This window comes from Phocoena phocoena, chromosome 5 (genome assembly GCF_963924675.1).
Source record: "Phocoena phocoena chromosome 5, mPhoPho1.1, whole genome shotgun sequence".
Classification (NCBI taxonomy): domain Eukaryota; kingdom Metazoa; phylum Chordata; class Mammalia; order Artiodactyla; family Phocoenidae; genus Phocoena; species Phocoena phocoena.
In genome coordinates this window covers 5,356,459-5,500,637 of record NC_089223.1, presented here as the reverse complement: position 1 = coordinate 5,500,637, position 144,179 = coordinate 5,356,459, and the positions used below count along the sequence as shown (strand labels likewise).

At 38.5% G+C, this 144,179-nt stretch overlaps 1 protein-coding gene across 1 annotated transcript; it reads left to right on the top strand.

The window, feature by feature from the left end:
* Positions 1 to 45,221: 45,221 nt before the first annotated feature.
* On the top strand, positions 45,222 to 83,309 carry NAF1 (nuclear assembly factor 1 ribonucleoprotein). Its single transcript, XM_065878222.1, has 9 exons — positions 45,222 to 45,475; positions 47,637 to 47,642; positions 47,901 to 48,066; positions 61,282 to 61,375; positions 64,743 to 64,825; positions 70,019 to 70,179; positions 73,123 to 73,174; positions 76,379 to 76,481; positions 82,852 to 83,309. The coding sequence occupies exons 1-9, from the start codon at positions 45,222 to 45,224 to the stop codon at positions 83,307 to 83,309; spliced, it is 1,377 nt and encodes a 458-aa protein (XP_065734294.1).
* The last annotated feature ends 60,870 nt before the right edge of the window (positions 83,310 to 144,179 follow it).

Genomic DNA, 144,179 nt, shown 5'->3' with positions numbered 1-144,179 from the left:
ATTTTTGTTATATTTTATCATCGTATCTAGTATGGTACTTTTAACGACGTCTGGCTTTTTGCAAGGTGTCTGATTTTTCCCTTTTGCTGGTATTTCAAAAAACTTAGATTACTAAAATCCATTTAATAACATTGCCTGACAAAATATACATTCCATGAGGGCAGGGATCTTTGCTTTGTTCATCTATATAACTTAAATGCCTAGAATAGTGTTTGGCACAGAGGAGATGCGCAATAAACATTGGTTGAATAAATTGTATGCATCCTTTTAAAAATAGTACAAGAAGTCCTCTACATACATATGAGTTCCATTGTGAGAGCACGTTCATAAGTCCAATTTGTTTGTAAGTCCAACAAATTTAGCCTAGGTACCCAACTAACACAATTGGCTATGTAATACTGTACTGTAATAGGTTTATAATACTTTTCACACAAATAACACATAAGAAACAAACACAAAAAATAAAGAAAACATTTTTAATCTTACAGTACAGTACCTTGAAAAGTACAGTAGTCCAGTACAACAGCTGGCATCCAGGGGCTGGCATCAAGTGAACAGGCAAGAAGAGTTACTGACTGGAGAAGGGAGTAGAGGTGGGAGTGACGGAGTGATCCAGTGATGTCTGTGTAGTAGCTCTGTTTTTCTTGTCATAGATGACATGGTAGCACTGGATTGCATTCTGAACGGCAGCTACAACCTTCGTGTACCATTCCACATTTGGGTCCTGTGCCTCAAAAACAATGTTTCCATCATTATAACTTGACGCTTCTTAGCAGTACCAGCTACATCACCACTGCTTTTACGTTTGCTTCCAGACATCCTGGGCTTGAAATAAAGATACTATACTACTGTACTCTCAGTACTGTAGAATAAAGTACACAAAAGCACGACCACTTGTAGCACGTGCATGCACGTGATAATGTACGCCAGACACGTGAACTAACTTACGTGATTGGACATGTGAACGCATGATTGTATCTTTGAAAGTTCGCAACTTGAAGGTTTTTATGTAGGGGACTTACTGTATGTTCAAAAATTGTTTTCTCTTTGCTGTGGTCTGAATTGTGTCCCCACAAAATTCATATTTTGGAGACCTAGTCTCTAATGTAATTGTATTTGGAAGTAGTGTTTTTAGGATATAATTAAGGTTAAACGAGGTTCATAAAGGTTGGATCCAAATCCAATAGGATTGGTGGCCTTACAAGGATAGGAAGGGAGATCTCTCTGTCTCTCCAGGTGTGTGTACTGAGGAAGGGCCACGTGAAGACACGAGAGGGGCCATCTGCAGCCCATAGAGGGTCCTCACCACACCCTGACTCTGCTGGCACTATGACTTTGGACTTTCTTAATTTCTGTTATTTAAGCCACCCAGTCTATGGCATTTTGTTATGGCAGCCTGAGCTAACATACTTAGGAAGTAGAAGGGACACAATAAACTGAATAATAATTGTGAATATAATGGTGAGGGAGAAACTTCAAAAATTTAAATTCTGAATTTTTTATAAGTATTTTAACTCTTCAAAAGAATGAAACAATTATTCAAAAATAAGATCTGAGAATTTCATTGTCAGAAGGTTTGATTTGTCTGTTTGAGAATGTGAGCTTCTTAAGCTTAATCTGGGCACCATCCCAACACCAGGAGTCTGTCTAAGATATGTTAGGACACCAGGTGTCATACTGGGCCATTGTTAGGGGACAACGTTCAAAATGGAAGTTCTCTGATGACAAGTTCCATGACATTTAAGAATGTGTAAAGGGCCTAGAAAAAAATCAGCATTCCATTAGAAGCCTGCAAATTATAAAATGATATGAATTTCAAGACGTTCAGTTTAGTGGCTAGAGCCAGGAAATGGAGATAACAAGTTTCCGTAGATAAAAGAGGTTCTCGCCTACTCTGACTGTAATATGTAAACCAATCCAACACTCTCTGTCTCCATCTTTTGATGTATATTTTTCCTTAGCTCTTATCACCAACTACCATTTTAAATGTTGTCTTATTTATTTCTGCTTCTTGTCACTAGACTATAAATTCAATGAACTTTTTCACTTATGTATCTCCAGCACTTAGAATAGTCTGACATGTAAAAGGTACACAATATCTTTTGACTGATTGAATGGATGATTGCTGAATTGGATGTTAAAGGGTGTGTAGTCTTTTATGGGTGTCAGAGACCTGCCAAAAATGATTAAACCCATTTATTCATTTGTTCAATAAATATTTACTAAGTGCATGTTATGTCTCAGACATTGTAGTCAGTTTGGATGTGCAATGTTGAACCAGATATGTCGCCTGCTCTCAATAGACAGATTTTGAAATGACCCTAAAATAAGAATGTCTTCAGTCCTGCATAGTCACTGTCTCACCCCTGGGATTTTGGGCTACAAGTGGCAGGCCTGTAACCTGCCCATACCTGAGGCACAGGTGTTTCAACTCATGCAGTTAGTAAGGAAATATTTTGCTACCATGTTTCATGAACTGCATGACAGGCTCAGTGTACAATGTACAGTGTGGGTACCTGTTTCTGGACAGTCAATTAAAATGCAAACAAAATCTTTGATGCTTTAAAAACAAGGATTATCCAAAAGTAGAATGATAAAGACTTTAACTGGCTCTGGATCATTACATTTAGTTCTAAGATGTTTCCAAAAATATAAGTGAAGCTGTTGGTGATTTAATCAGACCCTTGGGTTTCTCCTAGAATGTCCAAGCTTTTTGAATCCAATGAAGAAAACACACATATGTAAATCAGTGTGGAGTAAAATAGCTGTGGTCCTGGAATCAGAAGATTTCATGTCAGATGTGTGCTACTCCTATTATTCGCTATGTGACCTCACATCTAATTCCTGGTTATGCACTTATAAAATAGCCATAATGCCTTGCTGTATCTACATCATGGGGTTCTTTTGAGAACCAAGTAAAATAATATTTTTAACAACACTTGTTAGACTTCAAAATCTATGTGAAATGTAAGGAGTAAATAAAGTGGCCTGTGCAATGATGATCTATTTTACGCTCAAGGGAAGATAAGATGCAATTTTCTCTTTTCTCATCCTGTGTAAATTCACAGAATTCTGGAATTAGACTCTTTATACAATTAAAACAATTTCTACTCTCTTCTATGCAATTAACAGTTAAAATTTATCACTGGGCTTTCTTTTTTTCCATTCCAGGATTGCAGTACATAAAACAAGCTCCCCAAGCCCTATGTGACTTTCTTTTTTTCTAAAATATTCATATCAATGATCCATGCAATTAACCAAATGTGTTTGTTGAAGTAGAGAGACAGAACATTTTGCCAGAGACAATGCTCCCACATATCTTTCCTCTTTTATCAAAAAAACATGCTCTAAATAAACAACTGGACAAAAACAAAGATTCTTAGCAATTTGTGCTAAGAAATTTCAGGCTGGTTTCTATAGCCTTTAACATTATAATTTTGGATAATTGTGCCTCAAATATATCTTTCTTTCATGTCTCTATGAAACGTTAAATTTTCTTCCAAGCACCCAGGTGAAATACAATTTTATTATTTTTTAATAATAATAATATACATTAATATTGTATAAAAACAATATTATTATTTTTTAATTTACTCTGTTACAATCCTGGTCCTGCACAGTGGAAGGTAGTTATATATCTGAAGGAAAGGGGAAATTAACACTTGTTTTAAATAAGGATAAGTTCATTATTAACATGGAGACTTTGTCTTTAGCATTCATGGAATTTTGGTTATATTGTTGGTAGAATTTCTTTCGTTTGTTTCATCATGTAAAATAGTAAGAGTTAAGGTCACAAAGTAATAAAAGGTAGTTGAGTTAACATTAGCTCATTGCTGAGTTACCTCTTGGGAAGAAGGGAAATCAAGCCTAGAGCATCTTATTTGTTTCAGTGCAAGGATGAGTAGGCAATGTTTACTGGAAGTTCCTGGTTTATAGCAAAGCAATTTGTTTAGTACAAGACCTCACTTTTTTTTAGAATATAGTCAGGATGTGCTTTTTAAAAGTGACCTCATTTCTCCGGTCATCTCACCTGCCTTCTCAGGTGTTTTGACCACGTTGGAACTTCATCTCTCTAGCGTTTCTGCAATGAAACACTTGTGGGCCTATGACCCTATCCACTCCTCCAACCTCATAAAAACAAAACCAGAAGATTCTCAGCCCCATTCTTCGGCTCAGTGAGTGCATGATCGTCAACCAGCTACACATCAGAAAAGCCGGAACCCTTGGACACAACCTGTGTCTTTGTATTTACTTGACTGATTTAAGAAGATTTATACCGCATCTACCATGTGCCAGGCACTCCTAAGCACTTCACAAAAATTTCATTTCAGAGTCACAAGAGCAGGTCAAAAACTAAGCCATAGAGGTATTAAATATAAGTTGTTCGAGATTGCCAACCTAGTACTGGGCAAGGTTGGCTGCTTCTCACTAGTTATCTATTTTACACTTGGTAGTATATATATGTCCACGCCACTCTCTCACTTCGTCCAAGCTTACCACTCCCCATCTCCGAGTCCTCAAGTCCATTCTCTATGTCTACGTATTTATTCCTGTCCTGCCCTATGTTCTTTAGAACCTTTTTTTTTTTTTAGATTCCATATATATGTGTGTTAGCATACGGTATTTGTTTTTCTATTTCTGACATTTCACTCTGTATGACAGACTCTAGGTCCATCCACCTCACTACACATAACTCAATTTCATTTCATTTTATGGCTGAGTAATATTCCATTGTATATATGTGCCACATCTTCTTTATCCATTCATCTGTTGATGGACACCTTGGTTTCTTCCATGTCCTCGATATTGTAAATAGAGCTGCAGTGAATCTTGTGGTGCATGACTCTTTGAGAATTATGGTTTTCTCAGGGTATATGCCCAGTAGTGGGATTGCTGGGTCATACGGTAGTTCTATTTTTAGTATTTTAAGGAACCTCCATACTGTTCTCCATAGTAGCTGTATCAATTTACATTCCCACGAAGAGTGCAAGAGGGTTCCCTTTTATCCACACCCTCTCCAGCATTTACTGTTTGTAGATATTTTGATGATGGCCATTCTGACCAGTGTGGGGTGGTACCTCACTGTAGTTTTGAGTTGCATTTCTCCAGTGATTAGTGATGTTGAGCATTCTTTCATGTGTTTGTTGGCAATCTGTATACCTTCTTTGGAGAAATGTCTCTTTAGGTCTTCTGCTCATTTTTGGATTGAGTTGCTTTATTATTTTGATACTGAGCTGCATGAGCTGCTTGTAAATTTTGGAGATTAATCCTTTGTCAGTTGCTTCATTTGCAAATATTTTCTCCCATTCTGAGGGTTGTCTTTTGGTCTTGTTTATGGTTTCCTTTGCTGTGCAAAAGCTTTTAAGTTTCATTAGGTCCCAGCTATTTATTTCTGTTTTTATTTCCATTTCTCTAGGAGGTGGGTCAGAAATGATCTTGCTGTGATTTATGTCATAGAGTGTTCTGCCTACGTTTTCCTCTAAGAGTTTTATAGTGTCTGGCCTTACATTTAGGTCTTTAATATATTTTGAGTTTATTTTTGTGAATGGTGTTAGGGAGTGTTCTAATTTCATTCTTTGACATGTAGCTGTCCAGTTTTCCCAGCACCATTTCTTGAAGATGCTGTCTTTTCTACATTGTATATTCTTGCCTCCTTTATCAAAGATAGGGTGACCATATGTGCATGGGTTTATCTCTGGGCTTTCTATCTGTTCCATTGATCTATATTTCTGTTTTTGTGCTAGTACCATATTGTCTTGATTACTGTAGCTTTGTAGTATAGTCTGAAGTCAGGGAGCATGATTCCTCCAGCTCCTTTAACCTTTCTCAAGATTGCTTTAGCTTTTTAGGGTCTTTTGTGTTTCCATACAAATTGTGCATGAAAAATGCCATTGGTAGACTGATAGGGATTGCATTGAATCTGTAGATTGCTTTGGGTAGTATAGTCATTTTCACAGTGTTGATTCTTCCAATCCAAGAACATGGTATATCTCTCCATCTGTTTGTATCATCTTTAATTTCTTTCACTAGTGTCTTATAGTTTTCTGCATACAGGTCTTTTGTCCTTAGGTAGGTTTATCTCTAGGTATTTTTTTCTTTTTTCTGCAACGGTAAGTGGGAGTGTTTCCTTAATTTCTCTTTCAGATTTTTCATGTTAGTGTATAGGAATGCAAGAGATTTCACGCATTAACTTTGTATCATGCTACTTTATCAAATTCATTGATTACCTCAAGTAGTTTTTTGGTAGCGTCTTTAGGATTCTCTATGTATAGTATCATGTCATCTGCAAACTGTGACAGTTTTACTTCTTCTTTTCTGATTTGGATTCCTTTTATTTCTTTTTTTTCTCTGAGTGCCTTGGCTAAAACTTCCAAAACTATGTTGAATAATAGTGGTGAGAGTGGGCAACCTTGTCTTGTTCCTGATCTTAGTGGAAATGGTTTCAGTTTTTCACCACTGAGAATGATGTTGGCTGTGGGTTTTTGATATATGGCTTTTATTATGTTCGGGTAACTTTCCTCTATGCCTACTTTCTGGAGGGTTTTTTTAATAAATGGGTGTTGAATCTTGTTGTAAGCTTTTTCTGCATCTATTGAGATGATCATATGATTTTCTCCTTCAAGTTGTTAATATGGTGTGTCACATTGCTTGATTCGCATGTATTAAAGAATCCTTGCACTCCTGGGATAAACCCCACTGATCATGTTGTGTGATCATTTTAATGTGCTCCTGGATTCTGTTTGCTGGTATTTCATTGAGGATTTTTGCCTCTGTGTTCATCAGTGATATTGACTTGTAATTTTCTTTTTTTGTAACATCTTTGGTTTTGGTGTCAGGGTGATGGTGGCCTCATAGAACGAGTTTGGGAGTGTTCCTCCCTCTGCTATATTTTGCAAGATTTTGAGAAGGATAAGTGTTAGCTCTTCTGTAAATGTTTGATAGAATTCGCCTGTGAAGCCATCTGGTCCTGGGCTTTTGTTTGTTGGAAGATTTTTAATCACAGTTTCAATTTCAGTGCTTGTGATTGGTCTGTTTATATTTTCTATTTCTTCCTGTTTCAGTCTCAGAAGGTTGTGCTTTTCTAAGAATTGGTCTGTTTCTTCCAGGTTGTCCATTTTATTGGCATATAGTTGCTTGTAGTAATCTCTCATGATCCTTTGCATTTCTGCAGTGTCAGTTGTTACTTCTCCTTTTTCATTTCTACTTCTATTGATTTGAGTCTTCTCCCTATTTTTCTTGATGAGACTGGCTAATGGTTTATCAATTTTGTTTACCTTCTCAAAGAACCAGCTTTTAGTTTTATTGATCTTTGCTGTCATTTCCTTCATTTCATTTCCATTTATTTCTGATCTGATTTTTATGATTTCTTTCCTTCTGCTAACTTTGGGGGTTTTTTTCTCTAATTGTGTTATGTGTAATGTTAGGTTGTTTATTTGAGATATTTCTTGTTTCTTGGGTAGGATTATATTGCTATAAACTTCCCTCTTTGAACAGCATTTGCTGCGTCCCATAGATTTTGGGTCATCGTGTTTTCATTGTCATTTGTTTCTAGGTATCTTTTGATTTCCCCCTTGATTTCTTCAGTGAACTCTTATTTAGTAGTGTATTGTTTAGCCTCCATGAGTTTGTATTTTTTACAGAATTTTTCCTGTAATTGATATTTAGTTTCATAGCGTTCTGGTCAGAAAAGATACTTGATATGATTTCAATTTCCTTAAATTTACCAAGGCTTGTTTTGTGACCCAAGATATGATCTATCCTGGAGAATGTTTCATGAGCACTTGAGAAGAAAGTGTATTCTCTTGGTTTTGGATGGAATGTCCTATGAATATCAATTAAGTTATCTTGTTTAATATATCATTTGAAGCGTGTGTTTCCTTAGTTACTTTCTTTTTGGATGAGCTGACCATTGCGGAAACCAGGGTGTTAAAGTCCCTTACTATGATTGTGTTACTGTCCATTTCCCCTCTTATGGCTGTTAGCATTTGCATTATGCATTGAGGTGCTCCTATGTTGGGTGCATAAATATTTACATTTCTTATATCTTCTTCTTGGATTGATCCCTTGATCGTTATGTAGTGTCCTTATTTGTCTCTCGTAATAGTCTTTATTTTAAAGTCTATTTGTCTTATAAAAGAATTAGTACTCCAGCTTTCTTTTGATTTCCATTTGCACGGAATATCTTTTTCCATCCCCTTACTTTCATTCTGTTTGTGTCCGTAGGTCTGAAGTGGATCTCTTATAGACAGCATATATACAGGTCTTGTTTTTGTGTCCATTCACCTTTTGGTTGGAGCATTTTTTAATCCATTTACATTTAAGGTGATTACCGATATGCATGTTCCTGTTACCACTTTCTTAATTGTTTGGGTTTGTAATTGTAGGTCTTTTGCTTCTCTTGTATTTCCTGCCTAGAGAAGTTCCTTTAGCACTTGTTGTACAGCTGGTATGGCGGTACTGAATTCTCTTATGTTTTGCTTGTCTATAAAGGTTTTAATTTCTCCATTGAATCTGAATGATATCCCTGCTGGGTAGAGTAATCTTGGTTGTAGGTTTTCCCCTTTCATCACTTTAAATATGTCCTGCCACTCCCCTCTGGCTTGCAGAGTTTCTGCTGTACAATTAGCTGTTAACATTATGGGGTGTCCCTTATATGTTATTTGTTGCTTTACCCTTGTTGCTTTTAATATTTTTTCTTTGTTTTTAATTTTTGATAGCTTAATATGTGTCTTGGCGTGTTTCTCCTTAGGTTTATCCTGAATGGAACTCTCTGCACTCCTGGACTTGATTGACTATTTCCTTACGCATATTAGGGAAGTTTTCAACTATAATCTCTTCTAATATTTTCTCAGTCCTTTCTTTTCCTCTTCTTCTCTGGGACCCCTATAATTCGAATGTTGTTGCGTTATTGTGTCCCAGAGTTCTCTGAGATTGTCCTGAATTCTTTTCATTCTTTTTTCTTTATTCTGCTGTGCATTAGTTATTTCCACTATTTTATCTTCCAGGTCACTTCTCCATTCTTCTGCCTCAGTTATTCTGCTATTGGTTCCTTCTTGAGAATTTTTAATTTCATTTATTGTGTTGTTCATCATTGTTTGTTTGCTCTTTAGTTCTTCTAGGTCCTTGTTAAACATTTCTTGTATTTTCTCCATTCTATTTTCCAAGATTTTACTATCATTATTCTGAATTATTTTTCTGTTAGACTATTTCCTCTTCATTTGTTTGGTCTGGTGGGTTGTTACCTTGCTCCTTCATCTGCTGTGTATTTCTGTGTCTTCTCATTTTGCTTAACTTACTGTGTTTGGGGTCTCCTTTTCACAGGCTGCATGTTTGTAGTTCCCATTGATTTTGGTGTCTGACCCCAGTGAGTAAGGTTGGTTCAGTGGGTTGTGTAGGCTTCCTGGTGCAGGGGACTGGTGCCTGTGGTCTGGTGGATGAGGCTGGATCTTGTCTTTCTGCTGGGCAGGACCACTTCCAGTGGTGTGTTTTGGGTGTCTGTGAACTTATTATGATTTTAGGCAGCCTCTCTGCTAATGGGTGGGGTTGTGTTCCTGTCTTGCTAGTTGTTTGGCATAGTGTGTCCAGCACTGTAGCTTGCTGGTCGTTGAGTGGAGCTGGGTCTTAACGTTGAGATGGAGATCTCTGGGAGAGCTGTTGCCTTTTGATATTAAGTGGGGCAGGGAGGTCTCTGGTGGACCAATATCCTGAACTCAGCTCTCCCACTTCAGAGGCTCAGGCTTGACACACAGCCAGAGCACCATGACAATGTCAGCCACACTTCTCAGAAGAAAAGGGAGCAAAAAAAAGAAAGAAAGAAAAATAAAATAAAGTTATTAAAGTAAATAATTTTTATTAAAAATAAAAAATTAATAATCATTAAATTATTAAATTTTTATAATAAAAATATTAAAATAAATATTTTAAATTGTTAAAAACAAATTTAATAAATTATTAAAAATGCAAAGAAGCATACACAAGCACATTCACAAAAAGAGAAAAAGGAAAAATATATATATTTATAAAGGAAGAGAGCAACCAAATCAATAAACAAATCTACCAATGATAATAAGCTCTGAATACTAAACTAAGATAAACATAAAACAAGATACAAATTAGATGCAGAAAGCAAACCCCAAGTGTACAGTTGCCCCCAAAGCCCACGGCCTCAATTTTGGGCTGATTCGTTGCCTCTTCAGGTATTCCACAGATGCAGCATACGTCAAGTTGATTGCGGGGATTTAATCCGCTGCTCCTGAGGCTGCTGGGAGCGATTTCCCTTTCTCTTCTTTGTTTGCACAGCTCCTGGGTTTCAGCTTTGGATTTGGCTCCACCTCTGCGTGTAGGTCGCCGGAGGGCGTCTGTTTATCCCTCAGACAGGACTGGGTTAAAGGAGCAGCGGATTCGGGGTCTGTGGCTCACTCAGGCCGGGGGGAGGCAGGGGCACGGATGCGGGGCGGGCCTGCGGCGGTAGAGGCCAGCATGACGTTGCACCAGCGTGAGGCGCGCCGTGCGTTCTCCCGAGGGAGTTGTCCCTGGATCCCGGGAACCTGGCAGTGGTGGGAGGCACAGGCTCCCAGGAAGCGGGGTGTGGATAGTGACCTGTGCTCGCACACAGGCTTCTTGGTGGCGGCAGCAGCAGCCTTAGTGTCTCATGCCCGTCTCTGAGGTCTGTGCTTATAGCCGTGGCTCACGCATTTCTCTGGAGCTCATTTAGGTGGTGCTCTTAATCCCTCTCTTCACACACCCTGAAAAATGGTCTCTTCCCTCTTAGGCAGGTACAGCTTTTCCCGGACTCCCTCCTGGCTAGCCGTGGCGCACGAGCCCCCTTCAGGCAGTGTTCACGCCGCCAACCCCAGTCCTCTCCCTGGGATCCGACCGTAGCCCAAGCCTCAGCTCCCAGCCCCGCCCGCCCCGGCAGGAGAGCAGACAAGCCTCTCGGGCTGAGTGCCGGTTGGCACCGATCCTCTGTGCGGGAACCTCTCCGCTTTGCCCTCCGCACCCCTGTGGCTGCGCTCTCCTCCGCGGCCCCGAAGCTCCCCTCCTCAGCCATCCGCAGTCTCCGCCCATGAAAGGGCTCCTAGCGTGTGGAAACCTTTCCTCCTTCACAGCTCCCTCCCAGAGGTGCAGGTCCCGTCCCTATTCTTTTCTCTCTGTTTTTTCTTTTGCCCTACCCAGGTACTTGGGGAGTTTCTTGCCTTTTGGGGGATCTGAGGTCTTCTGCCAGCGTTCAGTAGGTGTTCTGTAGGGTTTGTTCCATGTATTTCTGATGTATTTGCGGGGAGGAAGGTGATTTCCACGTCTTACTCCTCCACCATCTTGAAGACCTCATCCTTTGATTTAAACCTGCCTGGTGGCTTCCAAAATGCCAGGCCCGATTGCCCACACAACAGCAACCAAGCAAAGACTGGTTTCTCTTCATATATCTCTTTATGTCCTAGCCTTCGAACCACAGCTGTCAGGGTACTTGGAAAAGTGAGTATCTGGCAATTTTCATGTCTGTCGTAGGGGTGGGCTGTGACAGTGGGGAAAGAGGGGGCTGGTTTTGAGTGGGAAAACCAATACATGCTGTCACCATATGCGGGATACCTGATACAGAGGAGAAGTTCAATGCATTTTCATTTACAAATTTCCCCTTACGTGTCTTGTTTCCTCTCAATTGTTTTCCTATTTCTATTTTTCTAATTCTCTTTTTCTTTTGTCTTTATTTTCCTCATTCTTCATTTTATTCTTGCTTATTTTTCTGCCCATACTACAGAAGTGAAACATAATAATTTCTAACATCATCAAATTTTGTTTATTTTATACAAAAAAACAACAAAGTGAATGTTATGTTTCTCCATAGGTAAAAGAAAGCAAAATTGACCTGCCTCTTCAGTCTCACCCCCACCATCCACTGATCCCCACCATCCACTGATCACACTTCACATTCTGGGAGTTTGTTAACATTATTTTATTCTCCCCAAATTTACTTCCTCCAATATAGACCTGGGAAATGCTATACATAGTCCAGAATCTGGCTCAATTGCCCTTTACATTGCCAACCACAGATAATTATTTCCTTTTCAGTTCCCTTAAGGTGACTCCTTAGAGTTTTTTAGCACATAACATCTGATTAAGTTTAGAGATGTTCATTCACTTCTCTCCATTAGCTTGTAAATACCTTAAGACAGCCACTATATTTTGTTCACATAACCTACAGTTCACACTATTTAAAATTTTTTTTATAGCTTCTATAGTAAAAATGTAAATGCTGTGGAATGGAATAATCTTTAAATGTTTATAATGTTAAAATTTGCATGCAGTTTTGTTCATGTATTCGATTCAGTTGGGTCACCGAGATTTTCTATTTCCTAAAAATGTGATTTTATGTGTCTTCTGGTGTTTTTCCTTTCAAAGATTTTATTACTATGTGTATATTTTTGTCCAATTAAAATGTAGTCATTTTTGAAATTTGTAAGAGAGGAAAATAACATCACTTACTCTCATTTAGCAGATAATAAATTTGTAATACATTTTGAGCTCTGTGAACTAAAATCTGTAGAGACGCTGAGTATTGTTATCTCATATCATTAGCATTTTGGCTAGAAACCACTCCCTCTAGGCGCATATGGGGTTTATATTTTTATGCATAAATTTGCATAACTGCTTCACTATCTTTCACAGACTACAGTCTTTAGACATTAACTTGATAAATATCATGATCAAGTCATCAGTTTCAGTCTGGTTCAGTGGGTTGGAAACTTCTTAATGGAGATATTTCCTTATCTACTCAACCTTCCCAAGTCTCTCTCTGTGTCTGTCTCTGTCTCTCTCCCTCTCTTCAGCAAACAGGCACTTAATCAGTAGTGACTGGAGACTGACGTAAAAAACTTTCATTTTCAAAGATAATTTACGTGGTTTTGTTTAGTACTTTCAGATAACTCCAAGTCAGCATAAAATATTCAGGAACAACTTTCTTCAGAAAATGATCAACAATTGTACACAGGAGCCATCATGCACAGGCAAGTGAGTGATTGTTCTGTGGCATTCGATAGGTTAATTTTCTCCCAGCTTCATCAGCCTACACAGAAAATGTCCTTACAACTATATTAAACTTGAATTCCCTAAACTCTCATCTGCTTGACTGCCAAGTTCCCCATCACCACCTCCACTCAAATATTTATGGGTACTGTTTGCTGGTCTTTGCCAAAAGTCACTGGGATGGGGTCCCCTGCCTCGGGCACAGGCAGCCCACAGACACTGCACCAGAAGTGGGACCACTGAGCGGGACCGGGTGCTCAGTGAAGATGCCACTGGGGGAAGAATTATCTGAGCCTCGGCTCTGTGGAGTTGCACCTCTCTTGACACACTTGTCAAGTGAGAAAAATCCTATCCTCTGTCTTACGGTCAGTTGGGTCCCACAGTAAGTTTGCATAAGTGCCAGTGCTTTGTGGAGTCAAGGGAAGCAGCTCTTTCAACTCCCACAGGTCCTCTTCTTCACAAAGCACATAGATGCCATTAGAACCTGCCTCCGAGTGGTGGGCGATTGTTCTAGATGCTATCCTGTCTTATAGCTAGTTCAGTATCAGAAACCCCATCACCTCCCATGCACAATGACAGCTGCTGGAGCCTCTGTTAAACTCGCGTTTATCTGAATACTAGTTATGGGTGAAGTCCAAGTCTTCCCCCAACCCAGGAAAACCTTCAAAATCTCTATTCATCAATGGATGTAAATAGATATCCAGTACCTCCACCAGAGAGAATCATCTGACTCCTAGATCTAACCCCTTAATTTAGGCTTTTATAATGAGACATTTTATAAGTCTAACTAGTATTAGAGAAATGACCACTGAAATATAGGGAAAAAATCCTAATGTAAAAAGCTCTAAAATTACAGCAGTCAGCATAAACTTCCCAAATCAGAGCTTGACTACCAAGTTTTATATCCTTACTCACCAATTTACTACATGTATGACCTTGGGCAAGTGTTACTTATTTATTGCTGTATAACAAATAACCACAAAATTAGCACCTTAAAAAGTCATGTATTTATTATCCCATAGTTTCTCTGGGTTGGAAATCTGGGCAGGACTTGACTGGGTTCCCTGCTCCAGGGTATTTCACAAGGCTGAAATTCAAGGTGTCGGCCAAGACTGGGGTCTCATATCAGGCTAGACTGGGGAAAGACACACTTCCAAGTTCACATGATTGTTAGTAGGATTCAATTCCTTACAGGTTATTGGACTTAGGACACCAGCATCTAGCTGTTAGCTGGAGGCCACCTTTAGTTCCTTGTGACATGGGCCTCTTTATATGGCAGCTTTACTTCACCAAAGCCAGGACAAAAAAGAATCAATAGGGAGAGTTTGGTAACAAGATGAGATTTACAATCTCATGTATCCTAACACAGAAGTGATATACCAATACCAGGCCATACTCTATTGGCAAGAAACAAATCACAGGTCCCACCATGCTCATAACAGGAGATAGGGTTTTATAGAAGACCATCTAAGAGCCTAGCTACCAAAATAAATCACTTATTTGTGTATATTTCTTTTTAAATATGTAAAATGGAGAGACAAATGAAGATAATAAGAGTACCTGCTTCCTAGATCGTGAAGACTGAAAACTTAGGTTCACACGGAAACCTGCACATAGGTATTTATAACAGCTTTTTTCATAATTTCCAAAACTTGGAAGCAACTAAGATGTCCTTCAGTAGGTAAATGAATAAATGACTGTGTTACATCCAGAAGATAGAATATTATTCAGTGCTAAAAATAAATGAGCTATCAAGCCATGAAAAGACATGGGACAACCTTAAATGCACATCACTGAGTGAAAGAAGCCCATCTGAAAAGGCTATATATACTGTGTGATTCCAATTATATGACATTCTGGAAAAGGCAAAACTATGGAGACAGTAAAAAGATAAGTGGTTGCCAGGGGTTGGGTTGTGGTGTTGGGGGGAGATGAATAGGTGGAGCACAGACAATTTTCAGAGTGAGTTTTCAGAGAGTGAAAATATTCTGTATGATACCATGATGATGAACACATGTCATTATTGTCCAAACCCACAGAATATATAACACCAAGACTGAACTAAAATGTAAACTATGGGTGATTATGATGTGTCAACGTAGGTTCATCAGTTTTAACAAATGTACCACTCCGATGGGGGTGCTGATAATGGGGGAGGTGATGCCTGTGTCAGGACATAGATCTCTAGCATACCTCTGTATCATCCCCTCAATTTTGCTATGAAACATAAAAAAGTTTTTTAAAAATCAATTTAAAAAAGACAAACCAATTTAAAAATTGGCAAAGGAATTGAATAGGCATTAAAAAAAGGATACACAAATGTCCAATAAGTACACAAAAAGATACTCAGCGTTATTAATTACAAAGGAAGCGCAAATCAAAACCACAATGAGATACCACACCACACCCTAGGATGGCTCAAATTAAAAAGACAGTAATAGGTGTTGATAAGAATGTGGAAAAATGGAATCCTCGTACATTGCTGGTAGAAGTGTGAAATAGTGGGACCATATTGAAAAATACTTTACAGGTTCCTCAAAATGTTAAACATCGACTTACCACAAGATCCAACAAGACCCACTTGTACGTATATGTTGAGAAAACAGAAACACATGCCACACAAGAACTTGGGCATCATGTTCATAGCAGCGCTGTTCACAATAGCCCAATGGTGGAAACAAACCAAGTGTCCATCAACTGAAGAATGAATAAACAAAATGTGGTCTGTACCTACATGGCCGTATTTTTGTCAACAAAGGAATCATTTGGTGATAAAAAAGAATGAAGTACTGACATAATACATGCTGCAATAAAGCTGTTATTTAAAAAAAGCAATTGAATTGTAGAATGTAGAATGGACCTAAAGAGGAAGGGCAACTTTTATATCTATGTAAAAAATTTTTGTTCCACGGGGCTTCCCTGGTGCTGTGGTGGTTACGAATCCGCCTGCCAATGCAGGGAACATGGGACCAAGCCCTGGTCCAGGAAGATCCCACATGCCGCGGAGCAACTAAACCCACACACCACAACTACTGAGCCTGCGTTCTAGAGCCTGCGAGCCACAACTACTGAGCCCATGTGCCACAGCTACTGAAGCCCATGCGCCTAGAGCCCATGCTCCATGACAAGAGAAGCCACCACAATGAGAAGCCTGTGCACCACAACGAAGAGTAGCCCCCGCTCCTAGCAAATAGAGAAAAGTCCGCACACAGTAATGAAGACTCAACACAGCCACCCCCTCAAAAAAAAAATTTTGTTCCTTAATACCATACACTTTTAAACTTTTAAGTTGCCAAACATTTAGCCATTACAGATTATTCCAACCATTGCTTGCCCATATAATTATGCCTAGGTGACTTTAAAATAACTTAATTCATTCTCTTAATTCTGTTGTATCAAAACCAGTCATGCCTCTTGAACTATGACATCTGTTACATGTGTAAACAGATTGAAATATATTAACTTTAGCAAAAGTGCAACAAATTCCTATTAATTCCTGGAGCCACAATTCTGTTAAGGTTAGAGGTATATTAATCAAATTATATAACTTATGTAAAGTAGAATACAAGCACTCTAAATTTCCAAATAAGTCATTTGCTTTGCCCGGAGTAAGAGAAAAACTGTAGCAGCAGAAAGCAATAGAAATTATTTTATCCTCACCTCACATTAGATTACTTTCTTCCTTTGAAAATAATGAAGACTTTTCTTTATATGTCAAAGAATGAATTCCTAGTTGTTTCTAAACTCGAAAAATAGTCATGGACAGTTTGTTTCAAATATCATGGAACTCTGCTGCTCAGTAATGATCCGTTTATTTGCTAGCCACCTGGGAACTGTGGGTGGTGTGGGCTGTCCAACTATCTTTCGATTATGTCCTTGGAAAGGAGTTGGGGGGGCCGTGCCAATGTTCCTTTGGTATTCTTTTAATGCCAGACAGATCATGTTTTGAATTTCTGTCAGTCTCAGCTCTTAATACTGATGAATTCAGCCCACAGCCGTTAAATAACACTGTGACAGGTACGAGCAGTTACTGCAGCGTTCACAGACCAGAGCAGCAACAGTGAACCCAACGACAGCACGCTTGGGTCTCCTTGCTTCCCTTCTAAAGTGCACAGCACATCTATAAAATCCAGCCACAGGCAGCAATGTGACTACTCATCCTTCTCCTAGGGCCCACTAAGAATCCCCTGTCGGAATCAGACTGATGAAATATTTCAGCCATAAAATTACAAGGTAGGACTCACAATACTGTCTCATTTATTTCCTTTTAAAATCTGCCTGGTTAATCCCAAGTCTGCATAGCTCACATTGATTCGTTTAATTAGTACTTTTTAAATGTCATATATCCACCCAGAAGCTTTTGAATTATGATTTTGGCCTTAAAAATCTAAGTCAGATGGAATAATATAATCAACGACCCATCAGAATTTTAAAATATGCCTTTGACATTTTTAAAAACATGTCTTTTAATTTTTATTTATGCAATCTTAGAATAAGGTTGATAGTAATTATACTGAAACATCTGTATAATTTCATTCTGAGTAAAAATAAAGCAGATTAATAAGGGGAAAATGTCTTTCTTCCTATTCTAGGTACATTAAAAAAATCAAAAGAAAATTTATTTTCAAATTTTTAGTAGATTAACTTCCAGAACAAAACTTAGAAGAGCTGAGACTTCAAATTAAAAATAATAATAACTAAATCAATATTTATTTGCCAAGTGCTTATATGTCAGATACTATTTGTGGGTAACTTTGAATATTAACTGTATGATCCATTTAATAACATTGATAAAATTAACATTTGAGAGCTTTCTCACTGAGTGATAAAATGAACCTGTGAGCACTCTCTAGCACTATTCCCATTTTACAGCTATGAAACACAGAGAGGCTAAGTCACTTGGCCAAGGTCACACAGCTAGAAATGCAGAGCTGTGATTCTAACAGAGGCAGCCTGTCTCTGAAGACTTCATGCTTCACCACAAGGCCATCTGGCCATTCTTCCCTTAAACTAAACCTTCTGCTGCATTTTCTGTTTTCTTCTTCCTTTTCTTCCTCTTCTCCTTCTTCTCCTCCCCCTCCTCCCCCTCCCCCTCCCCTCCCCCTCCTCCTCCTCCTCCTTCTTCTTCTTCCTCTTCTTCTTCTCCTCCTTCCTCTCCCTCACCCTCTCTCTTCAGTTATAGCAGTACATAGCACTTTGTCTTTACAATTTACTTTCATTTCTCTGTAGTTTTAGACTTTTCCTTTCTAATTTTCCTCTCCACCCTTTATTGTTAGCTGCAGCATCCCTGTTTTCAGATCATGTTGATATCAGGTACATCACAGAACCCTGATCCTGGATGGTGCCTTCATTTTCTGATCCTGTTTCTTCATTTTCCACCTGGCTCCTGAGGTTCCAAAATGGTGAGAAGCTTGTGCAACTGGCCAGTGAGTCTACTGACTCATCAGTGACTTGACCAGTTTCAGCAACTAGCTAAATATATTCCTTTTAGTATTTGTTCATGCTGACAGTTTGTAGCCTTGGTGTGCTACAATCCATATGTCAGACAGGAATAGTTCCAGTCAGTATTCCTTACTGATGTCTCCAGAAAACAATTTAATTTCCCTAAGGTTGTGATCATATTAGTCACACATGTCAAAATAAGTCATGCTTCTTTTCTGAAATAAAAAGCAAAAGATATTATAATCCCCAATGCATACATGCTTCAACAACAAAAAAAGATTTTCAGGAACTTGTGGAAATGCAATTGTATCAAAAAGTAGACAATGCTTTATACAGTGAAACTTGTCTGTTTTTAATCAGTGGAGGCAAATGTGCTTTTTGATTCCAGGTGAAAAAGTAACACAAGTAACAGCTATTAAATTAAGAAGAATAATAATTAGGGAAATTTTTATTTAATACTGTCATAAATGTACAAATAGTTAAAAATATTTCTTCCTTGGTTTTTATTCTTTTCTTTTTTGTTGGAAATAGAAATGTATATATTTTTAAAACATATTATTCTTTAACCTATTCTGAGAAGATTAACACTAAGAATATCACACATTTTTATGGCAGGAGAGAAAGAGCCTGCACATATGTTATTTTAACCGCCCCCCCCATGACCCCAAGGAACAGGAGGACTCTGGGGGGTCATAGATGTTCAGTGACCCATGCAAGGTTAGTCTGCTAGGAAGTTTCAGAGTCGTGTATAGAACACACTTCTCCAGACTCTTGCGTTGGTGCACTTTCTACCCATTGGCTTGTCTCTAAATGTGTGAGGAGAAGTCATAGGCAATCCCTTCATTTCTCTCAATGCAGTGGTTCTGTTGTTGAGCCCAAGTTTGTGTGCCTGATGCAGAGTGAGGCCAAACAAGACGAAATGTCAGAGTTTGGAGCAGAGAAAGGTTTATTGCAAGGGCCATGCAAGGAAAACAGTGTGGCTCATGCTTAAAACTCCCTGATGGATTTTCGGGAAGAAGTTTTAAAGGCAAGGTGAGGGAGGGGAGTCACAGGGTGTGTGATCAGCTCACACACAATTCTCTGGTTGGTTGATGGTGAGGTAACAGGACAGGGTCACAGAGGTTGACGTCAGTCTCCAGTAGGTCTGGGGACTACATGCTCACAGTCATCAAGTAGTTAACTCCTTCCATTTGGTGGGGGGTTTAGCAACTGTAAAACAGCTCAGGAAATGTACATCAGATACCATTACCTAGGTACTTCAGGGAGGAGCTACAGATTCTGTGGCTGCCATATGGCCAATTTACTGTTTAAACTGTTACCAGTTCTCCTGGCCCAACTGCACTTTTGTCACTACATGTTCACATCCTTTCAATCCCTAATTCTTAAGCCAGGCTTTTGTGACTCAAGGATGCGTGAGAGACTACAGCATTCCTACAAACAAGAGGCAGAGGACATGGGAGGAGGGGTCTGTCCCAGGAAGACCCCATAGGGTCCTGCTCAGTTACATTTGGAAAACTTGAGTGCACAAGAATTATCAAAATGCAGATTCCAGGATACTTTGTCCTAAAAGTCAGGATTGGGGCAAAGGAATCTGCATTTTGATAGTCATATCTGCTGTTTCGACTGATGGTTCAAAGGCCAAAATTAAAATTTTTCCTATGTTCTAATTCTACCTTATTTTTTAAATTTCATTTAGGCAAATTACAGGAATCATTAGATAAGAAATATGACAGCCAAGCATTGATATCTTAGGGTAAATTCAAGGGCAGCTGCAGAACTAGAGTGAGAAGAATAATTTAATTGCTAAAACCACATTTCAGATGTAAATGTTTCTCTACAAACTATGATTTTTGCTCTTACTACAACTGTTTTTTTTCCTTTTTAACCTTCCAAACTGAGCTGGAAATTTGAAAGCAGTTTTCTTCATAACACTTTCCATCCCCACACAAACCCCAACATTTGGAAGGAATGTCTGTGATATGTCATTTTTGATATTTCTACTCTTTGTACGTGAAGGAAATCGGCAGTGAAAAAAAAATGACATGGAAATTTCCAAAATCTGATAATCAAATGAAGCTTAACTTCTGTCCTAGAAACAGACAAGCCATGTTCAGCCATTTATTTTCTTAATATTTGTTTAAACTTCTCCTCTGTTAGTTTATTTCTAGCAGTAATTAATGATTTAGAGCTGTTTCCTAGGTCACCTCTAAAAAGTGTTCATCTTTGAAATTTAGCTCTTAAGTTTATACCCTACTGTGATTATATCAAAAGCAGATTTGTAGTTTTGATTAAATGTTGTAATTACTTCTTTATAAGTGTGGTACTCTTTAGTTAAAATTATAAAACGTGAACTTGAGAATATGATTTTAAACTGTAATTTTGGTATACACAGAATATCTTTGCTACTGACCAATCGCTTTTACTGAAATCAGCTATTATTAATTGATTTACTCTTACTCTGAAATGATCAGGCTGTTTCTTAACACTTACAGACAATAAACGCCTCAGATTGTGGGTCTGTGTCTGATTCATCTGCATGATTTCCCTAGCAGGTTGCATACACGGAGGATATCAAGTAAACACATAATTTTTTCTGTTATCAGATATTTGGAGACACACAGACAAGCAATCCAATGCTGAATTTTCCACTTACTCATTTTCTCACTTTAGACAAATTAGTCAACCTCTTATTTTTGTCATCTCTGAAGAAGTAATAAAAACAATGCTGCCCTCAGAGAGTTAACATGAGAATTGAAAGAGGTCATGTCTGTCAAACACTTCGCATGGTACCAAAATCATTCTAAGTACTCACCTGCTGTTAGCTGTTAATAAATAAAGGGAAGATAATAAAATGTTTTGTGATGACCACACGTATATTATGATGGTAAACAATAGGGAAAACCTAAATATGCATCTAGAGGAGATTGGTAGAAAAAAATACATAGAGTATTATACCATCAGCCAAAGGGATAAGAAAGTGCTTTAGATACTGATAGAGAATTCACTACAAGAAATGATGTTATATAGAAGCCAAAAACAAATTATAGTGCAGAGTGGGTCTATATGCTACTATGTGTGAAAAAGAAGTGGGGGAAATTTATATGCACCTTCACCAGGCTGGAGAGATCATGCAGATGAATCAGACACAGACTCTTATTTTGAGGAGCTTATTGAATTTAAGTGTTAAAAGCAGCCTGGTCATTACTGAGTAACAGGATGTAACTATATCAAGATAAATAGATAGATAGATGATAGATAGATAGATAGATAGATAGATAAATACATGGTAGATATACATACATATATATTTTTTTCGAGAGAAAGAAACTTTCCTCTACCTTTTATGTTCTTCTGGCTGGTCTAAGAAATAAATTGACAAGAGACAGATTGACAGGAGAAAGCGAAACAAAGTTTAACAGTATGTATGCATGGGAGATACCTAGAAACACTGAGTAGCTCCCCCAAATACATGAAATCCTCACCTTAAGGACCATCTTCAGCTAAAGATAAAAGAGGAGCTAGGCCTTTAAGTTGTGAGAAATCAGGTCTTTATTAAATATTCTTCTTAAGAAGAATTTCTCTAGAGACAAGATAAAAACAAAGGTTAATGGTTGAAGCATATTATAAACTCAGTATGTGAGTCCTGAGAGCTGCCAGTTCAGAAGATTTCTAGTTGTCAGTGTCCAAGTACCTTTTGCAGTTTGAATGTCTCTGATGATGTCATCAGGTGTTCAAGTAAACTTCTGAGTGACCCACACAGCAACAGGCACAAGGATTGTCTAAACATGGACTACGGTGGCGATCTCTCTTAAGTTGAAATCAAGTTCAGCTTCAGTTTGCAGGGTTTCGGGAAAAGAATAATTTTACTTCAAAAGTGGGATAAAATGGATACATTAGTTTGGAGAGTTGTAGTCAAATATTTGAGGAAGCTAGAAGAATTCAGGATCCAGTCCAGCTTACAGGTGGAAAAACAAAACTTCAAAGACGACTAACAGAACTAGAATCTAATATCTACAACTGTGTAGTATAGTGTTACTGAAACATATTTTTTCTCTAAAAGCACCCACATTTCTACAAAGATAAATTGAGACTAACTTTTTTTGCAAAATAAGCTTAGTTTCATTAAACTTGAATTGATTATTTATGTAAGTCCAGCAAGAAGAGTAAGTGACCCTACAGATTCTTTTAAATATGCTTTGCTGGAACTTTTCATAAGGAATCTCCAGATTGAACTTTGAATAGCATTTCAAGGTCAGGAAGCCATGCCAAGGAATTACCATCAGACTCACCTGTAATACCTATAGATTTGGGTTAATTCCTCTCTTCCTGAGGTCCCCCAAATATCCTGAGTTTCCTTCCTTACTCACCTGGTAAGGCTGCTAGGAACCCTGTAAACAAGGTGCCAGGCTATTTTTTCAAGGGGCTTTATGGCTCCATAAAGTCAATCTTAGTTCCTTAAAGCTGTCTGGTCATATCTGAGGCCATGCTTGCCTCTGTTAAAATATGATATGCTGGTCAAAGCCTTAGTAATATAACCAATGTTTCCAACTGTGTCCAGTTCCAAGGAGAACATATTCTTAGCAAAATTACATAAATAATTATATTGCCATGAAAATAAGAATACTCACTAAGAGTTTCCAAATTCTGGAGGGACCAGGCAGGGAGAAAAATATAAATATTTCAATTCTGCTTATAAAGTTATAATTCAGAAAATTGCTGTAAATCTTAGCTTAAGAGAAGATGTTTCCTTATATCTGAAAAAAATGATTGAAAAGGCAGTAATATTTCAGACAAAAGTCTTAAAAATTATAATCATATTCATCAGTTCATTAAGTCCTATGTAATTAATTCTTGTTGATCTTGATCTTTTATTAGAAGTTTTATGAAACCACCCATTTTTCTATTAGGGTTCTGTAATTTCTTACTTAGTTTAGTGGTATGATCTGAAAGTTATCAAAAGCCCACATTTGTCAAAAAGTACTTTCTATGAATCTTTTCTGAAGACGAACCATTTCTTGTAAAAGCATCAGAGTAAAACAATAGTTGTCTGTAAATGACAAAAGACACGGTTATAGATCTGATTATAATGCAATTGACAGGAAAATCTGGTTATTTTGTGACATACAACAATTTAAAATAACTAGAATTATGATTGATAACATTTTACCAGGACATATCAGATTTGGGTGAATTTCATATAATTTTTATAACACATATTACAAATATTCATCCATTCAATATAACCTAAGAAGGCTTGTCATCCCTAATTTGATAATGCTTCCATGTAATTATTTTAAATGTTTATTTTATATTGGAGTAGAGTTAATTAACAATGTTGTGTTGGTTTCAGGTGTACAGCACAGTGATTCAGTTATACATATACGTGTATCTATTCTTTTTCAAATTCTTTTCCCAGTTAGGTTATTACAGAGTACTGAGCAGAGTTCCCTGTGTTATACAGTAGGTCCTTGTTGGTTATCTATTTTAAATATAGCAGTGTGTACATGTCAATCCCAAACTCCCTACTATCCCTTCCCCCGATCTTTCCCCACTGGTAACCATAAGTTTGTTCTCTAAGTCTGTGGGTCTGTTTCTGTTTTGTGAGTAACTTCTTTGTATCATTTTTTTTAGATTCTGCATATAAGTGATATCATATGATATTTGTCTTTGTCTGACTTACTTCATTTAGTATAATCTCCAGGTCCATCCATGTTACTGCAAATGGTATTATTTCATTCTTCTTAATGGCTGAGTAATATTCCATTGTATATCTGTATCACGTCTTCTTTATCCATTTCTCTGTCAGTGGACACTTAGGTTGATTCAATGTCTTGCCTATTGTAAACAGTGCTGCAATGAACATTGGGGTGCATGTTTCCTTTCGAACCATGTTTTTTTCCTGCATATATGCCCAGAAGTGGAATTGCTGGATCCTATGGTAGCTCTATTTCTAGTTTCTTAAGGATCCTCCATACTGTTCTCCATAGTGGCTGCACCAGTTTACATTCCCACCAACAGTGTAGGAGGGTTCCCTTTCCTCCACACCCTTTCCAGCATTTATTGTTTGTAGACATTTTGATGATGGCCATTCTGGCTGGTGTGAAGTGACATCTCACTGTAGTTTTGATGTGCATTTCTCTAATAATTAGCAATGTTGAGCACATTTTCATGTGCCTCTTGGCCATCTGCATGTCTTCTTTGGAGAAATGTTAATTTAGGTCTTCTGCCTATGTTTTGATTGGGTTGTTTGTGTTTTTGGAATTGAGCTGCATGAGGTTTGAAAATATGGGAGATTAATCCCATGTCAGTCACATTGTTTGCAGACATCTTCTCCCATTCTGTGGGTTGTCTTTTCGTTTTGTTTATGTTTCCTTTGTTGTGCAAAAGCTTTTGAGTCTGATTAGGTCCCATTTGTTTATTTTGTTTTTATTTCCCTTACTCTGGGAGATGCATTGAGAAAGATAGTGCTCTGATTTATGTCAGACAGTATTCTGCCTATATTTTCCTAAGAGTTTTATAGTATCCGGTCTGACATTTTGGTCTTTGATCCATTTTGAGTTTATTTTTGTATATGGTATTAAAGAATGTTCTAATTTCATTTTTTTACATGTAGCTGTTCACTTTTCCCAGCACCATTTATTGAAGAGAGTATCTTAACTCCATTGTGTAGTCTTGCCTCCTTTGTTGTAGATTAATTGACCATAGGTGTGTGGGTTTATCTCTGGGCTTTCTATCCTGTTCCATTGATCTCTATGTCTGTTTTTGTGCCAGTACCATACTGTTTTGATGTCCATAGCTTTGTGATATAGTCCGAAGTCAGGAAGTCTGATTCCTCCAGCTCCGATTTTCTTTTTGTTTGTTCTGCTTTCTTTCTTGTTTTTTCCTCAAGATTGCTTTGGCTATTCAGGGCCTTCTGTGTATCCATACAAACTTTAAGATTTTATGTTCTAGTTCCGTGAAAAAGGCTGTCAGTAATTTGACAGGGATTGCATTGAATCTGCAGATTGCCTTGGGTAGTATAGTCATTTTGGCAATATTGATTCTTCCAATCTAAGAAAATGTTATATTTGTCCATCTGTTTGTGTCATCTGTGATTTCTTTCAACAGCATCTTATAGTTTTTGGAGTACAGATATTTTGCATGCTTCAGTATGTTTATTCCTAGGTATTTTATTCTTTTTGATTTGATGGTAAATGGGAGTGTCTCTTTAATTTCTATTTCTGATCTTTCATTATTAGTGTATAGAAATGCAAGAGATTTCTGTGTATTAATTTTGTATCCTTCAACTTTACCAAATTCATTGATGAGCTCCAGTAGTTTTCTGGTAGCATCTTTACAATTTTCTATGTATAGTATCATGTCATCTGCAAATAGTGACAGTTTTACTTCTTCTTTTCCAATTTGTATTCCTTTTAAGTGTTTTTCTTCTCTGATTGCTGTGGCTAGGACTTCCAAAAGTATGTTGAATTAAAGTGGCAAGAGTGGACATCCTTGTCTTGTTCCTGATCTTAGAGGAAATGCTTTCAGCTTTTTACCATTGAGTATGATGTTAGCTGTAGGCTTGTCATATATGGCCTTTACTGTGTTGAGGTATGTTCCCTTCATGCCTGCTTTCTAGAGAGTTTTTATCATCAATTGATGTTGAATTTTAGCAAAAGTTTTTCTGCATTTATTGAGATGATCATATGGTTTTTATTCTTCAATTTGTTTATGTGGTGTATCACACTGATTGATTTGTGGATATTGAAAAATCCTTGCATCCCTGAGGTAAATCCCACTTGATCATGGTGTATGATCCTTTTAGAGTATTGTTGGATTCAGTTTGATAGTATTTTCTTGAGGATTTTTGCATCTATGTTCATTAGTGGTATTGGCCTGTAATTTTCTTTTTTGTGTGGTGTCTTTGTCTGGTTTTGGTATCAGGGTGATGGGGGCCTCATAGAATGAGTTTTGAAGTATTCCTTCCTCTGAGATATTTTTGGAATAGTTTCAGAAGTATAGGTGTTACCTCTTCTGTAAATGTTTGATAGAATTTGCCTGTAAAGCCATGTGTTCCTGGACTTCGGTTTGTTGAAAGTTTTTTAATCACAGTTTCAACTTCATTACTTGTAATTGGTCTATTGATATTTTCTATTTCTTCCTGGTTCATTCTTCAGAGATTGTACCTTTCTAATAATTTGTCCATTTCTTCTAGGCTGTTCATTTTATTGGCACATAGTTCACATAGTTCCTTGAAGTAGTCTCTTATAATCCTTTGTATTTCTGTGGTGTCCATTGTGACTTCTCCCTTTTTGTTTCCAATTTTATTGATTTGAGCCCTTTCCCTCTTTTTCTTGATGAGTCTGGATAAAGGTTTATCACTCTTGTTTATCTTTTCAAAGAACTAGCTTTTAGTTTCATTGATCTTTTCTATTGTTTTCTTCATCTCTATTTCATCTCTGATCTTCGTGATTTCTTTCCTTCTTCTAACTTTGGGGTTTTTTAAACATCTTTATTGGAGTATAATTGCTTTACATTGTTTTGATAGTTTCTGCTGTATAACAAAGCGAATCAGCTATACGTGTACTTATATCTCCATATCCTCTCCCTCTTGCATCGCTCTCCCACCCTCCCTATCCAATCCCTCTGGTGCTCAAAGCACTGAGCTGATCTCCCCGTGCTATGTGGCTGTTTCCCACTAGCTATCTATTTTGCATTTAGTAGTGTATATATGTCAATGCCACTCGCTCACTTTGTCCCAGCTTACCCTTCCCACTCCCCCTGTCCTTAAGTCCATTCTCTACATCTATATCTTTATTCCAGTCCTGCCCCTAGGTTAATTAGAAGCTTTTCTTTTTTTTTTAGATTCCATGTATATGTGTTAGCATAAGGTATTTGTTTTTCTCTTTATGACATACTTCACTCTGTATGACAGATTCTAGGTCCATCCACCTCACTACAAATGACCAAATTTCGTTCCTTTTTATGGCTGAGTAATATTCCATTGTATATATATGCCACATCTTCTTTATCCATTCATCTGTCAAAGAACAGGGAGTGTTCTAATTTCATTCTTTTACATGTAGCTGTTCAGTTTTCCTAGCACCACTTATTGAAGAGGCTGTCTTTTCTCCATTGTATATTTTTATTTTCTTTGCCATAAATTAGGTGGCCATAGGTGCATTGGTTTATCTCTGGGCTTTCTATCCTGTACCATGGACTTACATTTCTGTTTTCATGCCAGTACCATACTGGCTTGATTATTGTAGCTTTGTAATATAGTGTGAAGTTGGGGAGCCTGATTCCTCCAGCTCCATTTTTCTTTGTCAAGATTCCTTTTGCTATTCGGGGTCTTTTGTGTTTCCATACAAATTGTAAAATTTTTGTTCTAATTCTGTGAAGAATGCCATCAGTAATTTGAAAGGGATTGCATTGAATCTGTAGATTGCTTTGGGTAGTATAGTCATTTTCACAATATCAGTTCTTCCAATCCAAGAACATCATATATTGGTATATTTCTCCATCTGTTTGTGTCATCTCTGATTTCTTTCATAGTGTTTTACACTTTTCAGAGTACAGATATTTTACCTCCTTATGTAGGTTTATTCCTAGGTATTTAAATCTTTTTCTTGTGATGTTAAATGGGATTTTTTCCTTAATTTCTCTTTCTGATCTTTCTTTTTTAGTGTATAGGAATGCAAGAGATTTCTGTGAATTAATTTTGTATCCTGCAACATTACCTGATTCGTTGATTAGCTCTAGTAGTTTTCTGGTGGCATCTTTAGGATTTTCTATGTATAGTAGCATGTCATCTGCAAACAGTGACAGTTTTACTTCTTCTTTTCCAATTCGTATTCCTTTTATTTCCTTTTTTTCCCTTTGATTGCCTTGGCTAGGACTTCTAATACTATGTTTAATAATAGTGGCGACAGTGGACATCCTTGTCTTGTTCCTGATCTTAGAGGAATTGCTTTCAGTTTTTCACCATTGAGAATGATGTTTGTTGAGGGTTTGTCATATATGGCTTTTATTATGTTGAGGTAAGTTCCCTCTGTGCCCACTTTCTGGAGAGTTTTTATCATAAATGGGTGTTGAATGCTGTCAAAAGCTTTTTCTGCATCTATTGAGATGATCATATGGTTTTATTCTTCAGTTTGTTAATATGGTGTTTCACATTGATTTGCGTATATTGAAGATTCCTTGCATTCCTGAGATCAATCCCACTTGATCACGATGTATGATCCTTTTAATGTGCTGTTGAATTCTGTTTACTAGTATTTTGTTGAGGATTTTTGCATCAATGTTCATCAGTGATATTGGTCTGTAATTTTCTTTTTTGTGATATCTTTGTCTAGTTTTGGTATCAGGGTGATGGTGGCCTTGTAGCACGAATTTGGGAGTGTTCCTCCCTCTGCAAATTTTTGGAAGCGTTTAAGAAGGATAAGTGTTAGCTCTTCTCTAAATGTTTGATAGAATTCACCTGTGAATCCGTCTGGTCCTGGACTTTTGTTTGTTGGGAGATTTTAAATTACAGTTTCAATTTCACTACTTGTGATCAGTCTGTTTATGTTTTCTAATTCTTCCTGGTTCAGTCTTGGAAAGTTGTAGCTTTCCAAGAATTTGTCCATTTCTTCCAGGTTATCCATTTTATTGGCATATAGTTGCTTGCAGTAGTCTCTTATGATCCTTTGTATTTCTGCAGTGTCCGTTGTAACGTCTCCTTTTTCATTTCTAATTTTGTTAAGTTCTCTCCCTTTTTTTCTTGATGAGTCTGGCTAAAGGTTTATCAGTTTTGTTTATCTCCTCAAAGAACCAACTTTTCTTTGTTCTTCTTTCCCTAGTTGCTTTAGGTGTAAGGTTAGATTGTTTATCTGAGATTTTTCTTGTTTCTTGAGGTGAGATTGTATTGTTATAAACTTCACTCTTAGAACTGCTTTTGCTGCATCCTATAGGTTTTGGGTCATCATGTTTTTATTGTCATTTTTTTCTATGTATTTTTTTATTTCCTCTTTGATTTCTTCAGTGATCTCTTGGTTATTTAGGAGCACACTGTTTAGCCTCTATGTGTTTGTGTTTTTTACAGTTTTTTTCCTGCAATTGATTTCCAGTCTCATAGCGTTGTGGTCAGAAAAGATGCTTGATACGATTTCAATTTTCTTCATTTTTCCAAGACTTGATTTGTGACCCAAGATGTGATCTATCCTGGAGAATGTTCCATGTACACTTGAGAAGAAAGTGTATTCTGCCACTTTTGGGTGGAATGTCCTATAAATATCAATTAAATCTCTTTGGTCTATTGTGTTATTTAAAGCTTGTGTTTCCTTATTAATTTTCTGTCTGGATGATCTGTCCATTGGTGTAAGTGGGGTGTTAAAGTCCCCTACTATTATTGTGTTCCTGTTGATTTCCCCTTTCATGGTTGTTAACATTTGCCTTATGTATTGAGGTGCTCCTGTGTTGGGCACATATATATTTATAATCGTTATATCTTCTTCTTGGATTGATCCCTTGATCATTATGTAGGGCCTTTCCTTATCTCTTGTAACAGTCTTTATTTTAAAGTCTCCTTTATCCGAGATGAGTATTGGTACTCCAGCTTTCTTGTGATTCCCATATGTGTGGAATATCTTTTTCCATCCCCTCACTTTCAGTCTGTATGTGTGCCTAGGTCTAAAGTGCATCTCTTGTAGGCAGCATATATATGGGTCTTGTTTTTGTTTCCATTCAGCCGGTCTGTGTCTTTTGGTTGGGGCATTTAATCCATTTACATTCAAGGCAGTTATTGATATGTATGTTCCTATTGCCATTTTCTTAATTATTTGGGTTTGTTCTTGTAGGTCTTTTTCTTTTCTTGTGTTTCCCACCTAGAGAAGTTCTTTTAGCATTTGTTGTAAGGCTTGTTTGGTGGTGCTTAAAGGGCAAGTGCTACAACCAAGTTTACTCTACCTAGCAAGGATTTCATTCAGATTCAACAGAGAAATCAAAAGCTTTACAGTTAAGCAAAAGCTAAGAGAATTCAGCCTATATCTTTTTGATTTAATGTTTCCGTGTTCTCTGGATAAATACCTACAAGTGATATAGGTGTTTTATTCTTAATTTTTTGAGAAATCTCCATACTGTTTGGTACAGTAGCTGTACCAATTTAAAACCCCACCAATAGTGTACAAGTGTTCCCATTTGAGAACAACATAGATGGATCTTGAGGGTATTATGTTATGTTAAGTAATCCAGAAGTAAAAAAAGCAATACTGTATGATTTCACTCAGAGTGGAAACCAAAGCAAAACAAAACCAATGAACAAGCAAAATAAAACAAAACAAAACTCAGGTAAAGAGAACAGATTAGTGGTTACCAGAGAGAAAGGGGTTTGGGGGTGAGTGAAATGGATGAAAGTGTTCATTGTTATGGTGATAGATGGCAGCTATGCTTGTGATGATGATCACTGTGTAATGTATACAGATGTTGTACACCTGAAACTTATATAATAATAATTTTAAAATCTGCAATCTTATGTAACCTCAGTTGTCTGCCATTCTATTTAAAATTGCTTCAGTTCCCTTTCCAAGTTTATTTTTATCTGTTGGCTGTATCACCTCCCTCCCCCTCCCCCATTTTTTTATTGTGCCAAAATACACAAAACATAAAAATTACTACTTAACCATTTTGAAGTTTATAGTTTAGTGATAGCAAGTACATTCATATCATTTTGCAGTCAACACCACCATCCATCCTAATGGGTGTTTTTAACTACCATAAATTATGTGATGAATTTACCTGTTTGTTATTTTTTCTCTCTCTTAAAAGTTAAACTATGTGAGTGTAGGCTTGCTTTTCCCCGGTTTATTCAATGTGCTATACACCGTGTCTAGACTGTGCGTGGCAGGTGTTAAGGAAATAACGGTTGAATGAATGAATGAGTTAATGAACGAGCGAGTGAGTGAATTGGGTTAGATTTTATTTTCTTATAGGTATCTTTGTTAACCATAGGAATATGATGGATTAACAAGTTAAAGATTTAGGAAAAGCAGAATACTATACATAAGTAATAGTTTGGTGTTTGGAAGGGAAGTAAACATTGAAACCTCTACACTAGTAATTTTTTTTTTTTCTTTTTGCGGTACGCGGGCCTCTCATTGTTGTGGCCTCTCCCGTTGCGGAGCACAGGCTCTGGACGCGCAGGCTCAGCGGCCATGGCTCACGGGCCCAGCTGCTCCGTGGCATGTGGGATCTTCCCGGACTGGGGCACGAACCCGTGTCCCCTGCATCGGCAGGCAGACTCCCAACCACTGCACCACCAGGGAAGCCCTACACTAGGAATTTTAAACAAGAATTTGGTTATTAGAATGAAAGTTTTGTTACTTCAATTTACTATGTGAAGTTAAATAATTTATTTAATCAAATTTATTAGATTTGTAAGAGCTGTTTATGTAATCATGCAGAATCTATTTGAAGACAACTGATGTACTTGAGGAGATAAACTACATTAAACTTTTAAATGCAACTTGAAATGTTGAAGGTGTTTGTCTAAGCAGTTCCAAATATTATTCAAAGATCTCTTAAAAATGATTATTAAAATTTACTAGTCTTACAAGTGAATAATAAGATTATGAGGTGAAATTAATTGCTTAAGAAAGTATCAGGGTTTTAAAATTGTAAAGTTGACAGATTGAGTATACACAAGGTAAACTTCTGAAGTTTCTTTCCTATGTATAAAACTATCTGAGAGGACACCAAAAGAACTCACATCAACTGTACAAATATAGTACTTTGAATGATGCTTTTCAAGCAAAAGTGTAACTTTTCACATTAAACTCTGTATGTTCAGGTAATATCTATTTGGAAGATTGCTTTTTTTTGGATAGGACCACGATCTGTTGTCATAAAAAGAGGACTCTTTATAATACTTAAATTTATCTGGTCTAGTTCAACAGTTCATCATATCGCTATTGAATACAATAAATCAAGGAAACTTGCTTTAAAATAAAAACTACCAAAATGTAAATAAACAGAAACCATCAGCCACTCTAAATATCATTTAGCAAAATGCACATTCTTCTTTAATTATCCATTATTATTTTCATCACTTTTAAGAAAGTTTTGAAGAGTAGGTAGAATGCAATGAATAAAAGAAAACATATTACAATAGAAATAGTACCATGTTAATTAATGAATATTTTACCATGTTGAAAATATAGTTAGAATTTATTAAATGCTTCCCAAATTTCTACTTTTCCCAGTTTACTCATATTTAGTGCATCTTTGCATTTTTCAATATGTAAACTACATGAAGCTTATAACTGCAATAGCTTATCATAATTCCAGAGAAAGAATAAATTATTGTGGAAATACTATAAACTGAGTCTGGCTCTGATTTAAGATATACAAACCTTTGGAAACTATTTTAAGGACTGAAGGCAAATAATTGCCTGAACCACAGGCAATCTAATTCTTGGCTAACCTGAGTTACTTGTATTACTTGTTTTCTTAATATTGTTCTTCTTACTATTTTTCTCCAATTAAAAATTTCCAGAATTTCAGAGGTGATTGCTTTGCCCTACTTGATGTTGGTAAGAACACATGTACAATATTGTGCTAAGTTTGAGGAGAACATTGAAAATCTAGAGAATGCCCCCTGCTTTCATGCATTCATTCACTCATGTGTATATCAAGCACTTATTGAACATTTACATGGTCCAGGAAGCATAAAAGGCACTAGTTAAGGTGGGGAACGTCCTTCTGAGGAGTTTGAAATCTATTTAAGGCAACTTCGGACAGCTTGCTCATTTTCCCCTGGGATGACCTCTAGAAGATATACCATCAACAAGGGTATTATCAAAGTTTGCATAATCGTGAAATGGAACAAACTACCTGCAGAACCTTCAAGAGAAAACTGTCACCTACAGAGCATCCTTAACCACACAATTCCCAGAGAGTTGTATTTAATGCCACAGACTAGCTTGCAGTTGCTATATGTCATTAAAAAAAAAAAAGGACATATACTATTTCTGGACCAGACGTTATTTGATACTTTGCTATGAGACCAAATTTTTAGATCACTAAGATACAGACGCAAAAAATAAATGTTTTGACTCTTTATGGTCCTACTGGAAAAAAAAAAAGTATTTTCAGTAATTCTAATCCTAAGAACAAGACATTCTGGACGAAAATAAAATGAAACAAAATAAAATCTATTTGAAGGCATAGGAAAGCTGCCAAATAGCAAATATTCGTGAGACCAAGATCCTGGAGAGAATTAAGTTCAGAGAGGTGAGTCCAGTATTGTCAATTCCAAACGTAATTATGTGGGCTGCAAACTGAGACTTTGATAGACCCATGAAGTTCTGGTAACAAAAAACTGGCTTTTAGGGACTACAAAGTAGGAAGAAGCCTAGCAAATATTACAGGTTTTATGCTACTACCTTGGAGAGCTCCACCCTAGGAATCAAGGGTGAATCAGAAATAAGGCTCAAATTAGAATCATTTCAACCCCTGATTAGATTAAGATGACATGGGATTCCTAGCACTTTAGTAGAAGAAAATTAAATTCTCTCTGTGGGAAAATATCATCCAGAGATTCAAGTTATCTATACTTTTTCATTAAAATGTCTGACATTAAAAGAAAAATCACCCAGTATAACAGAATCAAAAGAGAACAAATGAATCAAAATATAGGTCAGAGAAAACATCCAAACTGAAGTATGAGAGACATAATGATAGAAAATACATAAAAGAGCACAAGAAACATGTAACGTGGTTAAAGGGTCTATCACATGTGAAATTGGAGTCCCGGAAAGAGAAGACAGAGGGCATTTAGACAGTAGTAATATTTCAAAAGATAATGCCTGAGATTTTTTCCAAAACTGGTTCTCATGATGAAGAGCTGAGAAAAATCCCCTGTGGCTCAGACAGGGGCAAGGAAAGAGTACTCCTTGTGAAAAACACTGAGTGTGTTCTCCATAATAAAGACCTACTCTCTAGAGAAAAAAAATCACAGCAGAACTTTATCCCAAGTGGGGGAAGGGCACTTATTTCACTGTAGTCCCCTCTAGAATTTCTGTCTCACATACAGGGGGAAGTTCTTGGGAAGGTAACCCTCCAAGAACACAGACCCACCTAAAGACTGAGATTTAATTTTAGGGTCATAGAATGCTTACCCTCCCCCACACCTTAGTACATACCATCAGGGGCTCCAATATAACAATAGTGGATTAGGCTGGAAGAGCTGTGAGACATAGACTCTCTCTAAGGAGGACCACTACTTAGGAAAGCCTAAAGTCAACAGGGGAGAAAGAAAAAAAAAAAAAAAGAGGATTTTAGAGAAATTTGAAGCCTCTGGTACTTACAGCACTGACATAGACATTAAACACAAGTGAGTTCCTAGCCCGACTAATATAAAACCTCACCCTGAAGACTGTTTACCTGTCTTATTACCTGATATATCATGTCTGGCTTTTAATAAAAATATTACAAGGCATGCTAAAAAGCCAGAAAGACCAGTGTGAAGAGGCAACGCAAGCATCAGAACCAGGCTTAGATATGACACATATGTTGAAATTATGGGACAGGGAATTTAAAATACTATGCTGAATATGTTAAATGCTCTAATGGAAAAGGTAGACAACATGCAAGAACAGATGGGTAATATAGAGATGGAAAATCTAAGAAAGAATCAAAAGGAAACTTTAGAAATAAAATACACTTAGAAATGAAGAATGCCTTTGATAAGCTCATCAGTAGACTGGATGTGAGATCAGTGAGCTTGAGATAGGTTCACAGAAAATTTCCCAACAAAATGCAAAGAAAAGGGTAAAAGAGCAGAATAAAATATCAAAGAACTGTGGGACAATTTCAAAAGGTGTAACATATGTGTAATTGGCACACCAAACAGAGAAGAAAGAAAAAATGGAGCAGAAGAAATATTTAAAGTCATAATGACTAAGAACTTTCCAAAAGTACTGACAGATAGCAAATCACAGATCTAGAAAGCTCAGAGAATACTGACTGGGTATATTCACCCAAAGGGGGATGTCTGACAATCCACTGAGTAGGAATAAATAAATCTTTAGAGCTTCCCTTTATATTTATTTTTTAATTGCAAGAATTTTGGAAAAAAATAAACTTTACAAATATTGCCTATAGATTGACCCTGTTGTCCTCATTCTGTCTTTAGATTAGTACTTATTTCCCTGTAATAAGAGAGGTATGATTTTTTCAATTAATTAATTTTTATTGGCATATAGTTGCTTTACAATGTTGAGTTAGTTTCTGTTGTGCCGCAAAGTGAATCTGCCATATGTACACATATATCCCCTCTTTTTTGGATTTCCTTCCCATTTAGGTTACCACAGAGCATTGAGTAGTGTTCCCTGTGCTATACAGTAGAGTCTCATTAGTTATCTATTTTATACATAGTTGTGTATATACGTCAATCCCAATCTCCCATTCACCCCCCCCCCTTCCCCCTTGGTATCCATACATTTGTTCTCTGCGTCTGTGTCTCTATTTCTGCCTTGCATCCTAAGGGGAGGATGACAGTCCCCCAGGACAGGGGGCTTCATAGCAGAGTGCACCCTGTGCTTTACTTGAAGTATACGGTAACACATTGAATTTTAAGTGTGACTTAAGTGGATTTATGGCTTACATATGGTTTTACGATATGTGATATATGATAGATGGTTTTAACTAAAGTAGCTCTCGTAACATGTACAAGCAGCTTTAAAATATTATTCTAAGAAACCAGTGATACTAGTAAAGCAATTGTGATGCTAGTAAAGCAAGCAAGAAATAAGCAAGGATACTGGTAAAGCAGCAACGGCAGAGCTGAACCTCCTGTTTCTTAGTAAGAGCTCTTTTTACAGTTAACAATACAGTATTATATAATTCAAAGCAGTTAAGAGACAAGATCTTAAATGTTTTCATCATAGAAAAGAAATGATAACTTTGTAAGATGATGGAGGTGTTAGCTAACCATCATACTGCAATGTATAAAGGTACATTGTTACCGAATCAGGTCCAGCTGCTCATCACTCAAAAATTAATACTTGGGCTTCCCTGGTGGCGCAGTGGTTGAGAGTCCGCCTGCCGATGCAGGGGACACGGGTTCGTGCCCTGGTCCGGGAAGATCCCACATGCTGCGGAGCGGCTGGGCTCGTGAGCCATGGCCGCTGAGCCTGCGCGTCCAGAGCCTGTGCTCCGCAACGGGAGAGGCCACAACAGTGAGAGGCCCGCGTACCGCAAAAAAAAAAAAAAAAAATTAAGCCTCCCGAGCATCGAGAGACTAAGCCCTTAATTTCTTTTACTCCCTGGACTAAAGCTGAACTGTGAGCCATAGTCAAAGATTTTCCCAAAATAACCCAAGATCCTGCCAGAAATAGTGAGGAATTTAATTTAGTCATTCAGATGTATCAACCTGGTTTCTCTGACTTTCATCAGCTAGTTTATATGCTTGTTGGTGAAGGCCAGACCCGCATTGGATGAAAACCAGTAATTGGGAAAGTCCTGACAGGTCTCTAGAATTACACCTAGGAGACCATCCACTAACTTATTATATGATCAGCCTCAAGCAATTGCTAGGTATGTTCATCAGGACATTTTTTCAAAGCTTGTTAACTGGAACAAAATTCAGGCTCGCACATAAAATCTGATGAACCTGTTCATGACTATTCTATCGACTTCAGATTATTTATTTATTTATTTGCGGTACGCGGGCCTCTCACTGTTGTGGCTCCTCTTGTTGCAGAGCACAGGCTCCGGACACACAGGCTCAGTGGCCATGGCTCACGGGCCCAGACGCTCCGCGACATGTGGGATCTTTCCGGACCGGGGCACGAACCCATGTCCCCTGCATCGGCAGGCAGACTCTCAACCACTGCGCCACCAGGGAAGCCCGACTTCAGATTATTTTTAAAGGAAATTCTGGTCTTCCTTCAGATATTGGTTCCACCCAAGTAGCTGTTAATTCTATGTTTATTATTGGGCTGAACCAGGACCTTTCATTTCTAGTAAAAAGGACCAGTAATAAATGTGAAACTATGTCCACTTCAGATTTAATCTACCAAACCAGCACTCTTACACTCTAGACATGTTACCTCAAAGGAAGACCACCAAAAATCTTAATTTTCAACTGCAATAAATGAGGCTCCTGAATGAAACAAAAATTCTCCTATTTTTTGCTATCATTGCAAAGAGCCAGGACATAGGAAAAGAGACTGTTACAAATCTAAGGGCTTTAAGCACCTTCAGCCCTCCAACCAGCCTTTCATGCGTCCTCCCAACTCCCAACAATGAGGCTCTGAGAAACCACAGGGGTCTTCCCAATCTTCCCTCTTAATTGGTTTGGAGAAACATCTCTCCAGATTGGGGATGAATCTCTTCCAGTCCTAAGTGACACCAGAGCCACACACTTGGTGTTCAACCCCATTATTGTAAAGCAGCCCCTGCCTCAGAATACTAAAACAGTTCAAATAGTGGGGATCTCTAATGAACCTCAAGAGGTTCCTGTCTCTGAACCTGTTCCCTTTTGTTTAGGCCCTTTGAGAGATACACACCCTTTTCCCCTTTGTTACTCTGACCCTATCTATTTATTAGGCTTCTTGGAAAACTATCATGCTGGAATGTCTTTCTCCCAAAAGGGGAAAATAATTCTAGAATTTGACAGTAGTCATCAAAGTAACCAGCCAAGTGAATTAAATGACCCTTTGACACCTTTTATTTGCTCCATCTCTGATGGTACTAGAGCAGATTCTGGAAACACTTATCATTTGTTCCTACTGAATCAGCTACTAACCTCCTTATGGGGAAAATCTCCAACTGATGTTAGCAAAATTCACCGCACACCTCCCATCATGATTCAGATAGATACCTCAAAATCTCTACCCAGAATTAATCAATATCCTATAGGATAAAGAGTCCTTTACCATAAGGACGTAAGGCATAAAGCCCATAATAGAAGATTACAGGGCTCAAGGCCTCTTATCCCTGTACTAGCCCCTGTCACACTCTCATTTCACTATTAAGAAAACTTAAGGACTAAGGATGGAGGTTTGTCTGGGACCTCTGAGCAATAAACGACATTGTTATCCCTTGACACCCTGTTGTTCCTAATCTCATACTAACATTCATTCCCACCAGAAGTAAATTCTTCACTGTAACTGATTTGTGCAGTGCATTCTTTCATATTCCAGTTGATGAAGCTACCTGATATCTTTTTGCGTTCACTTGGGAAGAGAAATATTCACCTGTACACCTGATACTAATATAATACTGTAAATCAGTTATACATTGTCGACTGAAACAAAAATGCACAACCTAAAAGTTGAGAATTATGTTTTATTTGGTGGACATACTGAGGATGTAAGCCCAGAAGACCCCTCTCAGATAGCTCTGAGGACTGTTCTGAAGAGGTAAGGCGGTAGCCAGGTATATAGGGATTTTTGCAAAAACAACAGCAACATCAAAAAAGCAAAACAACAACAAAACACAAAACAAACAAAAAAACCCAAAACAGGTAGCTAGAAATCAAAAGATGACTCTTAATTAAAGAAAACCAGACATCTCAAACTAAGAGTTTAGTGCTTTTCTGTGTATGGGAAGAAGCAAGAGTCTGGGCTCATTGAAATCATTCCTATGATGTGTACCTTAACGATCTAGGGCCAGTGTCCTGCTTCTCTCCATCCTGAATCTCCTCAGGGTGCACAGTCTGGGGTTCCTACTGTGGCCCATGGCTTGATGGCCACAACATCCCTTTGTTTACCAATATGGCAAGCAACATTCCTTGTCCACAACATCTATTTCAAAAAAGGAAAAGAAAAAGAAAAGAGTCCAGATGTAGAATCAGGCCTACCTGGGGTGACATGCCAGCTCCCATCCAACCAGCACTGTGATCTTGGGTATGTTTATTAACCTACCTAAGCCTGTTTCTTTGTGTGTGAAAAGAGGATAATAATACTTTGCAAAGATTAAATATGATATTTATAAATAGATTAGCATAGTGATTGGTACCTGGAGATGTATCTTCCTGTTCAAAATCAAATGGGGGAAAAAAGCAAGAACAAGGAAATAACTTTTTTACGATTTTATGATTCACATTTGCTTCATCTTAATTTGTGCTTAATACTTAATCCACAACACTTGGAATAATTGTGTTTTTATTTTTTTTTTCCCTAAAGTAAGAATGATGTTAAGATGTCGTGATCCTTTTATATAACCCGATAATTTTTTTTGGCATTGTGAATAATTTCACTCCCTAATTTATCTGTGTGCAGTCGACATATTTAGGTATTGATCTTAATTATGTTTAATAATATAAAAAGCTAATCCATGTGTTGAGTGATACAGCTCTACAGAAAAACAAAGACAAACAAACAAACCAAAAAAGAACAAAAATATTTTATCTGGACAGTAATGTCTTAAGGTTATACTGACAGTCCTTCTTATTTCTTACAAATCCTGAAGTCTGATCTGGATGATATAAAGTCCCTAGAGGTTCTCTTTGTTGCAGTATGTGGATGATTTGCTTCTTTGCTCTCCTTCTTAAGCTTCTTCACAGGGAGACAGCATCCACTTCCTAGAGCTTTCAGGCTTAAAGATACAAAAAGTCTCCAAAGAAAGACTGCAGTTTTCCCAAACTCAGATTTGGTACTTAGGGGATCTGATATCAGAACAAGATCCACATGACATCATGGTGTCCTCAGTTTCCAAAAACCCAAAACTAAACACCAACTGTAAGGTTTTCTCAGGATAGTTGGTTATTGCCAAAATTGGATTCCAAATTTCTTCCTTATGGCCAAGCCTTTACATGTTTTCCTCAACAGTAACAACGTTGACCCAATTTTATAGGAAGAACTTGACAACATAGCCTTCAAGACTTCAAATGAGAGTTGGATGAACCCACCTGCCCTTGGGCATCCCAATTATCAGATTTCCTTTCTCCATTTTGTGTATGAAAAGAAGGGAACACCCTTGGGGTACTCACCCGAAAACATGGGGACCACCATCGACCCATAGGGTATTATAGCCTACAACTGGACCCTGTGGCATGGGGATACTCCCCTTGTCATAAAGCCATTATGAAAACTGCCCTTTTGCTTAATATCTCCAAGAAAATCATGGGATTCCCTTTAACCATTTTTGTACCTCATGCAATAGAATCTCCCCTGAATTCTCATCGCACTCAACATTTCTCAGTCAGCAGCCTCAACTCCCATGAAGTTCCTTTTAACTGCCCCTCACAAAACTGTTTTATATCGTAATAATCTTAACCTGGATACTCTTCTTCCCTCCATCACTGACAAAATCCCTCTCGACTGCTTAATGCTGACAGACCACTCCTGGCTCTTCGTAATGATCTACAGAAAACTCCTGTGGGTATCCCTGACCTCAAATGGTTCACTGATGGTTCTTATTTAAAAGGTGACAATAACAAATATTGTGCTATGTATGCTATTACAACTCCTTTTAACGTTATTGAGGCAATACCTTTACCTCTGGATACTTTGGCCTGACCACCTAAATTATACAATCTTACAGGGGCTTGTACTTTAGCCAGGGACAAACCTGCCAATATTTATACGGATGGCAGATATGCTTTTGGAGTAGGTCATGATTTTGGAATGTTATGGAAGCAATGTGTCTTCCTTGCTTCCAGTGGAGATAAAATTTAAAATGGCCCCTATGTTCAGGAATTATTGGATGCAATAATTTTACATGCCACTTTAGCTTTTATTAAGATCTAAAAGCATTCTAAACGTCACTGTCTGGCGGCTACAGGAAATTACTTTGCTAGCATTTCCTCAAGGAATGCTGTCCTTAAAGGGACCAACCAGCAGCCAAGCCTCTGTCATGATTCAAAGGGATATTTCCCCAAATGAGAATTTTAAAAAACTGGCTAAAGAAGCCCAGCAATTGGCCTCAGAAAAGGTAAAACAGGACTGGAAATTCAACAATTGTTGGTTTGATAAAAGAGAAAGCCCAAGTTTGGACCAAATAACAACCCGGTTCTGGCAGACACTCTAAAATTTCTACTCCTCCCTACTGTACGTGCCTTAACCCATCAGTCTACTGACAAAATGAGAGCCTTCATGAATCAGTGTTGGTGGGGAAACATTAACAAGGCTTCAAACAGTGCCAACCTCCTTGTCTCACTATCCAAAGTACAACTCGGGGAAGCATGTTCACACTGCTCTGGGGCATTTTAAACCACCTAATGGACAACCTGAGGTCTGGAAAATGGATTTCATATAACTTCCTCCTCTCATGGACATAAATATGTTTTAGTCATGGTGTGTGTGTTTTCACACTGCACTGAAGCCTTCCCTTGAAGACAGGCTACTGCTTCTTCTGCAGCTAAGATCCTTTTTATCCCTACCTGAGGAACTCCTCTCAAACTTTATAGTGATGGAGGAACCCATTGTACCAGCCAGGTACTTTGACAAGTCTGTGCTCTTTGGCCAGCTTTGCAGCACTTTCTTTAACTGCATTATCGGAAGACTCAACTGGCAAAATCTGTAGAGGTGCTAGAAATACCCTGGCCAAAAGCATTGCCCTTGGTCCTTTTTAATCTCAGATCCACCCTTTTTGGAACTCATAAACTCTCAGCTTTGAGGTTTGTCACAGATGCTCAATGCACTTGACTGCTGCTTCTTTTGACCCACAACGGATAAAAGGAGAGACACTCCGATATTACAAAGGCCTAATTGCTTCTATTAGAAATAACCATGTTTTGGTAGAGCAACCTTTTCACAGTGTGCCCTTGAGAGACAAAGACCCTAAGCATCGTGTTTTGTAAACTGGAGATTTTGTTTATTGGAAAAGACACCTCCCATAGAACTCTCTCCACCCTCACTGGAGACACCCCTACCTGGTACTGCTAACCAACTCTTGTGTCACCAAACTCCAAGGGATAGACTCTTGGATTCACATGACACCTAAAGAAAGCGCTGGACCTTGACTGGACCTGTGCATCATCTGGTGACCTGAAAGTAAAGATTTCCTGCAACTGAAGCAGATGACGTCTGATGAGACAGCTTTCTCAAGACAGCCAGACCAAGGCTGTTGGAAGTTTGTCAGCAGACCTTTGATGATGACTTAGCACTTCAGATGATCTCCAGTGCCTATGCTCTTGATAACATATGGACTTCTCCCCCCAACCCCTCCTTGTTACTTGAATGTGACCTTAACGGGTTTCCAATCTGTGCACTTTCCCTCCAATGTGAGACACTACACCCAGGAAAGGTCCGTTCTGACACTGAGGGACAAAAAGTCAGCGAACCTAGAAAAACTAACTCTTGATCAATGATGCTTAGAGAGAGATCAAGAGGGGGAAATGTAAAAAATGTAATAAACAGAAAACTCAATTAAATAGAGTTGGGAGACCAGAAGGGGGATCTCTCACACCCTGTGACAACAGCAGAGCCCAGCAGGAAGAAGAAAGACTCCTCTTCTTTCTTGGCCAAGCCATGGATTCTTTGTTTATTACATCCCTCCCAACTTCCTTTTCCTCTCTATAAAAGCAGTCTCCTTCCCTTGCCATGCATATGGTTTGCCATGATTACAGACCCAGAACTGCAATTCTCTACTGATCCTGAATAAACCCATCTTTGCTGGAGAAATATCAGTTCATTTGTTTCAGATCAACATCAATATGAAGTTCTTCTACTTTCTTAGATTCTTAGATTCCTGGTTCTCTTTAAAAGTCCAGATCAAATGTCATACTTGTTGAAAAGTCTTCCTTCACTCTCCCATCGCTTTCTCTCTCTTTCGTATTCCTTTGGTACATCCCTCTTCTGTAGTACATGCTTGTACTATAATACATTTCTCTACTAAAGTACTTATGGCTTGCTTCCAACTTGTCTTTTTTACTAAACTGTTAGCTACTTAAGGGCAGGGACTGTGTTTTTCACCTTCCTGTATGCCCAGTTCATGACGCAGTGCATAGGCATGCTAGTAAGTAAATGATCACAGAGTGAACAACTAGGTATTTGAATTGTTCCCAAACCTATGCTTCTGGTCTTAGCCTTTCTATTCAACTCCATTCTCATATTTTCAAAGGGCTGCTGGCATTTTTCAATTGACTGTGTAGTTTTTCCTCAAACTCAACATCACAAACTCATTATGTTGTTCCAACTTCTCCATCTTTATCAGTAATACCAACTTCCTTCCAGTTTCCTTGTTAGACATTTTAGTGTACTTTGAGTCTTCTTCTGATGCTGAGGATTTCCTTTATTTCACTGACTCTAGCCTCTGTTCAGACTTTCATCACTCAATTCCTGGAAAAATACAAAACCTTTTTGGCTGGCTGGAGGGTATTCTGACTCAAATTACTTTTCTTCTTAAATTAATATGCATATCTCTGCAAGATCATCACTGAAGTATCATTTTATTCATGTCCATGTGTTGTTCTAGTTATCAAATAGTTTTGTGAATGTGTATGACACATGCCATTCTCTTGCATAAAAACTTAATTAATGTTCACATGAACTAAATGAGATAGTATTTTTATCTCTATTTTATAGATAAGGAAAATGAAATTTAGGTATGTTAGACTCTCTGCCCAAAGTCAGTTACACCAACAAGGAAATGGTAGAGCTGAGATTTGAACACAGGTCTATTTAGCTGGGAACACTGAGCTCTGCTTAATCACTGCATTAGAGAATAGTATCTCGAGTTTAAATTCCTGCCTTTTTTTGGAAAGTCTCCATGATACAGCCAATCAATCTTATTTAACTTCCTTTCACATTTCAAATATCTTTCTCGTTATCTCCTGTGCGTTGACCTTTTCACTTCAATTAAATTGTAAGCTCCAGAGACTATGCATTATTCTTGTCTTAATTTCTATGAAGGTCTAGTACTGTGGAGGGCACACAGTAAAACTCCGTGAATAATTGATAACGTCTTTGGTACAGTTCTCGGCACATATGCATGCTTAATCAGTGGTCACGACGATTATTATTTATTATTACTCGAGGGGTGGATGCATCAAGTTGAAGTCCTAACAGAAAACCAGAAAATTCTGATCTCTACCTCAATCCTAAGAACTTCTTCCTTGCCTTCCTTATGACCCAGAATTATGGTTTCTCAGGCCAAGTTAGTCATTTTAATTACATCCCACCCTTTCTGCGAAGCGGTGTCAACTATAACATCAACCAGCAGCGACACTTTTTCCACGATTAGTGCTCTCTTTAAATTGGGAGCGCTTTGGAGGAAAAAAAAAATGGAAGAGTTGTCATCGTTTTGAGATGGATGGTCATCGTGCTTGCTGTCTATCCACGGCTGGAACTCCATTTAACTTTAAGGAAGTCTACTAGAAGTGCCTGCTCAAGGATTCCTGGCTCAAGTTTCTGATGTGTACGGTCTCGGCCCATCAGGCATCTCCCTGTCCTGTCATCCCTCCTACCAGTCTCCGCCTCCGCGGAATTGTCCCAGATCCTGCAGCAGCTGCAGGAAAGTCTCTCCATCCCTCTTTGCGGAGTGAGACGCACTTCCCAAGACGCAGGAAATTCGGCGGCTTTCGGACCCCGCGGTGCAGGCTGCAAAGGCCTGCGGCCCGGCCCCGGCCCCGGGGCCCGGCCCCGGCCCCGCCCCAGAGAACGCCGTCGCGTCTCGTTACGTCACGCGCTGCCGGAAGTGCGGCTGCGTGCACGGCGGGGGCACGTCTCCGGACGGCTCCGCGCGCTGTTCCGCGTGCAGCTCCCCGAGCAGCGCGGGAAGCGGCCCCCGCTTCGTTGTCGCCTCCGCCGCCGAGGTGGTGTATCTCCCCGCGCGGGCGCCCCGAGCGCGGTGCCATGGAGGTGGTGGAGGCCGCCGCCGCTCAGCTGCAAACTCTGAAATTCGGTGGCGCCGGCGTCGGGGTTGACCAAGGTCTGGCCGTGCCGGCTCCGGACCCCGCTCCGGTCGCAGCACCGGGGGCGGACGAGGGGGCCCCGGACCTTGCGGGGGAGCAGCCGCCTCAGCTCTTCCCGCCGTCGCTCCCGGAGCCGCATCCCGGAGGGAGCAGCCTCGAGACGTCGGACTCCGACTCGGACTCCGACTCGGACAGGTCGGGCGCCCGGCGGTCCGGGGCGCGGGGCCCGGGGTGGGCTCGGGGAGCGGGAGGGCCCGGGGAGCCGGGGCACGTTCCTCGCCGCCCCCTGTGGATCGCGCTCGGGGCCTGAGCATCGCCGTCAGGGCCCCTCGTCCCCGAAGTCTGGGGGTCTTGTGTACACCATATCGTTTTCAGCTAGAGTATAGGAAGTCTGTGGCTATAGGGTTGTTCCGTGACCAGTCGTGTGGCGTGTCCTTGGTGGTTATAGCTTATAGTTTGGGGCAGAGCCGACTTTTCCCCATCCAGTTTAGTGTGTGCGCTTGTTTGTGGAGCCAGATAAATGGAGCATCAGGTGAAGGATTTTATGTGTTTACAAGTTGGGTCCCGGCAGTTTTGTTCGTAGAAGCTTTGTGGTGAGGAATTACTAATGAAATTAGCGAAATATTGTTATTTTACTGTTACTGCAGGCTTCCGTAGGTTTTATGAGCCACCTCCCCCCTCCCTCGCGGTGTCTTTTAAATATGAAAGTTTTGTGGAGGGAGGGGACTTCGGCGTGACGTTACTACACCACGCTGCACATCGTCTACAAGTGTTTGGGTCTTGTGCGACGCGGTTAACAAAATAGATACTACCCCTGCCCTGCATTCTGCTGAGAGGGACGAAAAATAAAAGTAAACATACCAATCAGACAATGAGTTGGTGAAAATTACCACGAAGGAACAAGCTAGGCACTGAGAAAGTAACAGGAGAACCCTCTGGCCATGATAAAGTTTTACTTCTTATGGGTGGAGAAACTATTGAAGAATTTTTGAGCAGATGATTGACATGCTCAGGTTAACGTTCTGCTGTTTTGCTCTGTGGATAAGGAATTGAACTGGGCTCAAGAGTGAAAGCAGAATGGGCAGGGTTAGTGTGGAAGCAGTTAGAAAGATGTTCCGTTAGTCCACGACGTGACCATGTTTGGATTGAATGTTTTGGCATCTCCCTGATCAGGGTCGCTAGTAGATGTTGTAGTGGCCGAGTCAGAGAGGCAGCAGTCGGGTGGATGGTGGTGCTTGTTTACTGGGATGGGGGCTGTAGATCAGTAGGAGTATTAACTTCGGACAGCTAATTTGAGGTTTCCCTCACAACAAATTGGAGATGTCCCGTAAGCAGTAGGATGATGAGTTTAGAGTTCAGAGGACAGTTCTGGTATGGAGATGTAAATTCGAACATCAGATTACAGATGAAACTTACTTGAACTTTTTAATATGGATGTTTTCAAACTCATACAAAGTACAGAGAGTAATAAAATGAGTGAACATATACTCATCACCAAACTTGACACTTTCCAATATTTTGCTAACTTTGTTTTATCTAACATTTCTAGCATTTTTTTTAACCTGGTAGTGTTAAAACAAATTTCAGACAGCATGCCACCTTACCTGTAAATTCTTTACTATTCATCTCTGATAAAATACTTTTTACATAACCACCATGTCATTATAAATCATAATAAAATGAATCCTAATTCCTTAATATCACCTAGTACACACTCTGTATTCAGATTTTTCTAGCGGAATAGGAGTCACGTTTACCAGTTTTATCATTGACTGAGAATGCAATAGCTTGAAATGATTCCAAGGTTTCTACCTCTGGTGACTGGATTGAGGACTAAACAAGGAAATAAAAGTAGAAGCTCGAAAACAGAAGCAGATTTAGTAAGGAGAATGCACTTTTTTCTTTTAACTTGTGAGTGTGAGATATGTGTAGGTCATTCATACCACAGTTGCTGGTAAGCAGCTAGAGATCAGGAGAGGAGCCTGGGGATATCAAGGCTGAAGATTTGGGAGTTATCTGCACATTGGTAATGATTGAGCTCATTGGAGTGGATGAGGTTATCCATGGAAAGAGTACCAGAGAAAGAGGAGAACATGGGGATGGGACTCTTAGAAACAGTACATACAAGGAGCTGAAGTGGCTGCCAGCAAACAATTTAAGAGGAGATTTACTGGCACTGAGAATTGCTGTGGAAGTCAAGGGCTAAAGGAGATTTCAGAGAGTAGTGTTCAGCATGGTTAGTAACTTTGAGGAGTTTCCAAATTGAAGACTGAGAAGAAACTCTCTTGGCTTAGTTGTGATTTGGTCCTTGGTGACTAATAAGAGAGGTGCCTTTCCCAGAATTCTCTTCTGTCAGTGATTTGTCACATGCTTAATTATATTCAGAGTGTGGCATGACACATGAGGCAGTTGTAATAAGAGGGTTTGGGTTATAGCAGGGATTTTGTGATCAGTGGATTAAAGACTGCTTTCCAAATACCATAGTCAGTTTCGAAATGCTAAGCTTTTGAACAGCAGCCATAAACATCTAGTAAGGTAGATATTTCCTAGTTGAATAATCGTATTTTGGTACCCTCCTAATAATGCTTTTGTACTGTTTTCAATTTTTTCTTGTCTACAGTGAAACAGATTCCGATAGTTCAAGCTCCTCTTCTTCCTCATCATCATCCTCATCGTCTTCGTCCCGTATATCCCTCCCTGCAGTGCTGTCAGATGGAGATGATTTACAAGTTGAGAAGGAAAATAAGAATTTTCCTCTTAAAACAAAAGATGAGTTACTTCTAAGTGTAAGTACTTAGATTTGTTACTGAATTTAATTTGCATGTTCTAAAATATTTTATGGTACCAGTATTGATCTCATTTGGCCTATATCTGCTCCATAAATTTGAATACCTTTCTCAGCTTTTATTGGTCATACCTTTGCCATGCCTTGGCTTTCTTAAGTAAAAGAAAGTATTGATCTGAATAATTTCTCAGGTTGCTTCCAACGCTAACATTTGACAGTTGTGCTGGGCATCCAGTTTGGCTTGCTGCTTTGCATTTTTTATCTTCCCTAAAGAGTGTAAAGATTTTTTTTTTTTTTTTTTGCTCTACAACTCAGGAAATTTTGCTAAGTAGCAATTGAAATTTTTTTTTAATTGACTGCATTTGGAGAAATAGTGAAATTAGGTCAGTTGCACTTTTGAGGATTTATATTTACTTGAAGTTTTTGCAGTGTTTTCATTATTACAGTTGGAAAAAACTTGTTTATTGTGGATTGGTATTGACATTTGATAGGTTTGGTCTATGAATTTAACTCTTGTGTGCTTATTTCCTTCTAAGCTGTTACTAGGAGGTTGATGGTTGAATGAAACCTTATGATCCAAGAGGAAAGTCTTCTCAGAATTTCACAGGATATTGCCACATGTTTATTCTCCCCACTCCCACGTGTACTTTAGTTATTATTAAAACTTTTAAAAACCTTAATGATCACTGACTGTAATGATATAATACTTAAATCAATGAAGTAGTAAAGCAAGATTTGAAAAAAAATTTTAAAGCCTAGAGTCATTCAGGCACCTTTTCATGACTGTATTCACTCGATATTATTTCCTTTTTCTCGTTGTAAGAAATTTCCTATCTCACTTAACACCTCATGTATTGAGAACCCTTGGATTTGTATGCAAATTCGTCATTGATTTATATTTCCCTAGTATAGACATTGATCTCTGTCAGTGGTCTTTTTACACAAAGCCTCTCCCAACTTATGATTATTTTCTGAAAGTACTGGGAAATTTGATCTATTCCCTGTATCTTGATCACCTTTTTATTTAAGTTCTCTCTTAGAGTATAAGAATCAACAAATAAAGGACCACAGTACTTTGATTTATGTATGTGTTTCATTTTCTTATTTATCTTACTAGACCTGGAATTTTTCCCTTGGAATTTAATGCAAAATATTAGTCGATATACTTAGGTATTTTTCTGGATAGAGTGCTCGTATTTTCATCGGAAAGTCAAAAAGGGTCTGTGTCCATAGAGGCCAGGAACCACGTTCTTGAGGACTGAGTTCAGACCTGGTCTTCACGGCTCCCTTAGTGCCCAGCAGAGTGCTTTTCGGTTGTGGGGTTCTCAGTCAACGGTAATATGTGATTGTAGAATGGGTGAGTGAACAGGCATCTTACATTCACCCACTTTTAAACTATTACAGCACACCTGCCATATGCCAAGTGCTGTAAACAAGACCCATCCCCTTTCTGCTGTCATAGTACCTACTGGAGAGAGAGGGAGAGTAAATGAAGCAGAGACAAATACAGTCACTTGCTGGAAGTGCTGTTGAATTGTGAGTGTATGCTTGGCTCATATCAGAAAATTGCATTTTTGCTGGGAAGGAAAGTGTGTTAGCTTTTAAAACTTGGAATAGTGTGCTGCTCTGTTCCTTTTTGTGCCAGTTCTGAAGGATCTTTGGGAAGGATGGAAGGGGCAATTATAGTCTTTATTTTTAAATTTTGGATTCTTAGCTAGCTGTTTACTTTATATTTTCATGATTAGGAAATAAATGTACTGCAAGTTCCTAGTCTTTTAAGCCACTCTGGTGCCAGAGCTAGGTGCAGGAATGAGTTCTCTGGTCTGCCCTAAATCTTTTTGACTTAGGATCTGAAAGAGTATCTGAGGACTCCTTCAGGACCTTAGCTCTGAAGTTCAAGGGAAGAGAATGACTTGACCCTGAACACCAAGGATGGTGTGGCTACAAGTACTCAGTATCTTTAGGACTCTGCTCTTTTTCTGTTGCTCCGTAGGTGTTTCTGCGCAGGGCTGGTGGCTTGGCCACTGATACTTCTGTATGAAAGCCATGGAGAGAACTTGTGCTGGTTTACCTGGGGCTCAGTACTCAGGCCTGAACAAATAATTGAGTCTAGTGAGATGGGTATTCGGATTGCCTGGACATGAGTTACCTAGTCACTGCTGTTCTTGTGGAGAGTGTGTAGGAAAGTGTGTGCTTGAGAGAAAGCACACGGGTGAGTGTGAGAGCCAGGTGACAGAAAGGAAGCGTGAGAGCGTGTGGAATTTGAGGAGGGCGGGAGCTGGGTGGGTGTTTTCAACCCCATGCAAACCACAAGGAATGGGTTCTCGGTCACAGCAAAGGGAGGCTTAGAACACTTCAGATGGGGCTGCTGTTCTGTCAGTAATAGTATTTATCTTCTGTGGAGGGGAAGAGGGAAATAATAATACTTGGGAGCAGTTAATCACATGACTTATATTGGACTCTTGTGGCAGCAACAGCGACCCTCAAATTGCATCAAGAGAAGGGGGATTTGTTGGAAACTTACTTGGATAGGAAAGCCATCGGGAACCAAGCTAGCTCTTGGGGATGGCCGTGCTGTTTCTTTTGTACGCTTCTTGGGACTCTCATCGTTCTGAGTGTCGTATTCTTGTTTCCTGACTCACTTCTGTTTGCCTGCAGATTCATCTTTTTAATTCTCGCTTACACATGCATTTCTCTTCTTGCTCCTGGCTGTACGTCTGGCATCTCCTACTTTAAACTTCTCCACGAGCTGGCTATTAGCGCCATATTCTTTCCTGACTATGACAGCTTAGATTTGTCTTTTTTCAGAAGACGGCCGTCCACGCTTCCTGGGAAGCACCCCCTCCTTCGTTACAACCAGCTCTGGCTGGTATTGACCGTGCCATTTGTTCAGGTCTACTGGTGCGTGTCTTCTTAGGCAGCAGGGGTTGTGCAGCGGGACTGTTTGCTCTGTGTAGCCTATTAATTTAATTTCCTAATGAAATTCTGAAGAAGATGAGAGAAATATTCTGTGTTGTCTTTGCCAAAAGGCATACATAAATTAAAATGGGCCAGACAGTTAATACCAGTTTCAGAGTTTGTGCTGGATCATTGAGATCTTTAGAACATAGACATGCCCAGTTTAGCCCGGTTTTATGTCCTACCTCTTTATGAAGTATCTCATATGCTAGGCTGTTTGCTATTGTTGTTCAGGCATGCCGAGCTTAATTTTTACCTCTGTTTAGCCTGTTTGTCAAACAGGAATGTTGCCTTCCAACAATGGAAAAAATCTTTTCCATTGTTGCAAAGTTAGGTCCTAGTGATCTACCTACTAGCTATTGCGGATCTCTCATTGTAAGAATGTGGGAGCTACAGTGAGGTAACCTCGAGATTGTTCTTTTAGAATTAAACAGTTGCTTTTTAAAAAAATTTTAATTTATTTATTTTGGGCTGTGTTGGGTCTTTGTTGCTGCGTGTGGGCTTTCTCTAGTTGCGGCGAGTGGGCGCTACTCTTCGTTGCGGTGCGCGGGCTTCTCATTGCGGTGGCTTCTCTTGTTGCGGAGCACAGGCTCTAGGCACGTGGGCTCCAGTAGTGGCTCGCGGACTCTAGAGTGCGGGCTCAGTAGTTGTGGCACTAGATTTAAACAGTTGCAACAATCCCTTGGGATGACAAGATGTGGTTATAACTTGTTTTAAAAAAAGATGAGAGGAAGAGGAAAAACGAGGGATTGGTCAGCCATAGAGGCATTGGAAAGGAGAATAGACTTAATTGGCTCTTTTCTTAATGTCACAGTTATATAATATATGACAAAGTTAACCAAGTGGAATCATTCTTTTAGAACATAAACCCTTTAATGCTGAGAAGGTTTATATTAATATATAATCTATACAGTAAATGTAAAGCAGTATGCATATTACAGTTTTGGAACTACATTAAACCACATAGGGTTTATTCAGTGTTTCAGTGAATTGGAAAATTAGGTTCTATTTGAAGAACTTTCTCATCAATTTATGTTCTTAACTGTTCTTTCAAATAAATCTGATGTAATTAAAATTTAGAATCATAAGGACATTCATGGGATTGTGACATTGCAAAGTCTTGATCAGAAATGAATTGTATAAATTAGTACCTATTGAAAACCTGAAGTTTTTACATAATATTTTAAAATTATGATCACAGTGCTTTGGGGGATAAAACATAGATAATACTGCAATATAGATAATGTGTATTTATACATGTAATATAACATGACCAAGAAAAAAACTTAATGCTTGTAGGCAATTCTTGGTAAATTTACCTTCGTAATTTAGAGACTGCCTATATTATGTTGTATATTGTATATATACCATATATATACACAATATATGGTATGTAATTTACAATATACAGTATATAGGCAATATACAAATGCAATATATGTATATATACAATATACAGTATAATATAGGTAACATACAAATGCAGTACAATTAGGTTGACCCTTATAGTTGTAATTAGGGTGAGTACACTTTTTCTGATTCTGGCAGTGCAGACCCTTATCCTAACGTGAGGATATGGGAATACATGGGCCACCTCAAGTGGTCAGAAGTTACAGTGGATTATTTCACACTTTTGACTTCCCACCATCTTGAAATTGTATTGCACCTTGTTCTACAGTTAATAATCGTCGATTGAATGTGGTGTTTTCAGGGCCCAACTTGGTTTATGAGTTTTGTCCTAAATGCAGGCCTTGTTCAACTTCAGCTTTTTATGACTTTAGTATATCTGGAATTATTATATCATATCTTAGAATACCGATGGCACTTATTAGCATTCGCAAAATACCTGATATTTAAGAAATGGCTTATATACTTGAAAGGAGGTAGGTTTTCATTAATACTTGGTGCTTCTTAAAAACAGTGCTCAGATTTTTTTAAAAATTAAGATTTTGTGCTTCATTGCACAAAGTTTATTCAGTAAGGCTTGTATGAAGCACAAATAATCCTGAATAAATACTGATTTATTCAGTAGAGTATCCATATATACCCTGTGTATATACATGTATATGATCATTATTACACAGAAACATTCCATTTATTAGCTTTCTCCATCCCCAGTAGATTTAATAAGTGAGTTGTGATTGTTTTTAGAGAATAAAGACAAATGTCTGTAGAGAAGACTCCAGCTAGAGAGTGAGCATACACACTTGGCTGAAAGCAGAGTAACAACAGAGTTGATGACTGAATGCCTAGTGAATTGTACCAGGTACAGGAAGCTGAAGGATTGACAGAGTTGATGACTGAATGCCCAGTGAATTGTGCCAGGTACAGGAAGCTGAAGGATTGACAGAGTTGATGACTGAATGCCCAGTGAATTGTACCAGGTACAGGAAGCTGAAGGATTGAGTGGAAGGGGAGATGACAGTGGTCAGGGAACGCATCGTGGCTTGACCTTAGATTGAAAGGTGGATAGGATCTCCATAGAAACGGACAGGTGAGCAGAATAGGAAATTTCCCAGTGAAAGAACCAAGTCTGTTTGTTCACTCATCATCCATGGGAGTGTTTTCAATTCTAAAATGGATACTTTTTAACCTTTTCACACTTCTGAAAAGTTGGGACTAATAATGGATGGCAGTGATTAGCTTCACAGTTTTTTGGCAGTGCTTTTAATTTTGTGGTATATAAAGTCAGTGTCTGAGATTCCGTGAGGTGTGGACTCCTCAGTTAACATAAAAGATAATGCTTAGGGCTATATTCATCATTGAAGGTTTTTTCTTATGGAGATGGATTATGGTTTTATTTTACTTTTATATTTATGCTAGTTAACTTTCGAGAGTATTCTTATGAGCTTTGTTTTTGTGACAATAATTTTAGAGAAAGATGGGATGAGAACATTGTAGTTTACTACAAAAGGAGAATATAAAGAAGATAAGAGAATATAAAGACATTTCAAAGAAGTGTTCACTTTCAACTTTTAGGTGAAAATATTTAATGGGCTAATGTGAATCTAGTGTCATATATGATAGGGTAATTGATGAGGGCAAATTAATGCTTGTTGGTGATGGCTAAAGGAATAGCTGAGTTCCACGGAATGTTGTAAAAGTACTTTCCGTGGAGAAGTTGATGAATCCGACTAAATGTTATATGAAGTCCTAGTTGACTCACAGTGTAGAGACCTAATCCATTCTTTTTTCCAATATGTTTTACCAGTTATAGGAAAAAAAAGTTAACAATCATGGCTCTCAGTACTCCAGAGATTGGATCCTACTTTCCAACCATATCTGAAAAGTGAAGGCTCACCTAATAGCATCAGGTAATTGGCCTCCACGTGCATGTCCTCTGTTCTTGGGTAACATGAGAAAGTGGTCAGATAACTTCATTCCACTTTCCTCACTTTTTAAAGTTCTCCCCAAACTGGCACCGAAAGGATTTGTTGCCATTTGGAATGTTTGATTCCTTTCCCGCTATATGCTGCCCTTTTTCTGTATTTGTGAGTGAAAACCCAAATCAAGGTTCTTCAGGTAATTTTACCTCAAAAGATCATAAGTTACTGATTTTTTTCCCTTTACCCCAATGATAAGTCTTCATAGAGCTAGGGAAGTCAAGACCATTGTAAGGTATGACTGTCTTCTCGGAGGGCCATTTTTGACCCATTAGCTCCTTCCGTTTTTGTGCTGGAAGTTTTAGGCACTGTTTTTTGACTGGTGTGTCTACAGTTTAAATTTTAATAGGGTGGATTTTTAATGTTCAGTGCTTCTCATTTGAATTTTCGTTTAACTGAGCAACCATGTAGGCCATAAAGATGTCTGAGAATCAGAATATAATCATATTCTTCTGATAGACAGTGGTTGATCTTTCACGCCTGCTTGAGAAGTGTGGTTAGGACCTTGCATTTCTTTAACGCCATAGCTGTGAACATCTGTTCTCCAGAATCAGAGTAACTTTGTTCAAGTCTGGTATGTAATTTCTGTATTAATGTTCTGTCTTTTTGATTGCATGCTGTTAAACATTTTTTTAAAATTGTATTGTTAATCACTTGTGTGAATTATTCAGAACTTTTTTTGCTTAGTTTCTCTCTATTTATAGCTAAGAAGCCTGAAGTAGTGAGTGGAGAGGAGCAGATTCAGAACTAGCATCAGGTGGACTCCAGTCAGCTCTGTTTTCAGTTACTGTTGTGGAGGCCTGCTTAGCAGCACTGGAATTTGATCATTTGAACTTCCTGATTATTTCCTTTCTGAATAATATAGGATAATTTGTCATGGTAAAGGCTGATTCTGTCATCTAATTTACGCTTTCCTACATCACTGTAAGAAACCCTACATTGCCTTTTAGTAAAGCCTTTGACTTGGAGGTGTAGAGTGTGTCAGAGTAGAGGATTGGATTTCTTTAGTATGTTGAATTTCAGGAGTTCATTTGCCAAATGCTGTGACTTTTTCTTTGCCTGATGATGCGAGTGAAATACTTTTCTTCCTTTCCTTGTCTACTCTTTGTTGTTACATTTGTCATTACATGTAAACATTTTGAATAAATATGTCCATAAAAACTTTTTACTTTTCTTTGATTTTGGATCAATAAAGATAATATTAATTTTATTTAAATGAGTACATAGGTATTTATATCTAGTTGCAGATACTGTACATCCAAAACAGTTGTTAGTTTGTTTTTAATTTTGGAAAATAACAATGATGACAACAGGGATTTATCACACACCTGCATTTCTGCCAGTGGAGTATTCAGGCTAGTGTTCACACCTAATATGGTGCGTGATGTCAATAATATGGCCTTAAAATTATACTTGTATTAATGGCCGAAAATAGATTGGTCCTCCTTTACCTGGGTATATATTGAGTAATGGAGGGCTCTTTGGTTGTGTAAGAGTGTAAAGCAGTGCTGTCCAGTAGATCTTCCTGCAGTGATGGAAATGTCCTATAGTGACCCTGTCTTCATACCATAGCTACAGAGCACTTGCATGTGGCCAGTATGACTGAAGACTGCAGTGTAAATTTTATTTAATTTTAATTAATTAAATTTAAATAATCAAATGTAATTAGTGTCTTGTATTGGATAAGCAGAATAGAAGGAGTCTTTTCTACTCCCTCATTAATCTTTCCATGGGGGTTGTAGGTAAACTAGGCTCATATGTTAATCTTCCTAAGCGGCTGTAAATAGCCTTTTAGTCTTTTGTTTTCATTGCACTTGATTTTGTTTATATGATGAAGGGTCCGGATTTCCCTCATCAGCTCTTCCTTCAGTTTTTTAGTTTATCGTTATGCCTCTTACTTCTGATTCTTTATATCCTCTGCACTGTCAAGGCTGTAGTGTACTTTAATATGTGTTCTGGCCCCTTGTTTTTGGTTATTGGAGTGTGTCTGTGTTTCTCCTCGTTTCTGTCACACACATACACATCCTCTCTCCACTCCTGGAAAAGCAAAGTGCTTGATTTTTGTTTGAAGGAGATTATGAGACAGAGCAGATTCATTCATTATCTTACCAGGGCAGCTTCTGTGTTATCAGCGGGCCAGGTGTTAATCTAATGGCTGTAGTAATGTTTGACACTGCAAAGCTGAGGTATCTGTGCATCAGTCCTGGGCAGTGAAGCTTAATTGGAAGCCTGCCTTTTTTACTTTGTTATTGAGAAGGTCGGGTTGAGGTCGTTTTCATTCCTTGAGGATTCTCTTTTGAATTTTAAGAATTGTATTTTCATTATCTAATTTCTGCTCTGACTGAAAAAGTCTGTGACCTCTTCTGAGATTTTTTTTTAGCTTGGACTGATGAGCTAAGCCAGTTCATTTTACTGAGCACCTACTATGTGCTCGCCATTGTTCCTACTATAGCAACAAGCAAGGCAGACCTGGTACCTATAGTTGTTGATGGATTTATTGTCTGGTTAGGGAAAGACTTTAAGCAGGTAAACAAATAGTATGTTAGACAGTAATGTATTTACAAGAGAGCAAAGCCACAGGATAATTTGATGAAGAGTGACTAGGCTTGGTGGTGGTGCAGTTCTTTAGATTAGTAGTTCTTTAAATTAGTAGATAAGGTAACTTGTGACATCTACATATCAAGATCAGATCTTGTATTAATGGTCTGACGTTGTAGTCCAGAAACTTTCCCTTTGAACCTTCTAAAGTTCTGCCTTCGAACCTGCCAAAAATCTTCGTGGAAAGCACATCCCTTGGATGAATTGTTGAGGGAGTTTGGGAGATTTTTTTCTCCCCCTTTTTCCTTCTCCTCTCCTAGTATGCTCGTTTAAGAGGAGCTAATATCTCTTTTCTCCCTTGATTCAGTCCCCCAAATGCTATTTCCAAAGCAAATATATTGCTTGACTTAACTGGACTTTCAAAGGCTCCAGAACAGGCTCTTAACCTGGAATTATACAAGGCTGGTTTTACTTCTTGATCTCGACCTGGAATTGCACTAGGCTGATTTCACTTTTCTCTTAACAAGTTATATGTATAATGTTTGGTTCTTTATATACCTTTTGTGTTCTGCAGAACATTTGGTATAGAGACTTCATGCATATCGCGTTTATAGGTAGGGTCTTTTACCATCAAGAAGCAGTTTGATGCCTTCATTGGCCTTTTTTAGGAATCTCAGAACTATGCATGCATTCCCCCATTACAGAGTACTGGGGTAGCTGAATTGGAATTAGAAGTGTGGTGTCTGTGTTCTAAGTTTTGGTTCTGCATGAGATCAGAGATCCTCCCCATTTGAAGGCAAAACTTTTTGTTCTGTTAGTACATAGGTTTGAAACAGGGTAGTAACAGGAGTTAAGGGAGTCTCCCAGACTGTGTTTTGACCACAGGTGTGAGTCCCTGCCTCACTACAGATATTCTGGCTTTGTTTACCTTCCCTTGTCTCCCTCATGCTGGATGTCTCATAGATGTCCTTAGAGCAGGACATCTGGACTCCATTAGACTCTGTAGTCTGACCTGCTCAACTTACAGTAAATTATGTGGTGATGATATCAAAAGATGATGAAAGGGCATTTGGTAAAGTTCAACAGTCATTTATGATTTAAAAAAACCAAACACACACAAATAGGAATAGGTGAATACTTTTCTTAACCTTATAAAAAGTTCCAATCAAAATGCAGTATTATGCTTACCGTTTGAAACATTCCTAATAGTCAGACATCGTGCTCACTATCATCACAATTGTATTGTGGTCATACCAACCAGTGTCATTTGAAAAGTGAAAAATGCGTTATACTAATACTGAAAAGGAGGAGGAGGACTTATTTTTTTTGAAAATATGGTAATACAGTGAATACACAAGAAAATCACTAGACATAAATCTCAGCATGGTGTTTTCTTGTGTTCAGACAATTTTAAAATTTGAAACTAGAGAACCGATGAAAGTGTCAGTGAATTTTAAGTCATCTTAGTATAGGGAAGGTCTTTCTAAATGTGACACGAGTTTTAAAATCGAAAAAAATGAAAAGATTGATGTATTTGGTGTAGTCAAATGCCAGAGTTTAGTAAACAACTTAAATGCCAGAAAACATGGTGAGAGGTAAGGGAGTGGATATTTGCTACGTAGTTGATAAAGAGCAAATGTTCTTAAAACCCCAAAGTTTTCTTATAAATTGATAAAAAGATAAACCTTCCAAAAGAAATGTGTATAAAGTATACAAGCAATTCATAAACACACTCAGGTAGCCAGGAAACATGTCGTCTTGATTAATGAAGAAAATCAGATTAAGGCAAGATGCTGTTTTAGACCTGTCAGATGGGCAAAGATTTAAAGTTTGCTTCTCAGTGATGGCAAGGATGTAGGAAAAGCTCTCATACATTTTTCGTGGAAGTGTGAATTGATGTAACCTTTTTGAAAAGAAATTTAGCAGTATCTGTCAAAATTAAAAATGTTTGTACCTTTGGATATAGCAGTTCCACTTGGAAGAATTTATCATAGGAGTTACACAAAGATATGTTTTAAAGAATGTTCATTGTATCATTTTGTGTAATGATAAAAATTAAAACTGCAGATAAATGTTGTATCAGGTGATTGGTATACTAATTTTAGGACATCTATACAGTGGAACTGTAAGAGTGTTTAAATAAAATAGATACTTATGTTTTGGTGCAGAAAGATGTGGAAGATATAATAGATAAAAAGGATAGCTTATATTACAATGTGGGTACTTTAATTAAGTGAAACATCAAAGTTAAATGTTAAGTTTGTCCGTCTAGTAAGTGTATTTGAAAGACTGTTAACAGCTATCTATGGAGAGGAACTGGAAGGTTGAAAGGAATAGGGTGGGGGGAATTTTTGCTTTTTACTTTGTATCCTTCTATACTACTTCAGTTTTTATTTTTTTTTAAAAAAGGGACATGTATAACTTCTGTACTTTAAAGTTAAAAAAGATCAAAATAGTACCAGAGTTTAGGTTTGCACCAAAACATAATTATATTGCATGGGCCTTAAATTCCTCCTAATAGAACACACAAAACAAGGAGCCTTCCATTTTGTGGTCAAATAGCATTTATTTATTTGAGAATAGTGCTGATTTTGTGTCCTAAGTGTTAACGGCATACAATCTGCCCTTCTACCCAGTTCAGAGGTTTTCATAAAAGATCTAACAGCATTTCCTCTTTTCTTCCTTTCCTCTACCTGCACAGTCCTGGCTTTATTTAACCAGCGGGCTTTATCACAGTCCAGAAGGAAGGAAACTTTTTGCTCTAGACCTTAACTATAATTTGGTGAGGCAGCGGGGCAGATTTCATCACTGTGCTGCTGCATTAGAAGATGCCATTCGCCTCTTGTAGGAGGCGCTACTCTCAGAGCCAGAGTCCTTGTGAGATGCCTGTCACATTGCCCTCTACCATTAAAGCCTCCTGCCTGCAGCTCCCAGCATTATAGTCCTCCAGTCTCATATTTCATAGGGTACGGGGTTTCTTTAGCTAAGAACTTCTTAAACAAGGCTGTTCCATGCCACATTTACCAGTTTGTTGTAACAACTGAACCCCCTTCTCTATTCTGATACACACATGGAGCATTTTCAAACCATGGTCTTTGCCAAGAAAAGGCTTTTCATATTTAATATGATAAAATGACAAGCGGTCGTCCTCTCCTTAAAATTCCGACATATAAAACACAATCATTTCCTTCAACACAGGCCAGGCTAACCATACAGAGGTACGTCTTCTGCATTGAGTTGGCTGAGACCCTTAATGTGGATTTTCATAACTACTCCTTGATCAGAAGGTAGCATCCGCAGAAGAAAGTTATGCGTTCGCTCTGGTTAAGTGATTTTGTTAAAAACCTCGATCTGAGTTCCCATAGAGGAAAATGATTACCCAGGATATGCTCATCTGCAATGTACTGTATAATTTAGGTTTTCCTGTCTTTTCTAACATTTCTCCCAAAGTTACCTTTTTTCTCTCAAACTAACCCCAACATGCCATTAATAAGATCTTTGCACTTTCAAGCCCTTCTTAAGGAAAAACTTCCTTCGAAGAATCAGTTGTGATCATTTAGCAAAGGTGAAGAATAGAAAGCTCTGTTTATTTAATTTAAAGCCTAAGGTCTGCTTTATTCTTAGATTTCTCTTCAACTTCATCTCTACTTCAATAGCTAGTTTCTGTAGCAGCTGACATTCAGTTAACAGCTGGGTCAGAAAAGAAATCTTTAGATGTAAAAAAAATTTGGATTTTAACCTAGACAGGGAAGATAATCAGGCAACACCTTCACAACTTTTTGGACTGAAGCTTACATTCTGTTTCCAGGAATTCTGTACTTTTTCTTGAAGAGGCCAGAAATTCATCTCTTTCATACAGCCCCAGAAAAGTTAGCTGTTTCTCTGTTCAGCTGTTTAACCACAGTCAAATTAATTAACCAACCACATTAAGGCAGCTCAGAGAACTCTCCTTGTGTGGAGAAACTGGAAATATTTCTCTTCGAATGGAATGTCTCTGGGAGTTACTGTGTGAGTTGTCTCTTTTCTTTACCTTGGATTCCTTAACAGCAGTTTTTGGGGGTAGGGGGAGGGTGGTTTCTTGTTCAAGTATGATTAGGAAAATCTAGAATGGTCTTCAGGCCTGTGTTCTTAGACACTAGATCGCTTGAGTCACTTAGGTGGGGAGATGTCGAAGGGGGGAGAAATGCTCAGACACTGAAAAGGACAACATCCAAGAGATGACAAGTACTTAATGTTATGTCTCAGAAACGGGTGTAGCACTCTACATGGAAACCGTCCTTTTTTTAAAAGTTAACTTGTTGAAGCTGGAGGAAGGTTAATGCTTTCTTATATTTCAGGAACTACCTACTGTTGAAGAACTCACTATTGTTCTGCCTGAAGGTATTGAATTAAAGCCTCTTGGGGTGGTTTCAAGTATTATTGAACAATTAGGTATGTAAATATTTTTATTAATAAAAATTATCATTTATATCCAAGCATGTACTAATAATGAAATCAAAGACTTTATGACTGGTAGATTTTCTCTGAAAGATGTAATAACACTTCATTTTACAGTCATTAGGTTTGAACAGATAAATTCAGTTTTTGCTTATACAAGTAATACATAAATACAGTGTCTTTATAAAAATTTAAAGTGTGCTTTTACTGACATACTTCTCCAGAATTTCTTTGATTTGGTATATTTTCTATTGCTGTTAAATTACTACAAATTTAGTGGCTTAAAACAACACATTTATTAGTTTACAGTTCTGTGGGCCAGAAGTGTGATATGGGTCCCACTGGCTAAAATCAAGGGGTCCATCAGGCTGAGTTCCTCTCTGGAGGCTCTGAGGGAGAATCCTCATATTCCTGACCTTGTCAGCATCTAGAGGCGGCCATCTTCCTTGGCTCATGGCCCCTTCCCTTCATTCTCAAAGCCCATAATGTAGCTTCTCTCTGACCTTCTTTCCTCATCACGTGTCTCTCTGACTAGAGCCTGGAAAACATTCCCTGCTTTTAAGGACTCCTTAGGTGGGGTCTACCCACATAATCCAGGATCATCTCCCGTTTCAAGCTCCTTAACCTTAATCACATCGGCAAGGTCTCCTTTTTTAACATAAAGTAACATCCACAGGTTCAGGGATTAGGGTGTCGATGTCTTTTTTTGTTTGTGGGGTGGTGGGTAGAGAACTGGTAATCTGCCTATTGCCTTTGATTTTATCTTATAAACATGTAAATTAGAAAGTTCTGTGATTTAACACATATTAATATCATGAAATATGAACCCACTGGAATACAGGGGAACTAGATTCTACAGATTTCTTTTAGCCCCAGGATGTGAAGTACGTATAGGAGAGACTTTGAAATTAATGTCGCTACCATTACCTCTCTAGTAATAGACTCCTAAAAATAGGACTCAGAGTTGACAAAGTCATAGGATTTCTTAAAAAATATTTTATTTTTTTATTTATGGCTGTGTTGGGTCTTAGTTGCGGCGTGCAGGATCTTTTGTTGTGGTGTGCGGGCTCTTCGTTGCAGCATGCTGGCTTCTCTCTAGTGTGGCGTGCAGGCTCCAGAGCGTGTGGGCTTTGTAATTTGCAGCGCATGGGCCCAGTTACCCCATGGCATGTGGGATCTTAGTTCCCCGACCAGGGATCGAACCCACGTCCCCTGCATTGGAAGGTGGATTCTCTACCACTGGACCACCAGGGAAGTCCCAAAGTTTTAGGATTTTTGAACTGGGAAAAAGACCTAAATTGTCCACCAGTCCTTAGTTTATGACTTAATAGGCATAGAAAAATTCAGGTCGGGGCTTCCCTTGTGGTGCAGTGGTTGAGAATCTGCCTGCTAATGCAGGGGACACGGGTTCGAACCCTGGTGTGGGAGGATCCCACATGCCGCGGAGCAACTAGGCCCGTGAGCCACAAGTACTGAGCCTGCGCGTCTGGAGCCTGTGCTCCCCAAGAAGAGAGGCCGTGATAATGAGAGGCCCACGCACCGCGATGAAGAGTAGCCCCCACTTGCCACAACTAGAGAAAGCCCTTGCACGGAAACGAAAACCCAACACAGCAAAAATAAATAAATAAATTTTAAAAAAAAAGAATAAGATCTTAAAAAAAAAAATTCAGGTCACTTGCTCTTGTGATCAGTCAATGGTAGAAATGGAAATCTGTCTTTTTGATCTTTTTATGTGTCCATATCACTATTTTAAAAATTAATTCTTATCTAATTTTGTAGTTTATTAATGAAAACTCCAATTAAAATGAAACTTTTTTACAAAAATCATAATTAAAACTCCTTACATCACTGTTGAGTCATTACATTTACTAGTTTTTGAATTATCTTATGGTATTTAATATGCACAAATAAGTCAGACAGGAATTTATTGGACCTGATGTATATAGAAGAAATTTAGGTCATAATGTTTATTCTCAAGGGAAAGAAATGTAAACTGTATGATACACATGGACTAACCCTTTTCGAGGATACTGTTTTGAATAACACATCTTAATAGACTAACAAAATTTTCAACCTGGTGGGAATAAAGAGTAGTGAATCAACAGCACATGTTACTGTTGTATCAATAAATGCTTGTTGCACACTGTTTGGAAAACTTAAAACATCTAACACTATTTGGACCTTTTACAGAAAGGAGTGTACAATAAGTATTAGTCCACTAGGTTGTGGTGATAGCTCTGTCTGGATTTGACCATGTAATCATGTTAATCTCTTGAGGACTATTTTCTTACCTTCCTATAAAATGAGGGTTTTGGATTAGGTGATTTTTAATTTTCATATAATTTTTGACTCCTTGAGAGGGGGATTGGGAGGGAGAGAAGACTGAGAATAAATTCTGCTCACTGTTATTACCTATCCTTGTCATCTTTATTCCAGGAGCAGATCTAACTCAAAAATTGTTGACCTGTGATCTGTTCCTTATGTGTATGTTCAGAACTTAGAAGCACTAGCTCTTGAAATTAATTGGGATACAATTGAAAATCTTTGAGTGGATTTTAATAATCTGAACTAATATTTCAAGTGGATATTCAAGTGGAAATATTTCAATATTTCCACTAATTTTCCAAGTGGAGATGGCATTATCTGTTTAATGTGACAGAGTATTCTTGTTTGTTGCTTTAATTTTCTAAGAACCTATTGTATGTGTGTGTGTCTGTTTGAGGTGTGTATGTTTGTTTTCCTCTTTGCTGTGGTAGATTGGTTGTTTGACATTTGTGGCACTTACAGGAATTGGAGATTCTGCTAGACCAGTGGAATAATGCTTTTTGCCTTTTGAGAAGGGAAATGATAAAAATTACTGGGAGTTCTATCATTCTTACTTCAGCTGTTCAGAGGAAAATATATTTGTGAAATCGAACTTTTTCATATATCAGTAAGTAATCAGTGCTTTACAGAAAAGAATTTCTAGGGTGAGAAAGAAGACTGATTTCTTCTAAAACAGGAGTTAGTGACTAAATGTGAGATTATTCTTTTTGGGGTAAAAATTGCTTGAGAAAATGATCAGCTTGAATTTGTTGTCTTAATGGATGATTCCAATTTTTTGTGAGATTTTGTACTTTAACTTTTTTTTCTTAGAACTGTAGCTTTCATATAAAATAAAATAATGTAGAATTTATTTCCCTGTGCTACTTGGTAATAAATAGACTTTGTTTTTTTATCCAAGAGAAATAGTTACTGAGGTATATTATCCCACCTTAAATTTCATTTTAAATTATGTTGGAATTAAAACCTAAATTCTCATTTAAATTCTACATTATCTTCTGATTAAATCTTGAAATAATCTTTTTGTTTCGTTTTTCAGTAATAATTGAATCTATGACTAACGTACCTCCAGTTAATGAGGAGACTGTAGTTTTTAAAAGTGATCGACAGGCAGCAGGAAAGGTTTGTAAAAAATATTCACATCCTACTAATTATCCTGTTTCTTTGTTGATTGCTTTTTCTGACTTTCACTGTCTTAAAAAGTTTATTAATTTTAGTACATGAGCAATCTAGAGCTCTCAAATTTTGGTACATTCCCGATTTTCTTCAGTACTTCGTGTCTGCCTTTACATTGGTTTAATACTGCTTATTATCCTTTGCTGTTTGTGTCATTAAATACACATGTATACAGTTTTTTCCTGATGTATGTCAGGTTGTTTGCCAGGCAGTGGGTCTGTGTATTGAATAAGATACAGTTCTTCCAGGTACTCAGTTAGGTGCAGGAGGCTTTCCACTGCATAGTTGTTCATACACTTTTTTGGTTTGTGAGGCCCTTTGAATAGTGACTCTCAAAACTTTTTAGACTTTGCCTTCCTCAGGTGGAAGCTGAGAGTGGAATATTTCAAGTGGAAAAAGATTTCAGTGATAGCAGTAAAGTGTCACTGTAGGCACTTTCTGGGGAATCATGAATATGTGTATCATCGAAAGGTTGGGTCCCTTTTAACGTCTTACTAATGGAACAGCCCCACATGCTGCATGTCCAACCTTAAGAGGGAGGAAAGACCCCACATTTTACCCAGCAAATAACAATTCAGAGCGCTCAGCAGAGGACGTAAAACCGTCCAAGATGAAGAATGTAAATACCAACCAGGTGTTCTTTTTCTGGCAGCAGGGACAGAGTTATCTTCACCTCGGGACTCCCCACTGTGTGTAGTACAGTCCTTTGTAAATTATATGTGCTGAGTAAATATGTATTGAGTTGAAAACAAACAGGTAAGAAACCAGCTGCTATCTTTGGAGAAGCAACTTTCTGGGTTTATTTTTTCCTAGATAAACAACAGTTGGTGTCTTTTTTTGTTTGGAGAGATATAGTTTGTGTTTAATCAGAAAATAGCATATATTTTGAACTATATTATTAGATCAACTCACATAACTTTCCCTTTTCTATGCCTTTTCCTGCTGTTCTATTCTAACTCAAATTAGAAAGGGATCAGGCTTTTATCAGGGTCCTGCCACCCTGCACTACCTACTTTTTAGGTCACCAGACTAATTTACCAAAGAGAAATGAGTCTCTTACGATTGCAAAGCAGTCAGCAGCAGAATTAATTGGGGTCTAGAGCTAATACTTTTTGGCAAAAAAGTTTGCAAAGTTTGCAAAGAGAAGAAAGACTTTTTAATACTGAAGGATGGTGCTGTGCTTTTCTCCCTTTCAAATACTTAGGCTTAGTACTTTTGTTTCAAGTATGAATCTCAGTGCTTTTGATTCAGAGGAAGAAGTACTGCAATACAGAACAAACCCTATTTACTGCTGGTGCCTTTGTAAGGGGTTAGAGAGATTCTAGGGGCTTAACCTTGGAGGCTGTTGAGAGAGAGAGGAGTAGAAGTGGGTGGACACTGCTGGGGAGGGAGCTCTCCATGCACAGGCAGGCTGGTGTGCCTCCTCAGGGGAGGCCAGGTAGCAGAGGCAAGGGAAATGCACTTCCTGCTCTTCTTGACTGAATTGAAACTGATCATTTCCATGATTCCTTTTATTTATGATTTTCATGACAGTTCCTTTTTCTTTAATAGCTAACTTAGACAATTTCAATTTCAGTATACTCAACACTTCACTAATTTTGAAAACCTCTAAACTCGCATTTCTTATATCCCTCAGTACATTTGAATTTTCAATCCTGAATAATACTAATACTCAGCCCTTGTGTCATTTGACCTTGGAACAAGTTGGATAAAAATATAATATTTACATCTTTAACTTTAGCTATGTGGTATAAGTCTAGAAAGAAAAATTAAATCTCCAAATTTTACATAGAAAGCTTTGTAAATTCAGGAAGTGACAAGTCTTTGAAAAATATTTGATTATAAATCTAAGCACCTTGAAATAATCCCCAAGATAATGGTGGAGGTGTGGAGGGTTGAGAGTATCAGTTAAACAAACCAGTGATCAGAAAATGAAATTGAATCTCTTAGATATTTAGCATATATTATCCAGACACTAAATTGGTTTTATGTTTAATGTTAAACCTTTGCACGTCCTTCCTTTTCCCTCTCCTCTTCAATAATAATGATCAGCTACAGTGTCGAATGTTTTGTGTATATTGTAAAATTCACTGAAACTCTGTAAGGAAGTGGAATTATCCCCATTTACTCAAAAATCACAATAGCTAAAAAGGAACAAAGTGGAGTTTACAACCCAGGTGGTCTGATTTTTTTTTTCCCCTTCCACCTCCCTCCCTCCCCCTTTCCCACTGATTTAAGGAGGGCAACCTCAGATTTGAATTTCTACTTTTGCACTTTAATCCTAATAATGATTAGTTCCTTTTGATAATTAGTGAATGGAATTCCATTTTTAATGTGAGTTCTTTAATATTAGGGGATTTTAAAAAAGTGACCAACCTATATCACCTGTTATATCTATATAACTTGAATTTCTTTGCATTTAGTTTTGAGCATTTGTTCAAGCAGGTTTTGTTTTCGTTATTTTTTGTTTTACTTTTTAACAAATGAGAACTTTAATAATCAAAAATCAGCAACTGAGGATGTAATAAGATAGGTACTTTTAATGCAGTTGGTTTAAATTGGTCTAAGGTATTTGGAAAGTTGTTTAGTAGGTTAAATCAAGAGTTTTAATAATAATCATGCTTTTGGCTCCAATAATTCCATTCCTTACAAATCAGTTTTCAGGAAATCTGAAGTACAGAGATTTACAGATAAAGGTGTTCATTACGGGGCAGCAGTTCTTACACTGAACAAATTAGAAGCTGTCTCAGTGTTCTACAATATAAGACAAATTAAATAAATTCTGCTAAATGTATAAAAGAGTGTTAAATAGCCACAGAAATTATGCTTATGAAGAATACATTTAACATGAAAAAACTTCAAGAAACTTTAGGTTTTAAAAGAGAGCAATAGATCAGTGGAACAGGATAGAAGACCCTGAAATAAACTCACGTACCTTACGGTCAATTAATTTACAACAAAAGAGGCAAGCACATTACAATGGGGAAAAGACAGTCTCTTCATTCAGTGGTGTTGGGAAAACTGGACAGCTAAATGTGAAAGAGTGAAATTAGAACATTCTGTAACACCGTATTACAAAAATAAACTCAAAATGGATTAAAGAGTTAAATGTAAGACAGGATACTATAAACCTCCTAAAGGAAAACATAGGCAGAACACTCTTTGGCATAAATCACAGCAGTATTTTTCCGTCTCCTAGAGTAATGGAAATAAAGGCAGAAATAAGCACATGAGACCTAATTAAACTTAAAAGCTTTTGCTCAGCAGAGGAAACTATAAACAAAAGAAAAGACAACCTACAGAGTGGGCGAAAATATTTGCAGATGATGCTACCGATGGGATTAATTTCCAGAATAAACAAATAGCTCATACAGGTTAATATTTAAAAAAACAAAAAACCCAGTCAAAAAATGGGCAGAAGACCTAAATAGACATTTTTCCAAAGAAGACATACAGACGGCTAATAGGCAGGCACATGAAAAGATGCTCAATATCTCTAATTATCAGAGAAATGCAAGTCAAAACTACAATGGGGTATCATCTCACACCAGTCAGAATGGCCATCACTAGAAAGTCTACAGATAATAAATGCTGGAGAGGGTGTGGAGTAAAGGGAACCCTCCTACACTGCTGGTGGGAATGTAAACTGGTGCAGCCACTATGGAGAACAGTATGGAGGTTCCTCAATAATCTGAAAGTAGAGTTAGCATTATGATCCAGCAATCCCATTCCTGGGCATATATCTAGAGAAAACTGTAAAAGATACATGCTTCCCAGTGTTCATAGCAGCACTATATTTACAGTAGCCAGAACATGGAAGCAACTCACATGTCCATTGACAGATGACTGGATAAACATGTGGTATTTACATAGAATGGAATATTACTCAGCCATGAAAAAGAATGAAATAATGCCATTTGCAGCAACATCGATGGACCTAGAGATTGTCATAGTGAGTGCAGTAAGTCAGAGAAAGGTAACTATTGTATGATATTACTTATATGTGGAATCTAAAACAATGATACAGATGAGCTTATTTACAAAACAGAAATAGACTTGCAGACATAGAAAACAAATTTATGGTTACCAAAGGGGATAATGGGGTGTGGAGAGATAAATTAGGAGTTTGGGATTAGCAGATACACACTACTACTATATAAAAAATATACAACCAGGACCTACTGTATAGCACAGGGAACAGTACTCAACAGCTTGTAATAATCTAATGGAAAAGAATCTGAAAAAGAGTACACACACACACGTGTATTACTGAATAACTTTAATGTACACCTGAAACGAACACATTGTAAATTAACCATGCTTCAATTTAAAAAACTAGTTAAAATAAAATGGAGCAATATACAAAAGTATGATACAGTCTCAAAAGAAAAAAATTATTAATAGGAAAAAGACTGGAAAAATCTACACTGCTACTGATCATGGTCTAGTTTCTGTAATGTACATTTATTATCAGAAACATATTTAAAAACGCAGGCATTTATATTGGGAAGAGTTTGAAATCAAGAGGCTCTCTTTCATCATTTATAAAGCATTTTCAAAGATAAAATAATAGATATGCTAAAAGCAGTTCCTTTGCCTAAAAGTTAAAGGCTGTATGGTATCTTTGGTTTTTGAGAAATAAACAATTTCAAGTTCAAATCTACTTTACTACTTTTTGAATTAAAAAATGTTGTCATTTAATATTATAAAAATGTTAACAACTCTGGAAACAGCAGAAGTGACTGAATCTAAAAGAATCGAAAAGTTCCATTTCATAAGATTTTAAATGACAGCATTTTATTTCTCAAACGTTACCAACTGTAATTCTTTTGTTCGTATCTTATAACTTAAGTGAGCAATAACAAAAACAATTTATTATTTGCGTCTAGTTGGTAATTGGTACCACCAAAATGATTTAAATTTAACAAGGAACAAACTTGTCACAGTTATTTTAGATTCATAGAAAGGAAATCTGGAATAAGCTAATGCATTTATGATCAAAATATGAAGGCTTTATGAGTATGCAGAAATGACTTAAACTTTTATTGGTTTTATATGACAGCATTACCTTTGAAAACATTTATCGGGTTTCTTTATTTTGCAGTTAAAGGAGAACTTTATGTGTCTTCTCTTTCATAGATATTTGAGATATTTGGACCTGTTGCGCATCCATTTTATGTGTTACGGTTTAATTCTTCAGAGCATGTTGAGAATAACAGTATTAAAATAAAGGACACTATGTATTTTGCTCCATCAATGAAAGACTTCACCCAGTATATATTCACAGAAAAACTTAAACAGTAAGTACGTTATTGGCATGATATTTCTTTGCTTATCTAATATTTATGTCTTAGGAGTAATTCTCAGTGATGTAGTTTCTTGTAGTTAAAATGGTATCTATCTAACAAAGAGTTCATTTGTCTTCCTGGTAACATCTCTGAAAGCTACAGTTGTTATCAGACTTTATAGGTCGAGATCATTTGTATCTTTTGCCCAAAATGACATGATCAACTAGTAAGAGCATGTTTGGGCCATATACTTCTGTCAATTTTAATTCATTATTTATTCCATTATATACCTCCTTTCATATATATGCTACTTTACCATTAGTATTATAATTTTTTTAAAAAAAACCTTTTCCATTTTAAATAAAAATATCTTTGGATTATATTCATAGGCTTCACTATTTAATGAAACTGTAATTCTCAAGAAGAAAAAAGCAAATGAGTAAATTTCAGGTTGCTTATAAATTGTAAACTTAATAGAAGAGAGAACTAAAATGTGTGTTGTGTATCAAGCCATGGTTAACAGGGTTGACTTCACCAGCAAAACAGTGGTCTCCCTTCTGTCTGGATGCTATATGAAATATGCTATATGATGCCTGTGGCATGTGTCTGATAATATTTCTGTTCCCGCCGATGAGCTGTATATTTGCCAGGTGTAAATTGTGTTGCCAGGTGTTAGCTGTAGAGCTGTTTGTATCAGTTAGGTTTTTTTATTATAATTACATAATTAATTTTTGCACAAACCAGTGACATATGAATTCAAGTAGAATAGCTTTTTCTATAAACATAAGTTAAATGCTTTGGAAAGATGTAATGAATATGAGCCAATAAAAATATTGCCCAGTTAGGGGCGGAAGAAAAGACCTCAAGGGATTGGCAGAGAGTAGATCTTAAATCTGAAAAGACTTTGCACTCAGTTTGTCACAGAAGTCCCTTTGAAATCTACCTGTCTTTCAGTTGGAAACTTGAAATACAGGTGAAGCATTAGGGGTGTGGTTTTTGCAGGAGCTAACAGTGAGTAGTAACCCTGGTGCTTGTCAAACCCTGGTGCCAGTCCCAGCTGCAGGCCACGAGAAGGCCTCTCTACCACCTACATATTAAATCCAGTCTGAGTTTCAGTTGTGGGAAATAATCTCTGAAATGAGATGAACATTTTATTCCTGATAATTGATTAAACTCATGTTTAAGAATCCACACGATTATCTGAAGGAACTTAAGGTGTTCTCCAGGTTGCATAAGGTTAGTTTTTCTAAATGTTGACAAGAAAGGTGAATTAAATAGACAACAAAGTCATAAAGGTTTTAGTATGTTTTAAAATCATGCCTTAAATAATTAGCATTTCATTCTGTTTGAATATTAGGCTGTTGCTCTGGATGTGCCATATATTTAGCTTTTAACAGATAAAGTATTTTAGCTAAAAATAGATAGGTTGAAAATATTTTCTGAAGATGTTTTTAGATAGATTTAGAAGCAGTCTTTGTACTGATTTGCAAGAACAAGAATTTTGTCCTAGAAAGAAAGAACAAGAAACTAAAGAATTGGGAAATTGAGCCCACCCTGCAGAAACCCAGCCTGACAGAGACTTCTGTTCTAGGCTGCGTTTTTTGTGTCAGTCGTGGGGACTCCTTTGCCTTTGAGGTGGAGAAGTTCAGCTTCTCTCCAGCTTACCTTCTTCTAGTAAGGCTATTTTAATCTTAGCTTCCCATGAATTTAGTCTTTTGTTAAAGATGCTGTTTGAAATGTTGCTTGATCTTTTCTATAGTAGATTTTGATTTTCTGTGGTGATACCCTACTTGGGGAGCTTTTTACCATTTACATCTTTAAGATTCCACACTAAGGGCACTGCAGGCCATCAGATGGTATCCATACAAAAAGGAGTCCTGGAGCTATGATAAATGCATGGGTGTAAGATGATAATTAAAAGCAGAAAAATCATTGGTATACATCGTATATAATGTCAAAATTCTGAATTAAAATTTTAGAGCAAACTTAATGATTTCATGTCATGCCAGCCCACAGACATCTGTAAATTGATTTTAATGGATTGTGGATTAATGGATTAGTGATTTTAATGAATTAATTCCTGAGAATCTTCCATTTATTTTTGAGATTTGGTTTCAAGCAGGGAGGACAAAATCTACTCCTAATACCTTGTAATATTTTAATGTAATTGAATAACAAATATTGTCAAACTCTGAAATCAAGAACATTAACCAGATAAGATTTAAAATGAGGTTTCAGAAATTATAATTGTACTTATAATAGATGTTCGTGCTTTTGTTGGTCATAGAGTGTAAAACTTCCCACCAAAAGTAGTTAATGCTTGTGATGATACTGTCCTTTGGGGTCTCCGAAGCTCCTCCTCCTTCCCAGACTAGATGCCCTTTGTCTCACCCTCTCGTCCTTGAGAGTCAGTCTTAGAGCAAGCCTTGGTTACTCAGGGAGGATCGCTGATATTCCTCAGGTAAATCGAGGAAGAAGAATTTCATGTTGTGATCTCTGTTGTTGAACCTGTGAAGTCTTAGACAAGGGAATACCTCGTACTCATTTTTGTGTCCTTGGCACCTGGAACAGCATTTTGACCTTGTGGTATTGGTTAAGCATCTATTGAAGGAAGTTTATGAGCTGAGCTCAGGTATCATGAAACTGTCAGTCAAAGTCAGAGCATCTGGAGCTACTTAGGAACTGCAGAACCACTTTGCCCTGCACAACACAGCCTCGGCTTCTCATTCTGATTCCCCTCTCCTAATACTTACGTGTGCCTTTCCCACGTCTGTTTAAATGAGGTAAAGAACACAAAAATGAGCCTTTATTCTTTGCTCTTATTTTCGTATATATTGCAAATTAAGATTGAGCTTAGGTCTTCTACTTTATTATTTTCCATACTATTAGGTTATAAGCACTTAACAAAATCTTAGTAAGTACCTTGACCCTTTGACCTTTGCTTTTCCCCCCTAGGGATAGGGGATCAGATGCATCATGGAAGAATGATCAAGAACCACCACCAGAGGTACACGTATAAGTCTTTTTACACAGTATTTGAGAGAGGAAGGTAGGACTCAATCTTATAAATCCATCATTTTACACAGTATTTGAGAGAGGAAGGTAGGACTCAATCTTATAAATCCATCAGTCTTGTAAATCCAATCTTATAAATCCTGAAGGAGGTCCTCAAGGCTGCTCACCAGTCACACTGCCTTTTGCCAGCCTATGTGCTCTCCCCTGTCCCAGATGGCTTTTATACCGCCCAGCGTTTGCAATCATTTCAGGAAAAAAAATTTTCAGTCACATTTTAATAATTATCACCTTATCATTTTCCTTAAAATGTCCTATTTTTATCAATTCCGTTGAGGCCTGGCAAAGGCAGAATTGTCACTATTAAAAAAATTGTTTTTCTTTAGTAAGTTCACCATGTGGGACGTGATTATACACCATCACATTTATTGATGGTGCTTTTAATAAGCTGCCTTACTTTTGGAGGTACAGAATCATTAGTCTTACCTACTTCTCCATTTTTTACAGTATAATTACCTCCCTAAAAAGAGTGTTCTTGTATTTCCTTCTTAAATCCATGCTAGCAAGACTATTTTTATGTCTCAAAGTAGCTTGATATATATAGTCTTCAAGTTATTAAAATATGAAAATTACAGCAGTGAATGTATACATTTATTAAAATAGTGTGAATTTATACCATATAAAAGAAAAATTGTAATTATTATAAGTGGGAGTTTTTAAATGTGCTCAGTAGTTCTGATGAAGTTTCTCAGTTTTGTAAATTCTTGGTATTGCAGATTTAGTTTTGGTCATTTTAGATGTTCTCAAACAGTGCTGAAGGTTCATGGTCTGTGTTAATTTCTGATTTTGCTGAAGCATCAGTCAGGGAGTGCCCACTTACTTAGTCACTTAACCAGTGAGCAGTCCTAGGTTAGTATCCACACTGCCATGGGATTATGTTTTCTGATTTGTGTCGTGTGTACATGTGATTTCCACTAAGACCCTGAAGATTCACTTAATGTTCTTAGTTATGTTCAGGACATCTTAAAAGTATTTGGGGATTCACAAAGGTCTTGAAACATATTTCTTGTGAAATCCAGATATTCTAATACATCCCTGTTGTTTTAGACGTAAGCATTAAAGTTGTTAATTATGGAATTATTAATAGTTTATAAAATTGATTTGATTGGGTTAATTTTAAAATTAAATCACAACATAGTTCGTGGGAATTGTTTTTTCCAGGTAGTCGACTGGATGTCTCTATTTCCGTAATATGATAAACTCTGAGATTCTAACTTTTATAATGATCAGATTTTGTCGTATAGGATTATTGCCTGGTCTTAATCGCAGACTAGAATTTGGAATTTGTGGGGTTTAAACTTAAAAAAAAAATCATGCCCTGAAAATAGGAAATACTGAACTGGGATAAAGGAGCATAAGAGTGAATACATCTTATTCATCTCCACATCCGTTTCTAACATGAATACATAATTTGAGTTGAATAAATGTGTTCACTGAATGCAAATTTAAATTAATTTTAAATTAATAAGAAAAATGTGAATTTTTCTCTGATTTTGTGAGGTGGTAGCAAAATATTGCCAAAGTAGTCGCTCTAAAATAAACTATTGCCAGTTAAGATCCTTTAATATATCCCTCCTGCCTTTTTTTTTTTTTTCTTAACATCTTTATTAGAGTATCATTGCTTTACAATGGTGTCCTCCTGCTTTTTAGGATAATGTCCAGTTGTTTAAACTGGTCCCATAAGGGTCTTTATTAACTTCTCCAATTTCATTGTCTCAAAGTTTGCTGTGTAAGAAGCTTTCGCTTTGCCTTAGAGAACCATTTGTACTTCTCTAATATACGGTGCCTTTGCACGTATCCCCCACCCACCAAAAGCTTCCTTCTCCTTGTTCATTGCTGACTCATCATAAGAAATTCATCCTGGGTCTCCCGTATCAAGTCTTCCTTGCCCTCTTTCCTCTTTCTTTTGCCCCATAATCCCAGAGCACTGTCATAGCACTTGTTTATTGGCTTATTTATCTGTTTTCTCATTTGAACCGTTTCAGAGAAAGCAGTGTCTTCCATCTGATCTCAGTACTTTTGAGTGCCTGGCTCAATACCAAATTTAACATGAGCTTAAAAATTTTAGCACATTAAAGATCAGTAATAGAAGATCATGTGTTTCAGGGTACTAAAATTAGTTGATGTTTTTGAATTTGATTATAGATTCTGAGGCATATCAACTCTTGGTTCATGGAAGATTCAATCTAGAATATATTTCAGCAAGACCATACTGAAAATCCCATACAGAAACTTTCATATGTATTTTATTTCTTCCTTTTAATTAGGGAACACATGTATACACAGTGACCCTGCTTTTGTATTTTTTTTAGCGAAACATAGTAATTATTTTCTGAAATTAATAGAATAGTAAAATACCTGAATTCCAAGAAATCATAGAAGTTATACATAGCTAATAGGTCTTGGTTTTTGGTAGGTTGTAACAGTGGATCCCAATTCTTAGTAACATCTGAATTTTCCCTCTTGTAATTTAAAATGATTTCTTCTTGGAAGTTGGGTCATTCATGTATCTGCTTATCAAAGCCTTTTCCTACGGTCCTATCCAAAGGGCATCCTAGTGATTTTCCCCACCCTTACTTTGCCTTATTATTTATTTATATCCCTTACTATACCTCACATTGTATTATTAAAATAACCCCTATAAAGTGTTTAAAACAGTGCCTGGCATATAATGGGTGTGTGTAAATTTTTGAATAAATGAAGGGTATAACATTCACTTCCATTTTTATATTAGATCTGATAATTTATGTATTCGCTTATTCCTAACTACTCCTGCCTTTCGAATTGTTTGGCAGCTGGCACTATGATGAATCGTGACTCTAAGCTGGAAGTCAGATTTCTAGCTAGGGAATGCCCATATCTGAAGGGTGTTTAAGATCAGCATTTTAAAGTTACCTATCTGAAACTTTCTAGGAATTCAAAACAAAACAATTATAAAAAAAATCTTCAGTACTCATCTTCTGTGTTAGAGTCATTAGGCATTTATCAAAAAATATTTTATTTTTCTATCATATCTGATTTGAATATTACTGGTAAATATTAAGTATTGAAAAGGGTAACTTTTCTGTCAGGGTCACTGTTAAATATATACCATTGAATTGGTAAATGCATGTGACGTAAATCTATTTTTCTGTGCAAGGCCTTAGATTTCAGTGATGATGAAAAGGAAAAAGAAGCCAAACAGAGAAAAAAATCTCAGATTCAAGGCCGGAAAAAATTCAGATCTGAATTTAATGAACCAGGTGAGTTAAATGTAATATATAGTCATTTTTTCATCTTCATTTACATCTATATAAGTTCCTCAGTAATAAAACTGAGGGAAACATCTGGGGGTCTTCTCTTTATGCTCTGGCATCTGACTAGCATTAGAGGCATTACACACAGCATGCGATGTGGTGGGAGAGTCACAGGGGATATTCATTGGTGGTTTTTTAGGCTCATGGATGTAAAAATGGCTCCTAGGGGTAAAAGGCAAACTAAGCCTTGGTAGAATCATTTGTACTCATCAGTACTTTTTTTTTTTTCTTTTTAGAAAGCTGTTTGCTTCCATATTTAGAATTAAATGATATGGTGCTTAAGCTAAAGTCAAGGTGTTTTATTTCCTGTTGACATAATGCAATCACAGAAGAAAGTCTTCATGTTGCCTTTTATATCCACATCCACTTCCCTCCTCCTGCCTCTTCCTCAGCTCCTGACAGCCACTGATCTTTGTGCCATTTCTGTGATATATTTTGTCCTGTCAAGGATGGTTATATAAATTAACGATTAGGTTTTGTCACTGAGCACCGTTTTCTGGAAATCATCTAGATTGTTGTATGTATCAAGTTTCTTTTCATTCCAGGGTAATATTCGGTGGTGTGAATATACCACAGGTAGTTTAACCATGCATCCATTGAAAGACATTTGGATTGTTAACAGTTTGGGGTCTTATGAAGAAAGCTGCTTTATATGTTTGTGCACAGATTTTTAGGTGAACACAAATTTTCACATATCTCTGGGATAAATGTCCAAGAGTACAGTTGGGTTATATGATACAGTTGCAAGTGGACAACTTGGGTCAGGGGCACTGACACACACACAGCCCAGTGTAGTTGAAAATCTGTGTATAACTTACAGTTGGTCCTCTGTATCTGCAGTTATGCATCTGTGGATTCAGCCAACCCTGGATAGTATAGTATGTATTTATTGAGAAAACTCTGCTTATAAGTGGACCTATGCAACTCAAACACACATTATTTGAAGGGTCCACTGTAGTTGCATGTTCAGTTTCTTGCGAAACTGCCATACTGTTTTTTGTGTGGCTTTACCACTTCACGTTCCTATCACCAGTGTATGAGTGGCCCAGTTTGTCTGCATTCTCACTAGCATTTGGTATTGTCATTATTTTTTATTTTAGCCATTCTGATAGGTATGTAATGATATGTAATTGTGATTTTTAACTTGCATTTTCCTAATGGCTAATGATATTGAACAGCTTTCCATGAGCTCATTTACTATCTGTGTATCTCTTCAATGATGTATTTGTTCATGTCTTTTGCCCATTTTCTAATTGTATTTCTGTGTTTTACTCTTGAGTTATGAAAGTTTGTACATAATTTCTTCCAGTCTATAGCTTGTGTTTTCATCCTCATAAAAGGATCTTTTGCAGAACAAAAATTTTTTATTTTGATGAAGCCCAGTTTATCTGCTTTGCTTTCATAGAGTCTGAGAATTTCTTTCCTAGACCTATATCCCAAAGATTTTCTCTCTCTCTTTTTTTTTTTCTGAAAGTTTTCAAGATTATTTTAGCTATTTTAGTTTCTTCACCTTTCCATATGAATTTTAGAATAAACTTCTCTATATTGACAGAAAGTCTTGCCAGGATTTTGATAGGAATTGGGTTAAACCTGTATGTTGGTTTGGAGAGAATTGACATCTTAACTGTATGGAGTCTTCCATTCCACAAACATGGTATACATCACCATTAATTTAGATCTTTAATTTCTTTCACCAGCATTATGTAGTTTTCAGAATGCGAGTCCTGTACATTTATTTGTCAGATATACACCTGAGTATTTCATTTTGGGGGAATCATTGTAAATGGTGTTGCATTTTTAATTCATGTTCATGTGTTCATTTCTAGAATACAGAAATACAGTTACTGTTTCTATGTTTAGCTTGTGTATTGTGAGCTTGCTGAACTCACTAGTTCTAGGAGTTTCTCCCTTGAGATTTTCAATGTAGACAATTATGTCAATGGCAGTTAAGAACAATGCCCGCCCCCCCCAGTCTGTATGCATATATAGCTCTCTTTCTCACCATTACTAGCTATAACTTCTGGCACTATATTGAGTAAATATGTTTTGTTCCTGGTCATAGAAGAAAATATTCAGTCTTCCACCATTAAGTAAAATGTTAGGTGTAGGGGTACTGTAGATGTCCTTTATCAAGTTGAGGAAGTTTCTGTGTAGTTCTGTTTTCCCTGAGCTTTTTTTCAGGAATCATGAATTTTGTCAGAATTTTAAATTCTGACAATTGTTTTTCTGCATTGATTGATAAGATCACATGACTTTTTCATTACCTTGTTAGTAAAGTAGATTACATTGGTTTTAGAATATTGAATGAGCATCATGGGAATAAACCGTGGTGTATAATTCTTTGTATATGTTGTTGAATTTTGCTCATATTTTGATAAGGATTTTTATGTTTATATTCATGAGGAATATTGGTCTTTCTCTTCCTCCCTTCCTTCCTTCCTTCCTTCCTTCCTTCCTTCTTCTTTTTCTCTTTCTTTTTCTTTCTCCCTCTCTCTCCCTCTCTCTCTCTCTCTCTCTGTCCCTCTCATTTTTTTTACATGGTTTTGATGTCAGCAGAAGCTTCCTACTAGCTTCATAAAATGACTTGGGAATTTTTTTTTTATTATTTTCTTGAAAACATTTTGTAGATTTGGTGTTAATTGTTTAAATGTTTGGTAAAAAGTCTCCAGTGAATCACCTCAGCCTGGAGTTATCTTTTTTTGGGAGACTTTTAATTACAAGTTCAATTTCCTTAATAGTGATATCTTTTTCACATTCAATAGATTATAGTAGGTTGTGTTTTTCAAGGAATTGGTCCATTTCATCTAATTTGTCAAGTAATTGTGTAGAGTTGTTTACAATATTGCCTTAACATCCTTTTGATGTCTTTCCTGATACTGATCATTTGTGTCTTCTATTTCTTTGTCAGTTTTGCTTAGAGGATTGCCAATTATGTTGCTTTTTCACAGAGCCAGTTCTTTATGTCATTTACTTTTCTTTATTGTTTTTCTGTTTGCAGTTTCATTCTTTCAGCTCTTTATCGTTAACTTTCTGCTGCTTGCTTTGGGTTTATTTTGTTCTGGTTTTTCTAGGTTCTTGAGGTGGGAGCTTATATTATTTATTTAAGACTTTACTGCTTAAACTTGTTCCACAGATATTGGTGTGTTTTATTTATTGTGATTTAGCTTAATGTTCCTTTGTTTTTATTTACCTTGAGACATCCTCTTTGACCAATGGATTATTTAGAAGAGTATTATTTAGTTTCCAAGTGTTTGGAGATTTTTCTGTAATCTTTTTGTTATTGATTTCTATTTTTGATTCCACTGTGGGTTGAGAACGCAATCTGTATGATTTCAGTTCTACATTTTAAAAAAACTTTTATGGAATATGGTCTATCTAGGAATATAATTTGGGGCAGTTGAAAGTAATGTGTATTTTGCTGTTGTGTGGTGGAGTGTTCTGTAAATGTCAATTAGATCTTGTTAGTTGATGGTGGTATTGAAATTTTCTCTAGCCTTAGTGATTTTCTGTATAACTGTTTTGTCAGTTGTTGAGAGAGCATCTGGTTGGGACATGCACATTTAGGATTACTATATCTTCTTGGTAGATAACCCCTTTATCATTATAAAATGTCCCAGTCTTTGCTCTGAAGCCTGTTTTATCTGATATTAATGTAGCTAATCCTTCTTTCTTTTGATTAATGTTTGCATATTGTAGCTCGTTCCATCCTTTTACTTTCAACATGACTGGATCATCTGAAATGTTTCTTGTAGATTGTAGTTATGTTTTTTAATCCACTCTGCCAACTTCTGTGTTTTAATTGGTATATTTAGACCATTTATATTTAATGTAATTATTGATATGTTTGGGCTTTAAATCTGTGTTTTTCTGTATTCTCTCTAGTTTTTATTTCTCTGTTGTCTTTTTTCTGCCTGCTTGTGGTTACTGTAACATTTTTTAGAATTCCATTTGCATTTATCTGTGGTGTGGATTGTATCAGTTAGTGTGGTTTTCTTTCAATGGTTGCTTTAGGTCTTAAATTTTATATACCTAAGTTATCACAATCTGCTGTTGTCGTTTTACCAGTCTGAGTGCAGTGTAGAAACCTTGCCTCTCTATATGTCCCTTTATTTTCCCTTGTTAATAATATAAATTGCTTTAATGTTTCCTATGTACACAATAAGAATCACATTAGCGGTTATAATTTTTGTTCCAGCCATCAAACATAATTTAGAAGACTCAGTCACAGAAGGAAATTCTACTGTATTTACTCCTGTTTTTGCTTACTGTGTTCTTCTTTCCTTCCGGATGTCTTAACAGTCTTTTCTTTTATTGTTTCAGTTTAGAGAACTTGCTTTAGTCATTCTATTAGGGTAGGTCTGCTGGAGATAAATTCGTAGCTTTTCTTCGTCTGAGAAAGTCTTTGATTTCCCTTTTTCCTTAGGATATTTTCACTGAATATAGAATTCTAGATTGCCAGTTTTCTTTCAGCACTTGAAAAATGTTGTGCCACTTCTTTCTGGCCTCCATGGTTTCTGATGAGGCATCTACTGTCATTCAAATTGTTTTTTTCATGTGGGTAAGGTATCATTTCTCTCTTCCTCTGCTTTCATGTTTTTTCTTTTTAGTTTTTAAAAGTTTGTGATGTTTCTTGGTGTAGACTTCTTTGGGTTTATCCTGACTGAAATCTATTTCGCTTTTTGAATCTGTGGGTTTATGTCTTATGCCATATTTGAGAAGTGTTCAGTCATTATTTCTTGAAGTATATCTTCTCCCTCATTTTTCTTCTCCTTTCCTTCTAGGATTCTGAAGATGTAAATATTAGTTATTTTGTTACAGTCCCACAGATCCCTGAAGCTCTCTGTTCATTGTTTCCCCAGTTTATTTCCTTTCTTCTTTTCAGACTAGATACTTTTCATTGTTCTGTCTTCTTTCTTCTGTCCCTTCGTTCTACTGTTGAGCCCTCCCTTCAGTTTTTAATTTTGATTATTAAATTTTCAGTTCTGAAATTTATTTTTCTTCTGTTTTTTTTTTTTTTTGCTGAGGCTTTCTATTTTTTACTTGTTTCAGTGTGTTCCTAATTTTTTATTGAAGTGTTTTTATGATGACTACTTAAAAACATTTCTCTGATAATTCTAACATCTTTGTCTTCTTGATGTTGGCCTCAATTAGTTTTCCTTTTTCATTGAGTTTCAAATCTTTGTGGTTCTAGGTATGATGAGTGGTTTTTAATTGAAACGTGGACATATTAGTTATTATGCTGTTTTTGTTTTTAAAACTGTTCTGGCGGGGAAAGGAGGGAGGTTGCGTTATTACTATTACTACCAGGTGGGGATAGGAGTTAAGCTTTTCTTTATAACTTCTGTTGACATCTGAAGCCGGGGGTGAATCATTACTGCTGCACACGGGCATGCCTCCTTTTGTGTCTGGTGGGGGTAAGAGTGCCTCGTTACTGCTCCTGACACCATGGGGGATGGCCTTGTTATGCTGGGCACTGATGAAAGTCCTGACTCTCCTAGGTTTTGTCTGACTCCACCCCAAGTACAGGAAGTGGAGGAACACTGTGTTACTGCTGGTGGAGATGCAAGTCCAGGTTCCCCATGAGGTCTCCACTGTCTTTGAGGGGAGGCTGGAAACTGGCTCCCTGATTAGCCTCTTCTGACCACCCTGGTTGGGAGAGCTAGCCAGGCCCCTTACTCAGCCTTTGAGAATGTGAGTGAGGTTCCTGTCCAGTTTTCTCTGTGGTGTTTGACTGAAATCAACTGGCTATTGTCTCAAAGTTTTGTCTTGCTTTCCCTTACCTGATCTCTGGCCTTTTGGATTCATTTAAAATTGATAATTTTTAAGCCTTATAAAATTGTAATTACTGTAAGTTATACTGGAAGTTAAAGAAGACATTATTGAAATTTTAAGCAGTGTTTTTTTTTTTTTTTACTAGGGGCATAGAAGCCTCTAGCATTATTCTTTTATTTATTTATCTAATTTATTTATTTTTATATTTTATTTTTGGCTGTGTTGGGTCTCTGTTTCTGTGCGAGGGCTTTCTCTAGTTGCGGCAAGCGGGGGTCACTCTTCATCGCGGTGCGCAGGCCTCTTCACTGTCTCGGCCTCTCTCGTTGCAGAGCACAGGCTCCAGACGCACAGGCTCAGTAGTTGTGGCTCACGGGCCCAGTTGTTCGGCGGCATGTGGGATCTTCCCAGACCAGGGCTCGAACCCATGTCCCCTGCATTAGCAGGCAGATTCTCAACCACTGCACCACCAGGGAAGCCCCTAAACAGTGTTTTTTGATGTATTAAAGTTAATTTTAATTTTGTTTTTATGCTTTTTTCCCCAAAGGTGAAGATTTTGCAGAAGTACATCAGAATTGGAACATTCATAGCTCTGCTTCAGAGCTTTCAAAAGGATATCACAGCAGAGAATTTACACGAGGGTTTTCCCGGGGCAGATATCCTCGGTCTTGTCCTGGCAGGCCCCCACCTCCGCAGTTTTATAACTCAGAGCACATGGTACCTCAGGAGACTTCAGGATTTCCACCCCAGAGACAGGATGGCCCTATGATGCCACAGTATCCCTTCCCTCCTCCCGGGTTTGACATGCATAACTTCTCACTCCCTCCCCCTCCACCACCCCCACCACCTGCATCTGCAAACATGGGCTGGGCTGCCCCTGCTGTGGCGCATCACCCGTTAATTCCCCTACCGTACTCCCTCCCCCCACCTCCGCCCCCCCCACCTCTGCCTCCCCCCTCCTCTTCTGGAGATAGTAATGCTTCTCATTTTGGTCCTTACTATTAGGTGGATGTATGCATTTCCTGAGAAATGTGGACTTTATATATATATACACACATGCGTGCACACACACACACGTATATATATAGGAAGGATTTTTTTTAAAGAGATTATGTAGCTAGATTTTTAAAACATTGTAAATTACTAAATGGTTCCTTCAGTTGTAAGTTGATATATATTGTAATCTTTGTGAAATTGTATTCATGAAAATTTAACATTAAACTTGGTGGGGGGATCCAATTATGTGGTATTAAAACTTTGAACACCACCCAGTTAAACAGTATGTGTAGATCTAATAATAATAGATCTGGAGCAACTTTCATCATGAATTAAAACGTACTGAGCATATTGATTATGTTTTTGGTATATCTGAAAATAAGATGTTAAGTCCTATTGAGAGTCTTTAAAATAAACTATTTTTATAAACTTATACTTTGAAAATTGATTTTCATTGTAAATGCTGTTTACTAATAAACATAAATGTCCTAACTTTTCTTTTTTTTTTTAAGCAAGTGAAGGGTACAAAGAAGAAGAGCCTTAGGTCTTGGCAGAAGTCATGTCTGTAATTAAAGTTAATATTGATTTATTTTGCACAGGCAGGCTTTCCATTATCTATGCAAATCTCCATTATTTGGGCATGATCCAGTAGGCTTTACTGTTCAACCACGTAAAGAGACACAAGGATTATTCACAGTAGCATGTATTTACCGCCACACTAGGAGACTGTCTCCATATCTGTTTCCCAGATGCTTGGATGCCTGGCACAGAATAAGTACTTAATAAATATCTATTGAACGACAGACTGAATTTAGAGTTTTTAATTAAATGACCAGTGAGTATTATTTTACATGATTCATGTACTCATGAAACATAAACGTAAGGAAGTTAGAGAATTTGAGAGAGAGAAGAGGCCTTGGGAATAGCCAGAACTAGTCCTAATTTAATAAGTATGGAGCAGCCTGACTAGGGGCTCCAGGGAAGTTAAGTCACCAGGGTCGCCAGTGAGGTGGCAAGGAGTTAAACCTAGTTCTGATTCTCAGACCAGCACTTCTACTAAATTGGTGTTTTTCAATCTTTCGTTCCTTGACACTCTTACAAAATAGTACTTGTATGCACATTGGGGTAATCTGCTAATTTATCACAAGCCCCTGGACTCTGGTTGCACCGAGACCCCACTTCGCCTCCCTATGGGCTGAGGAGACTCTTTTCAGGGTTACTGGGTAACAAGATGAGAGGTTCTTGCTCTGGTAATACCTTGGCTTTATCATGTTGTGCTTTATGATTCTTTCTTGAAACATTACTGCAGCTTCTCTTTAGGAGTTGTCTTCATAGATTATGGCGCTGTCTTCTGGTTGATGGAATATTGTAAGAGTTAAGTGAGATTATATCTAAGAACACTAAGAAAACCCCAAAACTTTTTTATAAAAAAGGGGAGAGTGAGATGTTGCCATCCAGTTACAGCAAATCAGTAAGCTGTTATAATCACCATGGCATTTAGAAAATCTTTAGACCTCTGTCCAAAAGTAGTCGGTAGATATTTGACAGTAGTTATTTAATATCTGAAGAAACTTAGAGCTGAACCATACCATTTGATTTCTGGTTTCAATTAAGCTGCTACCTTAAACACTTAGATCCAACTTGCCTTCCTCTCTATACTTAATTCAAGGCTTTTGAAACTTCAAAAATCACTTGAGTTTTGGATGGTTTGTTAAAAGTGCACATTCTTGGACTTTATCCCCAGATTCAAATTCAGTATACCTGAGATGAGACCTAGGAAACCACTTTTAACAGGTACCTGCAGCTGATGAATCTCAGGATTTACTCTGTAGATTTCAGGGTAGATGTATCTACTCCAGCCTCTCGGCCCTTCACTCAGGGACTGAAGGGAGTTCTGTTTGGGGTAGTGGTGAGGGTGTGGGGAGTCGATAGGGAAGAAGAGAGAAAGAAAACTGGCTACTTAAATTGTATCCTTGGCATCTCACTTGGTTCTCAGAGTTGTATTTTTTCAGCTGTATGCATCTTTGGAGTTTAAGAGGAGGAACGAAGTTGTCTCTTTCATTTGGAAGAGAGAAATATCACAGTCTTCATCATCCCAAGGTTAATCTTGCAGTGCTGCTTTTAAAATCATGTGGCCCTAGATCAACTACTAGCTGATCTAAAGGTAAAACTTAATGTTCTTCTCACGCCGTTTCTCACCTCAAATAGAGAATTCTTTATGTAAGTCTTTTCCTATAATAAAGTAGATTTACGTTCACATGACTGACTATAGATAATGTTTTTGCATGTCTACAGTTGTAAATATGGCAAAATGAAATTAAAATTATGGCCTAGGCTAGTATATTTATTTTATTAAGGTGAGTGACTCTTCTCTTTTTTTTCTTTAATGGAAAAGATAGTGAGGTCCATGGTCATTGGATGACTTGTCCAATATTAGAAATAAATATTGAAAGAACTGGGTTGAGGTTGCCTAGACCTAGAAGAGGAGGTACAGTTTCAAAACTTAGCAAAACACATTTCTCAAAAGCCTTGTGGTCAAGTCATAAAGTTAAATCCTAAAATGTACCCATCTCTGCTGTGTAGCTGATTAGTAGACCCTATTATCAGTACTAGTTGGATGCACTGGTGGGCCCGTGTGCTGGAGTCTCCACTCTTGTGGGCGTTGAGGACCGCAGGGTGCTGCCTTTTCCCTCTTTCTCTTCCCCACCATTCTGATTTGTTACTGCCTGCCCTCCACCTCACTCCCTTTGTGCTATGTTTCCTTGCTTGGAGTTGGTGAAACTAAGTACATTAAAATTTCAAGACATGTGATGAATAAGAAATGAGTAGAATCTGAGTTCCAATCTACTATAATTTTAAACTATTTGATACAAAAAGAAGTGGTATTTAAAATCCCCAGGTGTGAAAAATCTTAGTGTATTTTTTACGGACAAGTTTTCTTAATGATTTGGGGAGAAAATCTCAGACATACTGTGTCATTCATATATATTCTATTTCAACAGTAATTGGCATTTGCGTTCAGTATTATGAATTTAAACATTTTAAGGCAATATGATTAACTGGCTTAATGCTTTCTACCAGTTACTTTGCACAACGTCCGTTGTTGATTTCTTTTATATTGTGGAAAAAGGCAATCCTTCCCCACTCCAGATGATGACCCAGGTCAGGGAACATAGCAGAGGAAGAGAAAGAATTTGTTACATGTTTACCTCTCGCCCTTCCCCACTGCTTGGCTGGGGTACCTGAGAAAACACTTAGCACACTATCTTCACAGGCTCATCAGAATAAATAGTCGTACTTATGTATTTGTGTGCTAGGGAAAATAAGTATGCTAAATACTAGGTCTTTTTAAGAAAAGAATTAAAAACTAGATTAACGTTTCGTAGAGTGAATTACTTTGTATGTTCCCACAATTTGCGTTCATTAAATCTTCGTTCTGACATTGCATATTTGATTCCAATAATAATAAGCTCTCAGGTGTAACTATTTAAAACTAGATACTTTTAATAGAATGCAAGCTGGAAAATAAAAAAAATAATTATGAGAAGTCATTGTCAGGTTATGTTACAGATACACTATGATTTAATACAGTCTGCACTATATTTATGATTTAATACATTCAGGGTAAAACAACAGTACACATTTGTGTCCTTCACTGCGGATAAATTGCCGGTATTCCAAAAGCCGTTCTCTCCTTGACATTCTGACCTAGTCAGTTCCTACATTTATGTAGCAATTATGTTCCATCCCCCAAAATCCCACGGAAACAATTACTGTACTGTGCCTGAAATTAAAGTTGGGAAATATCTTCTTAGTACCACCTGTCAGGCCAAAGCACTTGTTTTGAGCTACTAGCAGCAATGAAATTACATCTCATCTTTGACTGTGTACTCTGTACCTAACTTGTTATCATTGGTGGATTAGACTCGATCACTTACTGAGTGTCCTGGAAATGAGGTACACAGTTGTGTATCAAATGGTAAACTAATGAAAATAGGCAATGAGGAAAAATTTTCTTCCACATATTCAATAAAAAAATATGAATAATTATATATATATATAATATGTATACTTTCATATATATATTTGAAGGCTAGTACAAAAAGCCTGATGGATACACATAGTTTAGTTGTTCAGTACCTTTTATTTCTATTCATAAGGTTGATGAAATGGGAATAAATATTACATTGGCTTATTTGGTAGTTACTGCATTACACCAGCCCCCAAAGAGAACAAACTGACCTTATGTGGTAAAAGCTTTTTATTTAAATTGAGCATAAACATTATCTCTAACAAGAGATATGACCCAAACAGTAATAAATACAAAGGAATAAAATCTATTAGCATAGAATCCTTATTAAAATGTGATCTATAGATGGTGGTAGTCTGTAATGTTTGGATGGTAGAGATGAACTTCTAATACGCTCTCAGTATCCATAGCCACTGTGATGTGCAAAACCGTTGCGGCAGCTCTTGAAAACTTTCACGTGTTGTCCCGTGACACACAGGAGGGATGCTCTCCAAATGCCTGCCTGACCTTGCGTCACACGCAGTACTCCATCTCAGCACGTGGCACTGTCAGCCCCACGTATGCCAGCTGTCTTAGTGGCCCATTCATTCAAAGCAAATGATTAATTTTCTTTAACACCAGCTTGCTTTTTGACCAACTGTAATTCCTGGTATATTTATTGGCAGCACCGTGAGTTTTCTGTTTAGCAAAATTATGGGTGGAAAAATATTTAAGGGCAGAAAAAAATAACTGTAGGCATTCACTTTATTAATACGTTCAGATACCGTTTGACCCCTATGAAATTGCCTACAAAATGGCAATGTCATACGGTTCAGTCTTAAATATGGACTCCATAATGCATTACTTCCTACACGTATTTTTCTTCAGTGAACATCTCCCTGTCCCATTATTCTATAGGTCACATTTTGGAAACAGTGTCATAGATAATAGCTGGAAGAAATTCATGGTGGGGCCCATTTCTCAGAGGTACCTGGTCTTGCTAAGAAGACAATTTATTAGAAGACCCTGGGGCCTGGAAGTAATGTTAAATATGTTGTATTAGGTTAGGAAACCACTGTTCTTTAGTATAGACTCTGTAGTTCTTAACCTGGTTTCCCTCCCTCCCCAAACTGCCCCTGCCCCCTGCAGTGTACTAGCGCCTACTAAAAACCTGTGAGATGTACATTTTTCTAGGAAGGAGGAGAACTGAGGGTCTGTGGCTTTCCTCCTGTTTTTAAAGAGAAAAAGAAAGGGGCTGGAAAGAGTCTCTCTCAAGGTTTTCCCTTTTTTGGAGCACATATAACACAAATCTTTTTCAAATTTGATAATGCACAAACCGTTAAAAAAAAATAGTTGTGAACCCCCAAGACTGTACTCAGAGACCACGTTGGGAGACACTGAATTATGAAACTAAAATTTCATTCTATAGAAATGCCTCTTCGATGTCTTACAGAATTTTTATACCTGCAAGAATATATCTGTGGATACATTCAATTTAAAAAAATTTGGCCTAAACAATGTTGGATTTCAAATGGCTTTATAGGCAAAACTTCCAAATAATTACAGCCAGGAGGAGAAGAAATATTTAATGGTCTTAGATATTTAGAAAATGTCTTCCAATTGTTTCTGCCCAGTAGGGAGTTTATCTATAATTTAGACCATGAACTGGAAATCACTCTTACACTAAAAGAAAGGGGAATTATCTTCACCTTAACAAATTTAGTTGTCAGTCTCCATTTTACAAAGCTCTCTCCAGGCATACTGTGACGAGGAGTGAAATCTGGGTAAGTTTGAAAAGTCTAAAAACATTCTACAAAGACAGAAATGCCCGTACACAAGTGCAACAGACAATAGTCCATGATATGTGGTAACTAAACAGCTGGTGTCTAGGGAAGACAAAGTTTTAACTGATCAAGTAGCTGCTGATAGAAAACATTACTGTGGAAATAAAGAATAAGGACTTTGCATTAGGTGATTCTTCTACGTTGATTGGAGAGATTGCAGAAAAAAAGAGTTGAGCCCAGGGCTTTAAATTCTAATCCTGCAACCTGGGTAAGGACCAAGAAAACGTTTATATTATCCTGAAATAAACAGACAGTGCCAGCTCCCTTCACAAAACTATCTCCTGTTAGCTGCAGGGTTGGAATTTCCAAAAACCAAACCTATGTCTGATCCTGTGGTTGCCTGAACACTGAATGACCCTCAGATGAACACTGAATGAACCTCAAAAACAATGTAGAGCAAAACCACCAGACACAAAGGGTATGTTGTTTGATTCCATTTATGAAAAGATGAAAAAAGAAATGTAAAAACCACTTAACCTGACCTTTAGTTTTTAGTGATACATACTTTGATAGCACAAATATTAAAAATGAAAAAAAATAGCAAGAAAGGAATTAACTATAAATGTCAAGAGAGTAAATGCATTAACAGTGAGGAAGAATAATAATTGGGAAAGGGTAAAAGCGGGCCCTTCTACAGTTCTGGCCACACCCCAGATACAGTTATATGGGTGATCGCTTTGTGATAATTTATTAGGCTGTACATTTATGTTCTAAGCAAATCCATATGTGTATATTATTCTTCAAAGTCAAAAGGATTAAGGTAAACAACCCTTGTATGGCTTCCCATCCCACTCAGAGAAAAAAGTCAAGGTCCTTAAGTGGCCTGCAAGTCCCTCAGTGATCTGGCCCCTATTAACTGATTTCTCAATTCCCCTTCCTTTAAAGACCTAAATAGACATTTCTCCAAAGAAGACATACAGATGGCCAACAAACACATGAAAAGATGCTCAACATCACTAATTATTAGAGAGATGCAAATCAAAACTACAATGAGGTATCACCTCACACCAGTCAGAATGGGCATCTACAACAATAAATGCTGGAGAGGGTGTGTAGAAAAGGGAACCCTCTTGCACTTTGGTGGGAATGTAAATTGATACAGCCACTTTGGAGAACAGTATGGAGGTTCCTTAAAAAACTAAAAATAGAGCTACCATATGACCCAGCAATCCCACTACTGGGCATGAACTCTGAGAAAACCATAATTCAAAAAGAGTCATGTACCACAGTGTTCATTGCAGCTCTATTTACAATAGCCAGGACATGGAAGCAACATAAGGGTCCATCGACAGATGAATGGATAAAGAAGATGTGGTACATATATACAATGGAATATTACTCAGCCATAAAAAGGAGTGAAATTGGGTCACTTGTAGTGATGTGGATGAACCTAGAGTCTGTCATACAGTGAAATAAGTCAGAAAGAGAAAAACAAATATTGTATGTTGACACATATATATGGAATCTAGAAAAATGGTACAAATGAACCTACTTCCAGGGCAGGAGTAGAAATGCAGACATAGAGAACAGACATGTGGACGTGGCGGAGGTGGGGTGGGAAGGAGAGGGTGGGACGAACTGAGAGAGTAGCATTGACCTATATACACTACCATGTGTAAAATAGGTAGCTAGTGGGAACATGCTGTAAAGCACAGGGAGCTCAGTTTGGTGCTCTGTGATGACCTAGAGGGGTGGGATGGGGGGTGGGAAGGAGACGCAAGAGGGAGGGAATATGGGGATATGTGTATACGTATAGCTGATTCATTTTGTTCTACAGCAGGAACTAACACAACATTGTAAAGCAATTATACTCTGATTAAAAAGAAAAATTCTTCCTCTTTCTCATCCTGTTCCTGCAGTTGCACATTTATACTTGAACATGATTGGAGAAAACCAAACCACCATGCTGTCTGGATCACTTGAAATTCCTCAGCACTTCCCCTAAAAATGCACCCTTAGGGCTGCCTGGAAATGCACCATATTTCGCTAGACCGTTCACTAGTCTCCACCTAGGTGACAATTTCATGCCTCTCCTCTATCTCCAAGCCCTCCACTTCCCCCACCTGCTATTTCACTATCCTTCCTCTCCTGGGTATTTTGCCTGCCTCTTTGTTCTGTGAAAGTGGAAAGGATTCTATTTGTTGGACATAGAGGTGTATCACCCCTTCAAGAAAAATGCCATTACCCCAGCTGCTGGGAGAGCTGTCAGATATATGCCTGAAATCAGGTCCTAGCAAGAGCCCAAGCATAGACCCTTCAGAGGAACCCAAATCCAATGTCAGTTTAGAGGGAAGAGGGTGGCAGCAGCATAAAGACACCAGGGACAAATCCAAATCTGTCTTTGGAGTTGGTTAAGGCTTTGCCAGGCATGAACTGTACTTTGAAATTTTCTTCCAAACAATCCTGTTTCCTCCCTCTCCCTTCGTAAGTGTTGATCCCTAGTATTCAGCATTCCAAACTCCAGCTTAATTTTGCTTCCAGAACTCATTCTGTGACACCTCATAAAGGATCCAGATTCATATCGCCATGTCCATCTACCAATCTGCTTCTGTTCCAAGGTCCTATGACTGTCTCATCTAGGTAGAGCTCTTATTTAAAGCAATCACTTCATTCGTGTACTGTTTTTGCTTACTCAAAGACATCACTCTAGCAATTCTCTCCTCTCCCCTGACATCACCAATCTTTCCTTGTTGGAAAAATTTCCATTATTTGTCCCATCCTATAATTAGAAAAAAAACAATTCTTTTGGCCCATTCACCAGTTACTGCCCTGTTTCTCTGCTCTTTTTTGCAAAAAAATGACTTTAAAAGTGATCTATTATCCCAGTCCCCAATTCCTCTTCTCCCAACTCTCTTTAGTTTATTCTAATCAGGATTTTGCTCCCACTAATGGGTGAGAACCACTCTTGTCACAGTCATTCCGTGCGTCCTACAATGCCAGCTACGATGGTCTGGTCTCAGCCTTCGTCATACTTCACTATTTTCACGAAGGCTGATACTTTTCTACTCTTTGAAACTTTTTCCGCTTGGCTTCTAGGATGTCAAGCTCTCTTGTTTTTCTACCTTACTGGTCACACTTTCTCAGACCAGCCACAGGTCTAAGTGGCACTATTTACTTAAACAAAAATATGCCCAGGTCCCTGGAGATGTGCCGTGAGGGGCATTGCTGTCAGTCTCCTTTCCTGGTTTGCTCTGCCTCTTAGGGAGCACGGTCACAGGGCTCTGTGCTTGGTGCACTTCTGTTTTCCAATTACACTCATCTCTACCCCAGACCTTGCTCAGAGTTGGAACTCCACAGACCACCTGATGTTTCACTCCGATGACTAATCCACACCTCAACATGTCCACCACTCAGTTCTAAGCTGTCACTCCACAGTTGCTCCACCAGAAGTGTCTGCTCTCTCAGTGGTGACAACTCCGTCCTTGCAGTTGCTCAAGTCTCAGATACCTGCTTCAAAACAAAGCGAATGGAAAATCAATAAGGACTGTAAATTTTACTTTATGCTCAGGGATGGGGGTGGGAGGGTGGTGGTTAAAGTAGAGAAGTAACCTAATTTCCAGTTTGCTAGGAGTAGTTCTCTGGATTTAAATACTCCACATGGGTTGATGACAAGACCAAAGGGATTAACTCTTCTCCCTCCCTTTCCGCCAATAACCATTCCTGCCTCCATTGAGTAGGATGTTACCGAACTCAGGTCCAGCTGCTGGCCTCTCGAAAATCAATACGAGAGAGAGAGAAATGTTTGTAGAAAGGAAGGTTGCTTTTAATCAGAATACTGACCATCTGGGGAGAAGGTGGACTCGGTGTCCGCAGTAACCATCTCTGAAGGTTCTGCTTGGCCATGAAAGCTTTTAAGGGGGAGCAGGGAAGTCATTTCAGTTAATCATTGAGATGCGGGTCAGAGTCCTCACCATCCCTCACTGTGTGCAGGCTTGTCAACCCCTTGCGATATTTCTTTAGATGATCTCTTGTTCACACAGCTTGTTCATGAGATTACTGAAGGGGAAGCTAGGGAAGAGATCTGTTAATTACTTATTCTTCATTTCTACTTCTTTGATCCATGGAAAGGACCAACAGTTTAGGCAAGGTATTGGGTGATCAAAAGATTTGAAAGGTGTGCTAGGGCTGGAATGAGTAGAGCATGGGGTGCCTGGTTTAAGGTTAGTGACAAGACCGAGGGGCCTCCTGCATAGAGCTGCTGACAAGGATACTCATCTATTTGTGTAACATCAGATCAGTCTTTTGAGCTTCCCTGGTGGCGCAGTGGTTGGGAGTCCGCCTGCCGATGCAGGGGACACAGGTTCGTGCCCCGATCCGGGAAGATCCCACATGCCGCGGAGCGGCTGGGCCCGTGAGCCGTGGCCGCTGAGCCTGTGCGTCCGGAGCCTGTCAGTCTTTCAGCTTTTTATCTAGAAGAATATATCCTACCCCTGTCACTGGGAAAAGCAGCAAAGGGTAGATATGCAATGGCTAGAGTCACATGCAGAAAGGAGAGATTTTTGCCACATCCACTTAGATAAAGTATTTTCTGAGGAGCCTTTGAAGAGTAATTCCTGGGCTTAATTAGTTATTATAGTTATTGTAAAAGGGAGAAGCAAACTCAGGCAGCTCTATCAGTTTTCATCCAGGCCTTTAATCCATTTTCTAAATACAACTAAATCAGAGATTATGGTTCCTGATCCCTGGGACCACAAATATAAATATCTGTGTTATAAAGTGGTTAGAGCTCATCAGTGGTGGGTTCAAAAATACCCGTACTAGAGTTTAACTTGATGGAAACAAAAGAGAAAAAAACACATATATGTGATATCATATGGTATTTGTCTGTTTCTGACTTACTTCACTTAGTATGGTCATCTCCAGAGTATGACACAAAGGAACTTGTCTATGAAACAGAAACAGACTCACAGCAGAGAGAACAGACTGGTGGTTGCCAAGGCAGAGGTGGGGAGGGTAAGCGAGAGATGAATGAGGAGTTTGGGATTTGCAGGTGCAAACTATTATATATAGAATGGATGAACAACAGGGTCCTACTGTAGAGCACAGGGAACTATATATATATAACTGAGTCACTTTGCTGTACAGCAGAAATTAACGCAATGTTGTAAATCAACTATACTTCAATAAAATAAATATTAAAAAAAAGAGAAAAAACCAAAAGCAAAACTAAAATTCAGCTTGAAATCTGCAGCAGTGTGTTGAGACACATCTACACCACTTTTCCTTGACCTTAGGTTTCCAGAGGAGGGAAAGAAGAGTCCAAACTTGCACTCACCGTGCAAGTTCCTGTTACAGTTAAGAGCCTGCCACTCGCTCACGGAGGCTGGCGGTGACTTCTAAACAGGTCGCGTGTGTGAGTGATCCCGGCCAACAGCTTTCTGTGTCAACTGATGTCAGGTTTCCACTCCCCATGGAGAAGCTCTCTCCCTCTAACAGTGGATCTCGCTGTTGTCACACAGCAAGCTGTGGCAGGTTTTTCTCGGCTCTGTGAGGTCGGTCATTATGTCATCGTCCCCTCGTTACACCTGTGTTCTTTCTCTGGGTCCCTAAATGTTACTTCCCTTCTTCACTCACTCATAGGAAAATACTGTAAACAAACATTAGCCTCACAATAAGAGGATTTTTTTCTCCCTAGACAAATTGAAATGTTTTAGACGGCAGAAATAAAGGAATTTTAATGAATACAGAGTGAATACTTTCAACTTCTTTTTCTCCTTTCTCAGAATGAATAAGTAACAATTGTAGGCCAACATTTTAGAATAATCTAGCCAGGGCGTATAAACTTTTTAAGTATGAAATTATTTTAAGCACTTCATCTATGGCGTAAATTGTGACTTTTATATTGGGATGGGGCATATGAGGGTAGGAGGTAATGGAGGGAGAAGAAGGACATGTTCTTGAATTGTATTTGAGAGAAGTGATTTCCTCTAGCTGTCTTCTCTCAGCCCTTGCAAGGTCAAGTCTCTACTTAGGCAAAAAGAAGATGGAAGGACAACACTGAAACCTTGTCCCGTGGAGCTGTTTTAATGAAGAGCTTGTTTCTGCCCCAAGCAGAAATACCTTGGAATGTGAGAGGTACAGATGGAGAGTTCTAAAGAAGTTATTGTCAACATGTAGTGATGATTTGGGGACAAAAAGGAGGAAATGGGGAACTATTTCCTCTGCGTGAGCCTAATTTCATTAAGGAGCTACTGGGAAATAAACAATGTGCTATTATCTAAGTATCTTCATCTATTTCTTCCCCTCCTTCAATACCCTTACCCAATCTTCCCCTTCCTGTAAGCAGTTACAGGAAAATGGAGTAGAATGACCTAAGATCTCCAAGGTCAAGGTCTAGTGACTTCAGAAACTGTGACCTCTCAGAAAGCCCAGAGAGATCATCTCCTCACTAACCTACTGATGAAAGCAAAGAGAATGTACGCAGGAAGAAAGGAATATTTTCCGAATCCTGACACTCAAGTGAGCTATAATCTTTGAAATATATGCATAGCTCACTGCAACATAGATAAAGAATCTAGGAAATAGTACCTATTTCCGATATTTCAATTCCTGTTTATCAGGCGTTATCAAGGGAGCTATATCGTCTCCAAGGAGATAAAACTTAGTTCTTAGAAAGTGAAAAATTCTTACTCTTTTTCTGTACACAGCAGATACACATACAGTAATTATGTATTAGATATATATAATTATAATTAGATATACAGTATATCTGAGGCATTAAAATTTCATGCTGGGAAGATTAGTTAAAAATGCCTAAAAAGCAGGAATTCCCTGGTGGTCCAGTGCTTAGGGCTCGCGCTTTTACTGCTGTGGCCCGGGTTCAGTCCCTGCTTGGGGAACTAGGATCCCACAAGCTGCCGGGTTCATCCAAAAAAAAGCAAAAACCGAAAAACAGTATTGTGCATCGGGCTTTTTGTTTACTAAAGGTTTTTATTCTCTGCCCAGTTCTGGCTAATGGAGCAAATGGTAGAGAAGTATGGAAACCAATTTTTAAAATAGTTGAGCCAATACAGGACTTTCAGGTAAAAGATTGTTTTTAGAGTATGCCTAGATCTGAGACTGGACTGAGGTCACTCTTGTCTGAATTGAAGTCATTTCATTCCTGCAAGATGGTCTAAACTTTGTTGTTGTTGTTTTTGCGGTACGCGGGCCTCTCACTGTTGTGGTCTCTCCCGTTGCGGAGCACAGGCTCCGGACACGCAAGCTCAGCAGCCATGGCTCACGGGCCCAGCCGCTCCGCGGCATGTGGGATCTTCCCGGACCGGGGCACGAACCCGTGTCCCCTGCATCAGCAGGCGGACTCTCAGCCACTGTGCCACCAGGGAAGCACCGTTGTTTTGTTTTTAAACTTAAAATGTCCTAATGCCCGAAGAGGCACTGAACAAATCGTTGAGCGTGGCTATAATTAAGTTGGATTTATCTTATGCACAGGTAGTAGCTTTCCTGATTGTTTATACTAAATCGCTAGGAATTTCGCCAGATGCCACTGCTGAGGTTGGAAAAATACTCTACTGGCATTCTCAAGGAACCACTGCCCTGATGTTTTTCAGAAAGCGAAGCTTATCATTTCCAATGCATTGTAAGCTGTTTCTCAGTGAGCATTCATTATGACTCTGGTTAATAAATTAATGAGCTTAGAGACTGGGATAGGTGTGTCTCAAATATAAATGTTCATTCTTGCTACTTTAATACAGATGAGTAATTTCAGACATTAAAAAATCAATATCGGGCTTCCCTGGTGGCGCAGTGGTTGAGAGTCCGCCTGCCGATGCAGGGGACACAGGTTCGTGCCCCGGTCTGGGAAGATCCCACATGCCGCGGAGAGGCTGGGCCCGTGAGCCACGGCCGCTGAGCCTGCGCATCCGGAGCCTGTGCTCCGCAACAGGAGAGGCCCGCGTACCGCAAAAAAGATTTATCTATAGATTTCCTTTCAAATCTATTAAAAAAAAAAAATCAATATCTTTGTATGTCCGTGTTTTGTTATATTCAGTAAAACTAGGAGCAAAAAGAAATCGCATGTATGAAATATAACAGAAAGAGTCCAAAATTAACTATATTTTTATGAACATCTCTATAATAGCATCTGTTATTTTCACTAAGTAGGTATATTCAATTTTATTAAAAGCCCATTTTTATAAAATGCTTGGTGCACCAAATATGGCACAAACAGGAACTGCAGTCTTAGCCACATGTTCATTTACACACGTGTCCAAGGAGCTAATGACATCACCCAGTCAGTGTACTGTTGAAGCAGAGTAGCTGGGCCAAGCAGCCACCTAGAAGATATTTTGCAAATCTGCAGCAAGCTGACAATCTGTTTCTAACCAAAAGAAACAAATGTCTAAGAAACGATCAGAAAAATTCCAAGTCAATGTATTAACAACTCAAACTTTGACCATCATAACTTGGGTGGCTCAGCTGGAATGCAGCAGTGCCGCAGCCGTTGTTTTAATAATACAACACTCGACCAAGACTCACGTGAACTGAAATATTGAATAAGAGAAAAAAAAACGTGAGCTTCCGGGGAGCCGCAAGTCCCAAACGTAAGGTAGATAGCTAGTGGGAAGCAGCCGCATAGCACAGGGAGATCAGCTCGGTGCTTTGTGACCGCCTGGAGGGGTGGGATAGGGAGGGTGGGAGGGAGGGAGACGCAAGAGGGAAGAGATATGGGAACATATGTATATGTATAACTGATTCACTTTGTTATAAAACAGAAACTAACACACCATTGTAAAGCAATTATACTCCAATAAAGATGTTAAAAAAAAAAAAAGGTGGGAGAACAGGCCCGGCAGCTTTGGCCTTTCCTGCCCAAACAGAACCTGAGATGATTCCCTTTCTCTCCCTCCCCTTCTCCCTGCCTCACACTGAAGGGGACACATGGGGAGGGGCAGTCGGGAAGGAGATTTCTCTTCTTCGTAGTCTGTCCTCTGCCAGATGAAAGGGGAGGAGCCCGACTTTGAAGTCACAGCCGCAGGAAACAGAGACTGGAGGAGTTTCCTCCAAAAGAAGTTGCCGGGCTCAGTGCTGCTGCAGTCTGGATGTCTCAGAACTGAAACATGCCCATGGACAGTGTCTCTCTGAAGCCAGAAAGAAGTGTTGGATAAATAATGAGAACCACAAAACAAAGCTTCATGAGAATGGCACCAACGTTCACTTAGGTTTTTCGTGAGCTTAGGCTCCTCCTATAAGATGATGCACTTGCCTATTGAATGTTTATGCTGACTTGGTTTAGTAAAGGTTTAGTTTTGAAAACTGGAGAAGGTCTGCTTATCCTTTATGGAGATCAACCATTACAGCAGCAAGATAGCTGAGGTGCACATCAAAGGAATGATTTCGGGGAGCCCAGACTCTTGCATCTTCCCGTACTTAGAAAAGCGCTGAATTCCTTAACTTGTGATGTCTGGTTTTCTTTAATTGGCAATAATATTTTGACGTTCAGACCACCTGGCCTTTGCTGCAAAGCTCCTACATAACCTGGCTCCCCAGCTCGCCTCCTTGGAGCAGTTTTCTCAGGGTTACTGAAGATGCTGTCTTCTGGGCTTGAAGTCCTAAAAATTCCCACCGCATAAAACATAACTCTCAACTTTTAGGTCGTGAATAATTTTTTAGTCGACAAGCAAGATGTCTTGAAAGCTGGTACTGAATGATTCAGGAAAACTCAACTTCAGCTCATCTGTATGAATCTGCTCAGGCTGCCGTTACCAAACACCACCTGCGCGGCTTAAACAGCAAACATTTATTTTCTCGTAGTTCTGGAGGCTGGAAGGTCAAGGCCAGGGTGCTGGCAGATTTGGTGTTTGGTGAGACCTCTCCTCCTGGCTCGTAGCCAGCTGCCACCTTGCTGTGTCCTCACACGGCCTTTCCTCTGTGCACACCGGGGAGAAAGCGGGGTCTCTGCTGTCTCCCCCTCTTCTTAAAGGACACCAGCCCTGCTGGATTAAGGCCCACAGGGCCTCATTTAACCTTAATTCCCTCCTTAAATGTCCTATGTCCCCATGCAGCCACACTGGGGGTTAGGGCTTCAACATTTGAATTTCAGGGGAAATAGAAATTTGGGGGGATCAAACTCCTCTATCTAGTTGATGACACTGTGCTGTTGGTAACTAAAAAAAAAAAAAGCATAACCTAAAAGCTGAGAATTTTGTTTTATTCAGCAGAGCTCCTGAGGACTTCAAGGCTGGGGGGCAGCATCTCAGACAGCTCCGAGGGACTGCTCCAAAGAGATAAGGGAGCATAGGTGTTTTTGCAACAAAGACCAGGTAGTCGGAACATCAAAAGATTACTGTTAAGAAAACCAGACATCTCAAATTAAGCACTTTTCTTTTTATGGGAAGATGCAAGAGTCTAGGCTCTCTAAAGTCATTCCTTTGATATACACCTCTGCTCTCTGGCACCAGTATCCTGTTCTCTCCCGTCCTGAGTCCCCTCAGGTGCACCACTGGGGACAACTGCAGTGGCTGAGAGCTTGGCAGTGGGCAGCCCATTTGTCTCCATCCTGAATCCCCTCAGGGCTCACTGTTAGGGGAGCTGTAGTGGCTTGATGGCTGCAACAATCCTGTGTTTATCAATATGGCAGTTGGCATTTTTCATTGACACTGCCAAGTTTATTTTGACATGGCTTTTGCCCAGGTAGATATGGGCAGCCTGCGGACACAGCTGCTTCCTCCTAGTGCCCTCTCTTTCCTTGGTCTCTCTCTCTCTCTCTCCCCAGAGAACCTAAAATTGGACACACATATGAGCACCTCACTATTCTTCTGTCTCTCTGTCCTCCACACAATCCTGGTTAAAAGATTTTCTTTACAGCATCTCTTCTGATTTTGTCTTCTCCTCCTCTTTCTGACTCTAGCTAAAATTAAATATAGATAGAAGTTCCTTCTCTACACTATAAAAATGTCTGTGAGCTACGTTCTTCAAAATTGTTTGTTGATCTGCTACTGGGAAGAAAAAAAATTAATTTTTAAAATTGTCAGGCTTCCCTGGTGGCACAGTGGTTAACAATCCGCCTGCCAATGCAGGGGACACGGGTTCGAGCCCTGGTCTGGGAAGATCCCACATGCCGCGGAACAATGAAGCCCGTGCACCACAACTACTGAGCCCACACGCCTAGAGCCCGTGCTCCGCAACAAGAGAAGCCACCGCAATGAGAAGCCCGCGCGTCGCAACAAAGAGTAGCCCCTGCTCGCAGCAACTAGAGAAAGCCCTCGCGCAGCAAGGAAGACGAACGCAGCCAAAAATAAATAAATAAAGTAATTAATTAATTTAAAATTGTCTTTCTAGTCTGTCAGTGGAGTTATTATCTTGCTGCGTATTTTGCAATAATAAATTTAAGATTACTTCGGTAATATACATTTATGTGATTCATTTTATATGTGTGACTAGAAAAAAAGCAATCACAAGAAGACGTATAACTTTTTATATGTGTACAAAGTAAAGTAGAACTTGCAATGCAAGTCATTCTATTTACTGTAACAAGAAGAGAAATGTTTTTCATTTAGGTTCTTAAGCTCCCTATGTTAGGTGAGTGGGAGCGTTTATCAGTGTGCATTAATCCAGGGAATTGTTAAACCAAAGGAGCAAGTTGAATGAGCTACAGAGAAACTCTTAAGCAGAAGTGCTGAATTTCTTCTTATATGATTATCTTTGATCGCCAGGAAAGCTTAGAGATGATTAAAATAAAAAGGAGGTAAGTATCGTTAGAACACTTATGTATCTTGTCAGCAAATTGCTGAAACTCACGAAAAGGGACTGGACTTTAGTGCTCAGCTGGATCCAGAAGATGGAAATCATTTCTTTCCTCCTAAGTTCGTAACAGGAGTCCAGAAGCTACTAATATTCCTGAATTTTTTATGCAGGCATCAACTTTCACATTTTGTGAGCTCTATGCTATGGGACCTCTAGTTAATGGAGTTCTTTCCGCAGATGACCCTTTAATAGAAGAGATATTCCTTAAGTTTCCTTCTCATTTGCAATTAACAAGCCAGAAGCATAATAAGTGGCCGTGCATTTTCCTTTATTTATTTTATAAATATTTAATGAGTATCTATGTGCCAGGTAGTGCTTTCAGTACTGGAAACACAATGACTAAATCACAAACTATACTCTTAAGGATCTCACTGTCTAGCAGGGATGGCGGGGAAAGAAAAGAATGGTTTCCATTCAGTGAGACGGGTGCCTTGATAGAAATAATTATAAGCTAGAGTGAGGGAATAAAGGAGAGAGCAGGGAAGGCATCACAGAGGAGGTGACATGTGTGCTGTGTCTTGATGGATGAGTAGGAGATTTCCAGGTTGATAAAGAGAGGGAAGAGCTCTCAAAATAGCCTACAACATGTGCTAAGACAGAGAATATGGAAAACCATGACTCTGAGATCACATCTTTCTTTTAGTCATGTACTACTTGACTCTAGGCCAAATCAGAATCAGTATATCTTTGGTAAGTTATAAAGTAATTTCTTAAAAAATTGGAACCAGTAGCACATTTATATATTTTCATACATTGGTCTTCAGGAATGAAGTTCATCCTTAAATTCAGGATGAAGTTCAGTTTCATCTAAATATTTTACAACATGTTTTCCTTCTATCTCTGTCAAAAAGATAAAAGCAGTTAAATGACAGCAATGCACCGAGAAGGAGAGGTGTTTATAGAGTTTCCTTTGTCGCAGCACCCACTTTGCCCAGAAAGATGCAGTTTCGGGAAGCGTGTCCTGGTGTGATGCAGGACAGATTTTCTTCCAGGTTCCACTTTGACAGCTGGGGGTGGAGCAACTTTCTGCTCTGTTCTTCCCTTCCCCTTCCTGCATCTACCTGAGGAGGAGGAGCTGCTGCTTTCAGATATAAGTAAATCCAAGACATTCCACTTCCTTCACCAGTGGTGAGATGGCTTTAAGTTAAAAATACGTGTTAATCCAGAAATACCCTCCTCTGTTTTTTTTTTTTATCTTATGGGGCTGGGTTAGGCAATTCACCAACAAACTCAGCGGCTCTATGCCCGTTTTTCTCACCTAATAAAATAGACTTACGTGATGGTCGGGTCCTCCCAAGATACAGATTTGGGAGGGGCCAGGGTAGTGTGGGAAAAGGTCATGCTTAGCCAAAGCCACTAAGTCTCTGCCAGAAATCTGCCTTTGCGGTCACTGGGCACTCACTCCATGGTCACTAATTGGTACTTTGTTTTCCATTGGGCTTTGTTTCTTCTTATAGATCTACCTTGGGAAACTTGTGGGGAAAAGGGAGAGGGATGAATGATTGGCAAATTTGGGGCATTTTTATATTTTTGGATATAATACTACCAAATACGATCGAAAGTATGCTTTCAGTTCCTAACTTTCTGGTACAGTGTCAGCAGGCTTGAAAGTGAAATAAGGCAACTTATTTGCCTTATTTAGCTTAGCTTAGCTAAAGCTTAGCTTTTGGGAACCAGATTGCATCTGGAGAGGTCAGGGCAGTACAGCGTCAGCAGGTGGTGGCCATGCTTCAGGCAAACAAGAGAAGAAATTGGGGTGAGGGAAAATATATCTGGAATTTGCTGAGGTCTGGGGAAATAAGAACTCGTATACTATTGTATGTTACTCCATGTAACCCTTTAGTGAATAATTAACTATCATAATTGAATACGCAAAGCCATTAACCCAGAAATCCCAGTCTGAGGAATTTGTCCTTCAAATGTACTTGCGTGAGCAGTTAAATATTTGTGTATGAAGATCTTCGTTTAATTCTGTTTGTAAGATTGGAAATAACCCGGATAATCGTAGTAAACTGATTAAAAATGGCACAATAATGCATGATGCGCTGTACTAAAGAATATCAGACACTGAAAAGGATATTTATGTAGTCATATTTACTGTGCAGAAATTCATTATTAAATTAAAAAAGCAAGGTACAAAGCACTTGTAATATGTTCCTATTTATGTAAAACCAAAAATATATGTATGCTTCCATATTCATAAATGTTCAAGAAAAAAATACCCCTCAGGGATACACAGTACCCTTAGTAGTAGATACCCTTGAGGGATGTATGGAGTGCATGTGTATGTATTTTTTAAAATTAAGTGCATGCATTGCTTTTGTGATAAAATAGTTTTAAGAGCTCATAAGGTAGGATGCAAATAAAAATAATAGCATAAGATTTAGCATTATATTAAACAAGTTCTATTAAACAAGATTTGGTTAACTCCCTGTCCTTGAGGAGATTTCTTTGCTGTCTTCTATGACATCACTCCTAAGTGATGTATTTTTCCCCTAAGTCCCTGGCCATTCCTGATTCTTCTGTTACTGTCTTCTCTTCCACTCTCTCCTAAAGATTTGTGTTAGACCTATACTCCCCTCGATGTACAGATTACCCTTGTAATTGTAAGGTACAATGTACCCTTACCCGCCCCCTACCTCTGGCTTCACTTACCATCTCTACGCTGATTACTGGCAGATCTATTTCTCAGCACGAACTCCTTTCCTGAGTCTCAGATCAATACATTTATTTCCCTCCAAAAATAATGAACCTGACATTCAACGTGCACCAAACTATCCTCTTGCCCTCAAACAGTCCTCTCCTTCTCCAGTATTTCTCTTCTCAGTGAATGCCAGCAGTCAAAGATCCCCAGGAGACACGAGACAAATTTAGGTGCTCAAACAGGGCATGTGGCATCTCAGCAGGGGTGGTCTGGGAGGGTAAACAGGGGAGATGGGCTTGGGTGAGATGACTGTGGAGACTGTTCACAAAAGCTCCGTGGCTCTGGATTGGGTATATAGGGCTGTGTTTGTGCTGGTGTGTATGTACAGCTGTCACGTGACATCATCCAGCCTCTCCCAGCTAGCTGAATGAATTAATAAATATGTTCATTAATTTATTAATTCCCAAGATATTCTGCAGTGATCTTTGAGAACAGATTTGGGGGAATTTTTGCTTTAAGAGAGCCTTAAATTTTGAGATCTTTAAATGGTCTTAAAAGATTCTCATAACTTAACAAAATTTCAGATTATAGGTAGTTAACCTCTCAATAAAAAGCTGATGGAAGTATTTATTGAATAAAAAAGGCAGAACCTCAGGTTTGGTATTTTAAATTTACTGAGTCCTTAAGGATAAAGTGGAAAGATGATTTCTTTGGAGTAGTGAAAATAAAGTAAGAAGTAATTCTGTCCTCTGAGCATAGAAAGTGCTGTTTCACTTTTCTCTTTCATTTTTCTGGAAGAAATGGAGATTGAATCCTGGGGGGGATTCTTCAGCCTTAAACTGTGGAGTTGGGCTGTCAGAGGACTAATACCCTCACCCTCCTCAAACCTTATATATTTTTGTATTTTGTAAAATTTTAAGTTACTAATTTTTATAATTTAGTGGTGGATTCCTTTCAATTTTATGTATATAATAATAAAATTTTCAAATAATGACAAATTAATTTTTTTCTATTTTTATAATCAATTAATTACCTATCAATCTATCTACCTGTCATTGTATTATTTAGGATCTTCAATGCCATGTAGGATATATTTGTTGATAAGCGATATATCCGCCTGCTGTGGCTGCCATAACAAAATAACAGACTAGGCAGCTTAAACTACAGAAATGTATTTTCTCACAATTTTGGAGGTTAAGAGTCTTCATCAAGGTGTCAGCAGTGTTGGTTTCTTCTAAGGCTTCTCTCCTTGGCTTGTAGAAGACTGTCTTCTTCTGGTGTCTTCATACGGTTTTCCCTCTGTGTGTGCCTGTGTCTTAATCTCCTGTTCTTATAAGGACACCTGTCATAGTTGATCAAGGGACACCCTAATAACCTCATTTTAACGTAATTACCTCTCTAAAGATCATATCTTCAAATACCTTCTGAGGTACTGGGGGTTAGGACTTCAACATATGAATTTTGTGGAGACACAATTCAGTCTAGAACAACAGGTATTCTTGCCTTGTTCCTGATTTTAAAACACATTTTTTCATGTTTTACAATTACATATAATATGTCAATTTCAGTGGCATTAACTGAATGACAGTTGTCTCTGGACCCTTCATTCCCCCCCACCCCAAACACACCAATTCAGCAATAATTCATGGACAGATTCCTTTTGTGACAAATCAGGAACTAATTGAAAAAGACTTCTGCATCCCGGGAGAATGCAAAACCAGATTCACCAAAGCTGGTAGGAAGATTTGGGAAGTCTTCCTGCCAGACAGTCTGCAGCCAGCACAGTTGCATATGGTCAGGAAGAGGCCACCTAGCTCCCAGCTTCACCCCGGGGAGAGGAGGAGTTGGTCCAGTGCCCCAAGTTTTCTGAAGGGGCTCCTCACTCAGAGGACTGGCTTTTGTCTTGTCTGTCTTGAACCCTGATGGGTCTGGGACAGTCTAGCTGGCCCAGGGGAATGGAAACAGCAGCTTGGGCTGGTAGATGCCTTAGCTCCCCACCCTTTCTTAGTACAGAAGAGCCGACAAAAGCCACATCTGCCTGTTTCTCCCTGGGGAGGGTTGGTAGAGGCCCCAAAATCTCTGGCCAGGCTTTCTGGTGAGGGTCTTCTGTACAAATGGAGACTGAAATCAGAGCTGCTTTGTCCAGCGCACGGACACCAACAGAGAGTCAAGGAAAATGAAGAATCAGGCAAAGGCCTTCCAAACAAAAAAACAAGATGAGTCTCCAGAAACCAAATCTAATTAAAGTGGAGTTACATGATTTACCTAACAGAGAATTAAAAATAACTCTCACAAAAACCCACAGCAAAACACACGAACAAAGTGAGAATTTCAACAGAGATAGAAAATATTTTAAAAGTACTAAACAGAAAGCGTGGTGCTGAAGGACAAATAATAGAACTGAAAGATTCACTGTGTTATTCTACAATAACTGTTAGAACTAATCAATGAATTCGAAAAAGTTGCAGAATACATGATCAACATAAAAAATCAGTTGTGTTTCTACATACTAACAATGAGCTGTCTGAAAAGGAACTCAGGAAACAATCCCATGAACAATAGCATCAAAAAGAATAAAATACCTGGGAATAAACTTACTAAGGAAGCGAAAGACCTGTATATGGAGAACTATAATACAGCGTTGAAAAATTAAATAAGACACAAACAGATGGAAAGATAGCCTGTGTTAATGGATTGGAAGAATTAACATTGTTAAAATGTCCATACAACCCAAAGCAGTCTACAGATTCAATTCAATCTCTACCAAAATTTCAATGACATTTTTAAATAGAAATAGAAAAAACCCCACAATTCTATAATTCACATGGAAGCACAAAAGACTATAAATAGCCAAAGCAATTTTGAGATAAAGAACAAAGCTGGAGGCATCACACTTTCTGTTTTTAAAATATTCTGCGGGCGCACTGGAGATATTGCAGGCTCAGTGCCAAAACACTGCGATAAAGCAAATATCACAATGAAGAGAGTCACAAGAATTTTTTGGTTTTCCAGTGTGTATAAAGGTTATGTTTACACTATACTGTAGTCTACTAAATGTACAATAGCGTTATGTCTAAAAGAACCATGTACATACCTTAATTAAAAAGTACTTTATTGCTAAGAAAATGCTAACCACCAGCTGAGCCTTCAGTGAGTCACACTCTTTTTACTGGTGGAGGGTTTGAAAAATTGTGAGAATTACCAAAATGTGAGCACACAAAGTGAGCAAATACTATTGGAAAAATAGCACCAATATACTTGCTCGAAGCAGGGTTGTAATTTGTAAAAAACACAGTATCTGTGAAATACAATAAAGCAAAGCACAATAAAATGAGGTCTGCCTGTACAAAGCTAGAGTCATCGTACCAGTACGGTACTAGCATAAAGACAGACGTATAGATCAATGGAACAAAATAGAAAGCCCAGAAATAAATCCTCATATATACAATGAACTGATTTTCAGTAAGAGTACCAAGAATACACAATGGGGAAAAGACAGTCTCTTCAACAAATGGTGCTGGATCTCTATCGTCCGTTCCAAAGGTAACAACTATCCTTACTTCTAACACTTTGTATTAGTTTTATTATAATGAATCTTGTGCTATGTATTCTTTGCTGTCTACCTTCTTTTACTCACCATTTATATATATATATATATATATATATATATATATATATATATATATATATATATACTTTTTTTTTTTTTTTTTTTGCGGTCCACGGGCCTCTCACTGTTGTGGTCTCTCCCGTTGCGGAGCACAGGCTCCGGACGTGCAGGCTCAGCGGCCATGGCTCACGAGCCCAGCCGCTCCGCGGCATGCGGGATCTTCCCAGACCGGGGCACGAACCCGCGTCCCCTGCATCGGCAGGCGGACTCTCAACCACTGCGCCACCAGGGAAGCCCTCACCATTTATATTTTTGAGTATCATCATCCATTTTGTCGCATGGAGCAGTATTTCTTTCATTTTCATTTCTGTACTGTATTTCATTGTATAAATATATGACCATTTGTTTCTTCTTCTGCAGATAGACTACTACAGATAACAGTGTCATAAACATTCTCGTGCACACTTTGATGCGTATGTGAAGGCATTTCTGTTAGTCATAGTGTATAAATATGTGCAAATGTATTAGCTAATGTCAAAGTTTCCAAAGGATTTATACTGGTTTATGGAACCCTGACCACTGATATATGAAATTTCTACATCTTTGCCAAAATTTTCATATTTATTTAAAAAATTAGCTATTCTGGTTGATGTGCAGTGGCATCTCATTGAGATTTTAAGTTTACTTCCCTTGATCACTAATGAATTTGCTCTCTTTTTATATACCTACTGGCCACCTAGATGTCCTCTTTGATCAGTGGCTGTTCAAGGCTCTTGCCAAAGTTTTTTTAAAAATGTGCATTGGCAGTCTTTTCCTAACTGTTGATAGTTCTTAAGTTATTCTGGATATGATTCCTTTATTGGTTACATGTGTCACAAATATCTTTCCCGCTCTGTGACTTGCATTTTAATTTGATTAATGGTGCCTTTTAATGAGTGGAAATGACTAATTTTACTATAGTATAGTCTGTCCATCTTTTTTTTTATGGTTAATGATTTTCTGTTTTAAGCCGATGTTGAGTTATCTCCTAAAAGCCTGTTTATTTCACCTTCCTCAATGCACAGTCGTCCTGGAAAACTGTTACAGGTTTCTTTAGGGGGGTCCAGTTGGAAGATTCATAGCATCAGTTATAAGCAGGGAAGGAGGGTCATTCCTCAAGGAAACCCTACCCACCCCCCCCCTTTCGTTTGCATGGGGTCTGTCTGTCCACAGTCTAAGGTCCTGAATTGCCTGAGGGACTGCAGTCTCTGTGTGGTGACTCTCATTAAGTCTTAGCATTCACCAGATCTAGAGCTTCTCTGGCCTGCAAGTCAAGTGACACTTTTGCTGAAACCCATCTGTTTCAGTTTTAGAGCCTCCATGACCAACCAGCTCATGCCAAAAATTCCTCTGGATCAATCCCTTCTGACTATAGCTTGGGCCCTGTTCCCATTATGGTAAAATACCCACTTTATCTCTGGCTGCTGCCCCCTAGGATCCTGTCATGACTATGAAATTCAGGGAGCCCCCCGCAGGGCAGCAGTTACGCGGCCAGTCACGGCCCATGGAGCGCTGGCCATGTCCTCTTGATCCTCCAGGAGATATGGACAATGTGTAAGTGACAAGTTACTCCAGCCTCTTTCAGTCTTCCTAAGGCTTTAAAATCTTTCTGTATAGCATCAGCTCTCAAAATATTTGCTCTCAGTTGCCCTTTATATTCTTAAAAGTTATTGAGGAATCAAAGAGCTTTACTTAATGTGGCTTATTGATTACCAAAATTAAAATTGCTAAATTTTAAGAATGTTTATCAATAATTTATTTAAAATAACAAAAATAAATTGATCACATTTTGACATAAATAATGGAAAAAACTGTATTTTCCCAAACAAAAATGAGAAAACTGACGTTGTTTTATATTTTTGAAAATAATGAAGATAGCTAGATTCTCATATCTGCTTTTGTATTCAGTTTTTTGAGGTAGCTTATTTTGGGGGTGTGTATGAAGGAATTGATCTATGTAGATATGTAGTTGGAAGAGAGAGGAATATTTTAATAGCCTTTTCAGATAACTGTAGATACTCTTCTTTGATTTAGCACCAAACTGCCCCATAATAGTTTCTTAAAGGTTAATTTTACTGTGACAATGAAACCATATAAATAAAATTTTCTGTTTTGCAACATTAAAATTAATCGCACTTTGAATGTATCATCTGCCTTGCAATTTGAATGTATCTTTTATCCATGCGTGATTTTGTGGCATCATGCATTGATTCTATGAATTAGGCAGATTTTCCAAATTTTTATTTTACATTTTATTTTTATTTTATTTTATTTATCTTATTTTATTTTATTTGCCATGCCATGTGGCTTAAAGGATTTTAGTTCTCCAACCAGGGATGGAACCTGGGCCCCTGGCAGTGGAACCCTGGAGTCCTAACCACTGGACCACCAGGGAATTCCCAAGATTTTTCAAATATTGACACATCCCACTATACAATATTAAAAATTAATTTTTCATAACATCACTACCAACCTCAAGTCTTTTATGCATGCTTGCCTTTTCATTATGCAAAATATTAAAAGTGCATGTACTCAAAAATAGTGGAATTTTATAAAGTTAACAGTTTTTACTGCTTCATCAAAGACAGTCCTAAATGAAACTGGCTTTTTTTTTTTTCTTTTTTTTTTTTTTACGAGTTTATGATGGTAAGAATACAATAACTGATTATACAGTTTAGTGCCATTGCTTTGATTCATGGTAAGATGTCAGCAGATCTATACACAATTTTTTTTACATCATCAGTATAAATGTCAAGATGGTGAAAAGTAAATAATACATTAAATTATTGGGGCTTCCCTGGTGGCGCAGTGGTTGAGAATCTGCCTACTAATGCAGGGGACACGGGTTCGTGAGCCGGTCCGGGAAGATCCCACATGCCGCGGAGTGGCTGGGCCCGTGAGCCATGGCCGCTGAGCCTGCGCGTCCAGAGCCTGTGCTCCGCAACAAGAGAGGCCGCGATAGTGAGAGGCCTGCACGCCATGAAGAAGAGTGGCTCCCGCTTGCCACAACTAGAGAAAGCCCTCGCACAGAAACGAGGACCCAAAAAAAAAAAAAAAAAAAGAAGACCCCAAGATCACTATTAAAAAAATAATATATTAAATTATTATGAAATTAGTTTGGCTCCTGCAAGCCTCATATAAGGTTCTTAGGCTCTTCCAGTCATCTGTGAATTACACTGAGGACTATTGCTCTACAACATACCAAGGAAGTTCTAGCATTTTAGCCTGTTTAACGTAGTCCAGCACTGGGTCCAGGTTTCTGTTAATCAATCCAGAAAAATGTTAGAGCGACTCCCAGCCACTTGTTGACTCATTCAATCTGGATTCCCTCCTTCATGGACTCATATTAATAATTTCAGCTTGGTCCAGCATTACATTTGTTCCTCCAGACACAGCAACACTGGGATCCAGTCTCCTATGTGCTCCCCAGATTTCTACTGACATAAAATGGCAAAATCCTCTAATTCCTATGATGATATATTTTGTATCTCTCCAGTGACTACACTTTTACCTTACCCTCTGGTGCCTTCTAAGCCCTGTCTGGTTGCAGGTCAAGAAACAATGAAAGATGGCGGGCATAGCTCGAGAAAAGGCTTAGTAAGTAATTCTTTCTAAGGCAACTGCTGGGCCGGGGGCTGTAACATTTCCTCTGGCAAGGGAAAACTAATCTTAGGAATGGAAGTGTTTCTTTTATTGGCAAAGGAGGCAGCAGAATGAAGGGTTTCAAGGGTTCCTAGCATCATGGGAATCTTTTGTGAAACTGCTCTGATATTTGGGGTCCAAGTCCTTCCTTAATCAGTGCTCAAACTTTAGCCTAAGAGCCTCTGTGAGTTTGCGAATTCAATTTGCATTATAATTCAATCACCTGCATTTTCAAAAAAATCTTATCCTTCAGAAACAGGAAATATGAGGTTTTTATTTTTATTTTTGGATGATAATAGAAAGTGTGTGGTCACTTTCACCTTGAGCTTGGAATTTAAAGAGTCAAGTTTTAAGGTCTATAACGCCCACCTCTCTTTTCCAGTGTCCTTAAAAGCAAGCAAGTAACCCTACTGAACTTATTTTTTCTAAAGTGACAGGAACCATCAGCTATGCTAAGCCCTGCCATGGATAGTTACTAATAATAAAAGTTTCTGGGCTTCTCTGGTGGCACAGTGGTTGAGAATCTGCCTGCTAATGCAGGGGACACGGGTTCGAACCCTGGTCTGGGAGGATCCCACCTGCTGCGGAGCAACTAGGCCCGTGAGCCACAACTACTGAGCCTGCGCGTCTGGAGCCTGTGCTCTGCAACAAGAGAGGCCGCGATAGTGAGAGGCCCGCGCACCGTGTTGAAGAGTGGCCCCCGCTTGCCGCAACTAGAGAAAGCCCTCGCACAGAAACGAAGACCCAACACAGCAAAAATAAATTAATAAATTAATAAACTCCTACCCCCAGTATCTTCAAAAAAAACCAAACAACAACAAAAGTTTCTGAAGGTACCGATGTACGTAACTTTCCACTGCATGCCGTGGACTACCAGTTTCCTTTACCTCTGGTCTACCAGTTTCCTTTATTTCACTAGGTTCTTTAAATTTGATCAGACCAGAGAATCAATTCCAGAAAACTAGTGACCAGTTCAGAGAACCCATCTCTAAGGCTGTTTCCCTGAAACCACTTTTGTTACCACTGTTTTTGTATCAGTTAAGATTCATTCAGAGACACAGAACCACTGTGAGTGATGCAGAATTGGCATTTGACCTCATGTAATTGTGAGACCTTCTAATGAAGACCTGGGAGGTCATTGCCTCTGAGTCTGCACGGGGCCTGAAATTACTGTGAATCAGCGAGGCCAGCAATCAGGAAGATAAGCTGGATGTGAAGAGGGAGAGAGCAAGGATGCTCTGGAATTCGTGAAGCCCAGCTGGAAGCCACTTGTCACCACCTCCAATCTCAATGTCGTAGCCATCTGTAAAAGGAGCTGCTGGCTTTTTGCACTAGAGCTGCGCATGCATCTGGTCCTGGACTTGGAGAATCTGAAAGAGAAACTCCCATGGGGGCTTTAGCAGCAGCAGCCCCCTGCAAACAGAGCAAGCCAGAAGAGCCGGGTCAGTGTGAACTGCAGCCGTGCCTGGAGCCCTAGACCAGCTCTGGAGTGTAAGGGCTGCCGCATCACCTCTGTCTTACCAAGCTCATGTGAATCCTTCTTGGGGCCAGTCTGCCTGGAACTGTACAGAGAAGGGTGTCTAGTTCCACTGGCTAAATGACACTGTACAAAGCCGATACAGACTTTGTTTATGCCTTCATAATTTAAAATCTCGTCCCTGAAAATAATTTATCAGTTTTTAAAAATATATGATACAATTTTTATTAAATTATATTTCTTGGTCAAAATTTAATCTTGCCAATATTTTCCATTCCCCTGATCTTATTATTGTTCCCCTCTTTGTCATTCCACAGTTAGTCTTTATAGATGGAAATAAGCATATACTTATTTTCTTTATTTGACTTCCTGTGTTTATCCTTTTGAGACTCTGGAAGTTTTGTAGTCTGATTTTAGTTCCTCAAGTAGTTACCTTTATAACTGTTACTTTTTGACATAATTTTAGTTCTTATATAGTCAGTAATGACTTATTGATTACCATGAATGATGATACAGTTAGCATTATTTGACACCCCCATACCTCTGTTTCCTCCTCTGATTTTTGTTTTTATTTTACCTGATTTTATAATATTAATATGATTTCTCTTTCTATTTAATCTTTATAACTTTGAGTATATCTCTGTTACTTGACTTATCAGCTTTAAGCTATTTTTTTTTGGTCTCAAGGTATAAAAAGATGAAGCCAGCTGCATACTCATCCTTCTTTATGCGTTCCATGTACTTTGCTATCTTAACTTTTATTAGCTACAGTAGTATTTCTACTGTGCCACGGTTTATAACACTAAAATCCTCCTCTGTAACTGTAACTCCCCTAATCATTTAGCTTATGTCCTGTATTTAAATGGATTCAAGGCTCCATGTCAGCAGTTTTTGCCATAGTGTTTCTGGTCCTTTGTTTTTCATTTTAAGCTTTTCCTCTAATGCATTTTTCAAGAGTTCATGTGAATCACATTTCCTGAGTTTTATATATTAAAAATATTTTTCAGTGGTCTTTGACAAGACAGCTTGGCTCGGTAAGTTTTTCTTCTAATCTGCCAGGTAATGATTTTCCCACTGAAGATGTGTATGTTCTGTGCTCTCTCCCAGAAATGAATGCTACTTTGAGAGTCGAGAGGTCCCTCTGAGTTTAGGGAAGGAAATGATGCCTTTTCCCCCCCGGATTTTCAAAAGTTTTTTATTTTCTTGTAAAACCAGTAACTTTTCTAGTATCTGTAGTGGAGCTGAAAATTCTGTATTGATATTTTCTGACCCACTGTGTACCCTTTTAATCTATAATTTCTTATAATCTGTCATTTCAAGTGCATTTTTATTTCAAAAAATTTTCTTGAATTAAAATTTCTTGGGCTTCATTTCTGTCCTGGTACATTTTATTTTCTTCTCTACATCTTTCATAAACTGTACACGCCATTTTTCGTTTCTTTTGTCTTCTCAATTCTTCATAAAATTTTGTCTCTGTCTTGATCTCTTGCTTTTTAGGTGAAATATTTGCATTACTATTTTTGAGGTTTTAGAAATGTTTTTACTCAACATTTTCATTTCTTTAAGGGCAACATTTTTCTGTTGATTTTTCAGCCCTCATTTAGGTTTCTTTTGTTTTTTCACGTATATATATATGTGTGTGTGTGTGTGTGTGTGTGTGTATTATAACTCTTATATCATTAAAAAGATCACATTCAAACAGGAGATTTCTCCCTGGACCAGCAGTTTATTACAGGATGATCAGTAGAAAGCCAGCACTGTTGTCTGGGCTCAGAAACCTTTCCTGTCTCCCTGGGAAGCCGTCCAGCTGTTTGGCTGAGGAAAATTAGAAGCTTCAGAGCTCCTTCCCATTCACACCTCTCTGCATCCCAGCACATTTGCAGAGATGGTGTTTTCTGTACGTTTCCAAATTTAGCTGTTGCTTCTGACACATCATAATGTCAGAGGAATATAGGAAAGCATCTAGGGGACATCTGTAGACAGTCCATATGTCCCATTCTTGTAGTTCTGGGTAAAGAGGTCACTCACTGACTGTGTCCCTCCGGCCATCCATGACTTTGGAGAACCCTGTGCCCTGTTTGACACGTTAGCTGCTGGAATCCTTTGCATGTGTCTCTCACTGTGGTCAAAGCTTTCCTGTCCTCAGTAACCCATCCTGGGTGGATTCTGGTTACAGGTACCTCATCCCTTCAAAAATGGAGTTTCTTTTTCCATTTCATGCTCTCCCTCTTGTCTTGGGTTGCAATTGATAAAGGAAAGGAGGGTGGGAGATCTCATACTTCACTATCTTCTGGTTTAACATTTTCTAAAAAGTCTGTAGAAATTTTTGATGCTTCTTCACATCTTCACTATATTAGAAAAAAAAAAAACAGAACCCACAAAGATTTACAGAAAAAGACAGGATTACACAGAGTTGGCTTATCTACTTTGTGAGCTCAATCAAAAGAAACACTTGATTTTTCCTTATATAAGTTTGTGTTTGCCAGATGAAGAGGGAAAAGCAAATACAAGATTTCCATCAGGAGAGCAGGGAATTGGTACTGGTCCAGGATTTCCCCCAGATTCCACCGGACTCTCTCTGATGGAGTTCTATGTTATTCATAGTAATTTCCTGGTCTGAATACATTTTTGTGATAAGAAAATATTTCTAAGTTTTCTGAGAGTCATCTGTCTCTCTTCCTTTCATAAAAAGGGGAGTCCATCTTGCTGATAAAGGGCCTGAGTCAATCAATATAAGAAAATACAGAAAGACCAAGTTGGTGAAAGGAAGGAAAACAAACTGTGTAATTCAGAGGCTGGAGAAAGATTTTGAAAAGAGCTTGAGGAAGGACATATTGGAATATCTGTGGAGCGTGAGGGAAATGCGTAGAATAAGAAAGGGTATTTTCGTAAATGACAGTGTGGACTCTTTCTTTGGATGCTGTTAATATTCTTTGCTTTAAATCACAGTTTAGCGTTCACTTGAGCTTATTGAATGCAGCACAACCTCCAGACAGAAATGTGTGTATAGTGATTTACATGTATATCATGTGTATCATGATTTACATTTACATGATTTACATGTGATTTACATGTTATAGCATGTTCCTGAGTTCAAACCGCTATGAGAGCTCAGGACAGGAATTCTGCTCTCAGGTCCCCGTATTACATGTGAAATTTCCTCCTTTGTCTTCCTCCTCAGAATCCCAACACTAGCTGCAGTGACGATGGTGTCTGACCACCAAACCCAGAGTAATGGTAAAAGCAATCAAGTCTAGCAGAGGGGCCATCCATTTGGGGTCTGGCTTCGAGGGGAGAGCCTTTGTTCCTCCATTAAGGAAGTAAGCATCAGCAAATGATTCTTGAACACGTGTAAGCCCTCTGGAAGATCCTAGTATCTGGAAGGAAGCCTGGAAAGTTGGAAATTATGCCAGTGATTTGAGAAGGATTTTCAAAGTTATTGTAAACTTGGTATAAACATGAATAAGACCTAAACTGTAGATATAAGCTACTGCCGAGATCTATTAGTGATGCTTTCTATGAGTGTCAACATTTTTTCCAGGTATTTTTCATTATAGTTATGGCCTACACCAAGAATATTTAGAATACCTAGGGCATACCCTGTCTTGTGAGCTTTAAGCTAATAAAATGTTGGAGGTTATCTACTAAAAATAATGATTTGAGATTTGGAATAGTTTATCTTGAGCCATTCCTTGTGGTGGTAATTAATTATATATCAGGGCAAGGAAAATGACAACCCTGTTGTATAATAATAAAATCATGTTTAACTTTCTGTTCATGACAGAAAATGGAAATAAGACATTAATCCAACTCATAACCAAAATGATATCAAAATATAAGGTTTAAAATGCTGGAGAGGGTGTGGGGAAAAGGAAACTCTTTTTCCAACCAATGTAAATTGGTGCAGCCACTGTGGAAAATAGTACAGAGTTTCCTCAAAAAACTAAAAATAGAGTTGCCATATGATCCAGCAATCCCATTTCTGGGCATAAATGCAGAGAAAACTATAATATGAATATATATATGCACCCCAATATGCACACAGCACTACTTACAATAGACAAGACATGGAAGTAACCTAAATGTCCATTGACAGTTGAATGGATAAAGAAGATGTGGTTTATATACACAATGGAATACTACTCAGCCATAAAAAAGAATGAAATAATGCCATTTGCAGCAGCATGGATGGACCTAGAGATTATCATACTAAGTGAGTAAGTCAGACAGAGAAAGACAAATACCGTATGATATCGCTTACATGTGGAATCTAAAATATGACACAAGTGAAATTATTTATGAAATAGAAACAGATTCACAGACATAGAAAACAAACCTATGGTTACCAAAGGGGATAGTGGGGTAAGGGAGGGGGATAAATTAAGAGTTTGGGATTAACAGGTATAAACCACTATGGTGTGTATAGTGTATACACCTATACACCATATATATCATAACAATGATGTCCTACTGTATAGCACAGGGAACTATATTCAATATCCTGTAATAAACCATAACAGAGAAGAATATGAAAAAGAATAGGTATGTATATGTATAACTGAATCACTTTGCTGTACACCAGAAACTAACACATTGTAAATCAACTATATTTCAGTAAAAAATAAAGTTTAAAGAGAATGAAGTACAAATGTAGCCCTACTTCATTCCTGTGGAAACCACTCCTGACCTTAGCAAGTTCCAAACTTCTCTGGAGAGCCTACTGGATTGTTAACCTTTAATAGTGAGGGGCACTCCGTGGAGTTAGAAAATAGCTTCTTTGCTAAAGATTCTTGGAGTAAGTTGGGATGTTGAAGCAAGAAATTGAGGAGACGTCTGGTGTACGGTCATGCTGATCCAAAGGAGGAAAGCTGTAGTCTTGACTGACTTTCTGAGGCTGGAGGAACATGCAAATGTAATAATGGCAGCCTTCCTGAGTAGGGTCTGGAGCTTGATTCATGATCAGTGATCAGGATATAACTATGTACTGCTTCCTCTAAAATAAGGTGGATCAAGTCAGAAGTCCAGCTGTGTCTCTCCCAACCTCTTGCTCATATATCCAAGCCAAGTATCCCAGAAATCTGTCCCAACTTGTAATTACATGGTAACTTGACCATCAGTGGTGAGGCTTCTTCCTGTCTCAACTACACCCCATAGACATAGATATATAACATGAAAACTACTATTACTCTCACTGTGGGAAGAAATGTAGGGTGATATTTATGACTCTGAACCATGAGGAAGATTATTTAGGGACAAACTGTGCTTACAATATAACATTCTTCCTCTAAATCTAGGACTTCCAAGAAGTGCAGGGAGTGAGTGATTCACAATGCTTTTAAGAAATTACAGACTTTTTTAGGAAGATGATGAAAGCACTAGATCCATCCCAACCTGGCCCAGAAACAATACTTTTTGCATTAAATTTTGGGGAGGTCATGGATTCACTGAAATACAGTTAAATATATATTCAATGAGAATCCCAGATTTAGGGGTTGTTGAGAAAAAATTAGTTCATGAACCATTTCAAAGATTATAGAGAAAAACCTTTAAATGACCTTTCTTACATCAATGTGTATTCTCTGTGTGTTGAGAGTATATCATATTTTAACTCATGGATTGAACTCTTGTAGAGAGTGAAGAAAATAGAATTGTTGTTGCTGAAATTTGGCCTCTGTTCACTGGTGCCAAATAGAAACACAGAGACAGAGTTTTGGGTGAAGTAGAAAAGAATAGCTTTATTGCTTTGCCAGGCAGAGAAGGCCATGGCAGGCTAACGCCCTTAAGACTATGTGTCCCCCCGGAGGGAGTAGTGAGGAGTATTACAGTGTTCAAGGAGCAGGGCGTGGTCAGTTCATGGACATTCTTCTGATTGGTTGATGGTGAGGAAATCAGGAGTCAGCAGCATCAACCTTCTGGTTCCAACAGGTCTGGGGTCTATGTGCTTGTGGGCAGCATACAATTAACTTCTTCCACCTGGTGGGAGTTTCAGTATCTGCAAAACAGCTCAAAGGACATGGCTCAGAATATTATCTATAGTCCTGGAGGAAGAACTAAATGTTGTTTAATGGCTAAACTATTATTATTTTGTCTTACTTGACTGTTTTCCTTTCTGCATCTTCTCACTTCTCTGATCAAATGCATTCTTTGACTAAAGGTTTTCTGCAAAAAGCAGGCAGAGGAGATGGGTGGGGTCTATTCTGGGAAGGCCTCATAGGGTCCTGCTCAGTTACAGAATTGAATGTTTACTGTCTGGTAATCTGTGTGGATGAACTTGTAGAATCTGGAAGAATGTGTACTTAAGAGGCTGCTTAAATTTCCTCTCTGTTATCAAAGGTCTCAAGCCAGGCTTTGACAAGTTTTGGACAGCAGTCAACTCACAGCCAGGTAATGCTCAGAGTGACTCATGAACTTTAGACAAAGGAGCAGTGGACCCGTGCGAGAGAGAAAAGCCAGCAATCGCTTGTTCCCCTTTCCCAATTCGCCCCCCACCCTTGTCCTCGATCCCTTTTAACCATGATTGAAACGGAGCAGGGCCCTATGGTCTATGCCCCCATGTCTTCAGCCTGCCTTTTGTCTGTAGAAAAACTTTAGCCAAAGAAAAAGTTTAATCAGAGAAGTGAGAAAATGCAGAACCAAAGAAAAGCAGTCAAACAGGACAAAACAATAATAGTTTAGTCAGTAAGCAAAGTCAAGGACTTTTAGTTCCTTCTCAAGGGCTATAGGTAATATTCTGAGCCATATCCTGTGAGCTGTCTTGTAGATACTGAAACCCCTGCCAGGTGGAAAAAGCTAACTACATTATGGCCAGACTATAGCCATGATATACGCTGCCACAATTCCGAGAATTGGCCTCAAGGAAACAGGAATGAACCGACCCTGGAACTGAAGATTAACTGTACTTAATCAAGATGATGATGGACAGACCACTGCATGACCAATTTCAAGATGACTGTCAGAGCTGACTGTGCCGTTTCTGCATGTAGTCTCCTCCCTATGCCTAAAAAAGCTCTTGCCCACTGATTATCAGTGGGGTGTGGGTGACAGCATTTGGGCAAGAGTCCATTCTCCCCCACCCACCAGGGTTACTGGCATCCAAAATAAAGCAAACTTTCCCTTCCACCAATCTTGCCCCTATAATGGCTTTTGAACAGTGAGCAGCTGGACCCCACTTTCAGTTACATGACGATTAGTCCAGGTTCATTAGTCAATTCTCATTCCACTTTCACTTCATTGCTGCTCTGTTAAATATCTGCATGATATTTACATGAAAGGTGGTATTTTACAGCATTTTTGGTGAGGTACTTAGAATCTGGCCAATAATAAACCAATAGGGGACTTCCCTGGTGGCGCAGTGGTTGAGAGCCCGCCGGCTGATGCAGGAGACACGGGTTCGTGCCCCGGTCCGGGAGGATCCCACATGCGGCAGAGCGGCTGGGCCCGTGAGCCATGGCCGCTGAGCCTGCGTGTCTGGAGCCTGTGCTCCGCAGTGGGAGAGGCCACAGCAGTGAGAGGCCCGCGTACCACAAAAAATATATATATATAAATAAATAAATAAACCAATAGGAAGAGGGAAGTATATAGCAATAAAATCCTACCTCAAGAAACAAGAAATATCTCAAATAAACAACCTGACCTTACACATAAAGCAATTAGAGAAAGAAGAACAAAAAAACCCCAAAGTTAGCAGAAAGAAATCATAAAGTTCAAATCAGAAACAAATGAAAGAGAAATGAAGGAAACTATAGCAAAGATCAATAAAACTGAAAGCTGGTTCTTGGAGAAGATAAACAAAATTGATAAACCATTGCCAGACTCATCAAAAAAAAAGGAAGAAGACTCAAATCAATAGAATTAGAAATGAAAAAGAAGTAACAACTGACACTTCAGAAATACAAAAGATCATGAGAGATTACTACAAGCAACTATATGCCAATAAAATGGACAACCTGGAAGAAATGGACAAATTCTTAGAAAAGCACAATCTTCCGAGACTGAACCAGGAAGAAATAGAAAATATAAACAGACCAATCACAAGCACTGAAATTGAAACTGTGACTAAAAATCTTCCAACAAACAAAAGCCCAGGACCAGATGGCTTCACAGGCGAATTCTATCAAACATTTAGAGAAGAGCTAACACCTATCCTTCTCTAATTCTTCCAAAATATAGCAGAGGGAGGAACACTCCCAAACTCATTCTATGAAGCCACCATCACCCTGATACCAAAACCAGACAAAGATATCACAAAGAAAGAAAACTACAGGCCGATATCACTGAAAACATAGATGCAAAAATTCTCAACAAAATACTAGCAAACAGAATCCAACAGCACACTGAAAGGCTCATACACCATGATCAAGTGGGGTTTATCCCAGGAATGAAAAGGTTCTCCAATATATGCAAATCAATCAATGTGATAAGCCACATTAACAAATTGAAGGAGAAAAGCCATATGATCATCTCAATAGATGCAGAAAAAGCTTCTCACAAAATTCAACACCCATTTATGATAAAAACCCTCCAGAAAGTAGGCATAGAGGGAACTTACCTCAACATAATAAAGGCCATATATGACAAACCCACAGTCAACATCATTCTCAATGGTGAAAAAATGAAACCATTTCCTCTAAGATCAGGAACAAAACAAGGTTGTCCACTGTCACCTCTATTATTCAACATAGTTTTGGAAGTTTTAGTCACAACAATCAGAGAAGAAAAAGAAATAAAAGTAATCCAAATCGGAAAAGAAGTAAAGCTGTCACTGTTTGCAGATAACATGATACTATACATTGAGAATCCTAAAGAGGCTATCAGAAAATTACTAGAGCTAATCAATGAATTTGGTAAAGTAGCAGGATACAAAATTAATGCACAGAAATCTCTTGCATTCCTATACACTAATGATGAAAAATCGGAAAGAGAAATTAAGGAAACACTCACATTTACCATTGCAACAAAAAGAATAAAATACCTAGGACTAAACCTACCTTAGGAGACAAAAGACCTGTATGCAGAAAACTATAAGACACTGATGAAAGAAATGAAAGATGATATGAATAGATGGAGAGATATACCATGCTCTTGGATTGGAAGAATCAACATTGTGAAAATGACTATACTAACCAAAGCAATCTACAGATTCGATGCAATCCCTATCAATCCCTATGGCATTTTTCACAGAAGTAGAACCCAAAATTTCACAATTTGTATGGGAACCCAAAAGACCCCGAATAGCCAAAGCAATCTTCAGAAAGAAAAATGGAGCTGGAGGAATCAGACTCTCTGACTTCACACTATACTCCAAAGCTACAGTAATCAAGACAGTATGGTACTGGCACAAAAACAGAAATATAGATCAATGCAATAGGATAGAAAGCCCAGAGATTAAACCCATGCACATATGGTCACCTTATTTTTGATAAAGGTGGCAAGATTATACAATGGAATAAAGACAGGCTCTTCACTAAGTGGTGCTGGGAAAACTGGACAGCTACATGTAAAAGAATGAAATTAGAACACTCCCTAACACCATACACAAAAATAAACTCAAAATCGATTAAAGAACTAAATGTAAGGCCAGACACTATAAAGCTCTTAGAGGAAAACATAGGCAGAACACTCTATGACATAAATCACAGCAAGATCCTTTTTGACCCACCTCCTAGAGAAATGGAAATAAGAACAAAAATAAACAACTGGGACAGAATGAAACTTTAAAGCTTTGGCAGAGCAAAGGAAACCATAAACAAGACGAAAAGACAACCCTCAGAATGGGAGAAAATATTTGCAAATGAAGCAACTGACAAAGAATTAATCTCCAGAATTTACAAGCAGCTCATGCAGCTCAATATCAAAATAACAAACAACCCAAAACGGGCAGAAGACCTAAATAGACATTTCTCCAGAGAAGATATCTAGATTGCCAAGAAACACATGAAAGGATGCTCAGCATCACTAATCATTAGAGAAATGCAAATCGAAACTACAATGAGGTATCACCTCACACTGGTCAGAATGGCCATCATTAAAAACATCTACAAACAGTAAATGCTGGAGAGCGTGTGGATAAAAGGGAACCCTCCTGCACTGTTCATGGAAATGTAAATTAATACAGCCACTATGGAGAACAGTATGGAGGTTCCTTAAAAAACTGAAAATAAAACTACCATACAACCCAGCAATCCCACTACTGGGCATATACCCTGAGAAAACCATAATTCAAAAAGAGTCATGTACCACAATGTTCATTGCAGCTGTATTTACAATAGCCAGGACATGGAAGCAACCTGAGTGTCCATTGACAGATGAATGGATAAAGAAGATGTGGCACGTATATACAATGGAATATTACTCAGCCATAAAAAGAAACGAAATTGAGCTATTTTTAGTGACGTGGATGGACCTAGAGACTGTCATACAGAGTGAAGTAAGTCAGAAAGAGAAAAACAAATGCCGTATGCTAACACATATATATGGAATCTAAAAAAGAGAAATGGTTATGAAGAACCTAGGGGCAGGATGGGAAAAAAGGCACAGACATAGAGAATGGACTTGAGGACACGGGGAGGGGGAAGGGTAAGCTGGGACAAAGTGAGAGAAGTGCAATGGATATATATACACTACCAAATGTAAAATAGCTAGTGGGAAGCAGCCGCATAGCACAGGGAGATCAGCTCTGTGCTTTGTGACCCCCTATAGGGGTGGGATAGAGAGGGTGGGAGGGAGATGCAAGAAGCAGGGGATATGGGGAATATATGTATATGTATAGCTGATTCACTTTTTTATACAGCAGAAACTAACACACCAATGTAAAGCAATTATACTCCAATAAAGATGTTAAAAAAATTAAAAAATAAACCAGTAGGAATGTTTGTGTTTGATTTGAAAAATTTAATAATCAATTACATAAGTGACCCCCTTTGCCGACCTTAGAGCACTTTCTCTTTGCTTTATATACTTTTGTTTTGATACTTTCAGGATAATTATCTTTTGTTTTTTACATACATTTATTTATTTATTTATTCCCTCTTTGGCTGTGTTGTGTCTTCATTGCTGTGCTCGGGCTTTCTCTAGTTACAGAGAGCAGGGGCTACTCTTCATTGTGGTGCGTGGGCGTCTCACTGCGGTGGCTTCTCTTGTTACAGAGCATGGGCTCTAGGTGCTTGGGCTTCAGTAGTTGTGGCATGCGAGCACAGTAGTTGTGGTGCACAGGCTTAGCTGCTCCGCGGCATGTGGGATCTAACCAGACCAGGGATTGAACACGTGTCTCCTGCATCGGCAGGCGTATTGGATTCTTAACCACTGTGCCATCAGGGAAGTCCTCAGGATGATTTTCTAACCAATACTTCACCTTGCAATGTTAAAATGACAAATAGATTTCATCATAATTTGAGAGCAGGAAAGACATTGTATCTTCTTTCCTCTTATGTGTTAATGCACACTACCTAGTAGGAACTCAATAAATGTTTGTTAAAAAATATGTACTTCCACATATGAAGAAACTGGAAAGCAGAGAGATCATGGAAGTTTCTCAAGATAGTTTATCTACAGAGTAATGGATTAATAATTACAAATTTGCGTATTGATTTTTAAAAAATCCTCTTCCATTAGAGGTGACACTCTACGGTATTTTGCATGACCACCTAAAACCTACAGTGTAAATAGGATCCAGGGAAGCCTTTCCATAGGGAATTTCAAGGTCTCTGATTTTGCTGAAGTTCCTTTAGCAATTTGAACCATTATAACAGAAGCAACACCAAAAAAAAAAAATTCTTACTAATATTCATGGGCATACCTTTGACCAATATCCCATTCTCCATTTCAGTTGTCATCAATATCCAGAGATTTATCAAACTGTACAACCAGAAGCTGGTATTGTCTTAATTTTGTCTTCTTTATCTGGTTATATTGTCATTTGGTTTGTTGAAATAAAACTGCTTCATCTCTCCTTCCTGGTCACATTTTCCTTACCAGTTTCATACAATCTACACACCAGGCACAGATTCTTCTGAATAAATCCGACGTACTACACTCTGACACCCTGTTTAGCATGAAATAAGAGCTCATGAAGAACCTGTGAAGAAATTAACATTATTTATTAGTTTGATTATTATTTTATTGTTTTTTTCTCCAGAGAAGAAATGCAAGAACTCATTTTTCTATCTTATAAAAACTTCTTATATATAAGTAAAGAAGATTTCCCCACATCATGAAATATTTTATTACCTACCGTCATTAATTATTATTAAAAATAATACTGAGCATTGTGTGTAGTCACATTCTGCACATTTTTTGCTTGTGTTTCTCCTTTTGTTTTCCTTTCTGAAAATCTTATTGATATAAATATTGGGGAAATTTGCCGCTAATGAAACATATAACAGAAACCGATGACTCTGCTTATCTTTTTTGTTCAGCGATCAGAAGACATATCTCTTCTTATTGGAAGAACAATATGTAGCTCTGTTTATTGAAAGGGCCTTATGAACGACTTTTAGAAAGCTATGTAATGGTAGTGGCTCTGAGCTGTCACTTCATCAGAGAACACTTGGATTACAGAAATAGAGCAGATGTTCAGTCTACATTTGTGTACTTGAAACACACTGAAAGCATAAAGCCAGGCTGAGAGCACTCGGTGGTGAATGGAAGTTGCAAGGAGCGATGAACAGGTTGTAACCACAGGAAGAATTACAGTACGGCAGATTCTAGGCACCACTGGGTTGGAATACATTTAAAAGATCCAAATGGTAATAATAACAATGTCTTGCACAATTTCAGCCGTGGGACAGCAAAGGGCTTCAAAATGTGCTGTGTAGCTTCAACCGTGATAACAGGAAGTTATTATGGAACTATTAAAGTAAATCCTTGGAGTAAAAGAAACTAAAGCAAAATTCGCTGAGGTTTTAATTCCATACCGCTGTGTGGCATGATTTGCCTTGCCTGCAAAATAAAATTCCTAGACAAAATTTTAGGTGAAACTTTGTTATCATTGCCTCATAAATCTGTTCTTGCCTTCAGGTACACATAATTAAGTAATTTTAAACTGAAGTAACAGTACGTCTTCATCCCAGAGGAAGAATGCATTTCCTTTCATTTGGTGCGTGAGTAAAATAATAGAAAATCGCACTTCGCTCCAGATCAGGGTTTCTCTACTTCAGCACTAGGATATTTAGGCTGGAGAAGACTGCTGCAGAGACACTTAGCAACTATGACATGTCAGTAGCATCTCATAAGTGTGTATAATTTAAAATAAGGTTTTCTAAGCTCCTTTGGTCCATTTTCTATTCCAGACTTGAAATCAGTCATTTTTCTAAAAAGACTTGTTTTATTTTACTAGGAAACGGCATTTCAATCTGGCTGACGGAGACAATAACTGACACCAGATATGTTATTTTTCCTAGGTCTTCTATGTGGACAGAGCTAGGAAAGGCTTTTCATTGGTATAAAATACATGTTTTTGGAGACAAAATACGTCATGAGTTCAAATTGCTATCCCCAATTTGAATGCTAGACTCCACAGTATGTACATAACTCGTCAGTTCACATCTTTTATTCCATTTCTCCCACAAGGAATCATGGTTCTCGAGGACCCAAAGGGAGATATTATAAAAAGGTGATGTAATTATTTTTTGCTTTTTTCTACATTACACAAAACACATTCCCATAATGGCAACACAAAACTCACCCATTTGATCACAGCAAATGTTAATTTTTTTATTTTATTAATTTTATTTAAAATTTATTTCAAATTTAAATATAGCTATAGCCATTATATAATCTCTACTCTTTTTTGTTCCTATTTTATTCTGTTCTACATATGAATATATATTTGACATTAACTGCTTTATGTCAATAATTCTTTAATCATTTTACTTATCGAGACTCATTTTCTGGAAGATTTCTGGGAAACATATTTCCTGAAAATTTTCATGTGGAAGACAGTTTATCTGCAGTGTTTATACTTGAAAAGCCATTTAGATGGAAAAAAACCTTTAGAATATTGTCTTTTTTGTAAGTATCATAAAAATGTTCATAATTTCTTCTACTGAGAAATTGATCAAATTTGAATTTTCTCACCCTTCCAACTCACTCCTTTGTTTACCTGTTCACGTGAAGGATTTTTCTTTTCTATTTCTTTCCTATGACAACCATAATTTACTAGACTATTTCTTAATTATATTATATGTAGATTTTTTCCAGATATGTGTTGTTGTACTCCTTCAATATGGGGTTTCAAACCTTCTTTAATTCTAATTTCATGAACCTTTTGGAAATTTTAACCTTGATTTGATCATTTGCTTTTTATTTTTCCCTTGCTCTGGTCTTCCTAATATCTGTGATATGGGTATATAGTCTTTGCTTGTCTTCAATGTTTTCATTTTTTTTCTAATTCCTTTTTTCATTTCTTTATTATACATTAAGTGTTTCGTCCCATTTTTCTTCTACTTTTTAATGCATACTGTATGTTAGTATATGTTTTTATGTTGTCTCTAATTTACACTTTTGTCTTATTTTTTTTAAACATCTTTATTGGAGGATAATTGCTTTAAAATGGTGTGTTAGTTTCTGCTTTACAACAAAATGAATCAGTTATATATATACATATGTTCCCATATCTCTTCCCTCTTGCATCTCCCTCCCTCCCTCCCTCCCTATCCCACCCCTCCAGGCGGTAACAAAGCACAGAGCTGATCTCCCTATGCTATGCGGCTGCTTCCCACTAGCTACCTACCTTACGTTTGGTAGTGTATATATGTCCATGCCTCTCTCTCCCTTTGTCACAGCTTACCCTTCCCCCTCCCCACATCCTCAAGTCCATTCTCTAGTAGGTCTGGGTCTTTATTTCTGTCTTACCCCTAGGACTTCATGATATTTTTTTTTCTTAAATTCCATATATATGTGTTAGCATACGGTATTTGTCTCTCTTTCTGACTTACTTCACTCTGTATGACAGACTCTAGGTCTATCCACCTCATTACAAATAGCTCAATTTCGTTTCTTTTTATGGCTGAGTAATATTCCATTGTATATATGTGCCACATCTTCTTTATCCATTCATCCGATGATGGACACTTAGGTTGTTTCCATCTCCGGGCTATTGTAAATAGAGCTGCAATGAACATTTTGGTACATGACTCTTTTTGAATTTTGGTTTTCTCAGGTATATGCCCAGTAGTGGGATTGCTGGGTCATATGATAGTTCTATTTGTAGTTTTTAAAGGCACCTCCATACTGTTCTCTACAGTGGCTTTATCAATTTATATTCCCACCAACACTGCAAGAGGGTTCCCTTTTCTCCACACCCTCTCCAGCATTTATTGTTTCTACATTTTTTTTTTTTTTTTTTTTTTTTTTTTTTGGCGGTACGTGGGCCTCTCACTGTTGTGGCCTCTCCTGTTGCGGAGCACAGGCTCCGGACGCGCAGGCCCAGCGGCCATGGCTCACGGGCCCAGCCGCTCCGCGGCATGTGGGATCTTCCCGGACCAGGGCACGAACCCGTGTCCCCTGCATCGGCAGGCGGACTCTCAACCACTGCGCCACCAGGGAAGCCCCTGTTTCTACATTTTTTGATGATGGTCATTCTGACAGGTGTGAGAAGATATCTCATTGTAGTTTTGATTTGCATTTCTCTAATGATTAGTGATGTTGAGCATTCTTTCATGTGTTTGTTGGCAGACCGCATATCTTCTTTAGAGAAATGTCTATTTAGGTCTTCTGCCCATTTTTGGAGTGGGTTGTTTGTTTTTATGTTATTAAGCTGCATGAGCTCCTTATAAATTTTGGAGATTAATCCTTTGTCAGTTGCTTCATTTGCAAATATTTTCTCCCATTCTGAGGGTTGTCTTTTGGTCTTGTTTATGGTTTCCTTTGCTGTGCAAAAGCTTTGAAGTTTCATTAGGTCCCATTTGTTTATTTTTGTTTTTATTTCCATTTCTCTAGGAGGTGGGTCAAAAAGGATCTTGCTGTGATTTATGTCATAGAGTGTTCTGCCTATGTTTTCCTCTAAGAGTTTGATAGTTTCTGGCCTTACATTTAGGTCTTTAATCCATTTTGACCTTATTTTTGTGTATGGTGTTAGGGAGTGATCTAATTTCATACTTTTACATGTACCTGTCCAGTTTTCCCAGGACCACTTATTGAAGAGGCTGTCCTTTCTCCACTGAACATTCCTGCCTCCTTTATCAAAGATAAGGTGACCAGATGTGCGTGGGTTTATCTCTGAGCTTTCTATCCTGTTCCATTGATCTATCTTTCTGTTTTTGTGCCAGTACCATACTGTCTTGGTTACTGTAGCTTTGTAGTATAGTCTGAAGTCAGGGAGCCTGACTCCTTCAGCTCTGTTTTTCGTTCTCAAGATTGCTTTGGCTATTCGGGGTCTTTTGTGTTTCCATACAAATTGTGAAATTTTTTGTTCTAGTTCTGTGAAAAATGCCACTGGTAGTTTGATAGGGATTGCATTGAATCTGTAGATTGCTTTGGGCAGTAGAGTCATTTTCACAATGTTGATTCTTCCAATCCAAAAACATAGTATATCTCTCCATCTATCTGTATCATCTTTAATTTTTTTCATCAGTGCCTTATAATTTTCTGCATACAGGTCTTTTGTCTCCTTAGGTAGGTTTATTCCTAGATATTTTATTCTTTTTGTTGCAGTGGTAAATGGGAGTGTTTTCTTGATTTTACTTTCAGATTTTTCATCATTAGTGTATAGGAATGCAAGAGATTTCTGTGCATTAATTTTGTATCCTGCTACTTTACCAAATTCATTGATTAGCTCTAGCAGTTTTCTGGTAGCATCTTTAAGATTCTCTATGTATAGTATCATGTCATCTGCAAACAGTGACAGCTTTACTTCTTCTTTTCCGATTTGGATTCCTTTTATTTCCTTTTCTTCTCTGATTGCTGTGGCTAAAACTTCCAAAACTATGTTGAATAAGAGTGGTGAGAGTGGGCAACCTTGTCTTGTTCCTGATTTTAGTGGAAATGCTTTCAGTTTTTCACCATTGAGGACGATGTTGGCTGTGGGTTTGTCATATATGGCCTTTATTATGTTGAGGAAAGTTCCCTCTATGCCTACTTTCTGGAGGGTTTTTATCATAAATGGGTGTTGAATTTTGTCGAAATCTTTCTCTGCATCTATTGAGATGATCATATGGTTTTTCTCCTTCAGTTTGTTAATATGGTGTATCACATTGATTCATTTGCGTATATTGAAGAATCCTTGCATTCCTGGGATAAACCCCACTTGATCATGGTGTATGATTCTTTTAATGTGCTGTTGGATTCTGTTTGCTAGTATTTTGTTGAGGATTTTTGCATCTATGTTCATCAGTGATATTGGCCTATAGTTTTCTTTCTTTGTGACATCCTTGTTTGGTTTTGGTATCAAGGTGATGATGGCCTCGTAGAATGCGTTTGGGAGTGTTCCTCCCTCTGCTATATTTTGGAAGAGTTTGAGAAGGATAGGTGTTAACTCTTCTTTAAATGTTTGATAGAATTTGCCTGTGAAGCCATGTGGTCCCGGGCTTTTGTTTGTTGGAAGATTTTTAATCACAGTTTCAATTTCAGTGCTTGTGATTGGTCTGTGCAAATTTTCTATTTCTTCCTGATTCAGTCTTGGCAGGTTGTGCATTTCTAAGAATTTGTCCATTTCTTCCAGGTTGTCCATTTTATTGGCATACAGTTGCTTGTAGTAATCTCTCATGATCTTTTGTATTTCTGCAGTGTCAGTTGTTACTTCTCCTTTTTCATTTCTAATTCTATTGATTTGAGGCTTCTCCCTTTTTTTCTTGATGAGTCTGGCTAATGGTTTATCAATTTTGCTTATCTTCTCAAAGAACCAGCTTTTAGTTTTATTGATCTTTGCTATCGTTTCCTTCATTTCTTTTTCATTTATTTCTGATCTGATTTTTATGATTTCTTTCCTTCTGCTAACTTTGGAGTTTTTGTTTGTTCTTCCTCCTCTAATTCCTTTAGATGCAAGGTTAGGTTGCTTATTCGAGATGTTTCCTGTTTCTTAAGGTAGGCTTGTATTGCCATAAAATTCCTTCTTAGAACTGCTTTTGCTGTATCCCATAGGTTTTGGGTTGTCGTGTCTCCATTGTCATTTTTTTCTAGGTATTTTTAAATTTCCTCTTTGATTTCTTCAGTGATCACTTCATTATTAAGTAGTGTATTGTTTAGCCTCCATGTGTTTGTATTTTTTACAGATCTTTTCCTGTAATTGATATCTAGTCTCATAGTGTTGTTGTCGGAAAAGATACTTGATACAAGTTTGATGTTCTTAAGTTTACCAAGGCTTGATTTGTGACCCAAGGTATGATCTATCCTGGAGAATGTTCCATGAGCACTAGAGAAAAATGTGTATTCTGTTGTTTTTGGATGGAATGTCCTATAAATATCAATTAAGTCCATCTTGTTTAATGTATAATTTAAAGCTTGTGTCTCCTTATTTATTTTCATTTTGGATGATCTGTCCATTGCTGAAAGTGGGGTGTTAAAGTCCCCTACTATGAATGTGTTACTGTAGATTTCCCCTTTCATGGCTGTTAGTATTTGCCTTATGTATTGAGGTGCTCCTATGTTGGGTGCATAAATATTTACAATTGTTATATCTTCTTCTTGGATCGATCCCTTGATCATTATGTAGTGTCCTTCTTTGTCTCTTCTAATAGTCTTTATTTTAAACTCTATTTTGTCTGATATGAGAATTGCTACTCCAGCTTTCTTTTGGTTTCCATTTGCATGAAATATCTTTTTCCATCCCCTTAATTTCAGTCTGTATGTGTCTCTAGGTCTGAAGTGGGTCTCTTGTAGACAGCAAATATATGGGTCTTGTTTTTGTATCCATTCAGCCAATCTGTGTCTTTTGGTGGGAGCATTTAGTCCATTTACATTTAAGGTAATTATCGATATGTATGTTTCTATTCCCATTTTCTTAATTGTTTTGGGTTCGCTATTGTAGGTCTTTTCCTTCTTTTGTGTTTCTTGCCTAGAGAAGTTCCTTTAGCAGTTGTTGTAGAGCTTGTTTGGTGGTGTTGAACTCTCTCAGCTTTTGCTTGTCTGTAAAGGTTTTAATTTCTCCATCAAATCTGAATGAGATCCTTGCTGGGTAGGGTTATCTTGGTTGCAGGTTCTTCTCCTTCATCACTTTAAATATGTCCTGCCAATCCCTTCTGGCTTGCAGAGTTTCCGCTGAAAGATCAGCTGTTAACCTTATGGGGATTCCCTTGTGTGTTATTTGTTGTTTTTCCCTTGCTGCTTTTAATGTTTTCTTTGTATTTAATTTTTGACAGTTTGATTGATATGTGTCCTGGTGTATTTCTCCTTGGATTTATCCTGTATGGCACTCTCTGTGCTACCTGGACTTCATTAACTATTTCCTTTTCCATATTAGGGAAGTTTTCAACTATAATCTTTTCAAATATTTTCTCAGTCCCTTTCTTTTTCTCTTCTTCTTCTGGAACCCCTATAATTCGAAAGCTGCTGTGTTTAATGTCCCAGAGGTCTCTGAGACTGTCCTCAGTTCTTTTCATTCTTTATTCTGCTCTGCAGTAGTTATTTCCACTATTTTATCTTCCAGGTCACTTATCCGTTCTTCTGCCTCAGTTATTCTGCTATTGATGCCATCTAGAGTACTTTTCATTTCATTTATTGTGTTGTTCATCGTTGTTTGTTTCATCTTTAGTTCTTCTAGGTCCTTGTGAAACATACCTTGCATTTTGTCTATTCTATTTACAAGATTTTGGATCATCTTTACTATCATTATTCTGAATTCTTTTTCAGGTAGACTGCCTATTTCCTCTTCATTTGTTAGGTCTGGTGGGTTTTTATCTTGCTACTTCATCTGCTGTGTGTTTTTCTGTCTTCCCATTTTGCTTACCTTACTGTGTTTGGGGTTTCCTTTTTTCAGGCTGCAGGTTCGTAGTTCCTGTTGTTTTTGGTGTCTGTCCCCAGTGGCTAAGGTTGGTTCAGTGGGTTGTGTAGTCTTCCTGGTGGAGGGGACTAGTGCCTGTGTTCTCATAGATGAGGCTGGATCCTGTCTTTCTGGTGGGCAGGTCCACATCTGGTGGTGTGTTTTGGGGTGTCTGTGGACTTATGATTTTAGGCAGCCTCTCTGCTAATGGGTGGGGTTGTGTTCCTGTCTTGCTAGTTGTTTGGCATAGGATGTCCAGCACTGTAGCTTGCTGGTCGTTGAGTGAAGCTGGGTGCTGGTGTTGAGATGGAGATCTCTGGGAGATTTTTGCAGTTTGATATTATGTGGCGCTGGGAGGTATCTTGTGGACCAGTGTCCTGAAGTTGGCTCTCCCACCTCAGAGGCACAGCACTGACTCCTGGCTGCTGCACCAAGAGCCTTTCATCCACACGGCTCAGAATAAAAGGGAGAAAGAGTAGAAAGAAAAAATTAGTAGAAGTAGAAAGAAAGGAGGGAGGGAGGAAGGAAGGAAGGAGGGAAGGAAGGAAAAGAAGTAAGAAAGAAGATAAAGTAAAATAAAATAAAGTAAGATAAAATATAATAAAGTTATTAAAATAAAAAAATAATTATTAAGAAAATAAACGGACAGGTAGAGCCCTAGGACAAGTGGTGGAAGCAAAGCTATACAGACAAAATCTCACGTGGAAGCATCCACATACACATTCAAAAAAAGAGGAAAAGGGGAAAAAAATCATAAATCTTGCTCTCAAAATCCACCTCCTCAATTTGGGATGATTCATTGCCTATTTAGGTATTCCACAGACGCAGGGTACATCAAGTTGATTGTGGAGCTTTAATCCGCTGCTCCTGAGGCTGCTGGGAGAGATTTCCCTTTCTCTTCTTTGTTCGCACAGCTCCCAGGGCTCAGCTTTGGATTTGGCCCCGCCTCTGCGTGTAGGTCGCCTGAGGGCGTCTGTTCTTTGCTCAGACAGGACGGGGTTAAAGGAGCAGCTGATTCGGGGGCTCTGGCTCACTCAGGCCGGCGGGGGAGGGAGGGGCCCGGAGTGCGGGGCGGGCCTGCGGCGGCAGAGGCGGCGTGACGTTGCACCAGCGTGAGGCGCGCCGTGCGTTCTTCCGGGAAAGCTGTCCCTGGATCCCGGGACCCTGGCAGTGGCGGGCTGCACAGGCTCCCCGGAAGGGGGGTGTGGACAGTGACCTGTGCTCGCACACAGGCTTCTTGGTGGCGGCAGCAGCAGCCCTAGCGTCTCATGCCCGTCTCTGGGGTCCGCGCTTTTAGCCGCGGCTCGCGCCCGTCTCTGGGGCTCCTTTAAGCAGCGCTCTGAATCCCCTCTCCTCGCGCACCAGGAAACAAAGAGGTAAGAAAAAGTCTCTTGCCTCTTCGGCAGCTCCAGACTTTTCCCCGGACTCCCTCCTGGCCAGCCGTGGTGCACTAACCCCCCTGAAGGCTGTGTTCATGCCGCCAACCCCAGTCCTCTCCCTGCGCTCCGACCGTAGCCCGAGCCTCAGCTCCCAGCCCCGCCCGCCCCGGCGGCGGGTGAGCAGACAAGCGTCTCGGGCTGGTGAGTGCCGGTCGGCCCTGATCCTCTGCGGGAATCGCCCCGCTTTGCCCTCCGCGCCCCTGTTGCTGTGCTCTCCCCCGCGGCTCCGAAGCTGCCCCCCTCCGCCACCCGCAGTCTCCGCCCACGAAGGGGCTTCCTAGTGTGTGGAGGCCTTTCCTCCTTCACGGCTCCCTCCCACTGGTGCAAGTCCCGTCCCTATCCTTTTGTCTCTGTTTATTCTTTTTTCTTTTGCCCTACCCGGTTATGTGGGGGGTTTCTTGCCTTATGGGAGGTCTGCGGTCTTCTGTCAGCATTCAGTAGGGGTTCTGTAGGAGTTGTTCCACGTGTAGATGTATTTCTGGTGTATCTGTGGGGAGGAAGGTGATCTCCGCGTCTTACTCTAACGCCATCCTATGCAAAAGTTACGTCTTATTTCTTAATATGAACGTTGTATGGGATTCAGCTTCATTGCTTTCCCGTTTTTCATTTGTATGCAAAATTATTCTCCTGAACTTTGAGACCGAAGACGTAAGATTTTTCTTTTCTAATTTCATAACTCTAGTATTTCCTCTTCTATAAAGTTTTCAATACACGTGGCTTGGTTTCATGAGAATTCCTGGCCCTTTTCCCTCACAGTCAGAGCTGTGACAACTAAATTGTCACCAGACATTGACCAATGTCCTCTGGGGGCAGAACCTCCCCCAGTTGAGATCCACTGTGCTAGATTCTGGTCCTCTGAACATGCTTGTCTGGGATAACGTGATTAGAAATCTCAGCATCTCTTAAAGAATGCTATTGAATGGTGAAATATGGTTTCAATCCACCCAATTGCTCCAATCCTTGAAAAATTTAGAAAAAAATCATTTAAAAAATATTAAAATCAAAACTTTATTGGCAATCAAGAATGGGAAAAATTCTTCCATATGAATGCTTAATGTTGAAGCACTTTGGTGCTCAACGTGAATAATAGCTATAATCATAAAACCCACTGGCACACTGCCTTAAGTGCTTGGTGATTGTCTTTTATTCACTGGATTAATCACTTACCACTTGGCATGTTGCACCTGGCACCTCTAACTGGTAAAGTGCTACAAAAGGCTTTCATAGCTATTATATGTGTACCAAGTGAGTCTTTACTTTCTTTTTCACACAAAGAAGGACCTGCATGAATTCTAACATGTAAGAATGATTTTCTTTTTTCACAAGGTAAATGCACCAATATCTACTGTTGGTACGAATAGGCCTAGTGGGAATGGAATGTAATTTGACATCATGTTAAGTGCTACAGTTTCTAGGACAGGACAAAACATAAGTTTGGGAGACACTGAGTCTTGGAGGGCTTCGTTCTCAAGGAACAAGTGCACAGGTGTTTGCCCTGTGACAGGTGCTTTCCCATGTCCATTCATTTAGGGTTTATTGAGCCCAGGCACACAACATCAAAGTTTTTGCCCTAAAATTATCTATGCTCTAAACAGGGAGAAAAGGCTTAATTTTGTGAAAAGGTAAGCTACAAAACAGAAGAATGATATGATTGTTGATGAGAGATTACATGTATAGAATTTCTAAAGGGGTACTGTATTATTAGGGTAGAGCCGGTGACAAAATCCATAGGAAAGAGAGGCCACTGCCTGCCCTTAAAATGCCATGTGAATTTTGTCCTGAGTCATCTTGAAGGATGAATAGGAGAAGGAAGGGATTTTCAAAAGGGTAGATCAGTATGAACAAAACATGGAAGAGGCAATGCAGATTGGGTGCTTGGTGGGGTAGGGGGACAATGATATAGACCATGTGGTTTGAGAGGATGTTTTCTTGTGTATGAGTCGATAGGTTAATTGTAATTAGGTTGGAGCAAGTGCTAAAGGGTGGATTTTATTGATTCTTTGGGAGAAAGGGAGGCTCTTGGTGGAGGACGAGAACCTAAATATAACCGTGCTTCAGGGACATGAGTCTAGCAGTAGTGCCGAGTGCGGACAATGACACGATGATACCATGGCAAAGATGGCGGGAGAGAAAACAATGGAAAATACAAGAGAAACAGGCAGGTATTGAATTTAATTAATTACTTATTTTTCCCCAAAGCATCTTCAGTGAGAAGTAGTAAACAGCAAGGCTTGATCATATAATTACTTTTCCTGAATTCCCTACTTTGGTGCTGGCTGAAGTGGACGCTGTTGTGTACAACCCAGATTCCCTTCAAGGATGAAAGATTCTTCCCCAGCTGCAGGGTGCACTGCCAAAGCCCAGCTACTTTTAGCTGTCAGTGTTTTCTGGGACTTGCCCTTTGCTGAAGAAAACTGCCTTGACTAAGGTCCCAGAACCTTCCAGAGGGAAGTTGGTGTGGAGTGGAAATGCCCTCACCACAATCGGGAATTTTCTGGAGTCACCTCAGCTCCTGCACTCCCTGCAAAGATGGCTGAGACAGCTGCCCCACTTCTTCTGGGAACTCCTGCTTCCTCTCCTTTCACCAGAGTTGTAGATTCCAAGAGTGCTCATTCCGCAGGAAATTTCTTGCACACTCATCCCCCTGCTTCCTGGGGACCCATCCTGCAGCCATTGGTGCCAGGCGTGGTCTGGGAAAGCAGAGGCTGTCATGAGATTGGGAAGTTGTCGCACTAGCTTTCTCACTGTCAGTGGGTGAGGACCCTATCACGTTATTAGGGTGGGTATTTGTGGACGACGCACAGCCCTGAGCACAAGGTGGTGGTGGAATTGTTAACACTTTCACTGGCGGTAATTTGGGATGATGTGCCAGTTGCAGGATATAAGTTAGTGGGACTTATGTATCCGACACATTAAAAATATAGAAGAAAGAGCAAACATAAGGAAAATTAAATTGGATGATATTTGCTAGGGGTGATTGATTCTCTGGAGAGAGACAGTAAAAAGCTGAGAATAGTTAGCTGTCAATTAAAAGGTGACTGTGGAAGACAGAGGCCTCTCTGAGACAGAGACAGCTGGAGACAAGGCACAGGACTTTGTAAAAGTATATCACAGCTACATATAGGGTCAAATTTCCAAATTAGGTAGGCTGGGAAAGAATGGGATCCTGAGACATGGGATGGGACAATCTGAGCTTCTTCTGAAACTTTGAGGCTGAGGACACAGCCCACTCCTCTCTGTTAAAGGCAAATGCTTCCTCTACTTTCCTTGGAGATGAGGCAGAAGGCAATGCCCCTAAGTTACTTTGTGACGTTCTCAGGATCTTCCCCATCTCCCTCCTGGACACCAGGCCAGTACCTATGGCTGAGTCACTATGTCATCTGACTGGCAATGTGCTGGGTTTGGTTAGAGGGAAAAAGAGGAGACTTGGGACATATTCACCAAGTATTACCAGGAACAGGGAGAGGACATTTGGAATGGACTCTGATGTCTTGGGTTAAAGTCAATGGAACATAAAGAAATTTATCAATATGGGAACATTTTTTTCTGGGATACAGAACTTAACAAACTGGGCAAGAGATGATGCTGACGTGTTTCTGGAATGCACCTTGAAGCTTGGAGAAAGTGTTAGCCCACACCAAATAAAGTAACAATGTGAGAATGGCCATGGAGGCAATAAGAAAGAAAGGGCAAGAAGCTTAGATAAGTGCACATGTCAAAGTGGGTATGTTACAGGGGGCTAGAGACCCTCTGGGGGTTTCTGGGGGAAGACCTGAGGACATTCTGCTTCCCTCACAAAAGGAATGGCATGATGAGGGGTATCAGTATCATTGAGAAACTGGGCTGTAGCCATCATCTGTAAACCAGGGCTGATGGTATCACTGAAGTAGGTTCATGGGTAGGATTCTGAAATAATAGAGGCAGGTAGAAGCCAGGCAGGTACAATTATCACAATGAATGGTGAGGTCACAGTGGTAGCCAGGGAGGCCTGACCCACAGAGAGCTCTGGAGGTAATTGATAGTACATGGTACCTCTAGGGACCAGATAGATCGTCTGTCAGCCAAGAAGAATATCTCTCCATCTACTTAACCAGAAAAGATCAATGATGGATGACCAGGAGATTGTGTGTAGGCCTCCCAATTAAGATATCATGACTTGTTGCTTAAGTTTTGTACCCGAGTTGGTTTTCATACCATAAATTGCTAACTTCCTCCCAGATTACTTGGGGGAAGGAACCCACAGTACCGAGTAATGATTCCTCTTTTTCCCCAAAAGGATAATGTCTATTTGCACTTGAAGCCATATACTTGAGAAGAGAGAATGACTTACAGTTTTTAGTATTATTGGTTTAAGAGTCTGAACGACCACTGATGCCAGAGATATGAATCATCATTTTGGGCTCTTTCTTATAGTGGAGTCATATGAGGTCCAGTTCACTGTCGATCCCCTGTCACTGGGTCCATGGATACATCCAGTGGTCATTTCCTTGTCTCAGAATGTGTAATTGGAATGGGGACTTTTTGTAGTGGACCATAATGTCACTACCATTGATTTCTTGTTTGGTAATATAATGGATTTTGAATTAAAATATTATACTGAAATCTTTAGAATTACACCTCCTTCCCTCTTCCACACAGACAGCCAAGTTAGTATACCCAGAACAATGTCACATTTAGAGGGCAGTGGCAGAGATTAATCCCTTAAAGACCCAGAAGCAGCAGGGGAGGCAGCCCCATCACATCTTCAATTAATTCATGTTTCTGGCCCTGAAAAACCAGGTGGATCAGGGAAGATGACACTGAACTATTGAAAAAGAGTGGTGGTCCCAATTTCAGCTGTTGTGCTTGATGCGGCCAAAAGATAGACAGTACCATAGTCCCCCCTTATCCACAGGGGATACGTTCCAAGACCCCCAGTGGATGCCTGAAACCATGGATAGAACCAAACCCTATATATGCTGTTTTTTTCTATGCATATATAACTATGATAAACTTTAATTTATAAATTAGGCACAGTAAGAGATTAACAATAATCAAATAGAATAATTATAACAAAATACTACAGTAAAAGTTATGTGAATGTTCTCTCTCTCTTAAAATACTGTATTATACTGTACTCACCCTTCTTGTGATGATGTGAGATGGTAAAATGCCTAAGTGATGAGATGAAGTGAGGTGATTGATGTAAGCATTGTGATATGGGTAGTCTACTGCTATTGACCTTCTGAGGCTATATTGGAAGGAGATCATCTGCTTTGGGTGATCCTGGATGGAGCCATGACAACGTTGACGGTTGGATGTCAGGACCAGATGATGTGATGTCCCTGGTTTCCCATTGGCATGGAGCTGGATGACTTGAGATTCCATCACGTTGCTCAGAATTGTGCACAACTGGGCTTCTTTGGTGGCGCAGTGGTTAAGAATCCTCCTGCCAATGCAGGGGACACGGGTTCAAGCCCTGGTCTGGGAAGATCCCACATGCCGTGGAGCAACTAAGCCCGTGCGCCACAACTACTGAGCCTGCTCTCTAGAGCCCGCGAGCCACAACTACTGAAGCCCACACACCTAGAGCCCGTGCTCCGCAACAAGAGAAGCCACTGCAATGAGAAGCCCGCGCACCGCAACCAAGAGTAGGCCCCGCTCGCCACAGCTAGAGAAAGCCTGCGCACAGCAACAAAGACACAATGCAGCCAAAAATAAAAAAATAATAATAAAAATAAATTTATTTAAAAAAAGAAAAGAATTGTGCACAACTTCAAACTTATGAATTGTTTATTTATGGAATTTTCCTTTTAATATTTTCAGACCCCATTTGACCATGGGTAACTAAAATTGTGGAAAGTGAAACCTCGGATCAGGGGGATTACCATGTTGCATTCTGTGGCACCCTGTCCAGCTCCCACCTCAGAACTGTAAAGCCTATTCTCCCAGCTGTGGAGAAGGATGCCTGCTAACATTCGCAATTCGTTGCCTTTCCCGTCACTGGGCCATGATGACACCCCTTCCTTGGGGCAGCCTGCATCCAAACTGGGATTGATATGGAGGCCGGGGCTAGGGAGTGGGTTATAAAATCTCAATGCCTTTGTTTCAGTTGAGGAAACCTCTCAAGGTCATCCCAGCTTCCAACTTCATGGTGTCCCTTTATATGACTGCACCTCAGCAAAACTACTCCCTCTGCAAATACTATTTTCTTCCCACCCCAAGAGTTGATCCTGAGAGTACAACCTACATGGTAATACACATGAACACTGCATATACACAAAAACACTTCAGAGTTTGCTTCTTGGAACCCCACCTGTGACAATTGTATATTACTTCTCTGCTACTCTGTTTGCTTTTATTATAGTGTGCATAAAATTTCACAGCAACACTGGGGCTTTAAAATAGACCAAATATCAGGTAGAGTCATGTTGCTATCATGCTACATTCCTCCAAAGATAGCTTTAGAGTGGTCTCCTAGTAACTTTTACAACATTGGCAAAGTGATTTTATAGATGGCAAATATCTCACTATAATATAAATCACATTTATTAGCAGTGAAATATTGGAAAAATATTCTTACGTCTTTTGCCTCTTATATTTATAAAATATTTTTGTTCATGGAAATTTGCATTGTAAAAATTTGTTAAAAATCTAATTAATGCTATTAGAATTCCCTAATATTTTGAGAGACTCTAATCAGCCAATAGTTGCCAGAAGAATATGTGGGAAATACTTATTATTGTAATACATTTTTAAAAATAAATTTATTTATTTTATTTATTTATTTTGGCTGTGTTTGGTCTTCATTGCTGCACGTGGACTCTCTCTAGTTGCAGGGATCTGGGGCTACTCTTCATTGCAGTGTGCGGACTTCTCATTGTGGTGGCTTCTCTTGTTGTGGAGCACAGGCTCTAGGCACGAGGGCTTTAGTAGTGGCACCCAGGCTCTAGAGCTCAGGCTCAGTAGTTGTGGCACACGGGCTTAGTTGCTCCGTGGCGTGTGGGATCTTCCTGGACCAGGGCTTGAACCCATGTCCCCTGCATTGGCAGGTGGATTCTTAACCACTGCGCCACCAGGGAAGCCCTGCAATACTTTTTAATTACAGTATAACACTAATACTTATTTTTGGTTAACCATCCTTTAATAATTTTGGTTAATATCATCATAATCATTACTAGCTTTTTTCCTTTTTTCCCTGTAAAATGAGGTGTTTGGTCTGAAAGGGTCTGTAATGTCTGATTTGATTGAAAAAGAGCTTTCAGTAATATATTACAATTCTGTGGAATTAAAGATCCACATTTATAATGCTATTATTTTATCTTGATTTCACACTCCTATAGATTTTTCACGAAGCTCCCATTCTTTGTATTGATGTAGCAATCTAGATGGGAAAAGGAATGACATAATTACATCAACATGGCTCAGTGTAATACAATCCTGCTCTCTTGCACCCTTGAATCAATTTTAGTCTTTCTCCCTATAATCAGATGTTCTCTACCAACATTTAAGAGAAATTGCTTCTATCATTTACTTTACACTGAAGTAAGAATTCCTGTTGGTGGGTTTGCCCTTTCCATTCCTTTTAGAAAATAGTGAAATCTAGTGACTGATTTTTGGAGAACAATGCAAGCTATTTATCTCTCTTTCTTAGTTCATTGGGTTACAAACTCACATATCAATCAAACTCTCAGGAGATTTTCTTTTCTTTTCTATTTTTTTTGACTTATCCTTCAGTGTCAGTGTCGATTCTATCTGAGTTACATTTTCATATCTAGACTATAGGAAATAGAAACTTAAGCATTTTCTAGTGAAAGTGACAACGCTTTTAGCAACTCATCAATCACTTTGGTCTTATGATTTGTAGGATTGAATTCCCTGACAAGCTCTTAGTTAAATGAAATAAATGTCCTTTTAAGGTTTGTTCAGTGCAAGTCCCCAGGATCCCATTTGCATATACCAAAAAAAAAAAAGTGGGGAAAGAAATTTGTTCTCTATCTTTTTGTAATTTGAAAAAAATATGCAAAATATATATGCCAGCAATCATTTTCAGAGTCACTAGTATGCTACAATTTATGACTTAAAGGGCCAAGTAAGAGGATATAGGATTTTATTCCAAATAAAATGTTTTGTCTTAGGAAAATAAGTGACTCCTTGCTGTACAAGGGGAGGAGAGAAGAAATACATAGATCACTATGTGTCTCAGTTCAAAGAGCAAAACCAAAGAGAGGAATTATGCAATGAATTATTTAGTGATCTAAAAATGCCCCTGAAGAGCTCTGAGGGTAAAAGCTAAAGAACAGCATGTTGCTTTGGCTCAAGTACACAAGTACAGGAATTAATTATCCATTAAGCTTATGAGTATAGTACTAAAGGAAGAGAATAGAAATAAAGTTGATGAATAGTAAATGATGCAATGACAAAATCCTTCAGAAACAGAGATAAACAACATGACTAATCACCATCATCCCTTCTACAGCTTCTCTTAATGATACCTCAGAGACACATCAGCAGCTTAAGAAAAAGAACACTTCATATCAGTTTGCCCATTTCTCTAATACAGTTCTTGGCATGCTGCATAATTATTATTTACCTGCTTTTCTTCCTCTGCTTCACATTTATTCTTTATGCACTTAGCAAGTTCTAAAAAATATTTGGAATGAATAACTTAGTAAGTGAATGATTAAGGAAAATAATTTTTTAAATCTTCTGTGTGGTCCAGAAAGGTGTGAATTTCTTGCTCATGAGAAGGATAACTATGAGAATTTAACTTAGAGACTGAGTGTAGGGAAACTAGGTTATTGCCTAGGAAGCATTTAGCCACAGGAGGATTTTTTCTTTAGATTCCTTTCCTTTCCTTTCCTTTCTTTTCCTTTCCTTTCCTTTCCTTTCCTTTCTGTTCCTTTCCTTTTTTTACTATATAACTTTCAGGTGAACAGCATTATGATTTCACATCTGTATACATCACAATGTGATCACCATCACAAGTCTAGCTGCCACCCATCACCATACATTTGATCCCTTCTCTCATTTTGCCCACCCCCAACCCCCTTCAACTCTGGTAACCACTAATCTGATCTCTGTATCTATGAGTTTGCTTTATTTTGTGTGTTTATTTGTTTTGTTTTTAGATTTCACATATGAGTGAAATCATATGGTCTTTCTCCATCTGACTTACTTCACTTAGCATAATATGCTCTAGGTCCATCCATGTTATCACAATGGCAGGATCTCATTCTTTTTATGGGTGAATAGGAATCAATTATATATATATAATGTATATCTATATCTATATAACATCACAAGATATATCACATCTTCTTTATTCACTTATCCATTGATGGACACTTAGGTGGTTTCCATACCTTGGCTATTGTAAATAATGATGCAATGAACATGGGAGTGCATATATATTTTCAAATTAGTGTTTTCATGTTCATCAGTTAAATATTCAGAAGTAGAGTAGCTGGGTCCTATGGTAATTATATTCTTAATTTTTTTGAGGAATCTCCATACTGTTTTAAACAGTTGGCTGCATAATTGACATTCCCACCAACAGTGTACGAGGGTTCTCTTTCCTCCACATCCTGGCCAATATTTGTTATTTCTAGTCTTTTTGATAATAGTCATTCTGACTGGTGTGAGGTGATATCTCATTGCGGTTTTGATTTGCATTTCTCTGAGGATTAGTGATGTTGAGCATCTTTTCATGTGCCTGTTGGTCATCTATATGTCTTCTTTGGAAAATTGTCTATTCAGATCCTCTGTCCATTTTAAAATCTAGTTGTTTGTTTTTTGATATTGTGTTGTATGAGCTCTTTATATATGTTGGATATTAACCCCTTATCAGACATATCATTTGTAATTATTTTCTCTCATTTAGTGGGTTATCTTTTCATTTTGTTGATGGTTTACTTCACTGTGCAAAATGTTTTAAGTTTGATTAGGTCTTGTTTGTTTGTTTTTGCTTTTATTTCCTTTGCCTGAGGAGACAGATCCAAAAAAATGTTCCTAAGACTTATGTCAAAGAGTGTACTGCCTATGTTTTCTTCTGGGAGTTTTATGGTTTCCAGTCTTACACTTACAACTTTCATCTATTTTGAGTTAATTCTTGTGTATGGTGTAAGATAGTGGTATAGTCTCATTCTTTTGCATGTGGCTGTTCACTTAACCCAACATCATTTATTGAAGAGACTCTCATTTCTCCATTGTATGTTTTTTGCTCCTTTGTCCTAAATTAATTGTCTGTATATGTGCTGATTTATTTCTAGGCTCTCAGTTCTGTTCCATTGATCTGTGTGTCTGTTTTTATGCTAGTACCATACTGTTTTGATTACTGTAGCTTTGTAGTATAGTTTGAAATCAGGGATTGTGATACCTTCAGCTTTATTCTTCTTTCTCAGATTGTTTTGGCTCTTCAGGATCTTTTGTGGTTCCATACAAATTTTAGAATTATTTGTTCTAGTTCTGTGAAATACACCATTGGAATTTTCATAGAGATTGCATTGAATCTGGATTGCTTTGGGTAGTAGGAACATT

Excerpts from the sequence above, each read along its gene's own strand:
- NAF1 (XM_065878222.1), top strand. The coding sequence starts at position 45,222 with ATGGAGGTGGTGGAGGCCGCCGCCGCTCAGCTGCAAACTCTGAAATTC. Across the intron at positions 61,376-64,742 it reads AAGTATTATTGAACAATTAG|TAATAATTGAATCTATGACT; the intron begins GTATGTAAATAT and ends TTCGTTTTTCAG. Across the intron at positions 76,482-82,851 it reads ATCTGAATTTAATGAACCAG|GTGAAGATTTTGCAGAAGTA; the intron begins GTGAGTTAAATG and ends TTTTCCCCAAAG.